Source organism: Epinephelus lanceolatus, chromosome 16, assembly GCF_041903045.1.
Source record: "Epinephelus lanceolatus isolate andai-2023 chromosome 16, ASM4190304v1, whole genome shotgun sequence".
NCBI lineage: Eukaryota > Metazoa > Chordata > Actinopteri > Perciformes > Serranidae > Epinephelus > Epinephelus lanceolatus.
The window spans coordinates 9,710,266-9,811,207 of NC_135749.1; the positions used below are offsets into that span (position 1 = coordinate 9,710,266).

At 41.0% G+C, this 100,942-nt stretch overlaps 3 protein-coding genes across 3 annotated transcripts; 1 reads left to right on the plus strand and 2 right to left on the minus strand.

Moving 5' to 3' along the window:
• Positions 1 to 21,538: 21,538 nt before the first annotated feature.
• On the minus strand, positions 21,539 to 36,837 carry sdhaf3 (succinate dehydrogenase complex assembly factor 3). Its single transcript, XM_033636659.2, has 2 exons — positions 36,482 to 36,837; positions 21,539 to 21,899 (listed from the first exon to the last, which is right to left on the minus strand). The coding sequence occupies exons 1-2, from the start codon at positions 36,656 to 36,658 to the stop codon at positions 21,705 to 21,707; spliced, it is 372 nt and encodes a 123-aa protein (XP_033492550.1). The 5' UTR covers positions 36,659 to 36,837; the 3' UTR covers positions 21,539 to 21,704.
• A 2,968-nt stretch (positions 36,838 to 39,805) lies between these two features.
• c1galt1a (core 1 synthase, glycoprotein-N-acetylgalactosamine 3-beta-galactosyltransferase 1a) lies at positions 39,806 to 48,394 on the plus strand. The gene is made up of 4 exons (XM_033637709.2): positions 39,806 to 39,989; positions 40,232 to 40,407; positions 42,796 to 43,460; positions 46,418 to 48,394. Exons 2-4 carry the CDS (start codon positions 40,245 to 40,247, stop codon positions 46,580 to 46,582), a joined length of 993 nt encoding a protein of 330 aa, XP_033493600.1. The 5' UTR covers positions 39,806 to 39,989; positions 40,232 to 40,244; the 3' UTR covers positions 46,583 to 48,394.
• Positions 48,395 to 48,652: 258 nt separating this feature from the next.
• On the minus strand, positions 48,653 to 85,067 carry col28a1a (collagen, type XXVIII, alpha 1a). The gene is made up of 35 exons (XM_033637708.2): positions 84,968 to 85,067; positions 82,689 to 82,836; positions 80,932 to 81,497; positions 79,748 to 79,768; positions 77,043 to 77,102; positions 76,377 to 76,430; positions 76,235 to 76,279; positions 73,813 to 73,839; positions 73,308 to 73,352; positions 73,167 to 73,211; positions 70,274 to 70,327; positions 70,105 to 70,173; positions 69,905 to 69,973; positions 68,660 to 68,728; positions 68,428 to 68,496; positions 68,247 to 68,315; positions 68,083 to 68,151; positions 67,789 to 67,857; positions 67,627 to 67,698; positions 67,219 to 67,287; positions 63,701 to 63,772; positions 60,633 to 60,701; positions 59,320 to 59,388; positions 59,026 to 59,094; positions 58,850 to 58,918; positions 58,565 to 58,633; positions 58,389 to 58,457; positions 58,160 to 58,228; positions 57,973 to 58,053; positions 55,646 to 55,681; positions 55,521 to 55,557; positions 54,833 to 55,387; positions 54,237 to 54,385; positions 52,217 to 52,493; positions 48,653 to 51,621 (listed from the first exon to the last, which is right to left on the minus strand). The coding sequence occupies exons 2-35, from the start codon at positions 82,813 to 82,815 to the stop codon at positions 51,449 to 51,451; spliced, it is 3,531 nt and encodes a 1,176-aa protein (XP_033493599.1). The 5' UTR covers positions 82,816 to 82,836; positions 84,968 to 85,067; the 3' UTR covers positions 48,653 to 51,448.
• Positions 85,068 to 100,942: the final 15,875 nt, after the last annotated feature.

A 100,942-nucleotide genomic window follows, 5' to 3' on the forward strand; every position in this document is an offset into this window, starting at 1 on the left:
CCATTTCCAAGAGTTCATCTGTGAGAATGACCCATGGTTTTCTGTTGAGGGTGGTGTGCTCATTGCAGATTCAAGGACAGAACTTGTGAATAAGTCTGGTATTTCTCATCAGACGGTAAATGACGCTGGCTTTTACAAAGTTGTTGTCAAAAGCAAATGTTATAAATTAGAGATGTTTGCTCTTACAAATAAATGAGAAGTGATAGAAAGAGGTTTAGAAATCTATCAACACAGAGCATGAAACCCTTTTCAACTCTGAATGTTATGCGAGAGTCAAATGGAGACAAATAACAAAATAATTTGTTTACTGGCTTTTGAGGCAGTGGACTCTGTCTCCATTAAAGTCTGCAGTGTCCACTGGAAACTTACATTTCTTTAAAATGACTTTAAATTCCTTTGAAAGACAGAACACACACACACCAGGCTGTTCTCACAAACTGTACAAACTTTTTCTTATGAAAAGTAATGCACCCAAAGTCGTAGACATTCCACAAAATCATGAGCTAGTAATTCATGCACAACCCACGTATTTTTGGATGGCTGCGATCACGTGACCAGTGCGCTGTCCTGAATGGTCTTGTAAGGCAAAACATTCTTACTCTGATCTCGTCACATATTGCTGCTTGTTCATGAACTTTCCACGTTGACATATAACGTGCAAGGTAGCCTGGATGCGTCTGTTGTTGGCATTCTTGGACACCGCCCTACTTAGACTTTTCGCCCCATAAGCTTTTGTTGTTTTCCCGCCGCAGTCACCCATTCATACACTGGTGGACCAAAGTGACCATACAAGATGCCACCTTCTAGTTAAACCCAGTTAGACTGGGGGCACTGTGGGGTTCAGTATCTTGCCCAAGGATACTTTGAACCAGGGATCAAACTGTCAATCTTCCAATTAATGGCTGACCTCCTCTACTTCCTGAGCTCGAGCCACCTTGGCAGGTGTGGCCCTTACTGACTACTACTGCTGGCCTCACTAACTGATATTCATCAATGGCCATATAGTTTTGCTTTAAGTGAAAATTTGAAAGGAAAACTAAATAAACTTTGTGTTTTGGCCAAGTCCATTCATTATTATACGTTCTCTACAGCCCACAGTTGCAGCTCTTCGTGGGGATCCTGAGGAGTTCCCTAATGACTGAGATAAATATAATCCCTTCTGTGTTTGGGTCTGCTCCCAGGTCCCCTCCCAGTCGCATGCCCAGAATAGCTGCTGGCCTCCCTAACCACCTCTACTGGCGCCTTTCAACAAGGAGGAGCAGAGGTGCCACTCAAACTCTGTCCTGATGCAAGGTGAAGTGAGCCCAGATGACCTGAGAGGGATTAGGACAAGGGCAAATTTATAATAACAACTAAATACCAGATGGCAAGATGGTGCCTGTTAATAGAGTCCGCCAAGAATGAGTCCTAAAACCTGGAAATGAGTTGGCATTTTATCACTCCTGGTTCCCTTGTCTCAAAATCAATGGGTTTTCTGAATGGGTTTTTGATTAGATGCCTGTAATTAGATCTGTGGTAGACATAAGCGTAAGAGACTTTCATGTTTTGTTCTACAACATAAAATAGGCCAATAAATACCCTGAACTCTCCTGAACTACGAAACTTTTTAAACTATCTTAACAATGGTGCTAACAAGTGGCTAAATGAGACTAAAGAACCTTATCGTGCTGAGCCGTGCCGAACACGGCTTGCAACCATAGTGTAGTTCCTTTATAGCCTAACATTTGCTTTGTACTTCTGGTGATTGCATTTTGGCTTCAATAATCATATAAGTGATGTTCATTAGTGGAGATTATCTTGCTGAAGAAAATGTGTAAGTATCATAAATGTTTGTTTGCCACAGAGCTTATATTCAACAATAATGCAAAATTCAATGGGAAAAACCCAAAAGGCTTTTTTACCTCCTCATTGGCCTACAGAAAAACGTCATCCCTGGTGGACTCTACTCCAATGGACCTGCTCGCCTGTTGCATATGCCAAAAAAGCTTCTAGCTTTCAGGTTTACTTCTACGATATGCGGAGCACTGAGTCTGCGCAGTATTGTTTCTCCAGCTGGCTCCGTCTGCGCAGCTCATTGACTTCATATAGTGGATTTTTAAATCGCTTTTCTTGGTTCACGGACAGTATTTACTAATACAAAACTACCATGGCCCAAAAACTCATAATAGAAAGAGTCATAAGTGACCTTGTTTGCAGTTTGAGGTGTCCTGTCAACAATTTTACAGATGTCTGTTTTACAATGGTGGCCTATGGAGAAAGTGCTTTTTGGGCCATAGGGGATTTTTTGCTGCAATACCATGAGTGGCCACTAGGAAAATTGGCTGCAAGGCTGAGCAGTGTTCCTGGGTGCCTGGATGGGAACTATGCTACCACTGTTATATATACAACCACAGTACAGTTCATCTAATCATGAATCCATACTATGAATTTACTAAAGCATTGTAGGAATCATACGAAAATTATTAGGGGGTGAGAAGGGGTCAGAGGAGGGGTAAGGTTTGGTATTTTACTTTTGCTGTAGGTAGGGTGGTCTTTTTGGAAGAGCTGGGGAGGGTTTCTTAACTTTTTCTCATCACAGATTAATTATTCTGTTTTCTAAACTGATTGCTTACAAACAGTAAGTACAAACAATACAGTTTAAAAAGATCGAACAGTTGCATCACAAAGATTGCTCTTATTTTAATGTTTGGTAAAGTCAAGGGGAGTGTTCAAATCAGTTCTTGTTTTCATGAAAGAAAATTTGCGACTCAGCCCCCCTCCCCACATCAATTTTTAGTCAGATCCTTAATGTTAAATGTGGCTTCAATGTGTCCATTTGATGGTTTGTTTTTCTTAAATATCAGTATACTGATCCAAACACCACTAAAATGGTCCTAACACATTAAAGGAACATGATAGTGTATCATTACAAAGACTGCGATGTCCCTTCACTGCTGCTACCAAGCTAACAGATTGTCCTTAGATGTCCTTTGTGTGATGTTCGCTGTGTGACAACATGATCTCTTGAAGATCCTCTGGGTGATAATTTGTTATGAAACTCTCCGTACTCATTCTAAGCGCTGACCAATGAATGGTGTGAGTGAGTAAGAGATGTGTGGTAACACAAAACCAGAGCCATCGTTCTAACTGGAAGAAGATATAAGCCAAAGCTAACACGTTATGTCACATCACTGTGTGGCTCCGAAGCATGAGAGTGGTGTGATGTGGTGTGTGTGAGTATGTGAGCTGGTACTGAGTGTGTCGCTGCTGGGGCCCTCTGCTGCAGCGCATTGCTGCGGTAAGCTGGCGGAAACATGCCCAGATGAAATGTCACGCCTTTTCAAGAAAGTGTCACTCAGAGGACTGACTCTATTCTCTCCGCTGCCTCTTCACATTAGGCTCCGTATTAATGACCCTCCCCACCGTACTGCACAATCTCGGTGCGTGTGACAAACACAAACACGTCACAGCTCCTCTTTGTCTTTCACTTCAGTGATTAGGGGCCATAAATCTATACCGATGAGACTTCAAGTTTTATTGGCTTTCAAATGTTGTCCAATCTACTGTTTGGATGGATTGATCTGTCACTTAGTCAGTGTTATACCTTTATAAAAAATATCTGACTGAGGCCTGTGGTCTGACGTCAGCAGAAGTAGTTGCTGACTCAGAGGTGCTGGTAAGGCTGGTCGTGATCATAGACTATATAAAATAATGGACATAGCCATTGTGACATCACTCATTGGTTTATGGGCTCCCATTTTGAGGCCTGGAGTTTGGTAGCACTAGCTTGGTAGCTTGGTTAGCACAGTGTATTTACAGCTATGGTTAACTGTGATAAATCAAATATTAATGCTATTTTTCACCAGAACGAAACACCTTAAGTTTCCTCCTTGAGTATGACACTTAAGACTTCATTTTTCCTAAGCTTAGGGACTTACTAAAGGGTGTTGCACAGTATCCCCTGAGAAGGTTTCCTTCGTTCAGTAAAAATGTTGAGGCATTTACTGCATTGAAAGATATTACAGTGGTAAAATACAGTTTCCATTATAACATTTACATCATTCCTTAAGTCTTTTGTGCAATGGTTTAACTAACTTTAAGGGACTCCTTAAGGAAAAGATCAAGATACGGAGAAAACCTTAAATATTTAAGTGAACATTTTAAGGAAACTTGAAGGAGAAGACATGTTTTGTGTAACTGATTTCATTTTAAGAAAGCCTTAACACATACTGTAAGGAAAATCTTACCTTAAGGTGTTTTGTGCAACTGGCCCTTGGTTTAAAACCATTAAAACAAAATATACTTACTAAAAAACTCAACATCAGACTCCTTAGAGTTTTTTTTTTATTATTTTTTTAATACTACCAAATGTTAACCTTGACTTTTTGTTATAAGATATTTTTTTCCATTAGTGGACAGGACAGTTGAGTGTGAGAGAGGGGGGGGGTGACATGCAGCAAAGGGCCATAGGCTGGACTCGAACCCGGGCCGCTGCGGCAACAGCCTTGTACACGGGGCGCCTGCTCTACCACTAAGCCACCGACGCCCTGACCTTGACTTTTACAGACAACCAATGAAAAATGTAATGTAAAAACAATGTCACACACGAACAAGATTAATTTCTCTGCAGTGGCAGTAAACACAACACCCAGGTCTGCCAGTAATGTACTATGTTCAGAAACAGAATCAGAATCAGAAATACTTTATTGATCCCCGAGGGGAAATTATTTATGTTACAGGTGCTCCTTGCAAGAGAGGAAAGATACGTGAAAATATAAGAAATTTAAACAATAGTATTTACAAATATATAGTTAAATAAACAGGAATTATTCAGAGCTGAACAAGATATTTCAGGCTTATAAACAGTAATGTTAATCACTATAAACAGTAGGGCTATAATCATGTGCTGTGGTGAAAGACTCTCCATTAGACCCCATCTTTCCTGAAGAAACATGGAGAGTCAGAACAACCACCACATAGTGAATGGGGCTTTGAGAGGAATCAGGAAAAGAAAGCCAACACGTATCTCAAAAGCAGAACAAAGGGTTATGACAATCAATCATAGACCCCAAATTCTACAGAACATGGAAGAACATCTTGGACTACAGCATAAGACTCATATCAAAATCCTCATTAAGGCCTGTAGGCTGAAGTGCATCCAAAGTGTCAGTCCAGAACAGCTCCCTTTGGCACATATTTCTTTCCATATCTCCCTCTCTTGGCAATTCAATGCGCTCAATGCCCTGGAATCGTAGAGAGGGGGTAGGGTGTGGAAATTCATTGAAATGAAATCATTGCGTCTGACTGAGCTCTTAACATGCGTGTCTTACCCATATAAATCTTATCACATGAGTAATGACATGGTTGATAAATGACATTCTCTGTCCTGCATGTGATTAAACCCTTAACAGGAAAGCTTTTGCCTGATCTTGGATGTCTGAAAATTTTATTTACAGATTTCTAAAAGATCAGGGGGCGTCAACAAAAGCATTAGTATTTGAGGTATTATGAATATCCACAGCAGATTTTAAGATACCTTACCATGGACCAAGGTTTGGTCACATGGACATTTTGACCACCAATTGGTTGTGGTGCTGGAATGACAAGCCAAAGCTGATTTATCATCACAATCAATCAAATATTACAACTGATATGAGGCGCAAGTACGATGAGCTCTGTTCTGAAGGTTTGACAACTTATAGATACAAGCATCACACTCCGCTTCAGAGTGAGCGTGTCTCTGGCGCTCCCATTTAAGCCTCAGATGTACGAACATGTGCCTGGAGGGACGTGTAGGAGACATATTCAGATATGTCAAAATAATAAAAATGTTAGTTTGAAAATATACTTTTTTCATTGAACAGATGCCATCTGTGATAAAAAAAAATGATCCCAGTCCTTGAGGCGTCAAATATCAAAGCCGAGATGGGAGCTGTAAGAGTCTTTGGCACTTTTCTCACCAGATGCTATTGAAGGCTTAGTGGTAAACACTTTAAAGAAGATTAAAGACCAAGTACAAAGAGCTTTTATTGCATTGTATCACACAGCATGTACTTAGAATCCACAAGCAATGTTAAATGGCAAAAGGGCTTGAAATGTGTCATGTTGATTCATTAGAAAGTCACAAATCAATGGCCACATGCAGACATGACAAAGAAAAGGTGTTTTATACCAGCTCTAAACCGAATCCTTCAACAGGGGAGAGGCTGCTTATTGTTTCCATGTGATTATCATGAGGCACAGATATACACCATGATAAAATACTAAAAATACCTTTGAAGCTGGCTGCAGGCATCGTCCACTGTGTCCTATAGAAAAAAACCTGAGTAATTGACTTTGAATAATTGATGCTCTCCCCAGCTCCCAATTCATTTTCATGAAGGCTGTGGGGAATGTTCAGGAGGGAAGACATTAGGACGGTTTTATCACTTTTCAGTCTACGGAAGTAACTCGATGGTAATAATGATGATTTAACTGCAAAATGTATAACATTTCCAAGGGTTTGGTGGCAGAGCAGCTGGAAAAAGGTCAAGTGTAACACACCTTATCATTTTATTTTAAAACCCAGATGACAGGCAGTGGTAATTGTTCTCTAGACCAAAGGAGAGAAAGTAGATTGTAAGAGGAAGGGATGCAGTGGTGCCTCAAAGGTGTGACCAGGGTGGGGCACGGCACCCTAATACAAGATTCCACCTGGAACCCTTTATATAAACAAAGCGTTATACCCAGAACCTGTGAACGTTTTCATCCAGAGCCCCCTATGAGAGTTTCTACAGAAAACCCCTCTATGGTGTAATGGATACACCCAGACCCCTCTCTAGGCGTTCTATCCAGAACATTTCCATCTCCTAAGGGTGCTAACCCATAGTAATTAACTACATTACCCAGATCTCTCTCCCACTAATCATGGTTTTTGTTGAACAGGTTGGCCTGCAGCCAAGGGACCCACTGCCTGTGGCCTTGGGCTTCATGAGGCTCATAAAGGGTCGGGCTGATATGGTTCAGCTGAACCCACGACAATCATGATTTATTGTCATGTTTTTAGGGGGTGAAAAAAATCCCTACTATTACAGCCTTTACTATTTCAATGGTGCACTGGGGGCGTGGCTGTGGCTCAGAGGTAGATCCACTAATCGGAAGATCAGCCACTGGATCCCCGGCTCCCCTCGTCTGCATGTCGGAGCATCCTTGGGCAAGAAACTGAACCCTAAATTGCTCCCGATGGCTGTTCCATTGGTGTGTGAGTGCGTGTGAATCAGCACATTCTCACTCCAACCTTGTCACATATTGATGTTTTGGTCATGGGCTTTCCACGTCCACATACGATGTGCAAGGTACCCTGGGTGCGTTGTTGAAGCTCTGGGACACTGTGTCAAGTTCTCTTCTTTCAAGATACACTTCTGTTTACATACAGTCTCTTTCAAAGTAAATGTACTACCTCGGTACAACACCGCAAATTGACGTTTTTCTTTTCTTCAACAACAGACACACATGGTTGGATTTAGGCAACAAAAAAAAAGTGGTTAGGTTGAAGAAAAAAGAACAGGGGTCTGGCTTTAGAATCTTACGTGACAAAGTCGGTGTTTATTGGACCCGTCCACTACCCCTCTCGCTCGCCCTACTCGGACTTTCACTGCCTTAACTTTCATCCTTGTCTCAGAGTGTTTCCCCCGAAAGCCACCGGGCTCCGTTAAACTTCAACAGCAACTGGCCGCGTATCATGTTGATGTTAAAGGATGCCTTTTTTCATTGATTTCTGACACCGCAAGTCACTGCCGAAGCACTAGATTTCGACGCCTTCGGAGTGAGACTGTGCTCTGTGAATGGCTACAGAGTAGCAGGTAGCACCATGTACGGTAACCTTTGCCACTAGTGTGCGAATGGGTGAATGTGTCATGTAGCTTAAAAAGTGCTTTGAGTGGTCAGTAGACAAGAAGCGTGCTATACAAGGGCAATCCATTTTCCATTTAGGATTGGGAACTGAAACTCGGTTTAAATTAGAACAAAATACAAAATGTAGTACTGAGTAACCGTCAAAAAAATACAGGCTTATATGTGTCTGTTACTTGCCACCAAGCACCTCAACTAAACATCATCTAAAGTTTGTATTTGGTCAGAAAAATATCTGTCCGTTTCACTGCATTGTTCCCTGCAATGCACAGAAAGCCAGCATAGCTTCAGCTAACTTAGCTGCATTACACAGTCCCACAGCTAGAAACAAAATCACATGATTGGTTGACACTTCACCGTGTCATTGGAGCTCTGAAAAAATTGAGGTCATGCTAGTCTGCATCGAGAAGTGTCAGGCATCAGTTTGTAGCTTCATGTCACTGGCTTCAAAAAAGAACTGTTGCCTATTGCTCACAAACCAGCATGGCCATTTTCACAGGGGTCCCTTGAACTCTCACATCTAGAATATCTGAATGTAAACAAGCTCTATGGGTACATACCAGTCTCCCCTTTAGAGACATGCCCAGTAGTATAATGTGTTATTTTAGCCTACTCTGAAAATAGTGTATTTGAATATTTCTGCAAACTGGGGTCCGTAACCACTCTTGGAAATACATAAATTGGGTATGACTGGAAAGCTCATACCCTTGTGGGTGCAATGAAACCAACTGTATTCATGTGTGTTCACAAAAAATCCATAATAGCCATTTCAATGTAGTGAGCAAATGTTTTGAAATTTGACCTTGCAGTATAAAATGACTTATTGTGACCTATAGGGTTGATCACAGCCTCATGAGTCTTGACAACCACAAGCTACCTAGGGCTTTCTGAGGATGTTTGGCTTTCATAGGTGTATCCAAATTGAATTTGGAAGTTAACAGATTCACTTTGGTAATCAGCATATTATATATGGAAGGTGAAAAATTTGGAAGCGTGTCTTTCAAAATGAAAATGTTAAATAATTTTTGTTTTACTAAAAATCGAGGGCCAGTACACAAAATGTATTTTTCAGGCTTTGCTACTTGTTACAGTCATTCATAACCAGCCTGCTCCCTTTTAACATATATTGTGTTTTTATTTATTGTATTCCATTTGCTATGATGAAGTTTTAGGGCCAGAGGGAAATAATTAAGATTAAAGTAAAAAGAAAAAAACCTTGAGAAAAAAGTAGTATTTCAAGAAAAGTGTTGTGAGATTTTATTACTCTTTTGTAGTAAACAGTGGAGGCCAGTCTGGAAGTGTAAGAGATTTTAGGATGTCGAAATATAATGAAAAGTTACATGATGTATGGTTACCTCCAGACACCTGAGGATTGGAAACAGATTAAAGCTCAGTGAGCTTTATGACTTTTGGAAATCATATAAAAGGCAGACAAGTCTAGCCGTTCCTGCTCTCTGTTGGTGAGCTAGTATCCTAGACCTTGAGACTTTCTCTGGATGAGGCAGAGTTAGGGAAGTGGTTGTGGGGAGGAGGTAAGATGTTAACTAGATGCACATTTACAAACCAATCAAGTCTCTTGGAGAACCAAAATGTGTTCAAAAACACTAAGGCGTTAATCTTACCTTGTCTGTGCAAATAAAATATTAATTATTTCTTGTAATATGTTTGTTTTCCTCAAAATCATTATTCTAGTGCTGTTCATAAAACAAAAATAACTTCCGAGCTAGCGACCTACATGCTAAAAAGTCTTTTAAAATGTCTTTTAATGTTTTAAGTATTTTTTTTCCTTTTCAGGGATTAGGTCTTTTTTATGAGCTTGCTTCTTCCTCAAAACAAGTTCCCTCAACAAGATGATTGTTAATGGTTTAAAGAAATACAAACAACACAGCATTTTCCTCCCCTTAGTGTGGAAATATGATGGGTTCAGTCAGACCTTTGTGCAGCATTGGCACAGCACGAAATATGCCTGGCAATGCGAGACAAGTTTGATGTGACCGTGACCGACTCTCTGCAGCTCTTACTCTGGATTTCAAATACAGTATTTGATTTACTGTATTTAAAAAGGTCCTGCAGGTTGAGGCCGTTTAGTTTTGACATGTCACAATGCAGTCAAGGAAAGCACCACGCAAATGTACCAACTTCAAGACAAAATGTACGGTACTGAAGACTGTGGGATATGTCATAGGCTTGTTGAGGGGGAGGTGGAATGCACACACACACACACACACACACACACACACACACACACACACACACACACACACACACACACAGGTACAGCGCAGCTGTTGAGCTTACATCATTTTTGTTTTTCTGAAGAGGGAGGCAGAGTGAGTCACTGCTGACCATATGGACCTGTGATCCTTAAAGTCAACATGGAGTGCATCACAAATAGTATTGGTCTGTGCTACAGCGAAATGGGCCAATTACAACAGATAATTGGAACACTCGATTTATTCAACGTTGGCTTTTCAAAGTGGTGTGAAGAACCTTGAATCAACTCAGGTCTGAGAGCAGGAGGCTGTCAGACTGTCAAAGCCGTCGCATCGCTTCACAAAACTTTCCATCAACTTCTTCCCTGACGTCTCAGATTTATAGTGAAATTCGAGAAGCAAAAAAAAAAAAAAAAAAGTGTATATATTGTGATACATGTATCAAAATCATTGAAACTACACATGCTCTCATTATAACCTGAACTGGATGCATGATTTTACAGTGTGCAATAATAAAAAAATGGAATTTCAACTTGTGATGGATGAGTTAAAACTGAATGGATTCAAATGGAAGGTTGTTAAAAATATTGTTGCTCAGTGGGTCATATTGTACCCCATATTAATAACAGGCACCTGTTAGCTAAGAAATACCTACAGCAAAGCTCTTTTAGTCCCAGATTTTTATCTCCTAGCTTCCCCTAGGTTCCCTTGAACATACATGTATCAGTAAGTTGGGAAGAACTGCGCTTCACAGTGCGAGCTGTCATCTAAATTGCCAACACTGTTTGTGAATCAATACATTAACAGTTTACTGTACAAATCATTAATTTTTACAAGCTATAAAGACAAAAGACAAAAAGACAGCAAATATTAACAGAAAATCTAAAATAATAGTACACCAAGGAATAATAATAAATTCACCTGCACACATGACATGTACAACAGTACAGCCAATTTTATTATGAGACAAATCTTAAATTAATTTCACGGGGGACAGAAACTCATTGCTTTAATTGCTGTTACGCATGATTCAATCATTCCTCTCTGTCCTGTTACATTATTGACTGTCGTCAGCGGTGTTTGTTCTCCAACACTCTAATTTCACACTAATAACACACACTGTTTGCCAATAATAATTGATTCATCAGTGGCTCCCAGCTGTGGATCTGGTCCTCTTAAGATAACCCTGCTGGGCTCCTGCTGGCCCCTATAACTCTGCGTTAAAGGTCTATATGATGCTCGGTTTCATTTCAATGTTTATATGGCTCATACAGTACAATGGAAAATTCTACACAAGACAAGGTGATAAAAGGTACCACTCTAAATGGCTAATAACTTTTCTGTGGAGGCTGTAAAACCTTCTCTAAAATTAAGAAACAAAAAAAATGTGTGCCTTGTTTTGTATTAAAGCTGCATTATTCTATATTTATATATCAACAGCTGGTCAAATGACTATGTATAATATGAAAGAGTCACTCGAACCAATGAACTGACAGAAACTTATCACCCAAATCTACAGTTTCTCTCTAAGCCTCTTTCAGCTCATTGTCATAGTTTTAAAATGTGCAACTTTACATTTTTGATTCAGTGTCACCGCTCCCATCAACCCAAACTTGTTTCCAGCAGGTGCAGGCAAACACAACCTGCCCCACAGCAAACAGCCGCCAGACTCAAACTGTGTGTTCATAACAAACCTGGTAGCTGTCTGTATGCTGATATTTCAGCTCATTCTCATTCTGAAGTCAAATCCTGCTGCTTTGTCAGTAACTTTAGCATAAGGCACTGACACCAACTGCCACCTTTCGCAGCGGTATGACATGCCAGCAGGTGGCGTCAGTTTGTAATATGGCCAAGTAACCTTTCACAGTGTAATGATACATCGCCAGTCAGCTAGACAGTACTTGTTGACACAGCATGATACGTGGAAGGGTGTTGGTTCATACCGTGGCTGGACAGCATGCTGGATGGCGTCAGGTTGAAATGCTGCCGGTATTGACATGATATAAAGAGCAGGAGAGTCCATAAAGGGCAGGTGGGAGGGTGGTGCAGGCCCATATTAGTGTTACTTTGGTGTTTCATATGATACCAGTATCGTCACTCTAGCTTTAAAACTGAGTTGCCTACAGCTGGTTTAATGTGCTAGTGTGCCTAACTCCTCATATGCCTGATGCTACCTCACACTTTTCTTAAGGTCAGACATTTGATCCTCTCTGATCCTTTCTTGTTCTCTCTGTCCCCCGGCTTGTCTTGTTTGAACACCTGATTTTTGGTGAGGCATTTTGACCTGGCCACTCAGGCTGCAGGTTGCTTTACGTTTTTACATTAGCGGCGTGTGTGTTCTGCACATCTGACCCCCACTCTCAAGGGTTACACATGACCTTTTACCCCCCAATACACACACACGTAATTCTGACCTCCACCCAGGTTCCCTCCACCTCTGCCTCTCAGCACTTCCACTGTTTGTTAACAGTCAACAAGACCTCTGTATTACCAAATAGATTCCAATTGATTAGCAAGTTAAAGCTATAGGATTATTCCTTGGAGTGAATTCACCTCACATAATGCTGCAAATGAAGCTGCTGTTGAGTATTGATTTTTTCCTCTCATGTTATACGCACTTCTAGACACAAACGTGTTTTATGGTGAAGGAGTGGTTGGTGCAGCTCCCAGCACAGAGCTCATGCTCATCCTTGGGGAAATGTGTCCTTCTCGCCTGCTAGACAGATACTTGGCCAGGTGATACCCTTTGTCTGGGTGTGTATCGACCCGCTTGTTCTTTTGCTTTAATTTAAGGGCATTGTTCTTTTAAGCTGTGTGTTTTGTTTCATGTAGAAGGTGCAAGATCACTGGCTGTGACAGCTGTCACTACTTAAGTACAGGTAAGACCACTGGAAGTCAGAGCATGACGGTGTTTGATGACGTTCTGCGTCAAGTTTGATCCTGTCTTTTTTTTCCAGCTGTCCATCACGAGTCCCTTAATGTTATGTGAGTGCAGTGCAGAGTTTTTTTTTTGCTTCATACAAGTTGAGTCTTATTGTTGTAGCTGTGGTCATCATTCCTATTTTTAACAATTTCTAACAATTGTCGACTCCTTACACTCCATTTCCATCTTCAGTCTGACATTGCACCCACTCTAACTGATTTCTGTGGGGAAGGGGGATTCAGTTTTCCCTAACCAATCACTGCAGATCAACTTATCTACACTCCACATTGTTTCATGCCGACACACTGGTTTTGCCAGGATTTTAAAGATACATTTGAAAATAACTTTGTCTCATATTTGCTTTGAGAGTCTGTCTCTCCTCCCCTCTTTTGGCTGTAAAGAGCACAGTTTAGCTTGACTAGACCTTCGCCTCTTGGTCCAGAAGCGTAAGCCGCATTTAAAATGCTAAGTCGTGATTATCTAGCTATGAGATATGAGGTTAAAAGAGAGGCAGTTAAAGCCCCCCTCCAGTCAGTGTTACTTCCTGTTTGAACAGAGAATGGGGGTGTGGTTGATAGTCAGACGTAATGTTAATCAATAACCATATTAACAAGATTGCAGCTGATTGCAGTTTGGAAACAGTAAAAAAAATAGTAATATGGCACTTAATTTAATGTATTTACAATTTATGTGAAGTAATGAGGCACCGTTTGGCTGCTGCTGCACCAAGAAGCCACACTGCTGCTTGTCGGCCACAGTCTGTCAACGGGAGGATAGATATGTTGTGAAGGTCTGCTGTTTACAACGGGATAATGGGATGTTTTGGAGGCGCACCATCCACCAGCATTGGCCGCTCTCAACCCAGCTCAGCACACACACAGCCCCGAGCTGCGCTTTGATTCTTCTATTTTTTCTGACAGGAATTCAGACTTTTTGACTGAAAGTTGTGCACTTCCCAGTGCCAGTTGGGGGCTGGAGCTGGTGGACAGTACAAATTTCAACACATCCTAAAACTGCATTTCAGACTGTGTACGTGTGGTGCACTGTGGCCAAGAGATGGTAATGTTGAAGAAGAGAAGAAGTAAGAGAGACAGTCTGTAGCCCTTTTTAAATAGGAATTGTGCAAATTTGCAGGAAAGCTCAATCAGTCTTCTTTCAGCATTGGCAATATTAAAACAAAATCGGGGAGTGCAGCAAAATGCCGCCTGCCTACTTTTGTTTATACAGAATGCGCCTTTTTCAGGGCAATGGGGGGTGTGAGTAAGTAACAAAACATGTAGCTCAGCATGTGACGTAAACAGTGACGTGGGAGAGAAGCCGCGGCTGCCTAGTCCTTCAGCAATTCTCTCGTAAGTCGGCCCGTTCTTCACCGTCTCTGTCATCTGACGGTTAATGGCCTCTTCGTTTGCGAGGACAAGGAGGGCGCGCGATTCCTTGTCTCCCCAGTTGCTCATCTTTACAGTGTCTGTCAGGTTTGCGTTTCCTTCTTGCTACTAGCTGCTTGCCAATTCCTGCTATCAGCTGTTTCCTGTTTATCCACCGCCAGCGGCTCACATGTGCGGCATCATCAACAGCTCCTCCCACAAGTCTTCAACAGCTCCTCCCACAAGTCTTCAACAGCTCCTCCTGTTGCGGAAGGGCGCCTTGGTCTGTTTAAACTAAAAGTGTTCTGCCAATGTGTCTACCCTACGAGGCAGAAAATTGAGCACCTTGGATCAACTTGCCAATCTGGCTCTGTGTGTCTAAATGCTCGCAGCTTGCCGGCAAAACGGCCCAACATTCGCAGAAAATCTGGCAGTGTAAAAGGGGCTTGTGTGTTGTGCTTTTATTGCAGGTGGGATTTGGTGTAATTCAGTGTGTTGACTGCAGCTATTCACTGCACATAGGCTACAAATGTCATTATGAACATAGAAACACACTTAACAAAGGAGGAGGACACAACTACCCAGAGAACAATAACTGAGACTATCATGCTACAGCGGGGGTAAAATTCAAGATAAGCTGACTAGCTAGCTTACAATGATTGTGTTTTATATGTACAACAATGCACCTGCACAAGTTTGGATGACATATGACTTGCAATTGCTGTTGTAGTCATATGTCAACCTTTTATTTTTTTAACCTTGAGCACTAAATTATATTGTCAAAAATATTTGGCAAACAGTGTGACTGAACAAAACTGTCAGAACATGACTCAGAAAAATAAGCAAAGTCATAAAAATGCCAAAATACACTGGAGGGGGGCGGGGGGTTAAGGTTGAGGTTGAGGTAAGGGTTACATCTTGTTATCTGATGTATAATAAATCATAAAGTGAATAACTGCTACTTTTGGCTTCATATTTGTTCACTACAGTGTCATGGTGTAGCAGGATTCAGATAACTGTTGCAATTGTCTTGTACTAGTAGTGGGCATGGTTTGTAGGGGCGTGTCATGCACGCTACAAATGTGTCTGCAGCTACACGTGTCTGCAGCTACACGTCTCGATGAATCAGTCAAGGTCTGGACCCAGGCAAAGCTTTGAAACTAAACAACGTACTCATGACCACGTCATCACAGGTTGCTCATTGACCTTATTCTTTGCCTGAACTGGGACTCCCGCATAGCCTCATCTTGTAATCTCACTTCCATTTTAGAGATGAAGTGCTATAACTTCCCTTAGTATTGTGTTCTTTAGGCACAATCCCAATACCCCCCCTTGTCCACTAACCCCTAGCCCTTGGCCCTACCCCTAGCCCTTGCCCACTACCCCTTGGCCCTCGAAGCAACGAGGGGTAGGGGTTGAAATCTTTCCCTAGGAATTGGGACACCACTCACTACGTCACTGCGTCGGTTACATTCATGCATACATAACTATTTAAAACAGGAAGCTGCGAGCCATCTACATTTCCAACTGGCATCTACAATAGAGTCTCCGGTTGAGTTCATCCTACCGATCACGTTTGCTGTATTCATCATGCTTCGTTTGATGAATGACAGACAGGGGACTTCTGCTAGCTAGCTAGATAGCTAACCAGCTAATATTACGAGGCAGCATAGTTATACTAGCTGGTGTGTTATCGTAATGTGAAAAATTCGACAATTTTGCATAACAGGACAGATGCCAGATAGTGCGAGCTAGCTAGCTAACAAGCAACCTGACGACGGTAACGTTAACTATGTATGAACTTTTTCCCCCGTCTCTTGCTCGGTGGTAGCCATGGTGACGTCTACCCCTCACTGGCAAGTCAGCATCTGAAATCTCTTGCTCCGAAGGGCTAGTTTCATACCCACTACCCCTCGTTATGCCCCCTTACCCCTACACACAAAAAGGAATTGGGACACCACTATCCCTCTCGGGAACGCGCAAATGTAGGTGTAAGGCTAAGGGGGGTATTGGGACTGGCCCTTAGTCTTTAGTTGCCAAAAAGCTTGAAAAACTGTTAAGTTTTGATGAAGACTTTCTTTGTGCTCATCCATTTTCAATTCTCTCCCTTCCACTCCCACTGCTTCCTCTAATCAGCTGACTATGGGTGTTCATTCTTTAACTTATCCAATCAAACCTTGCCACGACCTCTCTCAGCCAATCAGGATGCTACTGCAAAATTTCAAATTTGCTCTCTCTTCTGCTGCTGTCAGCCATCATTTCAGGCAGAATCTTCGCGCCCTCCTCCACCCCATTCACCTCCAGCCATCGTATCCATATGTGCACGTTAATAAATATTCTTTTCACTATAAAAGTCTCTCTGATTGAAATATTTTGTCAGGCAAGGAACTCTCCCTTTAGATCACCAATATGTGACCAGTTTATCAAAATAACGGCTATTTGGATATTTGCATTGATGATTTTGCAGCTGCTGGCTGTGTGAGAGCAGCCGGTCAGCATATAAAACCATATGTCCACAGTGTTTTAATTACTGCTATACTGCGTTCACATGGATTCAGGCAGATGGACAACACCTTCTGAATTGCATTGGAAAAAACAAACAGCGCAAGGGAATTGCAAAACACGCATGATGATATGTTGCTATGGTGATGAGGTATCATTTTCAGTACAGCTGAATACAGTTTTGGTCGTAAAGCTGATGGCAGTGCTGACAATCCATCCAGGACCCTAAGTGCCAAGTGCCAGGGGGAGGTGATGGAGGTCATGCTTAACAATTACTGAAAGCACCACCTCGCTTATTATCTCCCAATCAATTAGAGCCTGGGCCTCTCACAGCTGATATTAATCACTGATTTAATTAAGAGATTGGACTGGATGTGCTCAGTGATTGTTGGAAGGGAACTTAAATATCATACCATGACATACAGTATAACACAAGTACTAATTAAAAGTCAGTCCACTCTGCACCGAAGCTGATTTATTTCTGAGTTCTGATGAAGTAAAGGAGTACTGATGCAGGTGTTGGATTTTAATAAGACCTCTTAACAAACGCACACAGCTTAAGGAGAAAAAAACACATAGCTTCGCTGTGCTTAAACCACTTTAATCTGCACAGAGGTTGATGAAGAATTCCTCCCACAGTCTAAAGACATGCAAATCATCTGTCTGTGATGTCCCTCTGTGTTCATCCTGATGGACCGGCAGTCTGTCCCCGGTGTCTCACTGCTTTCCATCTCAAGCTCACTGGTAGAGATAAGACACCTGCTGCCCTTAAAACCTTTTTAAAACAAAGAATACGTAACATTACTGGTCTGATTATCCGATGGCTTTCAGACATTCAGACACCCTGTTGATTTCTGTTATATAACTGTTTGTTTAAGCTTTACTGAGACATGATAATCACCCAATACTTGGCACTTAATGCACAAGAGGGAATGTAGCACTGCTGGATAACAGTGATTAGTTTATAAGTAAATGTGTGAAGCATCAGCACTGGATTTTAAGCATTTAAAAATCACACACACACCCACATGGCCTGATGATGATAAATGTAGCCTATTACAGTAGATTACCCTTCAGAGCGCAGAACGAGATGTGCATTTAAACCTACTATAGCGGTTTTTTTTTTGGCCTCTTGGGGGCAGCAGAATCAAGCTGAAAACACAAAACTGCCATACTGTCACCCTATAAAGCTGACCTGTGGATTGTGGACACAATACTATGCTTCTTTGTACCAGTTCGTCAAACTCCTTACATTTGCAGACGACACCACCCTTGTTGGACTCATCTCCGGTGGGGAAAAGTTCACCCACAGGAGGGATATTGTACATTTAGTGACTATAAATTCAGGGATGGATAACACTGTTTTTAGGTTGTTTGCCAACTTCACCTCTTCACCAGACTTAACATCATTCTGTAAAATGTCAAAGACTCATTTAGAAATATATTTTAAAATCATTTTTGGTGATAAATTTCATCATTTATTGTTGTGAAGCACTTTACAAAGTCAGTTTAAGCATGAGCACTATGAAGTATTCATTCACCATCCTTTTGATGCTTAATAATGATAATTGAGATCTTACCACAATGATGGCTGGTAGAAACATATGATGAATTAGTCAAACGGACAACACAAAATATCCACAGACGTACACACAACTTTATAAATCCAACCAAAAAAATAAGCCTTTGCATATTTCTGCCTTTTTGCATGCACACAGTTTTAAGGTTTTCTGCATGTCACCACTGGTAAATTTCTTTTTCTCTGTTCCACAAAGTGTTGAAAAAAAAATCTCGTTCTTAAGCTGCTAAATGCTCCACTATGTTCACCAACTAGTGTTCAGTGGGTTTATCACAACAGCTTTTAACAGCTGCCTGCTGCAGCTGGAAACGAAGTTCATGAGTACAGAGACTGAACCAAAACAGTTAAGGGAGGAAACCAAAACAATGAGCTGGAAGACGCTAAAACGCTTGTACAAACTGAAGGGAACCCCTGGCTCCTCCAGGCTGCATGTCGAAGTTTCTTTGGGCAAGATAATAAACATCAAATTGCTTCCTATGGCTGTGCCATCGGTGAGTGAATTCTTTTCACTGTTTACTGTAACTGATAAGCAGGTGGCACCTTGTATAATGGCCTCGGCCACCACTGTAAGAACGTGTGTGTAAATGGGTGAGAGTCACATGTTGTGTTAAGGCCAAAACACACCAGCGCTGTATGACGCGCGTCAAAACAGCCCTCCATTATTTTCTATTTACAAACCCACACCAGCGGCGGCTAGACACGCGTCGACGTGCCACGCTGCGGCACTTTATGCTATTGTCCTATTTTTTCCAGCGTCGCCGCCCTTGAAAAAGCGCTATTTTGTACCCAGCTCCTGTAGTAGCAGTAGCAACGTACCATCGTTGTCTAGTTGTCGTGGTTGTCCTGCGTTGTGTTTTGTTCTTGCACCCCGTCTTCTTCCTCGTCTTTTGTTCTAATTGGCGGTTGGCAACCAGTACCACCACCTAGCGAACTGGAGTGTGAAATAGAAATCCGGTTGACGCCCCGCAGCATGATGCTTTTTGTGTGTGTTGGGGGCGGCACTTGACTCGCGTCAATGACGCCGCCGTCATATGACGCCGCCGGTGTGTTTTGGCCTTCAGGGATCAGTTATGCTCAACGTTAGAGACGGACACGGAAACAGAGACGGACGAAGCCTTCCGTCCGTGCTCTGTATTCATTTCGTCTGTAGTTGTGCCCATTTCCTGAAAGCTTGTGGATATGGACGAAACGGAGAAGTACTACTGAAGATCAATGTGGCAGTGTATTGTAGTTCAAGCAAGACGTTACTGAACAAGATGACAAAGAAATTTAAATAATGGTGGAGCAGAACGTATTGATAATATAGTGAAAATAATTCTCTGACCACAAGTTGAGATGTAATGAGAAGTAATAGCTTGAGCTATAATTTGCTTAAATCAGGCCTATATTTGGGCCAGGCCTGTAATTCCTTTCACACAAAACTGCTGCTCAGCAAAAATGGTACACACATTCAAACTGTGTCACTACAGCATCATCATTCACAGCATACCGACACAACGCCACTTTATCCTGTTAAAACTGTTGTTCCAACTTGGATTCATTTTTCATGAAGAGACCTTTTGATTTTTTTTATCTGAAGACCCTTACAGACTAAAGGAACATGAACAACTTACAGGGTAATCAAGGAATGGACACATATATTGAGGTAGCCAACAATCCGGTTTTACACTTCCAAAGAACTTCTATAAAAAAAATGAATTGCTTGGCAACCAGACCAGGCCTCTAATTGAGACATGCGTTTATTTGTCAAAATGTGCAGCCACACCGGGCTAGTAAAAGGGACTGGGCTTTTAATTGGGACCAGGCTTTTAACTGACGTTTCACAGCATATAATGTTACTGGCTGCGCAGACCATCACAATCGACAACGCTGCCTTACGACCTCCTCCACCATCGACTTGAGTGAAACTTCTGACTCTACCCTTTAGTGCTATCTAGTAGCTGTAACTATGCCAACATAAAGGACACATGGATGTATGAAGACGGTGACATTTATGTTTGAATGGCACATACCTATTTCTGTAAATTAAGGGAGTATAAATGAGCCCTCAGAGCACTCTGAGTGGTTGGAAGACTAGAGAGGGGTCTGTTTAGTAGCAAAGTGGTTCATTGTTAATATTAAAATATTGATTGTAATCTGTGACTGTGCATATTTAACTTGGTGTTGCTGTAGCCTCAAGTAACACTGAAGGCACGACTGAGTTCAGACTTGTGCTGTGAAGGTTTTTACAGAAATGTTACTGACCTGGTAAAATGCTGTGCTCTTATACCTTACATAAAGGGGAACGGGTGCTCATGCAGATGCGAGACCAACATGAAAAACTGCAATCAGTTATGTAACAAGGTGCATGTCTGAAAGAGGCTTTTGTGAGTGGGTGGGGAAAAAAACAGTTAAATGCCTAAACTTGTCTGAAAGTTGTCAGTTTGATTTTAGAAACAAAACCAAGACAAAGAGAGAAAAGCGTCGCATCAGCTGTAAGAGATCATTATACAAGAGGCTCCTATGGTTAGGCCTTATAAATAATAGCAGATGTGAGGTATTCTCCAAAGGAAGACAGGAACTATGTCTCACAGACATGTCAGTTGGAGGTAGGTGTTTGAAGTGAAATTATACTTGGAACAGATGCAGAACAAAGACTCTTGGTGCCATAATGCATGACTGATCACTATTTACTTCCTGAGAAATCACTACGATGTCTGAATTCTGTCGGTGCATCAACAACCATGAGTTGACTTTAACAGCTCCAACATCCCCATCCCTCCCTCGTCACACACAGCTCATGGCTTTTGTGTCTGATGTGGATTTAAGTGCTCATATTTCCACATGGATAATGAGGGCTTCACCCCAACAATGGCAACATCATCACTGAGGCTGAAAGAGGCATTGCTGATGTGAGCTGTGGGTGCATCTGCCGAGGAGACACATCTCGGTGCCTTTCCTTCACGACCATTAACTCACAATTGTATTCATGCAAAAAAAAAAAAAAAGATGACAAAGGAACTAATTAGTGCCACCTTAATGCCCCTGCGGAGGAGCATGAGGAACCTCTTATTGTTGCAGTAAAAGAGACAAGCACAGAACACAGAGGTATTACGCAGCACTTTAATACAATCAAATATTCTTAAAAGCCTCTTTTTGGCCTTTGAGTTCCACTTTTTATCTAAAGCACTCAGAGGTAATATATTAGTTGCTGGGAATCATCAGAGCACCTTCTCTTTCCTGTTTGTCCATGCACATTTCTGTGGACCGCTGCTTCACTTGCCGTCCTCCTGGATGTCAAACTGTCTGGTGGATTTGGTGGATTCCAGCATGAGTTCGTACAGCTGGCCTATCTGGTCGTCCTGGAAGTTGTTGAGTTTCCCCTCTGGCAGGTCGGCCCCAAACTTGACTGAGCTGCGTTGGGTCTCCGTTGCCTCCAGTACCTGAGTCTGCAGGGTGTCCTTATAATTCTGCAGGGGTTTAAACACAGACAGGAATAGCAGCAGTGTTTAGCACCTGGTCTTTCATCCCATCTCCACTTTCAGATTCATTAAACACATCACGCAGTGTGGCTTGTGCAACATATGGTTCGGGATGGATATGCAATAAAACATCACAACAAAAATGTGAGTTTAGCCAACCCTCACAGGATCAGTCTGTGATATTCTTTTTGTAAAGCAAATCCCATGTGCAGAGTCACACCAACAATGAATGTCTCCTACTAACAGGTACTGTGTGTATCCAAAGCCTGATAATCTTATTCCTCTGTGCCATACACACTCAATGACACCTACACCGTCCTGCTGTTAACTACTCACTAGAGCACCAAATGTGGATTAATACACTGCTGAAAACAGTCCCAAGCTTCAGTCTTAAATAACAGTGTGTGGGTATTCTGAATATTTCTAACATCCTTCAGGATACGTCTGTTCCGACTTTCTATAAGCTCTGCAGAAAGGAAACCTCAGATAAGTATGACCAGTTCAGCCAGTCTTTATTGTACATCCATGATCTGTATGCTGTAGTTAGTGGTGGATAAATTATCAAATTGAAGCTGTTGGGTTTTTTAAACTAAACTGATGCATTAGAAAAGTTTAACTGGTGTGTTTCGACAGGGTTTGAGCTTTAGCCAGGGTTCTGTTTACAGCCTACTGTTGGTCATGTGGGCGAAATAATGCTTTATTTCACTTTGTGCATCTGCTTAGTCGACAAGTTGTAAATGGCTGGCAAGAGCACTCGCATTTGCAGCCATGCGTCTCCTATGCCTGCAGGGAAGCAGAGTGCTGCACACACACTGCCCTGTGTGTGCATGAGCTGCTGTTGCAGTGGGCAGCTATCGCACATCGACACAACTCAGAGGAAATACGCCTCCTCTTAAACACTGTCATTCTTAAAGTACTGATACTAACATCACAGGGGATTGAATGGTTTTTGTTATGTTACTAACATGCGTGCTTATTTCAAGCCAACCATGATCTTTTTTTCTAAACCTAACCACATAGTTGTGTTGCCTAAACCTTATCAAGAAGCTCTGGTGCAATTGCGACTGTTTAAAACTGTGACCGTTATCCTGTTGTCCAACAGTAGGCACGCTAAGTTATCTAATGCTCCTGTGGGCTGCACTCAGATGTAGGAATTTTCTCACCTTTCGTGGTAGTATGAGTTGAATGACTTTTTGGGATATGATGCTGTAGACACACCAGGGAGCAGCAAAGTGCCTCTGGCGAGCTGCTATGCAATGTTCGCGGAAAGCTGTGGCAGCCACTTTAAGCTGCAGCAACTAGGGGTGTGCCATGTCATCTTGTTCATGGTAATACCGGTATAATTTTTAACATCCTATTAAAAATTCATTTCGTGATACTCGCACGTTCTGACTTGTTGACATCTGACATCATACCGTTACCAACAGCAACAACATGCATGGCTTAAGGTGAAATTATTACTGACTCAGTGGTGGTTCCAAAAAGAAGAGCAGCTTCAGTAGTGTGGTGCCGTTGAGCCTGAATGTCTAAGACTCTTTTAGTGAGTTGCCACGAGTTACCCTGCCTGCAGAGGGAACTCATTCAGCGGCTCCTCTGGCAGCAGCACAGCGTCTCTCCCTCTCCTCTCTCACCGTGCGGACATGGGAGTCGGTGTTGTCAAGTGATTTTGTCATAAACCTTTAGTAATGTAAACCTACGTGACACTCATGGCTTGGGAAAAAAACTACATATATGTGAATGTGCGATAGTTGTGGTATCATAACAGCCTGTCACAGGTTACAACATGATTAGAGGAGGAATGGCAGAGCATAAAGGTCCAGGTGGGGAAAAAAAACAACTCAATCATTTAGGATTTTGCTAAAAGAAGGAAATCACCTGTTGATTTACATTTGTAGATAGAGTGAATTTTGTACATTTGGGGGCTATTTAAATGAGTAATTTGTAGTAGATTTTATTTTGTTGAACTATTAATATTGTATACAGAATCTGAATCTCGTTACGTAATATCCTGAAATACCGTGATATTATTTTAGGGCCATATCGCCCACCCCTAACGGTTGTTTGATTCTGTGGTGAAGTGCGGCCAAACTAAAGGATGGGGATAGTTTGCCAGAGAATTTCCCCAGCCAATCAGTAAACAGAGTCCTGTGACATGTTGACCTATGTTAAAAATAATTTCCTCCTGCCTGAAATACATGAGCACAATGGCGAGCCACAGAAAATTGTAATTATTGTGGCGAGCCGTCGAGCCGTCGTGGCTGCTTGGTGTTTGGTGTTTAAGTTAAGTAATTTAAAAGACACAAGTATAGTAATAATAATATCTGGCTTCCACTAAACCTTAGTGATCTTTGCCAAGCTCTTTACTTTTTCCTTTTAGATCAGACAGATGTTCTAAAAAAACCCCAAAGTGGTTGATGCCGACTGCAGCAGCCCAGATGTGGACAGATGTGGCAGAACCACAAAAACCTTCCCAGAGGAAATCACAGCACATTTCACCTAGTCTATCACAATTCGTTTTTTTAATTAAAATATCAATGCTCACTGTATAGTAAACTCAAGGTTATGGTCTTTAATTTACAGCGCTGACATGGCTCAGGGCCAATCTGTACACATAGATCTCCTCTTCTCACAGAGTGAACTGTCTAGTTAACCTCAGCCCATGTGTGATGAGTCAAAGCTGTCAGTGCTGCAAATGAATCATCCTAAACAGGACCACAGCCACCTCCGTCTGTTTCACTTCTGAATAGCCATCCATCATTTGAACAAAGAGCATGCAGTGAATGTCTGAAGTTTTTGCCCATTCAGAAGGCATCTTGGGTTTTTGGAACACTTTCACTGTAAGCAATAAGGAGCCATTTATCTGAGAGGTCTTCTCCTGCACATAATGTAATTGTCTTGAACATGTGCCAAAAAGGAGCACTCCAACAGTTTGGCACACTTGTACGTTTACTTTATCATTCAAGGACTTCTTGGAAAAGTCTAGGTATCCTTATTGCCTCTGGATCTGCAACTTAAACAGGGGTCTGCCATGTCACTTATTGAACTATGTGAGATCGTCTAGTTACTAGAGATGCACTGATGGCAATTTTCTTGGCTGGTTATGATTTTTTGAATCTCTAAATGTCTGACCTGCCGATTCAGATTTTTTTTTCTTTTTCTGAATTACAACTGACAGCATACACGAATATTTTTTGTAGCTTTTCTTAAGAGGCACTGGAAACGCGGCTTGTAATAGTAAAAATCTATGTGTGATATAAAAGATAAGTGAGTGAAAATAAATTTTAAAACTATTAGAAAACCTTGCATAAAAACAGCTTATCTGGGAAAAAATTACTGTGAAGGTTCTCGCCTGCCAGCTAGAAAATGTCTTACCAGACATATACCTGCTTACCAGACAGGCTTTTTCAGGAATAACCTTTCATTCTTCAATGTGAGACAACTGTTTAATATTAAATATCACCCATCAGATTCCTCTGTTCCTGTAGTAGTAGTGTCCCTTGTGGCTTTTGATAGTTTTTGAATTGTGCTACTTGTTTTATATCCCTGAAACTTTTGGCTTTGGTGAGAAGTTCATATCAGTGATTAGGCTGCTATACACATTTCCAGTCTCTTCAATACCATACTTCTCCCTGATATTTCCAGGTAGGTTGCAGTACAAGACGGGCTGTCCTCTTTCACCTCTACTTTTTGCCATAGTCATTGAGCCCTTGTCATGTGCACTCCAACTTAACAAAGAAATAAAAGGCATCATTAGAGAGGGCAAGAACAAAAGGTTCCATTGTATGCAGACGATGTGCTGCTATACATCTCTGGCCCCAATTATCTACGGCATGTTTTTGGTACCCTTGACCTGTGGTTTTCAAACTTTTTGTGTCTAAGGCACACTGAAGGCCAGGCCAAAATCTCAAACTGTGAACAATAACTTCTATATTATTGTGTGTCATCACTCTTATCACGACTTAGGATAATAATAAAGAAAAAAATAAGACAGGTAGGTTTCGTGATACTGTCTACTGAATGATTTTTCTTTTTTCTTTAGGTGGTCAGTCGTATTCGCTGGTGCTTTGTTGTAATTTGCTCCATACAATAAAGTGATCCATTGTCCCATACACAGCTTTCTCCTTTTTAATGTCATCATCCCTAACACTGACTGCCAATCAGGGCTTTAGATGTGTCACACACTTATAAATCCCACGCCAACAGAAACAATAGGTTCTCTGTGAAGGTTGTTTGAATTTAATTAAATTAAATTACACTTTTTAGCTAGAGTTTGTCTCTTTATACGGAAATTGGTGCAAACAACATACTGATACTGTCAATTAAAATTAATTCTTAACTTTTTGTAGGCCCAGGTGAATATTGCATTAATAATGTGTGGTTATCACAAAATCCCATGGCACACCTGGACTGACATCCTAGCACACCATTTGAGAACCACTGCCCCAGACCAACTTTACATTACAATTACAATTGCAAACTAAATTTACAGAAAAGTGCTGTTTCCTGTTAACGAGGCTGCCCGTCAGTACTCATTCTCTTCTCTTCCTTTTATGGTAACATGCAAGTTTGTACATCTCTGTGTCTGTATCACAAATTTAATTAGTTTCAGGCGGCTATAAACTAATGAAGACAGTTATGTATATTATATACCATTTATGCCAATAGATGTGTCTAAATCCTACGCACTGAACCTTTAACTATAGCACCACTGAGTGTCCTCTTCATCCTCTGTTGGAGAGTTTGAGTCTCTCCCCTGTGGACTGCGATCAAAAGCACTAAAGGGGAAGTATAATATGGTCAATAAGTCTTCTATCTCTCTCATGCTCAGGATGACTCAGCTGATGATCAGTTTTCCATATAGCTAACATGTGATTTGGGACCATATAAATAAAACTCATACAATACGTAGCTTCACAGTCCATTAACCCTGTCACTCAGCGCAGCTCACAGGCTTCACCACAGGTATTTTTCTGCATTCACATCAACATCCCTTCATTTCATTTCACCAATACTATCTCATCTTTTCCTTTTGTTCCCTACAAACACATTTCTCTCCGTCTCTTTTGGGAAAGCTTGTTTGTCCCAGTGGAGCCGATTTATTAGGTGCAGAGAACTCCCATGGGTGCCTCTGAAATAAATGGATTACACGCTGAACACTCAGTGCTTGTAATCTCATTTGGAGTCTTGCTCCTCGTCTGTTCCCACTCCTCTATACTTTTCTGAGGAAGCTGAGATTCTGCGGAAATTCACCTCCTTTTTAAAGAATGGACAGAGAGGAAAAAGGACTGTGGAGACAGCCAGGAGAGAATTCAAGCTGTTAGGGCTCGGCTATACTCATTACATAATAAGTTCTCAACAGCTGTCAAATAAAGCAATTGGTGCAAATTAGTATGGCGTGGTGTGGGAATTTTATTTTTATGTGGTCTATTAATGTGGTGTGTGATTGGACCCCACAAAGAATAACCTCTGCTTGGCTGAAGCTAATAAATTAAACGATTTTATTTGCAACTAAATGAAATGCCCTGCCTCCCATCCTGGCGTCTGGACTTTAATGAAAGCAGTTGGAATAAAGTGGTGATTATTAGCTTTTACTTGACTTTCTCTGTAACTTTAATGCTTTTGCAAATTACTTCACAGCTATATCTATATATAACTATGGATGGAGTGCAATTTTAGATCAGGTTTCCAATATCTTTAAGTTCAGCAAGTACAGAAAATGATCACATTAATTGCTGTTATGTTCTTGGGGTAAATGTTAATGAAAATAAACCTGGAAAATGTGAAAAACAATTAATACAGACTCCCAGAGTATAAATTATTCTTTGATCATTTTTAATCATTTCTTTAATACCTTGTTTCTTGTCAAAAATTAAAACTGAAAAACGCTGAAGATCTCATTCTAGGCTGATAAAGAAGGATGGAGGACTCAAGTGAGCACAGGCATGCTGTGAAGCGTCTGAGAAGCAGAGTTTGGAAGTACTTTGGGTTCTACAATGTAGGTGGCAAAATTAGCAACAAAGATAAAACTGTTTGCCAGCTTTGTAAAAAGTAGCATCCTCCTCTACAATGACAACAAATCGCAGAGATCCAAGAAACAAGTGGTGCAAGGTCAATAATGCTGTCCAACTTTGTCTGACCGCCTACTTCTCGCCCACTCATCTTCAGGGCCCTCACAAAGAGCTCCTGTAAAGATAGTAAAATTTGTATGAAAGAATTAAAGTCCTGTTGGCAGTGTTTTGGCAGACGGTTTACAAGATCATGAAATAACTGGAGGCATGATATACAATTAAAATTTGCACCACAATTTCAAGATACATAGTGCTGTTGTATGATCCTGAAGAAAAAAATCACTCTGATAAATGATGGATGGACATCTCAGGCCTCGTATGCTTATGTGACAGTCACAGCTCACTGTATCTGAAGCTCATAAGAGCTTGTCAGTTATGTTGTGTGTCCTGAGGAGCTGAGATGAAGCCACACCACTTAACATACTGAAGATAGCCTCATCAGTGCACTGGATGAATTTGACATCACCTACGAAGTGCTTGTAGCGCTTGTCTCCAAATATGTGAACGCCATAAATCATTTAGGGCATAATAATGTGCCCCGTTTGGCCAAGAAACTGAACCTGGCAGTGAACAAGGGCAGGAGGTGAAAGCTCTTAATAGGTCCCTTTCCAGACTAAAGTAAACTGCACATCAAATATTGGACAGACTCCATCAGACAGCTGCCGTCACTGAAATCTGGCACAGTGTAACTGGTATAAAACATTTGCATATGATCAAAACAGCTGTATGCGATTTAATAAGACAGAATTGAGGGCTGTTTTTTTTCCAGGATTATTTCAGACTTGCAGAATTAAAGCTGTACTTGTTAGCTTTTATAAAAAATAACTTTTTGTAATATTTGTTGAAATTGTCACTATATTCAGACAGTAGTAGATGAGCCAGATAATGATTGTTTGCCTCCTCATAGTGCTCCTAATGGCATCTGCAACAAACCACCGCATGTGAACAAAAACAACTAGCCTAGTCGGTCATATTGATCACTGCTCATGAACTGCGGTCAAACTATTAAAAAAAACACAAATGAAATGTTTTCAGAGACATATTTTAGTGTCTTGTTTAGCTGTAGAATGAGAAGGTTTCTGACTAGGCCCCCATGTTGGAAACAGCTGAGCCAGAACAAAGAATCACCCACCAGCCTGAGCAAAAGTTCTCATTTCACAGCTAAACAGTACACTTAAATTTGTTTCTAAAAACATTTAAAAGGGAGAAATAGGACCACAATTAACCACAATTCATAAGCAGTGATTGACATGAATGACAGCTGTGTTACAGACTCCTCGGCTCTGATTGGTTGTTTTCCAACATTAGAAGCACTACAGGGTAGAGGGACCTGATTTTTTTTTTTCAACAGAATATCTGTCTCATGCACTACTGTGTATATATAATGACAGTTTCACCAAATGTGATTAAGTTATTCTTATAAAAGTTACCATCTGTGGCTTTAAGTTATCCTCGTGCCACCTAATCACCATATGAGCAAGGCCCAGCCATCACAACATTTCTGACTATGCTACTGAAATGATATTGGCAGATATTAACTCGACTCACAAGTCAGTCTTTAGACGCTTTGCTTAACTAAAGACTGATGTCTTTCTCCCTGATTTCGTGTTTAGATGTGCGGATACAATTTCAGAGTTTAAAAAACTCCCTACGTTGCAGAACCAATAGTAAATCCACAGGGCGGCCCTTCGGTGGCTCGCTGAACTCTTGTGCTCGTAAACATAGTCGGACTGCGTTAAAAGTTTTAAACAAAGTCGCTGTAAGTCCTTCATTTCCACAGTCTTGTGGACTGAGCACACATTTGATAAAACGGAGTTAACTCTCTCGTAGGGGTGTAACGGTACACAAAAATCTCAGTTCGGTACGTACCTCGGTACACAAGTCACGGTTCGTTTTTTTTTCGGTACAGTAATGAAAAAACTGGACAACTATTAAATATCTTTTACTTATTGGTAACCTTATTAAAACATACCACCACAGCAGTTAACTCTTTTTACCCAATTTTTGAATGAAACAAATATATATAAAATCCTGCTTTTTCACATTGTTTGAATGAAAATAGAAATATAAAAGTGAAAAATAAAAATCCTGCTGTTTTTTTAACACATTTTTTGAATGAAAAATATAAATATAAATTTCTGCTTAAACAATTTTACTCAGTTAAAATAAAAAGTATAGTGCAGCTGGTCAGCTTTAAAGCCTGCTCAGATTCAGCTTTCCCACTTTGTTAAAGTGCAGTAAACAAAACATGCTTATATCTAAAGTGCAGCTTAAACAATTTTACTCAACTCCAATGGCGTTGGTTATTTCTTTAGCGCAATGGTCAGGGAAACGCTCTTTCTTTTTAAACGACGATGATATCGTAGTTTGCACCAGATTGCTTTTTCTAGTCATGCCGGTTAACGTTCAAACTCGGGTGGTGTCGCTTTAGATGCGTTAGCATGTTAGACGTGTTTCCAAGTACATACCCGACCGCTGTTCTGCAGTGCCGGCACACTGCTTTTGTCTTGTCCACTTGTTTATTTCCATCTTCGTATTTTACTCTGAAACCAAAGTGTTCCCAAACGGAGGACTTAAGGTTTGCGGGTGGGTCTTCAGGTTCGTCAGGCTCACTTGCCATGTTGTCAAAATGCGAGAATGCGCTGCACAAAGTGAAAGCGGAGATTTACGGGACTTGGTCCGTCACTTAATTATGTCCGTCGGGAAACTAGATGTTTTAAATGGTTTGGCTTGCAAAAACGGAATTAAAATAAAACAAAATAATATCCTGCGCCCAATAATTTGGTACAGGGTCGTGCCGAACCGAAAGTCACGTACTGAACGGTTTGACACAAATACATGTACCGTTACGGCCCTACTCTCTCGGTATCCATTTTCAAGCTCTCTGTGTGTTTGTTTCCTTGTGGACGAGAAAAGGGGGAGCGCACATTTCCGGGAGGACGTGTCCTTTTCAAAAATGCAAGAGGCGTTGCTTTGTTGCCGGCCGTTTTCACCAGTGTGTTAAACACACTTTAGAAAGGAGTGTCCCCAGACTATCAGAAGGCGGAGATCTCTGATTGTCTGGTGGCGAGACTAACTATAGTTTTTTCTCCTACATTACACACAAACTCTTTCAGCCTCTCTGTATGTACATTTACATTCAAGTTTTTTAAATTTTATCTCGATAAAACAACTGGATTTCCCTGATGGCTGCTTTTCTTCTGTAGTGCTTTTTTTGCTCATGTTCAAAATATGTTCTTTTGACCTTAGACCAGGGTCAACTGAAAAAAACAAATGCATTAGAGCTCTTGTCATCACAGCATATGTCAACGTTGCCCCAGCAATCAGGCTCAGGTATTTTTCTTACCAATTTACCATAAACCTCAGGGTTTTTGTTGTTTTGGTTTGGCTCGATGATGCAGCAATTAGACAGAGACCTTATTATCATTTCTCTCTAAATTTCCAACCAAATCCAGACATGAAAGCCTCCCAAGGGTTTTACTCAAACTAAGTTTTGCCTAGAAAATGTTTCCATTTGAGAGACGGCCAAAGGAGTGTGTAAATATGACAAAATCCACTCATCCCCTCACTGGGACGGATGCAAATGGACTCCGGGTTGGAAAACAATGCATACTGATATAGTGCGGCATAATGAAAGTGACTACCTTCTCCCCGGTGGCTTCACAGCTACCGCAATGACAAAGGGTCCTATCAGGATTTCAGCTGCAATCACCATCGACTTCATTAGATAAATTGGCTGCAGATGGGTGATTTACCATCCCCCAGCAGTGCGTAATTGTGCTGGAAAACATTGGCTCTCCCCCATAGTTACATAAAAAAAGGACCTGGCATACTCCCATGATTATTTTGGGAACCAGAGGATGAGTTGCAAAAAGGCTGATCCCACATCCGCACATAAAGCCAGGTAGGTCCTCTGAGGCTGATGTCACGCTTATAATGACTGAAACTGAACAGTCACTGTGGTCTAACTCCAACATGACCGAGGTTTCACCCAGGCTACAACAAGCTTTTAGATCAGATTACACTTTGAATAATCAATATATATATTGTAGCTATGTGTCTCCACGAGAAAAAACAAATGGTATAGTTTCATTCTATTGTCATTATTACTGCAATAACCCCGAACAAACACAGGGTGGAGGTAATAACACTACTGGACTAGAGGTATACTGCTGATGAAGATACACATGCAAGAACATTTTTACATGTTTCAGTATTCATAATTTCATTATCATAATATTATATTTATGTGGCTGAAAGCTTTGGAAAATCTTTAGAAGTTAAGCTACCATTTCCAACATCAATAACCTTTAAGCTCAATACTTCCCTATTAACATAATGAGATAATATTGACAAAGATGATCTGACTGTGAAGTTATTTATCTAACACAGAGGAGGGCTTGGCTGCAGAAAAAGCTGTGTCACTCTCATTTCCCCACAGACCTTCAATCAGACAGTCTGAGGATGCCAACTAGTTCCTTCCACCACTTTTGTTTGAATAATGACACATGCTCACCCTTTACATTTACAATGTGACTGTGCAGATTAAAACTATAACCCAACTCTGAATACGCTCTCACTCCCTGCAGTCCATTCATGTTTCCTCACTGTTTAGTGAAGCTGCTCTGCCATCATGTGGTCATGGACTGACATAACTCTGGCAATGTCTCAAAGACAGCATCACTGGCAACAGGTCAAATCACAGAGTACCTTGGGTGCAGGCAGCAGCTAGCATTACAACACTGAGGTTATGTCTGTCCTCATTTTTCAGGGAAATTTAGGTTTTTTTAGCAACCCAGGTGGACGTTACATTGTACAATTGAAGCCTTACATGTGGTGGATATTATCAAGGCTGATTAAAGTATAATTAGACCTAATATGTTTAAGTTTGACTACCTTTAGGCTGAACAAATCAAATATTTACTATTTATGAACCAGAGCTTTTCAAAAGAATAGCTAATTTCACCCAAAAGGCTTCAAAAGTAGGGGAGACCGGGGGCAATTGTAACATCTCAAACTGCATTGATCAGAAGCGAGACAGAAACATGTGGTGATCATTCGGGAACTGCCCATTGGTCCGGCATCTCATTGTTCCGACATCCCATTATTCCGATCATATAAAACCCATTGTTCCTAAGTCCCGTTGTTCCGAAATCATCATGATGCCCTGTGGTTAAGGTCTGGTTAGGTTTAAGCACAAAAACAACTTGGTTAGGGTCAGGAAATGATCATGGTGTGGGTTAAAATGAAAAAGAAAGTGACAAACACATAAGCCGTGAGCCTGCTTCGCCTCAAGCCTTTCCCAGCTGACCCAGAGCCGGTCGCGGCGCACCATCAAGACAGAAATATGCCCGCCGGGAGCCGTTCAGCACCGCAGACCGTCGGACTAATGGGATGTCGGACCAATGACATGGACCCATCATTCTCTGCCTGTTACAGGACGAGCTGATGTCTGACTCTGTCTCTGTCAAAGTTTTTAGACTTATTTTGATAGTAGTGCAAATAAAAATATTTTTTTTTATCTACAGTATTTTCCTCATACTGTCCTAATTGTCTATGAATTTTTAATCTGCATAATTTCGACGGCCTAACGTCAATATTTTTTGTCAGATGTTAGCTTTACTGTTTGTAGCCAGCAGGTAGCTTGTGTCATAGGTGGTACAGTTAGGGGCAATCCTAACACGGCGTTACACAATCAAAATGATGTCTGATTCAGTAAAGACGTAACAATTAAATATTTTTTTCCTCTAATAATTTAAGACATTTTTTTTTGTTCAGTTTAAATGTCTATACTCTATTTATGATATATTCTAAGGCATAGTCCACTGGGTAAACCTTATGCCTCTCAATCTGGGGACCTGGGTTCAGCCACTTTCTCATGCTTTCAAGATCTTCAGTGTCTGTGAATCAGGGGTTGTGTTAATTCTGCCATACTGGTTGAAAATCAACACATTTCTTTAACTATTCTTTTTGGTTTGTAACAGTAGCCTAGTACGGAAGCCCAGTAGTACTGGAACTATTTAACCTATTTTTACACATTGTATACAAAGGGCATTTTTGGCATCTCAGATTTTACCAAAGACAACAGATCCATGCAACTTTGGTACTTTAGGTAATTTGGTTTACAGTAACAGACGAGGCATGCTTCTTGAAACACATTTTACAAACGAACCTGTGGTGATCCCTCTCTGCTATAGCTGTATTTATAAACTTGGGAGTTAACTGTAGTCCTTGGTATTTGGGCCTACTTGCCCCTGTACTTGGGGACAGTAAGATATGACTTCTTCGTAAGTGCTGTATCGTAGGTAACTACGAAAGATGTTTCACCTCTCATCCAAGAAGCTTCTTCAGTTCTAAATGACTCGTACAAAGTTGCAGGCTATAAACCCTGTGTGGGTGGGAACCCTTGCAGAGTCGTAGGGGTCATGTGAGCTCTTAGTTTCAGAGTCGTCAAGGTCACAATGTGAGTCGTTGACCCACCTGGCCACCATCTGAGTCGTTAGGGTCAGGTGTTTGTTTAACAATGGTCGTTCCAGCTTGACGGCTTCTTTTACTCCTCTTTCAAACCATCTTTCCTCCCTGGCCAAAATGTGCACATTGCTGTCCTCAAAGGAGTGTCCCTTCTCCTGTAGATTAAGTGGACAGCCGAGTCTCGACCCGAGGAGCTGGCTCTCCTGTGCTGTGCCATGAGCTTGTGGAGTCGTTGTTTTGTCTCCCCAATGTATAAATCTGTGCATTCCTGGCTGCACTGAACTGCATACACTACATTACTACGTGTTTTGTCCTTGGGGTGGACAACAAAGTAACGCAAACAAGTCCAGTTGCCTACGATATTAGCACTTACGACTACCATGACCTGGATGACTGAGAATCTTCACCGACGATATGACTTCTTGTGATTTAATCAATATTATGACTGTAACATTGCTTGTAAAAACATTTGATGTGTGTTAACGAGTAGAACACAGATACAAGATGCAAACATAAAAAATGTATCTCAATAGTTTAAGAGGTTTTTGAGTGATGACATGAAAACCAAAAAAATGTTACAACTGCCCCTGGTCTCCCCTAATGCTTTATTTTTACTGGTTTGTAATTTTGTAATAATTTCCTAGGTCACTGTCTGGGACCTATTGCATTCACTTGACAAATAAAAAAAAATCTGTTTTATTGAGTATTTTTTTCTGTTTTTCGGAGTATTTTTTTCTGCTTTTTGTAATTTTTTCCTGTTTTATGTGGTAATTTTGTTTCTGTTTGTCGTGATATTTTTTTTTTGGGTGGGGGGGGGGTTCTGTTTTTCTGAGTTAAGAGAGCAATCGAACAACAGACGCTTTCATTCCTTTCTTGAGAGCTCAATATAATGGAAGTAAACATGACCCGCTTGTTTAGTTTAATCCAGTTTTACTTTGTTTTGTATGGAGCTTGCCATGTGTGTCCAACTGATTCTGGGGAAACACTGCAATGTCCAGCAGATCTGAATGGGCTTTTCGTCTGAACAACTGCAAAGTGTTAAGGTGCCTGCGTAAAGTCGACAAACTAATGACAACACCATCGATATGACAAGAGACAAGACAAGAGCATCTCCCAGTGTCTCAAACCCAAAACAAAGTAACTAAAGATTAAACTAAACAAGCAGAAAACAGAAAAAAATACCACGAAAAACAGAAAAAAATACTCAATAAAACAGATTTTTGTTATTTGTAAAGTGAATGCAATACACTTCCGTAAAGAACTAACTAATAGATTATTAGGGGTGGGAATCACCAGAGGCTCCATGATATTATTGCAATTTCTAACATGTTGTGATAATCAGAGTACCATAGAATATATTGCGATATATTGATATGTGTAACCTTTTTATTCCACCTGTAATGTCCTCAAAGAAAACCTAGTCTACACCTGTTTAATCTAATAAGACAAAGTCTGTTCATCTCACTTCAGTCATTTTTATTTGCAGCAAAATGTATGTTGTAAACAAAAAAAGCGATTGATTTTTCTTATTCAAATAGGCTTCCTACAGTTTAATTTGTATTTGTAAATTGATAATTTATACAATATAAAAATCAGACACAAAATTGCCACATAGAAATATCGCAATATTTTGCTGCATCGATATTTCCCCCACCCCTACTGATTATTGGGGGGAAAAACAAAGCTCTGAGATGTTTTTTAGTTTCCCTCTAATAATGGGGAACAAAATATTTTGATGCATCCCTATTTATGTGCAGATGTAAGACAGCTTGTACAGATACCTTGATATTTTTTAATTAGATATAAAGGGGAATTCTCTAATTATATCAGACCTGGAGGATGACAAGGCTAATAACCAGCTGTACATTGTGTTGGAAGAGGTGGCATTTAGTATATTCATTATAAAATGGATGAATCTGGGGGGTGAGTGTAGAGTTTAGGGTGCCTCATCAACAACTTTGGAAGCTTTAAACTGGTAGTTTTATGAATGGGGTTTGGTTGGTGTGCAGTATGAAGGTTAAATGCATTTACCTCCCACTCTGTCATGAAGCTCTGCACCTCTTCGACTGATGCACTTTTGTGTCTCCTGAACTCGTCCTTCACATACTGGTCACCGAGGGCTCTTAAGTCTATCGGCAGGAACCGATGCAGGACCAGAATCCTCTTGTACAATGACCGGACTTTGGAGACGTGACCGGAAGCCGCCATGAAGCCAAGTGACGTGTTTCTACCAGAGTGTGTTTTAGTAAAGCCTCTAACAGCTGTCCTATTATAGAGAAACAGAGACAGAGACAGACATGACGGTGTTCAAGGGTAGAGACAAAAACCGACACTCACAAGGATGGTTATTTAACACATGTCCTTGTTTATCCCGGAAGTGAGTCTTCTTCTTCTGGTGGCTAACGGGCCAACAGGCGCACCACCGCCATCTAGTGGACAAAAGCAGCAGCTCAAAAACTGAATTCTTCTCTGCTAATCTTTTTTCTTCTGCGTTGTTAATCAAATAACCACATATTTTCCATTTCTTACGACTACACTTTATCACCAAACACATTACAGCAGCACAGCAGATAGAAATTAACTGTTTAATTGAGTCCTGTGTGTCCTGGCGGTTTGCAAACCAGCTTTCAGGCGCATTACTGAAGTCTTTCCAACTAGATTTCCTCATATACCACTGTGAACATAGTCCAGTGGGATGCTTCCCTATTCTATGCAGAGTGTCATGTCCTATCCTCAGACGTTTAATGATCGTCTCGTCATCCCTCTTATTGGGCTCCCACTCTGTAATCTACCAGCACCTACATGTTTTTAAAATACCGCAAAGATGTCTCCCTTTGTCACTGAAGTCTCAATATTCCTGCCAGGTTTTTGCATATTCCTTTGTGACAGTTCTGACCTCTGATACATAGTGGTGCTTGCAGGTCAATTAATTGTCCTTTTAAGGAATGTTTAGCCAATATGTCTACTTTTTCATTTCCTTCCAACCCTACATGAGCAGGAACCAAAAGGAAAGAGACATCCAGTCCCATGTAATGTAATCTGTGCAGCACATTATAGATTGGTGGAGTAGTTGGGCTTGGTTTTATGTCACACAAGCCCACATTTTGTGCCTTGGCATTTCCTTCCCAATCAAAACTGTAAAAGTTGGACTCATTTTGCGCTCAGTAATCTCATAGAATGAATGGCTTTGTAGGGTGTGATGCACTCTGCCCTCACAGATTAAGCCAGCATGCCGGCTAGCAAGCATAATTCGTAGAAGCATTTCCCTCCTTTCAACTTGCAACGCAGATATTGGTGATGCTCTACTACAAATTCGGAGAGCCTGAGCCTGTTCAGCGTCAAGCTTTTTAAGGTTTGTTTCTGCTGCAGACATATAAACCACGCATCCATACTCTAAGACTGCTCTCCAGTGAATGTTTAATAAAGACATCTTGCTTGCTCAACAATCTCTTAATGAGATAATTAATCTTTTTGCATTTGTTTTTTTTCCCAATATGTAATGGACCTTTTTCACAGCAGACATTTTGACTTGTCATTGTAGGAGAAGCACAGGTGAAACTGATGCCATTAACGATGGCTCAGTTCCACTAAATAACACCAGGGCCTCCTCTAAATGGAATACAGCCACCATTAATGTTATTAAATACACCTGTGCTTTTCCTACTATGATATGTCAGAATGTCTGCTGTGGAAAAGGTCTATGGTTCATTCTTACAGCACCAAAAGTCGACTAGTTGACACATGAAGTGAGACCAAAGATATCATAGAGCAGGACCTCTGTACTTTTTTGGCATTCAACATATTACAATATTAATGATATTTAAAGGCAGGATGATGGACGTGACAGCCTGAAGTCTTCAAACAGACAAGACAACATTCAGTTTTATTTGCATTATGTCAAAGCCCTATAGTGGAAGAAGATCCTTTACTATGATAATAAAGCTCAGCTAAACTGCTTTGTGATGACACATTTTGCAGCTAATCCAAGACGGTTTTTAAACACAATGAACCCAACACTTGTTTTTGCTCCTAGCTTTCACAGGTTTAAATTTAAGTTAAGATCTAAGACTTTTTAATGCTCTTAACAGATCTATTTCTCTCAGACTCTGGTCACAAATTTGTTGAACCCCACGTTAGTGAGCACTTCTTCTTCCTGACAGGTGGCACATCAAGAGGCTGATTAAACAGCATCATTACCACAGGTGTGCCCTCGGATGGTCACAATAAAAGGCCGCTCTAAAATGTGCAGTATGATTACACACCACAATGACACACATGCTTTAAAGGAGCGTGTCATTTGCATGTTGACTGCAATAATGTTCACTAGAGCTGAATGTTCATGTCACTATCAAAAGCTTTTGGCCTTTCATGGTAAAGGTACTGAGACTAAGCTAATGTAATAAAAATTGACTACTTGCTAAGGAAAAAAATCTTCTGGTCATTCATTGTTGTTAAAGATACATTTAATGTTATTTATTACAAATATGCTGAAATAATTTCGTAAGTATGATTTTTTTTGTTACTGTCTAAAGCCATGCTCAACTCATTAGTTGAACTTGGCTTTTATGATAAAGGCAGTGATGCTAAGGTAGTAAATTCACCATTTTTATGGAATAAAAAAGGATGAATATTCACTTTTATTAATACCATATATTCAGTGTTATTCCAGAAAAAATAATATCAGTATTTTTACCATTTCTGAGATGTTTTCAAGGAACTGTAATGATGAATATCTAGAACGTGGAAATACTACTACTACTCTAATTCTATGGTCACAAATTGATTTATGTTGGAATACTAACATATTACAAGCATTTTAACAATATATCATTTGTAATTTTGATTTCTTTTTTTTTTCTTTCTGGTTTATCATCACCATGAAGGGCCACCTCAACTTATTGGTAGAGGCCTATATTTAAAAAAAAAAAAAAAAAAAAAAAATTCTTTTATACCCACAAGGAAATAAGAAAATGCAATTCAAATAAACACAAGAAGTTTGTGCTCTAGAGAAAGGATCAGGTCGTAGTGTAAAGACCACACTGTTTGTCTCTCACTTCCCTGCAGCAGAGTCCCTTGAAAATATTTTTAACATGTTCAGCCATCATCAGTAGGTGAGGCTGCACTGACTGCACCTGCTGCTGCCTTCCTCCTTCTCCTCTTTGTGTTTGCAGTGTTCAATGAACCCTGAATTTAAATATTCCATTCTCTAGCCTAAAACAAATTCTGTAGTCTGCACATAGATCCTACCCCCCCATCACCTTTTAAATGTTGCTCCACTGTCGTGTGACGTCAGACAGCTGCTCATTTATGGATGGGTTTACCACAAGTCTGACTTTGGGTGGCGTCTCATTGTGCTTTTTACCAGTAGGAGGTCGGAAGTTTTTGATTTCCGAGTGGTCTGGAAGGCATCACCGGCTCCGCCTGAGTTGAATCAGAGTCAGTGGAGACACCTGTGAGAGCAGCAGGTGCTCCCAGTGCGTCTGTTGTGATCTGAAGGAAAGAATACAGATAACTGCAGCTTGGGTTCATCACTGACGAGGTAAAATTGATTTCTAATGGAAATCACTCACATTGCTTAATTATTTACTGGTATTTAATGTGTTATTGTAATAAGTTATAATTCAACTTGTGTCCTGGCAGCTGTCAAAATCACCATGTCAAGCTTTATTCTCATAATTTTAAAACTGGAAACCACGTGCACATCATGCTGTTACTGATTTAACTGACATGTCACTTTCAACACTGCTGATTGACTAATTAATTCCACATCGTGTCTGACAGGTAAATCAGGAGGATGAGGTACTTTACATTTAATTTAGTCTTCACCACTGGGCTGATTATGGGATTTCTTTCCCTTCGCTTTCTGATGGACGCGCACTTCTCAGCAGACAGAGTCGCATATGTCATGAGGGCTGTCAAGCATGAAGTCAAACACGATTTACAGCATGTGCATACAGGTAGGCATCGATTTAATCCATATGTTGTGTTATGTTTATTTCTATTTTCATATTTTTATAGCTATATGCTCTACTCGTTCTGTTTTATCTTTGAAAGAAAGATAGGTTTGTCAAAAAAAAATGCAGAGGGATATATATATATAAGACCATATGTGTTACCAAGATGAAACTTTGTGAGCAGCACAAGACTTTCTCATGTTTTCACATTCCTTAACCAGTTCATTCTGTTTTATGTTTACATTGTTATGTATCTAGAGAAGCTGCATGTCTTTTTTGTTTTCAGAGAGTTAATATTGTATAATATTGAGTTAGGATTATTTAATTTGTGTTTTTTGTATGCTGGGATGTATGAAGATCTTGTAACGACAGTCACCAGCTGTGTCTTAAGACTGATATATTGTAAATCATATAAAGACATGCAAAAACTGACAAATGCAGCCTAATTACTCCCACAATATTCATGTTGCGAATCAGTCACTGCCCTGCAGAAACTATTTAGACCATGGTTACAGTTATGAAACATTCCAATCTTAATCTAGATTATTTTAAAATTATTTTCCACGTCAAAACATGCATGAATTCAGATGCAAATACTTAGGAAAGCACAATAATATCAGCACTCGACTGATATTGGCTTTAATAAAATGAAAAATTGGAAATGGCCAGCATGCTTTCTCTTGCACAACAAATGAATATTACATAGATTGAAAAGCAATTTATTTCATGTCTCCATCTGCTGGTGGGCCATAACGATAAGAGTAATGCATAATATGTTCATTCCACTACAGAAGAGACTTGATGACTAAAATTAAGTGGGGAAAAAATAGATATCGATATTGGTTATCGGTCAAATACGTGGTTATATATCAGATATTTGGGAAAAAAATCCAACATAGTGCATCCCTACAAATAATAATAAAAAATTCCTTGCACTTTCTTGCCATCTTTAGTAGGCAGAAGTAAGAAAAACACACTTGAGAGACAATAAGTGAGCGTGCCTGTACCTACAGTCAGTGTTGATTATAATTAGAGCAGACTAAGGAGGTGTGTGTGATTTTCAATTTCTAGCACAATGCATTTTGTGTATGTGCAAGGTTGGGTTCAAACCTATGTTGCTCAACCCATGTCAAATGACAATATGGTGATACATGAAATGCAATGATAGCCCCTCCTTTACAATCAAAAAAGAATGTAGCATCTTTTTTTATAGGCCGCCCGACACAGGCGAAAGCAAGTGACATTTTATGAGACCAGACAGTTTAATGACCTTCAAACCCAAAGGTCATTCAGTGCTTTACAGAGAGGTGTAAAACACATAAAAGAGGAAAATCTGACTACAGCCGTTTTCTCACATGAACTTTGGTCAATGTCAGGACCTGATTCTACAGATATTGTCCGGAGTTTCTCTTTCATACATGTAGCACACAACAGAAGATTGTCCATGTAGAAGTGTTCTCACTAACTGGAAATACAGACCAAGACGAGGGGGAGCGCCTGGGTAGAGCATGCAGGAGGCAGGATATGACATGGATTATACAGCAGTCATGTAGCCAGGTTGTAATCTGGTCATAAACAGATGAGTCTCTTGTTGTTCCTTTAATTTCTTACAGACAGAAGTTAATGAATCACACTATCCCTCCAGTTAGACATTTTCATTGCCATCTCTTTGTAAATGACCTTTCTTCTTCACCCTCGGATCTTTGTTTTCGTCTGGTTTCACACAAGCGGCATAATAGAAATGTCATCAAAGTGCCGCCTTGCTCCCTGTGAAGTCTTTGGACAATTACCTGCTCTATTCACAGATGGGTTCAATCTGACATTACACAGACTTTGCACCAGCAAACTGGCAGGATGAAGTCTGATTAATGTTCGATTCAATTGATTCGGACAATTGCATTCTCGCATACAGCTGTTTGAAAGGGGTCAGGATACAGTGTAATGAAATAAAATTGTTAAAACGGACAATGGGCAAGAACTTAAGTAGTTATCATTCAGCTTCAGTGCAGTGATTTCAACAGAAGTGACAACAGAAACGCAGTAGAAACAATCGTACTCTTAACCTATGATCTGCTGCAACAGCATGCCTTCTTTCTTCTAGACGATCAGAACCACTAGAATGTATTTTCAGAGCTAGACAAGCCGAAGCCTTGTTCTTTGGTTCTGCTGTGGTGTATCTGTCTCTGGGGCTCTGCTGTTTTGCCTGGCGCTCCCCAAAATCGAAGATAATGATCGCATTAGAAATTGTTCTGGTATACCAGCTTATCTCTACTTATGAATTCATTTATACTTTTGACTGTGCACTGTACTGATAAACCCTAGGTCTTAATCCTAGAGGTCTAAAATGTCCATGCAACACATTTCTGATGCATTGTTCTTAAATTCTTCCAGTTGAGAACAAGACCTCCACAGCCAATTCCTCCGACACAGTACGGATCTTGTGCTGGATCATGACGGGACCCAAGTACTTGCAATCCCGCACCAAGCACATCAAGGAAACATGGGCCAAGCACTGCAACAAAGTGCTGTACATGAGCTCCGTCAAGACCGACTTCCCCACCGTGGAGCTTAACGTGAGTGAAGGGAGGGAAAACCTGTACTGGAAGACCATCCGCGCCTTTCAGTACATCTACCAGCACCACCTGGACGAAGCGGACTGGTTCCTGAAAGCAGATGACGACACGTTTGTGGTCGTAGAGAATCTACGCTACGTCTTGTCCAAATACGATACGGAAAAGCCGTTGTACTTGGGCAGAAGGTTTAAACCATTCGTCAAGCAAGGCTACATGAGTGGAGGAGCAGGTTATGTCCTCAGTAAGGAGGCGTTGAGAAGATTTATCAAAGGGTTCGATACTGGGAAGTGTACCCACTTCTCCACCATAGAGGACATGGCTCTGGGGAAGTGTATGGAGACGATGAAGGTGGAGCTGGCAGACTCCAGAGACGTGAAGGGGAGACAGACGTTTCATCCTTATCCTCCAGACCATTACCTGGTCAGACAGCCCCCGAGAAAACGGCCGTGGTATCTGATTTATGACTACTACCGTCCAATAGAGGTATGAAACAATACAAACAGACTGAAGTGTGACAGTTGGTTAGTTCTGTGGAAGGTCACTGGGAAACACAGCTTTCATTCATTCACACAAACAACACTTTAGCTAATGTTGACAAGGCAACTGTACAGGTGGACATCACAAAACAAACCAGGAGTCTGTCTCACAGAGCAGGTTCAGCCACTTCACTGGGAGTTAACAGGTTGTTGGGTGTCAAAACAAACAGTAACCACCTGTCACTGCTCGATTATGAGGTGGAAAAAAGGTCACTATTCCTACACGACCCCAGTATGGACAATGATACTACTGTCCCATTACAACCAGCAAAGAACATGGTAACATCTTTATCGACCAATGAAAAGTCTTAGCCCTTCATGAGAATTTTGCCAAGTGTTTATGTGTCTGTCTATAGTCAGACTTTGTCACCACAATAGCGCCACAACAGTGCAAGATGCAGTCACAGAACTTTACAGGTTCAAATATGGGGATGGTCTGGGCAAGGGCAGAGGATGTAGCGAAGCAGGAAGTAGGACAGGGGTCATTGCCCTCCAACTTTTACTACCCAGGCCTACATTCATTTTAAGTTGCAGGTGTGATGTGATCCCATTGCAAGATGGTCTCTCGTTGAGTACATAATCACTTTCCATTCTCAAAGTATATTGTGCCCTAATGATGGGCAATGACCAGCCTTTTATGTTATAAGAAACAATATCATTCATTCATTTTCCATAACGGCTTACCCTGATAAGGCTCATTTATGCTCAACGTTAAATACGGATCCGGATACGGACGGAGCCTTCTGTCCGTGCTCTGCGTTCATTTTGTCCGTATTTCTACGGATACGGGCCAAATGGAGCAGTACCACCGGAAAGCGTGGGGGCAGTGTTGCTGTCACTACCCGATACGTAGCTCTAGTGAGACACGAAGAAGAAATAACAATTCAATTTCTCTCATCGGCAGTACTAGAGAAAAGAATTCTCCGTCCTCCAGTCGCGATGTATTTAACGGCCTCACCGACCACCGCCTCCTACAATGCTGCCTCTGTTTTTGTCTTTTATGCAAGAGGTACATTATCAATATCTCCTCCACAGTCGCCATGTTTGTTTTTGAGTTTGTTGTTGTCAAACGTTTGACTCTGGGCTGCCCCCTGGTGGATATATTGGTTAACATTCATGCCAGCGTAAAGGGCGCATGGAAGTATGTGGGCAGTGACGGTAACATTGTTTGAAACGGACGTGTACATTTTCGTACGCTCTGACGTTCTAGCTCTGATATTTATCCATTTTTATAAAGCGTTTAGTATTTGATTATTACTGTATTTCCCACTTTGACTATTGCTGTGTTTGTCTTGTTCGATGGGCTTTGTTTTATCTCTTAAAGTTTAATGTTTTAAAGTTGCACTGACCAAGTGTCCAAGCGGGCATCAACAGTTTTAACTTCTTAAATGTGTGCTGCTCTGGGTCATTTGGTGTTGCATGTGATTGGCTGTTACAAAACTGCCTCTTCTAATGTGCACAAGCTCACCTGGACTGGAACGTCAGAGTTAATATTTGGTAACTTGAGTAACTTTATCAGCCCAGCCACACTGGGCTGCCAGTGCTGGGTGTGGTGAAGTCAGATGCCTCAAAGAGAGCCAGAGTAAGCTGAAGTTGTTTCATTAGACACGCTCACCAACAGGTAGCACTAAAGAAATACTCTTATATAGATTGCAATAGATAGTGATATACTGATCTGTAGACACTGTTGTAAGTACACATTAAGTGGAGGACGTCAGGCACTTCATTTCCTGCATTCTGTTTAATTTAATGCATCAGTTTATAGTGGAAATGTCTTTATGTAAAGGATAAACAAAACGCGACAATTCAAAATATAATGGAAGTTAATGCAGGAAGGTTGTCAGGCCTTCTGTATTGCTTTCAAATATTTATTTTTCCTTGTAGATCAGCTTGTCTCATTTAATGTTATCTCCGCTGAGTCAACACACGTGTAGGCCCGATTTATTCTTCCTCCTCTTTTGTCTCTTGTTTGAGGAAGTAACCTCTTTTAACGTGGCACAGATTCAAGTCAGTACACAGTAACTAAATTTATTCATAGACCCCTGGACTCGTGTGTTTCCGCAAGATTTCTGCTCATGTCCAAGACTTTCTGCACTTTGAAACATCCCGCATACCTGTGTCACAGCCCCCCCGATTGAGACTCTGTGGATGAGACAAAGTTCAGGGAAGCGACTGTGTGCTGCTCTTCATCTGAGGTGGAAAACAAACTAACTTAAAACACTTGTGATCAGGTATAAATCTCACCATTGAGTGGTTTATGTTCTACACAAATGTTAAGTTCACCACCTCCGATATAGTGGAGCTCACAGCTGCTCAGTGGGAGGCATCCTGGAGCCTGGGGACAGTCCCAAACAGAGCAAAGTGAGGAGGACGCCGAGACAGATGGTGCTTCTCAAAGTCAAGGGTGTCTCCTTGGTAGGGCAGAGTCCTGCAGACGCTATAAGACTCCTTCCTAGCATTCGGTGAATTCGTGTCAGCTGAGGATACACAGATGCATCCTTGAGAATTATCTGAGGGAAGGACTTGGTCCTCGGTAGAATTCGAAGGATCCTTGACATTGGAACAGTACTTTGCTGGGATTTAATGAGGTAGCCGCCTTGAAATTCAGCTGTTTAAGGATCCTTCCTTGACTTTGAGAAGAACCAAGAGACACAGAGCTGCAGGTCAGAGGAAAGATGCCACACTGCAGTCCAAACGTTTACAAATCAAAAATAATCACATGTTAGCAAGAGCAGCAAAGCCAATCCTGTTAGTGATTTTGGGTTAGGTGGGAAACTGTTAACCCTTTGTGTACCATTGTCTGAACACTTACGGACAGCAGTGGTTCTGTTTTGATTTTGATACTGGTACATAATCTGAACTGTAACTGTGCTGACCTCTGCGATTCTCTCTCTTCCTCTCCAGGGTCCAGGCTGCTGCTCAGATTTTGTCGTGTCCTTCCACTACATTAAAGCTGCCCAGCTGTATGTGTTGGACTACCTGACGTACCATCTGCGGCCATACGGATACAAATACAGATTTAATCCAGATGAAAAAACTGAATCAACCACCATTACTAGGCCCACATGAAATGTTGGTGTGTGCACAACAACCTCTGCACTAACTGGAGGACAGATGGAGGGTATCAGCAGGTTCTAGAGCCAAGCTTAACTTATTTAACACAAGATATTTAACTTTTTCAAACCATAACTGTAACTTAAGGCTTTTCAGGTTTAAAGATGTGTTGATTCCTTCAACTCCCACAAAGGTCAGATTTCTACTGTGAAAAGTGTTCATGATGTTTGGGGATTTGAGTCAGTGTGTTTTACTAAGCTATAACTTTGTGTATAGGAAGAAAGGAAATGTAAAGAACATGCGTGCCTTTAATCTGTCCTCCTTATTTTTGTCTTTTACGACAGTGAAATGTGGAGGAGCATGCAGGGAGTATCTTTAGCCACATTCAGAAAAAAATCTTAAATGGCCGATAGTAAAAAACAAAGCTGTTAATGATAAAGAGAAGATTGGGTGAAGGCCAGTGAGAGCTGATTTTTAAGATTTAAAAAATGAAAACAAAGCTGCAGTTTATTCTACACTAGCCACCGAAATAAGAATGTACTGTCAAATGCACTGGCACTATCCAGCAGTGTAGAAAATCAGCAGCACTGTAGCTCTGTCCAGATTGTTAGGTACATTATGTTCTGAATATTACACACTGTTGGTGTATACATTTCACTATGTTGACAACAGTATATGATTTCAATGTGAATTCAAGCTGAAGCTTTGCTGCAACAATTTGCTGTGTATTTATTTTTCTTCTGTTAAAAACAAATAGTGTGTTTTCTTCCACTTACCTGTCTTATATTGTCTTACACATTTTGTGAACTACACGTATTCACTGCCAGGAGTTCTGCTGTGATCCACTGCAAGTCAGCAGTCTATAATTCTGTGTCTGTATTTCAAACTTCCGAACTTAATGAATCCAAGTGCATCTGCTTTAGAAAACATGGACATCCTCAGCAAACTGATGTTTGCATGTCAAGTCTGAGCTTCACAAGCTGCTACAGAGGACCCACATAAGATATTACAACGCCATTAAGAGAAATGCTGTAAAAAATAAGACAACGGGTGTGGAGTGTAATAGTGTGAACATCCACAGCCAATAGCAGAAGTTGTAGACATTTTTTTGCATCTGTTTTTTGCTGTTAAGATTCACAAGACAAACACTACGTAACGTAAACTTGATAAAAAGTAGCTAATTTTTTTGTCCGAGTACGATGAATTGTAGCATTTTAAAGAGGATCAGTGCAACTCAAGTTTGGCGACTGCTTAGCTTTGTTTTGCATAAAGACTGAAAACGGGAGGAAGCAGATAGACTGGCTTTGTCCAAAGCTTGTCAATTAGCACGTTCTATCTCCTTTGTTAATCCACAGAGGTGTTATCGGTGTCTACACTTCGATTTTTGTATGTGTTCTGATAGCAGCTGTATATCTACAAGACAGATATGACAGTGGCATCAACTCACTGATCTAACTCTTGGCAAAGTGGATAATGTCCTGGTGGAACAACATCTAGCCGGGGACTCTTTGTTGCCAGTCATCCTCGCCTCTTTTTCCACTCGTACCGCTCTACTGTCACTAATATGTCTGCAATGGTTGAGACACAGCCAGAGGCTTTAGATCAGCAGGACTGACGACCATGTGTACCAGCTGTGTCTACTCAAATATCAAATATGTCATATATCTGTGTTGCACTTTTGAAAGGGTAACTCAAATGGACAATCTTTAAGAAATTATATTTTATTTATTGAAAAAGGGTTTACTCTGTTGAACTACCACGTTCTACGTTTACTATTCCTTCTGGCACTTTTACAGTGTTAAACAATAAAATATATTTTACAGTCAAGTGTCTCTTTCCATACAACATTCATCATAATGGAGGTTAATAGAGTGTGTTAAGATGACCTAAAACAACTACAGCGCAAGAAATGAACATTGAAGGAGCTACGACATCGTGTGAAAACACAATAAACAGGTTAAGAATACACCGCGTGTTTAGTTATCAAGATGCCCTTGAAGGCACCGCTGCTTTGTGGACAACTCTTAAAGAAACACCTACGAACAGTGACCCACAAGAACAAGACAAATCCCAGAATGCATTACCCTAGAATAAAATACAAAGTGTTTAATACACTGTTGGCTCCATAAACTACATTTGTTACAACAGTAATATACAGAAACTATATTCACATTGCAGGTGAAAGTGCCTCAATTCTCATGTTTTGCTCTGTGCTGTTTTCATATAGTAATATTGTCATGACATACTTCTTAATGAAATATACAGTTGAACCGACCAGATGTAGACATAACTGTGAATAATTGATATGTTGGTAGTCATAGTAACAAACGAAATATCCATACTGTGTTGTCTGTCCACAACTGCAAGTCCTGCCAAGCTGCATCGAACAGAGTGTGCTGACTGTGAGTTTGTGTCACTGTTGAGGTCAGTGTGATGATGGAAGAAGTAGAGCCGGTTTGGCTAACCCGACCGCGCTGAGTGATGACGATGGGTTCAACAGGGGAACTCGGACAATGAAGGAGAACAGAGAGGCTTTTATATTTAGGATTAGCTGAGCCGTTACGTTAGCTACGGATGATTGTGCTTGTTTGCCTGGTTTTCTTCTCAACAAACGATTTTAAACACACACGTCTCCTTTTGCATTTGATTGAATCACGAAGTTCTGTCCAAATAATTTGACATTAAACCGTTAAAGGGGCGACAGCTAGCAGCTAACAGCGCTAACTCTATAAACAGCGCTAAACAACAGCAACAGTGCTGACAGAGCTAAAGATGTTAACCAGGGGGGAACCAGAGGGTGGGCGCTACGCCTCTGCGATGGCGCCGTCCTGATATCAGCAGTCACCACTGTATGTGCGCAGTTCAAAGCTGTGGCAGTGAGCTAGCCAGTGGGATACACACATGCACACACAGCTGGAGCAGCTTCCCACAGCAAACCACAGAGAAGCCCGGATTTCAACACAATATCTTCACATAGCAAATAATGGTTTGCTGCTTTTTTAATGCTCTGAATGTCACGTACAGAGCCTTTAATAATATTGATTAAAATGGTATGACTGCTGTTTTAAGAACTCCTTATTCTTTCCATGCTTTCTGTGTCTAATAGAGAATCATTAGGAAAAAAGTAGCCTGAAATCAGTAAGTCAGTTAACTTGAGATATTTTTCCTGCTGCATAGAACATATGCTCGGGTAAATGATTAAAACACACGAGGTGTCCTGGGGCCTGTTTCACGAGGTGAGCTATCTCTGATTTGAAGTCTTAACCAGGGAACCAATGCTGCACAGTTGATGCCACCCTTACATGAAACAACTTTTCAAGAGATTTCACTGTAGCAGACAAATTTCTGATGTTGGATTAAAATCATGAGAGTCTCTCAGTTGGTGCTCTCCTGTGATCTCAATCATTTGATATAAGGCGGTCATAAAACTCGGTCAGGGTTAGTCTTTTTTTTTGTCTTAACATTCCTAAATCAAACATGTTTAATATTATCTTAAGTTTTTAGCCTTGGCTGGTACAAAAGCTGAACTTCAATGACACTTTTCGGACACTTTAGGAATTGTTAATATGTCATATTTCTTTAAGGGAGTTTGGCGTTGAATTTCCAGCAGGAGCAGGATGGGAAATAATCTCAAAAGGAATTTAGTTGTAGTCTTGTAAATAGTGACACTGCAAGATCCCCAGTGTTTGACTAAACACTAACGTTGTCTTTAGACGTGAGATGGTGTAAGACGTAAATGTTTTTAAAGTCTTTTCAAAGTCTTCTCATGTATGGGTGGCATAACTTTAGATCAGCAGATCACTGGAAGTCAATTGTCCTCAAAAAATGACTAATAAAGAGCATTTGAGACGCTGTGACAGAACAGTAAATCATTTTGGTGTTCTGTGGTAATTATATTATAATCATTAATTATTTATTTAAAAATTTGATATTATTAATATTACATAAATGTCAAACAGAAGAATCATTTGTTTAGAGGTTTAAAACAGATTGAGATACTTGACTAAACTAATGAATGGCGTACACTGTTGACTAGCTCGCGGCTGATTCTAAATCTGATATTTTGCTCGAATAGTCCACATCAGGTGTAAAAATATTTTCGTCAGTCTTGTATCATATATTCATAGGTCTGTTAATAATGAGAAAAAAAGCGCATCAAAATGTACAATTTTCTGTTTATGTGTTGTCCACTCTGCACTCTGTGAATGTTTAATCATTCCCACATGTATTTACGGCCTTAGTATTACTTTGATATTTGGATAGTCCTCATTTTCTGCAGCTTTTTTATTCAAGTTGTGTGACTAGAGTTTATTGTGTAATCCCCTTTTTGGCTTGTCTCATGTCATATAATAGCATGGTACTGAAGAATGTGAATGGGGTGACTTGCGATTAAGAACTTGCTCTCGGATATATTGTAAAACCCAAACAGACTAAGCTGAAGTCACTGTGTGATACCTGCTTAAAGAGGAATTATTATATCGAGTGTTAGCCTGGAGGTCAACTAAAGTGAAAATGAAATGATTTGGGATGAGATGTTGAATCAGTCTTTCCGATGCTCCTGTCAGCTTGTATTGGTTATTAGTTATATATTCAGATATGAATCCCAGAGCAGATAGAAGTAGTTGTCCAAGATAACCCGACAGCTTGTACATGTGCAGCAGTTAAAAATTGAGCAGGAGCACCTGCAGTGTGAACGTAGCCTGAGAGACAGTGAGGAGGTCCAAGTCTGCTCTCCATCGTCTCCTTCACCCGCAGCAATCCACAGTGTGTGTGTGGCCGCAGCAGCAGCTGCTAACCTGCATCATCAGTCCGCTCTGTTCCTCGGTGACAGTGATTGAGCATGTTAGCTTTGCACATGCCCTCGTCTCCAAACACAGTTTGTTACGTGTAGACGCAGGAATTCCGGCAGCTGGCTTCTGACTCAAAGTTGTTTGTGTTGCCCTGACAGCCTCCGTACCAGAACTGGGCGCAGGCGTTGGCCTCGGGGTCGTAGTACCACCTGACCACGTACTGTCGACAGGGACCTGGGTCCAGAGGCTGACGGCACCCCTCGTCTGAAAGGACAGGGAGGGTGCAATCAGGGAACTGTTGGCTTGGATTGATAAATCACTGCTGTCATTTCAGCTACAACTAACTAAAACTGGACTATGAAACAAACGTAATAGAGTAAAAAGTGGAAATGCAGTGGAGTAGAGTATTAATACTTAAATGAAATACAAATATGTAGCATTTTAACTTGTATTTAAAAACTCTCCACCGCTGAATCTGTTCTTATCATTTGCAAATAATCAGAAAGAGTCCACGGACACAGTCTGTCATTTTCTTTACATGTTTGAATGAATAAAGAAAAGACAGGCCACCCCTCGGTGAAGAATGACTCTGTCGTAAAAAAACAGGGGTGTGTTTGGTTTTTATATTATTATTAGTTCATCTTAAAAAACACTTACAAAACAAACTTATTTGAGAAAGGGGGGACGGCAAGATTTCCCAACCAAAACAAACACATAATGTGATAAGCAGCCTTATGACGTGTTGCACAACTCCAGATTTCCCGTCATGTTTTTTATCATATGGCTGTAGTGCAGGAAGGCAATGCGCTTATCAGGCAAATCAAACTGATGAAACACACTCTGATGTAAGCTTGTTTACCTGGCAGTGATGAGTCTGTCAGGGGGGGAGGGGGAGGGCTGACAGGAGCCTGAGTGCTCTCAGCCTCATACAGCCAGTCGGTCGGAGTGTGAGGACCCATCACAGAGGTCAACCCGGGGCCCTGCGGCCCCCTGCCACCAGGGGAGGCAAATGTGATGTCCGGCAGCTCGTTCCAGGGTTCCACCAACAGTTTGGTGTCAACCAGGTTCTTGTCGGCAGGACCTAACTCTTGGGACTGTGGGGTCGGGACTGTTAGTGTCTCCACTGGGAGCTCAACCTGGGAAGGAAAGAAGAGCTCAAATCAGACACACTGATCGTTCAAACTGTACTGCAGTGTTTCCTGTCTTCCATGCAGCCTCTGGTAATTTCAGTGTAATTTCAATAAACAATGAAAATCAACTTCCAGAGACCTTTTGGGGGAAATAATGGAGATGGAAGAAGTAAAAACAGTTTATACATTACAAAAACAACGTTAAATCAAGAGTTCTGGAAGTGCTGAGCAGAATATATGCTTCTTTTAACAGAGGGCTTTGAAGGACAACATGGAGCAAAACAGTCTGTGGACAGAAGCCAAAATTAATTGTCTACTGATGCGTTGGAAAGTGGCGTCACCAGCATAGCTATGTAGTTACTGACAGCAACAGCAACCCAGACAGGTAGGTCATGATGTCTGGACACACAAATCTCATCGCTTGTAAATAACAGTGTGGAGAGCCTGTCTTAAGAGCCCGGTCTCACTTGGAAGGCGTCGAAATCTGGCACGTGGGCAGTGACTTGTGGCGCCAGAAACCAACTAAAAAGGCATCTTTTAATGTTGGCATGATACGCAGTGATTTTTATCCTACATCGGACCTATACAGCCTTTTAAGTGTTTAGACTTATATTCTTCTACATAATTTCTTCCACTGGGAGTCTTTTCGAAAAAAATAACTTCTATTTAAAATTGTCTACTTATAAGATCGTTTCTATTCAAGAAGTCTTTCCACTTAAAATATACTAGTCCACACCCATTGGTAGCTTTGTCACCTTCTACCTATGCCAATCCTCAATGCCTATGTGCAGTTTCACATAGATTGACCACGTCAGTGAGTAGAAAAACGTGGGACAGACAGAATGACTGACTGACTGAATGACACACTGACAGTTTCCATGATTATGTACAGCATACCATACCATGACTTAGTCATACCAAACATTAGAAAGAAAAACAACATTGGTCCACAGGGGGAGCCACAGCGATCGGAGAGATCGATTTGAAGTGTTTTTGAAAAAATTCAAAATGGCAGAAAATCTATATAACCAGAAGTTATGGGTTCTTGGGGCAAATTTATTCCTCATGAGGAGAGGCATCTCTGTGCAAAGTTTCATGTCTCTACGACATACGGGGCATGAGATATGCCCATTCAAAGTTTGCAATTTCAATTGGTTGCTATAGCGCCCCCCTTTGGCCAACTGATGTAATATTGCTTCATTCGCATCCTCCCATGACCCTCTACCACTGTGCCAAATTTCACATGGATTGACCAAGTCAGTGAGGAGAAAAACGTGGAACAGACACACAGACAGAGTTTTCGTCATTATATAGTAAGATATGTATTTTTTTCTCTACTTATAGTTATAGTACTTTGTTGCATTTGTGTTTCTGTATTTTCTATGTGAATTGATGGTGTGATGCTGGACACTGACTCATTGATTGACAGAGGAGGAGTTTACTCAGAGCCACAAGGTGTAATCTGTTGACCACTAATGAGACTCAGGTGTGGTTCATTGTGGACTTTGCCTCCAGTTTAAATGAACTGTGTTTTCTCTCTGTCAGCATGTACCTGATGAAGGTCCATGAGACATTTGACTTAGTTAAAACTGAAATCGTCTCTCTTGTGGAAAAGACAGGGGATCAGCAGGTTTAAAATGTGAAGTCAATGTGTTTAGTCACGTTCATCACCTGAGGACTGACATTAACAGTATTTTCAAGCATTACGTCTGACTGTCATTTTCACAGATGAGATAAAAGCAGCATTACTTGTATGTTTTCCTCATCTGGGAATTCTTTGGAGCGGCTCCCGTCTGGAGACTCGGGTTGGATTTCCACAGGTGGAAAGACAGAGTTCGGAAGATATGCCATTGTGTCGACCTGCTCACAAATCTGACTCAGTATTCTGCCTTCCAGAGCTGTACAGAAACAAAAGAAACAAAGCGGTAACATGATTAGAAAAATAATGTTACAGGAAATTATAGAATTGTAATAGGTGGCTAAATGGGTGATAAACCAAAGCAGTAAACATTTTTTACCGTAGTGTTTGTCTATGACATGTTTAATTCAAGCTATACCCCCCTTGGCTAATGTCAACCGACTGAGTCAAACTCCTTTATCAACTTTGAGTCCTGTGACCAACAGAACAAAACAATTTCATTTGATTTTTGATGACTGTGAAGCAAGAACTTAAGTTAAGTTAAGGATAATTTTTTGCAGACTCCAGACTTGTTGGTAATGTCTTTGTGTTCTAAATTGGTACAAGTTTGGCTTCAAGTCACCTCAACTGTGTCTGAAGGGTTCACAGTCTGTTATAGAAAACCTGTGGTGTATTGATGACTTCTGAGATGACACTGATTGCTTACTGGGAAGTGCCCTGAAGTCATCTATGAGGTAGACGTGCTCTTCATCAGGATCAGAGGCGATCACATCCATCTGAGCCTGGAACGCTTCATACAGAGGGTCAGTCTTGTTCCCGACGCCTATTACAAACATCTCGATCCCCTGCGCGTGGGCCTCTGTTGCTGTCTGTTCAAACTGCATGACGTCACGGGGGTCGGCCTGCCCGTCTGTTAAAACCACAGCCACTTTCCTGACACCGGGCCGCGACGCCTGGAACAGCTGGTTGGCTCGATGGATAGCGCTGCCTGTGAAGGTGCCCTCGCCAAGGTACGGCATCTTCCTCACGGCGGCCTTGATGTAATCCTGGCTGGGCTGCTGCTGCAGACTGACAACGACCATGTCCACGTGGCTGTAGAGCACCACGCCGACCCGACTGGCATCTCTGCTCACTGACACCCGGTCGATAAGAGCGTTCACAAAGTCCTTCACCAGCTCAAAGTTTTCTGGCCCTACACTCTCAGAGCTGTCTATCACAAACACCAGCTCCAGAGGGCTCTCTCTGCACTTGAGACCACAGCCTGCGCAGAAACAGGTCAGAGAGAAATTAGAATTGTTATAAAACTGTGAGGGTGGATCCAAAAACATGAACCGAAACATTATTATTGATTGAGGATTAAACTGCTGTAAAATGTGATTAAATGTGTAATTTACCACAGATTTCTCTTATAATCCTGATGACCTCTTCTTTCTGCGTACAGAAAAAGTTTGAAAATAGGTTTTAAATTTTTATATTAAGATATAAAACTCAATGTCCTTCGATCAGTTACTTTACTTACTGTCAGTCCTGGCTCTCCCTTTTCTCCAGGTCTCCCCTGAAAGATTAAACTCACATTAGGAGGTAGAATGCTGACATGACGTCGAGCTAACTTCACAGAATGAGTGAATGGTGACCTGGTGTAAGATAAGCTACTGTACAATCCATTGGCTCTTAGGTTATGATTTTTATTTCATTCATTCATGTTGTTTCCTGTTTTACTTTGAAACTCACAAATCCTCTTGTTTCACATCACTTCACTTCCTGTCCCTGTGTGTTTTCCCTCCATTTTGATGACTCCACCTGTGTCTGATTGTCTGTCCCGCTCTAGTCTCGCTCACCAGACCTTTCTCAAAAAAAGAAAGGTCTGGCTGGGCCGACTCTCACTTTAAGATTGGAGGAAAAAAAACGCCCCGGCTGCTTGTATTTCTTCCAACCAATCACAATCGTTCTGGGCGGTGCCACAGCAACGGTGTGCTTGCAAAAATATTGCTGGGGGGAATTGCTGGGGTTTTGGTGTAACACGGCCACAAAAATATTGCCTACAGGATGCGAACCATGGCAGAAAAATGGCTACATCCCTGCAAGATCAAACACCGCAAAAGTTAATAAAGGATGTGTTGAAAACTGCTACACAACCGGAGGTGTTAGGGCAGGACTTCAGCGGGTGGCTCGTTCCGCCCAATGAGAGGCTGATCTATGCAGCGAACTTCCGCCCACTCAGACTAGTCCCGCCCTCATTAGCCTCACCTGTGTCTCGTTAGAGTATTTAGTGTGTGTCTTGTTTTCTCTCAGTGACAGTTTGTCTTAGCTCTCTGTGTGTCTAGAGTTTCAGCCTTTTGTTTCCCAGGGTTCTTTTCTTAGCTTTTTGGATTGAGCTTGTTGATTGACTCTGCCTCTGCCTTATTGGATCTGTTTGCCTTCACTGGTTGTCCATCTGTGTGCTGAACCTACCTGTCTGTAAATACTGTCTCCAGAGTGGTGTGTTAGAGTCCACTCTCACCTGGTGCACCAGTTGTTACACTACCAAGTGCTGGAGGCCCACGTTGTTATTCTAGCAGAGCTAATAGAGACCTTCACGGCCGGTATTTATCAAGTGTTTCAGAACTCACACCTCAGAGTGGGGGTTATTAGTCAGGTTTTAAGTTCTGTCTGCATTTAACAGATATGTTTTACGCAATTTCCATTGAGTTCAGAAAATGCTTACTTATGTGCATTTCCACTCACAACTGTTATATGAATATTGAAGATAGTTGGTGGAACTAATTCTCCAGACAGGTGCCATAAATCATTCAAGAAAATGAGAAAACGAGATGATGTAATTAAAGGAGCTCCTGTCAAATTGCAAACAATGGAAAACATATGAAAGTGTTACATTCATATCTGATTCATGTATTAAATTGAGAAAGGTTACTTGTCCGTCCACATTGAGCTCGAGCAGCAGTAGCTCAATCCATAGGAACCTGGCTTGGGAACTGGAGGGTCGCCAGCTCAAGTCTCTGTCCGGACCAAGTATAGAGCATGGACTGGCAGCTGGAGAGATGCCAGTTCACCTCCTTGAGCAAGGCTCCTAACCCCCAACTGCTTGGGGCACCTGTCCATGGGCAGCCCATTTATGTAGAGGTCCTGTTTGTGCATGTGTGTGTATTTCAGGCCTGTGTGTGCATGACAACAGAGTGAAAAAATTGAATATGCCCTCGGGGATTAATAAAGTATACCTTCTTCTTCACAGACCTGATGATTTCATGAGGCAATTTTTCAGTTCTTTCTTTAGTGACATGCTGTATGCAAGTCATCGATGCGTCAAGAGGTTTTATTGACACAACTCAGCCAAGCGCAAAATCCTTGCACGCTTCCTTCTATGCGGTGATACGGTCGGTGGAGTTTGGTATAAAGAAAACAGGTCCTACATGAAACTGCTCACAACAAGGTCTGTGGATTGTTTTGAGTAACCGGGTCATGATCTCTGGAAAGAGACACTGCAGTTGAGTTTATCAGAAAATGTAGTTCCATTATATTTGAGAGAAGGCAGACCTCTCTGCAGCTGATATCTCCAACACTCAGCAGCTCACACCAAAACGCTTATAGCACTACAGATGGGAGAGGAAATATGTATCTTTGATTTTGGGATGAACTGTCCTTTTAAGAACAGAGCCATTACAGAGTCATTAGTTTTGGACCAGTCAATCCTGATGATGATAAACTGATGATTGTATCAGCCTGAAGATGTCCGATTTGGGTCTGTATTTAATACATTTTCCCAACGTGGAAATAGACACCAATAACGCCATCAGACCCGTCCTTTGTGGGCCCACTATACATGAAATGAAAAAGACCATATTATATTACCATCTTTCCAGTAGATCCAGGTTCTCCATAGTCTCCCTTGTCTCCTTTCTTTCCCCGGTCTCCAGGAATGCCTCTGTCACCCTGCGTGTGTGAAAGCACTCTTTATCACAGCAAAGCAGGAGCACTGGTGCTTAGAGGAGATATGTCTCAGGCAACCATTAACATGCAGTCACTGTACTGTTATTACCTTCTCTCCTGGAAGACCGTCCCCTGGTGCCCCCCGAGGGCCCATTGGCCCCTGAAACCCAGGCTCTCCCTAAGAATAAAGAGGGAGGAACTGGTAAATGTGACAAGAGTAGCATCAGTAGTACCTTAACCCATCTTTGGTGAACAACTTGATACAGCTGGAATACATCTGTGATCCCATTATATTGAATGACACCCTACAAGCCTTGTCAAGTGTTTTTATTTCTTACCTTTGGTCCCTGGATGCCTTCTCCTGGAGGCCCCAGTGGGCCTACTGGACCAGGCTGCCCTGTAGAGCCCTGGGAAAACATTGCATCACAGTAGTTATAGGTCTGATGTCATTATGATATGCAGAAGAAACTATTTATTAGAACAGTAGAAATTGTTTAGCTCCCTTCATACTGACCTTGGGTCCGTAAAGTCCAATTCCAGGAGGACCTGATGGCCCTGGCACGCCCGGCAAACCTCTGTCACCCTGACAGACAAAACATCAGAAATAATTTCCACCACTTATCCATCTTATACAACCCCTTATACACTTTTTTGGTCAGATTCAGATTATGTCTCTTTCAATATTGTCACAAGTCAATGGTCTATGTTCTGATCATGGCCTGCTATAAATCTCACAACCATATCTTATGAGAGGGTCATTTTGCTTTGCTGGTGTGGAAGCTGTTCAGCGATGCCTCACCTTAGGTCCAGGTAGTCCTTTCCCTTCAGGTCCGATCTCTCCTTGCATTCCTGGTAACCCAGGCAGCCCCTAATGATCAGGGAAATGATGTTCATTTACAAATCTGTTTTTCTTACACATTAAATATGAGGATAATTTCATTGTACTCCTCAGTTTTGACAAGTGTTTCCTTTCACCTGTGGGCCTGGGATGCCCTCTCCCTTCACTCCTGGTGGTCCAACAGGTCCAGTGTTTCCTTTGTTACCCTGAAGGAGGAACAGGAGAACAGTCGACATGCTGAGAGGGACCAACTGTGACAAAATGCTGCTGTATCTTCATATTAGCATAAAAAATATATTGACCTGCAGATGGGTTTATTGATTATATTATGACTCTGACCTCGAAATACACACACACTGCATTATTTAAGTGTGGGGGGAAAGCAATGAGGTGTGTTATATTGATATGATTATTTTCTGTGTCCACTTTACCTTCGGCCCGATGATTCCTACTCCAGGTTCTCCAACAGGTCCAGATGTTCCCACAGGCCCAGGATCTCCCTGTTATTTGGAGTGTGAACAATTAACCCACTATTATAGCTCATAAGCAGTACAATTATATATTTTTGATCCCCTTGAAAAATCGTGTTTTGTGTTATATGTCAGGATACTGCTGACATAGTTGTGACAAGCAGATAAGTCATTGTTCTAAATAGGTTATGTTACATTTACTTTACAGCTATAGCTACAAGTTTCTTTACAGATTGTGATTCTACACACAAAACAAGATTGTCTGAAAATACAATAAACTATTCAACAGCTACATATAGACTAGATTAAAGGTCATATGTATCGCTGTTTCATCAAAACAGATATTTAAAAAAAAATAATACATCCATAGAACGTCTAGAAAGGTGTAGAATTAAAGTCTATATTTTCCTGAAAAAAATAATTACAGTAGAGAAATAATTGTTTTAGAAATTTTGATGGGCCCAAAATATGCCAATATTTTGATCTGGTTATGTTGGTTACGGGGGGGAGCTCAGGGTTGCCAGATTGTGATAGCTGCAGAGGTATGGTGTTGTCCCAGCACTATCCGTCGCAAATTCTAGCCGACCAACGGAGAAGCAAAACCAGAATCAACACCGGTTCAGCTTTTGATTGCTGGTGTCAGCTGAAGGCAGAAAACGGGCTAAAAAGCCACGCAGAGGCTCTGAGTAAACTCCTCCTCTGTCAATCAATGAGTCGGTGTCCAACATCACACCATCAATTCACATAGAAAATACAAAGTACCATAATCAATACAGGAAAAACATCAAGTAGAGAAAAAAAAAAAAGTTTCAAGTGCAAACAGTGTGCGGGTGTTCTCCTTTTTGATTCATTGTTCGCCCCACCTACGCACCTGTTTAAGACTGTTTCGGTGTGCACAGGACTTTTTTTGACTTTTGATAATATGTTAGTTAAAATACACATTTGGCTCTTTAACTGTGAATATGCAAAAGACAATTTGTGTTAATCTGGCACATAATGCTCATTTTTAGTATTTGTGGCCACTTTTCCTGCCAGTAGTGAATCAGCACAGCAACATCATCATCATTTATTCACTTTATTTTCCAAATAAGTTTGGTTAAACCGTGTTTGTCTTTTTGCGACCTGTCTGAATGTCTCGCTGCTCGTGTTTCTCACCTTGTTGGATTCATTCTAAAAATGTCACCCATCACTTGATGACAGGACTTAACATATCAATCAGGGTGTCTGTCGCAGTATGGGTGTGTGTGCGTTGCTGAGTAACTGGCTGTCGTCACCTTTGACCCTGGTAAGCCACGCCCAGCAGGTCCAGGTAGGCCCATCATTCCTTGACTCCCAGGCTCTCCCTGAACAAAAGGGTCAGTAAAATGACGTTAAGCTGACGGCAGATAAATGCACGTGTGAAGACTGTCAATGCAAAGCAAATATTTGTCATGTCTTTTCTCAAATAAAGTACAAAAGCTTTTGTCTTGGGAGCTTCAATTCGGAGGCTTACACCAGAGCAGGTTCTTAAGCAATCTTCTGAATTAAAGCTGTCGACATGCGGTGTTTCTTTGCCAATGTTCACTGTTAAATTTGATCATTTAAATTCAAGTATTTGATACAAAATTAGAAGATTTTTTTGCATTAATATTACCAGTATTATTATCCAGTATAATGACTTGTGTCTAACCTGAACACTCAGTCTTTATTAATCTCTAATCTTAAACTTTATGGAGCTGGTATGCAAACGCTGCGCTTCTGTTTAACATGATTAGTCAGACATTGTCGCGGATCTGGAACCAGCCAACACCCACTCACGCTGTTCATTACAAGCTACTACCAAAGCTCTGGAAACAAAGGATCAAAAGACTGTGTGTAATGTAAACAGTTTGGTCATAGTGACAAACCCACAGATAATTATCACCAACTCTGCGGTTCCTCGCAGCTCAACAGAGCATTTTAAGGTCTTTCAGCTCATTGTTTTGGTTTTACAGCTCAAAACTTTACTCGTCTGGTTCTCTCATCAGGTTCGTTTCCAGCATAGCACTGCAGTGTTACTCATGTGCACAGGCTGCAGGTACAAACATCAGGTTTCAACATCATGGTGCATCCTTCATGTTCTTCAACCTGATTGCGGAAGTTTCCAGCTGTCATGTGGGACGACAATTAAACTCCTTGAACCAAGACCCTATATAGGGATATATTGTCCACTCTAGGTGGATTTCCCACCTACAGCGAGCAGACACGTGAACCTGACAGTACTTACAGGTAACCTTAACCTTACTTTACTTTACTGTATCACACAATGGTGTACGGTAGTTAGGATGAGGTCCAGTGCGCGCCATTAAGGCGGCCATAATGCCAGATTATGCGTCAAAACAACGATTGTATATCGTATCGTCTCGTCACATGATCAAATAGAGACTTGAAGTTGGACAACATCAACAAACATATTACCCTGCAATCATCACTGAGAATCTATACATGACAAAAACACCAAATAAATTGAGAAACTATTCATTTAATTAATAATTGTTTTGCCTTTTTACAGGGATATATGCACGATACGATGTGATACGATACGATGTGATACGATACGATGCGATGCAATACGATATGATACGGTATGACATGATGTGATACGATACGGTATGATGCGATACGATGTGATGCGATACGATGTGATACGATACGATGTGGTGCGATACGATATGATACGATACGATGTGATACGGTGCAATGCGATACGATACGATGTGCTACAATACGACATGATACGATACGATGTGATGCGATACGACATGATATGATACGACATGATATGATACGATGTGATACGATACAATGTGATACGATACGATGTGATGCAATATGATGTGATACGATATGATACGGTATGATATGATGTGATACAATACGACATGATATGATACGACATGATATGATACGATGTGATACGATACGATACGATACGATGTGATGCGATACGATATGATACGGTATGATATGATGTGATGCGATACGATGTGATGCGATACGATGTGATACGATACGACGTGATACGATACGATGTGATACGGTGCAATGCGATACGATACGATATGATGTGCAACGTTACGACGTGATACGATACGATGCGATGCAATACGATATGATACGGTATGACATGATGTGATACGATACGGTATGATGCGATACGATGTGATGCGATACGATGTGATACGATACGATGTGGTGCGATACGATATGATACGATACGATGTGATACGGTGCAATGCGATACGATACGATGTGCTACAATACGACATGATACGATACGATGTGATGCGATACGACATGATATGATACGACATGATATGATACGATGTGATACGATACAATGTGATACGATACGATGTGATGCAATATGATGTGATACGATATGATACGGTATGATATGATGTGATACAATACGACATGATATGATACGACATGATATGATACGATGTGATACGATACGATACGATACGATACGATGTGATGCGATACGATATGATACGGTATGATATGATGTGATGCGATACGATGTGATGCGATACGATGTGATACGATACGACGTGATACGATACGATGTGATACGGTGCAATGCGATACGATACGATATGATGTGCAACGTTACGACGTGATACGATACGATGCGATGCGATACGATACGATATACTTTATTGTCCCCGTAGGGATATTTGTCTTTGACTTAAGTGCTGTGCTCATTGCCTGCTTCCCCAAAAAATCAACAAACAACAAAAACACATAACGCATAAATACACAACAATACATCATACAGCATCCCCTTAAGAGGGCACCATGGCACTCTTACATGTACAATTTTTAATTTAACACAAGTTCTTCTTTGTACACAGCCATATTTCTGAGGTGGCAATCTGAATCACTTGCAGGGGCCCGTTCTCTGCCCAACACATTTCTGGAGGGCCTGCTCTCAATTTCTGTTTTGCTATATTGATACAGACAACACTAAGTATCATTACTTACTCACTGCATATATCATTCTGGTTTTTATTTAACACTTGCTGCTATTAATCTTACCATGTGACTTTACCTCATCACTCTGTCTTTAATTGCTCTGGTATAGTTCCAATATACAGTGCCTATACTTTTATATATTCTTTTAATATTATTTTTTGGCGCTTTTACCTTTTTAAATGGGACAATCTGGACGTGAGAGAGACATTGCCTTCGTATATGAGACACCTGCTCTACCCACTAAGCCACCAGGTGCCCCCTTTGATATATTCTTATCTTTACTTTGTACTTCTCTATTCTTCTGTTCCTGAGCATATCTTATCTTCACCTGTATTTAACTTACCTTCGCTCCAGCAGGTCCAACAGGGCCAGGAGATCCTGATAGTCCCCTTGGTCCACGGTCGCCTCTATCGCCCTGTGGAAAAACACATGCTCATGACGTCTTACGTCTCAGCTGTGGCGTAGTCGAGTTTACTGTAAACAAACTAATCACCACTGCACTCACTAACACATACAGTAGTGAATATGCTTTCATACATAATTGAGTATCAGGATTATCTGATGTACAGGATTATGAGTTAACATAGGTCGTGTCATGTACATAAACAGGATGATCATGTATTTTTTGTATGCTGGGATGGATGAAGATAGAGAAGATATCATGAATCACATAAAGGCATGCAAATACTGACACACAATTTAATTCATGATACAACTTAGCTCTAAATAAAAACAATAAAAAACGTGTGCAAAAATTAGGAAGTCACAGTTAAACTCAAAGCCCCACTTACATGGTCAGCCATCATGTAGTGTGTTAGGAAACTAGGAGCCTTTGTCTTGCTCAAGGATGAAGGTTGATGCTAACCAGCTTTACGTCACCCAGCAGCTGAGAGACAAGACACGGGGAACTTTTCTTGATCATGAATAGCTGCAGTGTTAACCCACGGACCAACTGAAAGCTACATTTACAACCACTTGACATCTTTACTGCTAATTTCCTTTCTGCATCACACCTGTCTGCTCTGAGCTTGCCCACCATCACTCACCACACACTCATTATGCACACACTACGCACTGAGCTCAGTGGGGTGGGGCATACGGCACTCCTGGAGCTGTCGTAATGCATACGCCATATATTTGAAAGGTCAATATAACTCAATACAATAATCCAGTAGGTCCACGTTGCATAGACATGCGGAAATCAATGAAGCCATTGTCAGTAAAGGTATGTAAATATGTACCTAACTACTTTGAACTCTATTTACGCACATGGCTTTTCACAACTTGCATGTTCAAACTAGAATGTACGCGTCGCTTTTGAATGCCACTGCCAACCAGTCAAGTTGCAGTTTGTTTGTCCAGACTCATATAATATATGAAGTGAAGATTCTGAAGGACTTTAATGAAGGTGTTAAGTGTATTATTTTTTTGGTGAAATGGAAGTTATCACTATACTGACACGTATGATTCCAGTAAATACATGCTGAGTGAGCTTACTTTTACAGCAGAGCACAGAAGACTGATACAGAGCTCCAGAGAGTCACATGGTGCACTGACAATCACCTGAAGCTCAATATCAGCAAAACCAGAGAGTCTGCAGTGGACTACCAGAGAAACAAGATAGTTGTCGTCAACCGAACGTTAGTCGTCAGATTTCATCGGTCGCTTAGTCGCAGAAAAAACTCAATTTTGACTCAACACGGGAAACCTCACCCGGCCCGGACACGGAAAGGACTGACAGACTGATAGCTCTTTCTCGATTCTGTGGGTGGTGGTGCATGGCCGTTCTTAGTTGCTGTAGTGATGTCTCTGGTTGATTCCGATAACGAACGAGACTCCGGCATGCTAACTAGTTACGCAGTCAGCGTCCAACTTCTTAGAGGGGCAAGTGTTCAGCCACACAAGATTGAGTAATAACAGGTCTGTGATGCCCTTAGATGTCCGGGCTGCACGCGCGCCACACTGAGTGGATCAGGGGCGACTGCTCTGAGACAACAAGAGAGGCTGAACTTCCCCTAAAATTTCATAGAAGAAATGGTCAAATATGCACTATTGAACTTACATTAAAATAAGAATTTACATTGCATTAAACGTGCGCTAGGATGCGTTTAACATCATGACTACGATGTTCAAACGTCAGATGTTTATCACCAGTTTTCAAACGCGACCTCACTGTCATACATTCTCGTGTCAGCACGGTGGACGCGGAGCCTCCAAGCATTCCTATGAGACAGCGCTGAGCAGGTTTTTTTCATGCAGCAAAGCGAGACAGTCATTGGATAAATGCGACAAAATCGTCACTTCCAGGGAGGCTCAGCTTCCCTGGGACCTAATGGAGCGATAGGCGTCTGCATGATGATTGGAGGAACTGTCTAAAAGGCTGAACCCCTTTGTGACTGACAGCGCTTTGGAAATACACACCAGCATCGTCGCATTCCGAGCTCAGTCCCATGCAGATATTTGCGAGTGGAGTCTTCTGACAGAGTTCCTTATTTCCATAAGTGATATAGCTCATTTTCACCGTTAAACCCATCTGAAAATCTTTGAGGTGTGTTTTGCTGTGGTTCTATGGCATGAGTGTGGTTGAAAAACAGCTTCAATTAAATGTTCCTTTTATAAGTTACTGCCTCGCTACAATATGACAAATTTTATGATGTAAACTTAAAGTGAGCTTCCCCTGTTTGAAAGACCAGCAGCCGCCACTGGAGTGGATCAGCGTGTGTCTACCCTTCGCCGAGAGGCATGGGTACCCCGCTGAACCCCACTCGTAATAGGAATTGGGGACTGCAATTAGTTCCCATGAAAAAGGAATTCCCAGTAAGCGCGGGTCATAAGCTCGCGTTGATCAAGTCCCTGCCCTTTGTGCACACCGCCCGTCGCTACTACCAAGATCTTGCCTCCGGAAGAAGAGCGGAAGAGCCCTAGTTTCTGGTTGTAGGCTGTTTGTAGTCCGCGTGATATTGACCAATCACGTTTGAGCCGGCTGCAGTTGTTGCCAGGTTAAACGGTCCGTGCGGTGAACTAACGAGGCAGAACATAATTGGCGTCGCTGCAAACTCTGAATCCATCGCAATGGTTCAGCATATTTACTTATATATAAACGGAAGTTGGGAACGGAAATTCGCCTCCTCCACCCAAATCAAACCGGAATGCCAAAAAATTGGGGGTCTGCCCCCAGAGGCTGTATCGCCGTCTGCCGGAAGTCAGACGCCGAATACAGCCGATGAGTTCCGAGAATGGTTGCAGCCCTGGTAGAGCGCCGAGAAGAAGAAATTTAATGATTAAGTTAATATCATAAACATGCAACTAATGGCCCTAAATGAAGACTATTGGTCGACTAGGAAAATTCAGTATCTGACCAAATGTCTCCTCTTCTGTTCTTGAGTTACGGCGTTAAATAATGGCCATAAAAGGGTTTTTGCAGAACAATGACACACTGAACATTGAACATGATGTCAAAGTGATGTTGACCTTTGACCTTTTGGATATAAACTGTCAATACTTCATTGTTTTATCCTACTAGACATTTGTGTAAAAAAAAAAAAAGTCACACTTAGTGTATATATTCTTGAGTTACGGCCCAAAATGTGTTTTGTGAATTCACAGTGACCTTTAGCCAGTAAATTCTACCAGTTCATCCCTGAGTCCGAGTGGATGCTTATGCAAAATTTAAAGAAATTCCCTAAAAGTGTTCCTGAGATATCACATTCGTGAGAATAGGACAGATGAAACCTGAAAACATAATTCCTCTGTCGCCTGCAGAGGCATTAAAGCTCACATGCAGGGGCTGTTAAAACAAAGCAACACTTGTTCATGAACAAACAAGAATCAGGATATCCTCCGATGACTGGGAGGGATTACCTTTTCTCCAGGAATGCCTTTCCCCGGTGCTCCCTCTAGGCCTCGCAGACCTGGCAATCCCATCTCTCCCTGGATTAGACAGTAGAGCAAATTGCGTCAAAGCATTAACAAACCAACATTTTCCAGAGAATCAGGAGTTTGTGATGCTTGTGAGTGTATGCAGAGCGAGGCGCAACATTTATTTGGTGACTCGAGCAGGATTTTCAGCTATGATGTCATTCCTGTTGGAAAAAGATGCTGAGGTGGGACATGATGCAGAGAAGGATCAGTTTCCGTCCACGTCTTCTAGCGCATCATGATGTCACACAGACTAACTGTGTGGTGATTGGGTATGTTCAATATCTGAACTCCAGATTGGAGCATGTCATTTTACAATTTGTGACCTCTGACCTCCAGTCAGCGACTCACCTTAGGCCCAACAGCTCCATCCTCACCAGGAATCCCAGGTATCCCAGCAGCTCCATCAGGCCCTGGCTCCCCCTGGAAATCCACACATACACTCAACACTTTTAGATCCACACTGTGCGTCTTATTAACGCTGCTCATTCAAGCTGAGTCTGGTTGTTGTACCTTTGGTCCTGGCTCACCAACACCCCTCTCGCCCTGAGGTCCAGGCTCTCCGGGGAAACCCTGGTCACCCTGGGAAGCAACAGAAATCACTCACTGATAATCACATTAAATGACAGATGCATGACAATAATGTGACGCCTGGTCTTTTTTCTTCTTTCACATTTCACACAGTCTCGCTTTAAGTCATTTATTTTACTGTATTTTTCTTCTCATGAAATTAATGTTATCCAAACTGATTCTTTTTAATAGCATCAAAGCTACAGTGTCAGCTCTCTACTACAAACTGCTACTGACCTTTTGTCCAACTATACCCAGGCCAGGAGGTCCTCTGGGTCCAGAGGGCCCAGCTGGCCCTTGGTCCCCCTAAAACCAGAGAGAAACATCAGCATTTAAAATATAGCTACAAAAGTAAAGGATAAATCGGGGTAGTAAATTCCTAACATTTTCATTAGCCTTGCCTTTTCTCCTTGCACGCCTGCCCCTGGAAACCCCACCAAGCCCGGCAGCCCCGGGGCCCCTGTGTTCCCCTGAGGGTCAGACAGGTGAGAGGTCAGACAGGTCAACCTTTACAGCATCACAGGTTTCTTTTTTACGACACATGTGTCTGCGGTCCTAACCATGCTTAACATTTAACCGTACCTTATCACCTTTGTACCCGACTCCTGGAGGTCCACGGCTCCCTTTGGGACCCTCGTACCCTCTGTCGCCCTGCAAGAAACACACAGGAGTTAGTCTCACTAATATGCCACATCCTATATTTTCTAAGATATTTATGATTGTTTTGGAAATGTTTATCCCAACACTTTGCAGACTGTCTTAAATAAAAGATAAATAAATGAGCTGTAATGAACCATCTTGTCCTGGAACTTACCTTGGGCCCTGGCAGACCCTCACCTGGAAACCCTGGTGATCCTTGCATCCCTGGTGGCCCTGCTGGACCCTAAACACATCGACACAAAGATAGTAAATATTCAATACTGAATTAACAGACATTACATTACAGTAGTAATCATATACTGGACACACTATGACATTAACACAACAGTAACACAAGGTTAGTCGATGGAGAAACAGCTGCACTGCCAACAATACGTCACATGTTTTAAAGGGTCAGTTCAAGATTTATTTTCCACTGCTGCCTTCACAATACAATGGAGATACATTTAAGTGTGTTTATGCTGCTCAGAGCATTGAACAATTACATTTGAAAAGCAAAACTCAACAGAAAAGGAAAAGGAAAAAAGTCACTTAGTTTATGGCTTATCCTGAGTATTTGGGACATTTATGGAAAAAACATGTTGCAGTTTAGTTTTTAGAACAATCACAATGCATTAGTGACATAATGCGTTTTGGGGGCATTTGAGTGGACTGGCCATTTAAACTGAATTTCTATGGAAGCAAAGGAAGGACAAAATTATTTGAAGTTTGCAAGAAACTGAATTATGAAGAAAAAGAAATACATAAATAAAAAATGAATGTAACCACTGCTGAATATTTAATGTTGAAATTTAAGTTATACCAAATCGCATTAAAATATTTCACTTTCAAAGTTTGAAATTTATACGAAATTCTTACAGAAGCCCAGTGCCCAATAATAATAAATAAATAAATAAATAAATAATTCAATTTGCTCAAATTGAGTTGGTCAAATTCAGATATAAAAACTAGATTTATAGAAGTGAAATTTTAAAAAAATACATTATAATTAATAATAATTATAATAATAATAATGATGATAAATTAATTGTTAATAATAGATCATTAATAAATAAATTAAAAAAATAATGATTTCCAATGTAATGTCTTAAATTTCATCCTTAAAAGTTCAATAGTGGTAATGTTAGACTGTTCCCATTGTACACAGCTGCTTATAAAACAATTCTAATTTTAATTCCATGCCAACTTCCATTAATTTTAAACAATCATAAACTGTGAAACTTCAATATTTCTTGGGATGGAACACAGTATTTTGTATACGAGTGGACTAGATTTAACAACATGTCTCTGTTCCAAAATAAAAACACATACTGATAACAAAAAGTCTTAAGTAGCTCAGGCTGATAGCATTATATTGGCTATAACAACACTGTAGTTTCACTTAGTTTTGTGAACTCACCAGTGTCCCTGGTTCACCCATACCCATCGGTCCAGGGGGGCCTGGTCTTCCCTGGTTCCCCTTGTCACCCTAAAAGATAAAGCTTAAAGATTAGAGATAATCTGACATGTACTCAGGACACACACACTGGCCTTCCTGCAGACACTGAAGTAGGAAAGTGTTCTTTATTATATGAATTATCTAACTGAACCCAGATTTACCTTGGGACCAGGGAACCCAATGCCGTTATCTCCTGGAGGTCCAGGTGCACCCCTCAGACCTCGGTCACCCTTTTAGGCGACAAAAAAGACACTTACAAATGTGCTTACAGCAGTTGTGAACAAACTTATTTACTTGACATGTTTGAAACTTGATTGCCAGTGTTCTTACTTTAGATCCAGGTGTCCCCTCTGGACCCTGGTCTCCAGATACTCCCCTGGATCCCTGAAACCAAGGGGAAGGTAAATACACATGAATACAAAAATAACATGAAAAGAAATCACTGATAAAAACATAAACTCTTTACCAGCTAATCAATATCTTTGGTATATTTGGACAGACAGACATTACTTTAAATGCTTTTTAATTCTCAGGGCTGCGCATGTTTTAATGTACCTGTTAATCATGCATGACACATATATTTGACATTTAAAACATTGGGAACAATGTGTGTGTGTGTGTGTGTGTGTGTGTGTGTGTGTGGCACTGGCTAGTGAAGAGTGACTGCCCTCTGCTGGACACTAAGAGGAGTGTGACTGAAGTGTGTGAGTGTTTCCTCCATGTGAAGCTCTGACACAGATTTCAACTTTAAATGTGATAAATCCACAGATATTCAACATCACATCATAAAAGAACAACTGAAATCATGAAGTTATAAGTTTATTATTACATTAAATATTGGACATTTTAATTTAATACAATCTAAACTACTTTTTGCATTTTTGAGTTTGACCAGTTACCTTCACTTAAATCAAAGACCAGAGGGGTTTTTTTTTTTTTTTTTTTACATTTATTGGGGGTTTAGGTCTTTTTTTTTCCCAATGTTTTGACCCTTTCTACTCTGTAGATCTGGGAGACTGTGAGATGTAAACATTTAGAGTGGAAATTAGAAAAGGGATCAATATGAAGAATAAAATAGAAAGGAATAGAAGTCCTTTATTGTCATTGTACCAGTACAGTGACAATTTTTAAAAGCTACAACTGTACACAGTGCAAGTTAAAAGATTGAAACAAGTGACAACCCAGAAAAATACCTTGATTACATCACCAATAAATAAAAATAAAAATAATAAAGTGATAAGTAAAATAAATAATAACAAAAATGTGTTAAAATAATAAATAAATAATCAAAATAAATATGAAATGAAATATGAAATAAACTAAATTAAAATATAAAATAAATAATGAAAATGAATAAATAAATATTCTAAATACAAATAAAATAAAATAAGTAGTAGTAATTAATCATTTTAATTTTTTATTTTTTATTCTTTAATTAAATATATATTGTATTTACTTTTCAAGTGTACGTGGGTTTTAAGAATTTAGCTGGCATTAAAAATTATTGTTTAATGGTCTATCATTTTTAATGAATCTACTACCTGAGTGAACACCCACTGCATTTTATACATCTGCTCAGCTGCAGTTAGGAACATTTAATTAGCATAAACTACATAATTACTAGAAAATAAATCTACAGTTGTCGGTGTTAGATTTGATTCCTTACATAGGTCTTTTTAATAACCAGCACAACAGAAAGGGCCACCAGTTACAAGGAGATTGTAAAGTAGGAAAGGCTCCAGGAAGTACAGTTAGCCACTGGACTCCTCAAACTAGACCAGTGGTTCTGAAACTATTTTGGCTTTAGTGCTCTCTTTTCCTGAATTCTTGACTACGACATTTTGCTTAGAAAAGTGTAAAAAAGAAAAAAAAAAGTTTTTGGTGTTTTAAATCTTAGTATTATTTTTAAAAACCCGCAGTATTTTCATGATTTATTCTTATATTTTCCATTTTCAACTTTCTCTCACGTCCCTCCAGCAGTACCTTCACGTACCCCTAGGTGTTTGCATACCCCCATTTGAGAAACTGACATTGCTATTACAATCCTTTACTGTACTGAGTGACTTTAGTGTTTTTGTACTGAAGCTCCAGGCAAAAGCATGCTTTGGAAAATGAAACGTAAAATAGATGTGATTTGTTGGAAATGTGCCGAAACATGCACAAACACCAGCTGGTCGTTCAAACTGAGATAATTTCATAAATTGAAGGTGTAAAACTGACATAAGATAAACTGCACAGAGCCTTTTTCCAGCTGTTTAAGGACTGGTGGACACTGATACTGTGATGGTGTATACTCTGGTATTCCAGTTTTATGAATACATTTTGACAGTGTGCATAGGTACATTTCATGGGAACTGGAGACAGATCAGAAAGACGTAAAACCTAATGACACTGACGAAGGCTGCTGTTGTTCTACTGATGCTGAAGGGGGCAACAAGCATTTAAGAAGAGAGGGAATGGATAACATGTGCCCAAATCCTAATCCTCTGGGACAACGTCTGCTGAAAGACTACAACCAAACATTGCAAGCTTGGATTCCCCGCTTTGGAAAGGCTACATTAGGAAGGGGATAAGACCTAATCCACAGCTCACATTCCACAAGTGCAGAGCAGGAGATGGACTCAGAGTGTGTGGCTTTCACTGCAGCGCTGATTGTTCCAGCGCGGATGTGGGGGGACACAGGAATCTTTCAATTTGACCACACACCCATTCAGGTATGAAGGTTCATACACAGAGAGGTCTCTTCAGTTTCTATATTAAAATTTGCCTTATTTGTCTGTGTTTATAGGTGCACTGCTTGATGGGGATATCAGGCTTTTACATGACACATAAACATTAAAGGTCGTTGCCAATTAAATACGGAGCTGGAGTCAGGATGCAGTTAGCCTAGCCTAGCCTAGCTTAAAGACAGGAAGCAAGGGGAAACAGCTAGCCTGGCTCTGTCTACCTCCAGGAAGTCCACGTTTGTTTCTACAGTAGCCCTGAACAAGTGACCAAACACTGACTCTAGATAGAGCAATTCATGTTTTCATGTCCACCACCATAGTAGAGACATTTTGTTCATGGGGGGACTTTCAGTTGGATACAGTCTGCAACCTCACTGCTAGATGACCAACCTTGACCAAAATTGACTCCTTGAATATTTCTGGACTCCACAATGATCACAGAACGTAACATTGGTGTTTAATGTACCCAAAGACAAATTAAAAGTTCAAAGCTTCACCTGCTCTCCTCTGGTTCCTCTGGGGCCAGGAGGCCCACCTGCACCCTGAAGACAGAAGCATCATCATATTTACAGACTGCACTCGGCCACAGAAAAAAGTCATAATGTTGATTAAATAAATAAATAAATACTGAAACCTACTTGTTCTCCCTTTTTACCGGGGACACCACATTCACCCAGTTCTCCCTAGGAAATACAACCAGTAAAGATACAAGAGAGTTACACTGAAAGCTGGACACTGAGCCAAGTCAAACTGTCTGACATTGCTCATAACGTCTGCAGGCTGTGCAGTCAAGTGCTGCAGGAAGAAGTCCAAAAATGGTCCTAAAAAGTAGCTCAATGAGACGAAACGTCATCAAGCTGAACACGGCTTCAGTCATGCATCTGCAGTGTAATTCGTTTATAGTCTAACATTAACTTTTTACTTTTGGCGACTGCAGTGAAAAATCATAAAAGTGTTGTTGGGCACAGATCTTATTTTCTGTCACCCCTGTGTAAATCACAGAGCTCTTAAAAAGGCATAGCAATAATGTAGACATAATTTCTACCTGCATTTTGCAGTGGTGAGTTATCACGAATAAAAATCGTATTTTATATATGTCTGATATCAATAATTATAATAATGATGATAATAATACATACATACCTTTTCCCCTTTGCTGCCAGGTCGACCCTATAAAAAGGAAAATTTTAATTAAAATCATATATCAGACATCATGTTACTGTGGTAGAAAGTCACCAAACCAGCACCAAACAGCACTACTTAAAGTGACAGGAGATTTTATAGATGGCAAAAAGTTTTATATAATAAGAAAAATGGATTCTGTCCAGATTATGCTATAGATGGTTTTATTTGGTAAATTATATATAAGTTGTATTTACCTGTGAAGTTAGTTAATTAACATATCAGGATATAAATGTACTCCTCCAGAGTGAGAGAAAAAATAAAATACTTCCATCATGTCTGTGTGTTATCAGGAGGTGATCATTAGCTAACATAATGAATGGAAGCAGGAGGAAACTAACTGCCAAAATTTCATTACTTGGGTGAAAACAGCTGGGCACAGTGATGTCTTATTCTTGTCATCACTGTGAGGTTGTCAGAAGTTACATTGCAACTGAACAGTGACTTATAAAGCTGTGCTATAGCTGAAGATTGACCAAAAATGGATCAGATGTTGTTAGATAGCTAGTGTGCTTGCCTCTCAGTTCCTGTACTTAATGCATAGAGAGTAGATTCATCTTGAAGCAAATGGATATGCTTCCCAAAATGTTACACAAAGTGTGAAAGAGACATAACCTAAAACTTGAAGACTTTGAAGGTTCGGTTTGCAACATTCAGAGCAGTAATGGAGTGGCAAACAACTTTTTGCTATGTAAAGATATTGATGGGCTTAAAAATAAAGCCAAAGCTGAGGTGCCAAAAACTGCAGTTCCTCTAATGGCCACTTGAGGCTGGCTCCAGAAGCGAGTCAATCTCCAGAGACTCCAATGTTTAAATGCCCAACTTCACAGCAGGATTTAACATGTTCACAGCCTGGTATGAAAAACTGTCTGGTATCTAAAGCTTATTTTCCCGATCATCACAACTGTATAGGGGGGAATTTTAGGCTTAAAATATCGCATAATAAAGGGTGTGGCCACTTTGACAGGTGGGCGCTGTCATTAAAATGGCAACAATGGCAACGTAACCATGGCGTAACCCCAGATTCACAGAGTATAGACATAGCTTATACCTTAGCTGTCATTGTCAGTATGTTTTCAGTTCATTAAAGGTAATTGCTACCCTGGAAATCCAGAGTTCTCGCGAGAGCACAATTTGAATTTGCTCAGCGAGTCACTCTGGCAATCAGTAATGATGCTCATTACCCATGCTGCTGGAGCCAAGCTGCACCAATCCCATCGTATCTGATATAGGCGGGCCAGAGGCGAGTTAAACAGATGACGACAGCGCTGCGACGACGAAGTCCGGAATCAGTCAGTAAACATTGCAAGATGGCTACGGATGAACACCAGTTGTTTGAAACGGCTTTGACCGCTACAATGAACGAGTTAGACTTGGCTTTTTCTCTAAAAGACGAACAGAAGACGGCGCTCGAATCTTTCCTTTGCAAGAAGGACGTTTTTGCTGTTTTGCCTACCGGATACGGCAAGAGTCTAATCTACCAGTTAGCTCCGCTGGTTGCTAAGAGTATACGTCACCCTGTGTATTGTTCTGATTGGTCGTGGTGTTATCCAATTGCGTGCAGTGATATTTTCAAATGAATGCTTGGTGCCGCCCCTCGAGTTGGGCCATTTGCATTACTCATTGCCAGACCCTTAATCTTTCTAGATTTCGGTCTGGATTTCCAGGCTAGGTAATTGCAACATTTTGGTCACCTAAAAAAAGTCTTGTTCAGTATTTGTTTCTATTAAAAGACCCTATAAGGAGTCAGACATTCAGTTTTTCCAGTAAATAGCCTACCTTTTGTTTTACACTACCAAAAATCAGTATTAGGAATAGTATTGACATAGTTAATCATAGATGAAAATGCAAGGTGCTAACTAAGATAGCAGCTAGCTTAAAAGGTATCTCCACTACTGTCCAAATATGGTCACTGCTGGCTTCAAAAAAAACAAAGTGGCGATGGCCAAAGTGCCAAACTCGAGGCTATAGTATGGGAGTCTGCAAACCAAGGGGTGATGTCATGGTGGCTATTGGCTGCGTCCAATATTTTATGAGGTCTATGGTTTAACACTCTTAGCACTGTCATTTCTGTTGTCATTGTTTAGCACTGTTAATGAAATTAGCACAGTGAGCCGCTAGCCACCTCCATGTTGAGAACTGTCTCCAGACATCTCATACGCTCTGAACTTTGCATAAAGCTCCTTCAACATTGCCTGGTAAATTGATAAATAGAATACATCATTTAACTGTACAGTGTTTGAAGGGTAAAACATGAAGGAAAGGGTCAGTATAATCTGTTTGGAGCTCCCTCTATGCTCATCAAAACAGAATACAAAAGAATACCATACTCAGATTTACAGCTTGACCCAAGGGAAGGCTGAGAAAAATATTCAGTGATTACCTCAAGGCCCTCCATCCCTGGACGTCCATTAATGCCAGGTTCCCCCTACAGTGACCGAGCCCAGACAAAACAGCACATCAAACACCACTTCATGGATTCTTTCTGTTACCAGCGCTGGATTATGGAGACAATAGAGACTTACGCGAGATCCCTTTGGACCTGGAGCTCCATCAGACCCTGGCTCGCCTGGTTTCCCCTGGATGAAAGAAAAGGGAGAGATTGTGCCGAACGAGAATATTTGGGCCCCTTTTAGTTTGGACTCTGTGTGTGTATAGGCAAAGGTGAGATAGGGCATTCTCAGGGCGACCTGTCTGTAACCCCTGTCCAATATAAACCTCCACCTCAGTGCAGCAGGTTCTCAGATCTTCTCAGCCAGTGTGTTTGCATATGTTTAATCTTCCATCGTTGACCTTTGCTTCTTTCCACGGGCCTCTCTACCAGTGAAAACAGCCCTTTCAGCTGGCCCCTGCACCACCTGCTACACTTACATTGTGGGAAACAATTCCTGCTCTTTCAAATCTTTTTCCCTGTAGTGCTTTGGAGGCGCGCCAGATGCACCTGCTAGGGGAGGCCACCAGCCCTGGTACTGACTGAGGGTGGGAGAATCCCCCGCTATTCAGGGATAACAAGCCTCTGTGTGAGGCTTACTGGGCTCTGTGTGGCTGAGGAAGTGACTGCTAACCTGCAGCCAGCAGACACTACCACTACTATCATTCATAGGAAAATGTCAGGGGGTACATTTGCTACAAAATACATTACAAAACATGTTTAAGTGGTGATTTAAATGAGCATACTATAGTATACTCACCGGGCTGCCAGGGTGACCTCTCTCCCCCCTCTCACACAGACAGGTCTTTGGCTGTGGGCACTGGAATAAAGACACCCAGAGGAAATGAAAATTCAAAATAAGATCTCTTCTTTGTCCAGTCTCTTTCTCCTAGACATACAGTCAGGTCCATAATTATTTGGACAATGATACACTTGTCATCATTTTGGCTCTGTACACCACCACAATGGGTTTTAAATGAAACAATGAATACCTGCTTAAAGTGCAGACTCTCAGCTTTCATTTAAGGCTTTTTTCAAAAATGTAGTATGAACCGTGTAGGAATTACAACCATTTCTTCACACAGTCCCCCGACTTTAAGGGCTCATAAGTATTTGGACAAACTAACATAATCATCAATTAAACAGTCAGTTTTAATACTTGGTTGCAAATCCTTTACAGTCAGTGACTGCCTGAAGTGTTGGACACATAGACATCACCAGATGCTGGGTTTCTTCCCTGGTGATGCTCTGCCAGCCCTTTACTGCAGCCGTCTGCACTTCCTGTGTGTGTTTTGGGTGTTTTGCCCTCAGTTTTAGCTTCAGCAAGAGAAACGCATGCTCAGTTGGATTCAGGTCAGATGATATGACTTGGCCATTGCAGAACATTCCACTTCTTTGCCTTAAAAATGTCTTTGGTTGCTTTTGCAATATGCTTCAGGTCATTGTCCAACTGCACTATGAAGCATCGTCCAATGAGTTTTGAAGCATTTAGTTGAATCTGAGCAGATAATGGTGCCCCAAACACTTCAGCTTTCATCCTGCTGCTCTTGTAAGCAAGACAAGACTTCACTAGAATAAATACAGAGGGTTTATCACAAGATGCAAACCATTGGTTAGCCTTAAAAATGGAAGGCCAGATTAGAGTTTGTCAAAAACCATCTAAAAAGCCTGTACAGTTGTGGAACAGCATACTATGGACAGATAAAACAAAGATCAACTACCAGAATGATGGGAAGAGAAGAGAAGGAAGAAGGGAAGGAACTGCTCATGATCCAAAGCACACCACCTCATCAGTGAAGCATGGTGGAGGTACTGTTATGTCATGGCCATGTATGGCTGCCAGTGGAACTGGTTCTCTTGTATTTATTGATGATGTGACTGCTGACAAGAGCATCAGGATGAAAGCTGAAGTGTTTGGGGCACCATTATCTGCTCAGATTCAACCAAATGCTTCAAAACTCATTGGACGATGCTTCACAGTGCAGATGGACATTGACCTGATGCATATTGCAAAAGCAACCAAAGACATTTTTAAGGCAAAGAAGTGGAATGTTCTGCAATGGCCAAGTCATATCATCTGACCTGAATCCAATTGAACATGCGTTTCTCTTGCTGAAGCTAAAACTGAGGGCAAAACACCCAAAACACAAGCAGGAAGTGCAGACGGCTGCAGTAAAGGGCTGGCAGAGCATCACCAGGGAAGAAACCCAGCATCTGATGATGCCTATGTGTCCAACACTTCAGGCAGTCATTGACTGTAAAGGATTTGCAACCAAGTATTAAAACTGACTGTTTAATTGATGATTATGTTAGTTTGTCCAAATACTTATGAGCCCTTAAAGTTGGGGGACTGTGTGAAGAAATGGTTGTAATTCCTACACGGTTCATACTACATTTTTGAAAAAAGCCTTAAATGAAAGCTGAGAGTCTGCACTTTAAGCAGGTATTCATTGTTTCATTTAAAACCCATTGTGGTGGTGTACAGAGCCAAAATGACGACAACTGTATCATTGTCCAAATAATTATGGACCTGACTGTAGCTGAGCTCAATATAACACCAATATGACCATTTTCTCATACTTCTTGAATTCAGCTCCTGAGAAATAGCCTTCCTCTTGTCTCAGCCCGATACTGAGCCCAATTTAATTTAATTTCTCACTGCAGTCATCTATATTTTTCTGAACTACTATTGAGATAACAGTAAGATCCAAAAGAAAACTTGATTGAGCCTGCACAATTTCAGTGATCAAATTCAAGTCTCGACTTTGTGTATTTTATCTGTTCTCCGAGTTGAGAAACCTCTGAGCACAGCAAAAGAACTCCTTCTGCTTTATTCTTTCGCTCCTTATTACTATGAGGAGAAACAGTTCAGAATTTAGTAATCTCCATATAACAAACTGATTTATTTCTGATGAGACAAAAAGACTATTGTGAGCAGCACAATTATTCTCTGCACATTGGGAAAAGATAGAAAGACAACAGAATAATCAACAATGTGCTTTACATTTAAAGCAAAAGAGGAAAAAAATGAAACAGAAGAAACAACAAAGCAAAAATCCTGGCCATCAAAGGAAAACATTATTCTTAATCATAATAAAAGAGAAAATGATCATGTGAGTTCAGGCTGGTACGATATCCGAATTTCACTACATCATTACTGTGGCCAAAAGAATTCACAATAACAATATTAATGCAGTATCTCCAGAAAATTTTAGATAATAGTAACATTAATGCTATCAGTCGAGCTCATCTTTACTCTGCTTTGCGTTCGTCTCTTTTTGGACACAAGAATTACACTTAAAATATAGAGAGGTAAAGAGGGAGACAGAAATTATTTTAGAGGTGCTGGATAATTAACATGATATCAGTACTTAATATTTCAAATAGCACTGTTATCGACAATACTGATACATCACAACACCCCTAATGTGAGTAAATATTCATGATAGAGTTCACAGTACTTACCCCAGTTCTGACAATTGTGTTCTGAAAGGGGGAAAAAAGACAGTTAGACAGTTCATGATCTGATCGTGCAGAAATCATAAACAATAAACTTTGTAGCAGGGATTCTCAGCTTGCTTTGCCCAGGGGCCACGCTTGCAAAACAACAGGGCCTAAACCTGTCGCAGCAGCCCTGCACAAGTCAGGTGCATGCAGGGGTGTTGCTAGGATTTGAGGACATTCAGAGCTTAGCATGTTCTTCTGTTGGGGGGTTGGAGGGTCCTCCACTGGCACTTTATTTATATTTAAAGTACAAAACAAAATCTCACTGTGAATCAGAATAATTCCATTGTCAATTAGAGATTGGCCAGAGGGCCACCCAGTACCCTATGGCAGACCTATATATGGCCCACAGGCCAAATGTTGAGTATCACTGCCTTAGAGATACTCCCCCAATCCCAAATGGATCCCTTACAGACTCGTTGACTCAAGCCCTAAGCCCTTACAGACCAAGGACCAATTCCATGTCTTCCCCTTAGCCCTTGTCTTGGCCCTTTCCATTGGTTTTGCGCGTTCACGTGAGGGGAAGTGGTGTCCCAATTCTCCGTCAGGTTAGCTCTTAACCTCTTAATGGAGAATTGGGACACCACTTCCCCTCACGTGAACGTGCAAAACCAAGGGGAGGGGCCAAGACAAGGGCTAAGGGGAAGACATGGAATTGGTCCTTGGTCTGTAAGGGCTTAGGGCTTGAGTCAACGAGTCTGTAAGGGATCCAATTGGGATTGGGGGACTGTGTCATATCCAGTCATTCGTATTCAAAGGTACCCTGAGTTTTCATTGTATACAAAAAACGCTGGTTACTTTTAACCCATGTTCATCTTCATGTAACATTTGCAAAGTCTTGTTTCATGTTTTGAAACTTGCATTGTCTTTTTTGTCACACTACCCTGTTGTTTGCCTGAGCGACCAACCTCAGTGGCGCCTGTTATGCCACATAGTGGTCTCATTGAACTAAATGGGGAGGATGAGTGTTTTCAATTTCATTGTTCAACTGTTTCAATTGTCTATTTTATGGTCAATGTGAGTATCTACTGTGCATTCTGTGTTTTCCTTACGAATGCCAGAAGATTTATAAGTGCAACATCATCAGTGAAACTTGAGAATGTACTGAAGACCTCTAACACAACCCTGACACAGACATGACTGACCAGTTCATTGAAGAGTTTGTCATCCAGCTGGCTGTCGGCGAGGCTGAGGACATGCTGCTGTGGGGGGGCGCTGGCAATGGATCTCAGTTTTGTATTCATGGGACCGTCCCTGGGCACCTCCGACAGCCTGATGGTGAACACCCTGATGTTCTGCTGTTTGGCCTCAGCAGCAGCCGTCACAGCGCTGGGGCTGCGCGGGTGGTCCGTCCCATCTGTCATCAACAGTGCCACCCTCAGACTGTTGGAGGACGTCTCTCGGCCAAAAATCTGGGTGGCGTTGGTGATGGCGTAGGCGGAGTAGGTGCCGTGGCCGATGAAGGTCATGGAGGCCACCCGGCTCTGGAAGACGTCCAGGTCCTGCCAGTCTCTGAAGTTGTGCTCCACTGACACAGTGCTGCTGTACTGCAGAGCGGCCAGGCGCAGACGCAGACGCCAGCCGGCCGAGTGGAGCTTCATGAGCTTGGTGCTGAAGCGCAGGATGAAGTCCTTCTGACGCTCAAACAGCAGAGATTTGGCTTTTTCTGAGCTGTCCACGATGAACATGATCTCCACTGGGCAGATGAGGGCTGGACAGGAGCCAAAACACAACAGGCTTATATTCTGATACCATACCATGATAAATAATCATGATGAACAGAGGATGATTCTGAATGGATTTCGTGAACTTTGGTAAACGTCTGATCTCTCATTTTATGCTACCACTGGGTTTAACTTTTTGTCAGTGACAAGACACCTTGAAAACTCATGAATGGATTTGCAATGGAACCTAACCAATGTTATCGGATCAAGGTAAAAAAAAGGGCATACAGGGTATAACCACCTCTTTGTCTAGCTGTTTACAGTATACCCCATCATTCACTGTTAGGTTGGTGCGGGGAGCAGTGAGAGTTGGCATTAGGGGAGTGTCTCTGGGACGCCAGAGATCATTGTTTAGCCTCCTGGAGGTGTCGTGGGACCATCTAGACAAAACAATGGTGAAAGGAGGTTCCCACCCGATGACCCCAAAGACGTGTTAGTTATAACTGCTCACTGGTCTGTATAGTTAAGCCTTGCCATAATAGCTTATCATAGGGCTTAGGAGGTTATTCACTAAGTGCTGATCCTTTCTCTAGAGCACACATTTCTTGTGTTTATTTGAGCTATAGGAGAGTATACCCACTTCCTCTTCTGTAACCTACCAGTCGACCTAGTATGACATTATACGTCTTCCATCTGTGTTTTTACAGGAATGTAGATCTTTCCAGTCAATTTGAGGAGAGCCTATGGTTTGCATACTCGTAAGACTGCCATACCTACCACTGTGGGACTTGCACGAGCCTGGTCTTGGTCTCGACATGGTCTAAACCCCTAAAAGTCTCGGTCTTATCTTGATACACTTGTCTTGGTCATGAATTGGTCTCAATTTTCGGTCATCTAGACTACAACACTGCATAATGGTCATAATGTGACATTAAATCAGCATCAACTCTGCAGCCAGTCGGTGTTACAGTGTATACATACACATATTCCTTTAAATTCCCTGAAAAGATCAACATTTTTAATTTGACTGACCTTTTTCTGCAATTACATGATAAAAGAAATTGCTGCTTTTAGGTTATTTAACACCTCACATACACAAACACACTTAGTACTTACAATGAATGCAAGACTTTGAGTTCAGATGATGAAACTGTAGGATAACATCTGTATGAGCACTGTATCTTTGGATGAGGTTATATACAGCACTAATACATGCCATCGCTGTTTAAAACACTTACTTTTGGCCTCACTGACGATGACCTGGTTATCATCTCTCTGTCCTTTCCTCCTTCTGTTCTGGCATCTGGTTGGGCTCGACAGGGCCAGAGTAAGGATCAAAACCTTCAGGAGCCACCGCATGGTCATTGTTCGGTCCAGCTGCTCAGCCTGGGGAAATATAGAGGATATTATAATTATGCTACTATGAGACTTACCAATGGACAGCATCAGTCCTTTGACATGAGCCACAGAGCATCACTTAATCCCAGTCAGTCATGAGTAGTCATGATGTCACACGGACACAAGAGGGAGACAAGACTGCAGTGACTGCTCACGGAGGATTCCTTCAGCATCCTAGACAGGTTCACAGGTCACTCAGCTCAGCTCTCTGTTTCAGCTGAGGTCACACTTTATAATCACAGCTGCTGTTTGACATCATCACTATTACCTCTTCTTCTGTACCTACATCTGCTTCTACCAACTACAACTGCTGCACCTATCACCATGTTCTACTGCTCGAAGTAGTGTTACTATTATGAAGGCTCTTGAAACATCTACTGCTGCAGCTAATACTGACACGACTGTGTTCCAGTGCTGCTTGTAATGACATGAATACTACTGCTGCTAGTAGGAGGTAGGGCAGGGCAGCGTATTGATGTTACATGGATAGCATATTGATAGTAGACAAGATATCGTCTTAGATATTGGATATTGTGATATATAAGTTTTGTCTTTTCCTGGGTTTAAAGGCTGCATTGCGGGAAAATGATGCAATTTTCTGAACTTATTATTTGCCTTTACCCATTTAGTCATTATATCCACATTACTGAAGAGTATTGATCGAAAATACCATTGTGTACATATTTTGTGAAAGCAATAACAGTCATTTCCATTAGGGCTGCAATGATTAATCGACTAATCGATGACTAATCTACTATTAAATTAATTGGTGACTATTTTAGTCGTCGACTAATCGGTTGAGTCATAGAAAAGTACTATAAAAGTACCCCAAAATGCTCTTATTGCAGCTTCTTACGTTCAAATATTGGCAGCTTTACACACTCTCCTATGACGCTGAACTAAAACCCTTTGGTGTGAGTACGACACAAGACATTAGATGACATAATTTTGGGGTTTGGGAGAGACAGGCCAACATTTTTCAACATTTTAACACATTTTTCGATAAAATCATTAGTCGACTAATCGAAGAAATAATCAACAGATTAGTCAACAATGAAAATAATCTTTACTTGCAGCCCTAATTGCCGTTCCAATATTGAGGTATTTGGTCATAAATATCGTCCTAGTGGCGGCTAATATATTATGATTGGACTATATGACAGCGTAAACTGAGACAAACATTTATCCACCATCAGAGATTCTGGAAACACATTTACGTTGCAGTAACTACTCCTTAAATGTTTCTGCTTGTGTGTGAGGTCACAGGGGAGGGTGTTGCAATCAATGAGCGGGACTGATTTATGGCAGTATTAGATCCTACAGGATTTTTGTGTTGATATGTTGAAGCACTTTGACATGTCAGGTACATAATCTGATGTATTACAGAAAGACATTCCTGTGTCGTTACATCATATATTCTCTGTTCATTTTAACTGCTTTAACGCTACAACATATGCTGATACTGTGATATAACATTACATATACCATGATAGAGTGTCCTATATATGTTGCCCAACCCTAATCAAATACTGCAAGTTCTGTTGATACATTTATTACTACATGTGGGCTACCTTAAAAACAAGTGCTAATGCTCGTGTCATTATTATTTATAGCTCTGATGTAATACTTTAACTGCTCTGCTGCACTACGGAAATACTTCTACAGCTCTGACTACCATAACCACTACTACTCTTGACTGTGATGATACTTAAACCAGTTTAGCAGTGGTAGTTCATTTTAAGTCATATCCATGTATGAAATGTGGTACACTAGTAAACTGCTGCTGCTGCTGCTGCTACTAATGTCACAACTACTGCTTTATTAATAGTATGCCTGCTATACTAGCAATAACAACAATACAAAAATACTACTACTAATATGGGGCTGGTCTTTCAATGCTGAAAGTTATCTTCAATTGTCCCTGATAAATACACACACACACTGAAGGAGACACATTGTAAAATTAATTAGTTTCTGCATAAGTGTCTTTATAGATGACAGCATAAACTATTTCAAGATAAATTAAAACAAGGCTAAAAGTTTTGAATAAACAGCCTGTGTCCTTCTCAGCATGTCAATGTTAATGTAAATGTATTCTAAAGTAAATACATAAACATACCTGTTTGTGAATAGCACCAGAGCTCCGGGTTAATCCATCAGTGAGATGAACAGGCGCTGCAGTGCTGTGTTTGAGGACTGTAGGCAGAGACAGCTCTCGAGTCAAACCTGCAGCAGCTCTGACGGTCACAGCACACCGGTGACAAGCCAGACACTTTACAACTCTCACTTCCTGTTACACCCTTCACAATAAAACTTTACTGCCGAAACAAAGTGACTAACGGTTATTTTTGTACGTATTTAACACTTAGGGTTGAAATTTGTTTATTTTTGTTGATGTCGTGATTATAATGCAATCAGGAGCATATGTTGAAATCAAAACTGTAGTTTTGCATGATACCCACTGCTTTTATTTTGAAGGCAACTTGTTGTGGCAAACTGACTCAGCTGCAGCCACTGTTCACTAATTAGTGATCCTGATTAAGTGAGCGGGAAATCAACACACCACACACCACTAACACCAGAAGCTCATTTTCTGCAGGTCAGCTTTATATTGACAAGTAGGTGAGTGAACTCCAGCAAGTATTTAGTAACTTTAAGAACAGCAACTGTAGTTAAATCATTTTTTCTTTCCTCTCAGAGAATATTTAAAAGATGAAGAATTATTATCAGCAAGTAAATGTTAAAGTTTAAGTGATTTTATTCTTCCTGCACTCAAGTTTGTTGGCAAAAATATACATCATAAAGTTAAAATACAGTGGGGAAAGAAGTATTAAGATATTTTACTCATGGAAAAGCACCAATGCAAGTAAAAAAAAAGTATATTTTTTTGATATAAATAAAAACTCTGCAGTTACAATTCACAGATTAAAGCTGTTATCACTGTAAAAGAATAAAGCTCAAGATAATTGGGTGTTCTGTTATTGTAAAGATGCGTATTCAAATTCTGTAAAATTTTAGCAGCATAATGTAGCTTTTTAAGGCAAGGTAAGGTCATTTTAGCTGCTTAGTTTAGCCTGTAACAATACATCATACATTACATTCTACAGACTGATATGTTTTTGGGGATTGGCCTGTAACCATTACAGTCTGCACTCAGTCTTCAAGGTCAAAAAAAGAGGGAACACACGACACCCATTCTCACCTACATCAACTTCCAGGGCTGGGCGATATGGAGAAAATCAAATGGCCTACCACAATATTTTTGAACAAATACCTTGATATCGATATTGTAACAGTTTTGTAGGGTTGACCATTGGTGTTTTCACAAAATAAATACACAAAGAGATTTTTGATAAATAATCAGTAAAGTAGCTAAATGGGTGAAGGCAAATGATAGAAACTGCTAGAACAGTATGTTCAGAAAATTCTGTCACTTTATTGCAGTGCACTCTTAAAACCAGGAGAGGACAACACTTATATTACAAAATCCAAAATCTAAGACTACGTCTAATCTCATATAAAGAAATCAATATTAATATATCCCCGTAGTCAGATCCACCCCTCACTTCTTTTCACAGCTACATCCACTCATCCAAATATGGTCATTTCTGGCTTCAAAAATCCATGATAGCAACGGCCAAAATGCCAAACTCAGGCCTCAGAACGAGAGTCCACAAACTAATGTGGGACGCCACGGTGGTTATGTCCATTATTTTTTACAGTCTAAGCTGATTTCACATCAAGCAGATAAGGAGCAACATTAGCATTCATTTGGACTCATGCTTTGACCACCTGATGAATTTAAGTCCAATATTAACTCTCCTTTTTGCTCCTTTTGGTCTCCACCAAGCTCCTTTAAAAAAACACCTGGCTCTTAAGCTCCTAAATTCCTCCTAAATAAGTGAAGTGTCCTATGGGTTTATCAGAGCTTTATGGTGAGAAGAGCTGCCTACTGCTGCTGAAGCAAGGTTGATGAAAGCAGAGAGAGTGAACCACAACAGTAAAGCTGTGAGCTGTGAAACCAGATCTGACGGGAACTGTAGCATTAGCAACGATGCGCTGAGAGTTCATCGCTTTTTACATTACATGTTAACATTCAGCCCCTTTCAAGCTGTTGCGATGTCTCCATCACAACTATTAATGCAGATGCAACCAATCACTGTGAATTCTGCGTGACCTTGCAATTTTGTCCAATTAACTTTTCTATAATTTGACCAATCATCATAGGTTCCCATGAGTTTCACCAGTCGTCACAGACCCATGCATAACGTCACCTAACTCTCTTCCTTGAGGTTGTGACAATACAAACAAGCGACATCAACGATTCACATTTACAACCAAAATTATGGCTCGAGACTGTTCAAGGCAGTTTCACGATGTTCTGCAGGAAAGCAAGAGTAAACTGTTTTGTACTGCATGCAACGTAATGGGAAAAAAATGAAAATCAAAGATTGACAAACACTTTTGTACTGCAATATCACACCCAGAGAGAGATGACAGAGGTTTTTGCATCCAGATCTATTGCAGGCACTGAAATATTAAATATGCACGGTATAGTGGGAACGTAGTCTTGTATGAATCACAAACTCAAAACAGTGTGGTTTTATTCTCACTGGAACAAGATGTCCTCAAATTTTAATGAATTGTATGTATAAAAACTGCAACTATTTTTGGAACTTTCACTTGTTCCCGTAATTTTATTACAAAAATAGAATCTCTAAAAAAACACTGCAGCATGCATCACAATATCTTTTAGAAAAACTGCCATGTAATTAGACATTTCACACCACAACCATCTCCAAAAAAAAGCCTGTAAAATAATGGAGGGACTGATTAATTGTCATTGACTAGAGCTGCATAAAATACTTGCATTTGACTAAGTTTCTCTCCACCACTTTCAAAATAATATTTGTTAAAAATAAAATTCAAACTGACTCAGAAGTCACCTACTATCCTGCAAAATGTAAAACAGTGAGTAGGTGTTGATCCATAGAGGTTATTAAGACTATAAACCATATCCCACTGGGAAGAAAACAGCACATCATGAGCCTCTGAGTCAAACACAATATAAGTATATATCCTCAAAATGACTTATAGGGTGAGAGACAGAACACGAAGTCTGGAGTTAGACTGAAATATGGTTTATTCGCGGTAGGGGAGGGGGGAAAAGGAATATCTAGGATGTTTCAAACCTAATCTTTATGGAGTCGTATGCTCAGTGGCAACCTGAGAATGTTGAGCAGTTGACCTGGAGGATGTTGGTATGAGAAACTTCTATTAGCTGCTCCCATAATTCATACAGACAGGCTCAGATAAGGCCTCATGCCCAATTCTTTACATAAATCATCGGTATGTCTGAGACCTGCCGCTGCTCTCGCTAGTTACCAATCATTCAGTAAATATTACCTGGAACCTCGGAGAAAGCATTCCTCCAAAGAACCTGTACTTTTATAGCATGGTGGTTTGCTGCTGTTTAAATTAAACCGACCTCATACACATTTATAAACCTGTTTGATTAATAAGTGGTCAGTGTGTGTTCATGTCAAGTAAAAGGTTGGTAGGCTCAGGTGTGTTCACATCCAGGATTGGTTCATTGTTACCTGGAAGCCACAGTGAACCAACAGGATATGTAGTCAGAACTTGTCAGGCTGTGTGTCTCACCCTAGACTCACCACTGTGACAAATATAAAATCATAGTGGCATCTCGATATCACACAGGAGCAAATACTTTTCAAAAAGATACTGTTAAATGCGTGCATCATGTTGTGCATATATGGTGAGGCAGCGGACAGGATGTGTGTGAAGACGCCAGCCCCGGGTGCCTGATGCTGCCGGCTGTATGGGAAGAGACTGGTGGTTATGCTGGCTCTGGCACACTGTCTGCAGACAGCTCTGTGCTAAGACAACACAGCCAGGCGGCAACAACACCAGTACCAGACTGGGAGTTTAGAGCGAGCTTCCTGCAGTTCAACATATTTTGATAAGACCAACGGGCTTTTTACAGCACACGGCTGCACGCCCAGACACTTTCTGGACACAAGCATGGCCATGTGGATCGCTGGAACGCTGCTAATGGTGGGCAGGAAATCTGCCACAACCTCGCAGCTCCTACATGACTGATCCAGAAAACTAAATGAATGATAGCTGCTGCACGGCAGTGAGTCTGCGCTGGGGATTTTGAGGAAGAGGAGGAGGACAAATGAGAAATACAGGACGGTGTCAGCAGAACCAAAATTACCATTAAACCTTGGAATCATGTGTCTCTAATTCACACAGCATAGTGCTGGAGTAGGTTTTAGCATGTTTAGTCTGCATCACCCAGGACTCAAACTCACACCTATAGACACCAAGAGCAAGTGAAGAACCATATATCAGCTTCACACTGTGACTACAATCACCAGGGTTGCATGAAAAGGCAGATTTCAAACTAGGGTCAAAAATGTAGTCGTCAAGACAAGATTCTGAGATTGTGTGCTGTAATTTATTTTTTACAAAGACTGATTGCTCTGTAAGTGACAAAGTTTGTTTAAAGGTGATCTTGTTTCCAGTGACAGCAAGAGTTTACAAGAATAGAAATCTAAATATTGTCAAAACTTTTGTTTTTGAGATACAATTCTGAAACTGACAACACTACTTCTACCACAACATCAAAATTCAGGCTTTTTTGATTAACATTTGATGTTGACACAACAACATTTTGATGCACTGTGGGCTCAAGTTTTAAAAAATAAAAACATCTGGCTGCATCACTGTGGACCGCACCAGCTAGCCTTGCATCACCAGGCTCTGGTTTCCATTCACTCTGAATTTTGTCTGGATTCTGGTTCTGGTCTAGAGAGCGGATCCAGAATTCACCAAATTCACCAAAGTAAAACTTTCTGGCGCACCATCGATTTACAATAAAAGAAAAAGATTAACTTAATGGCTTGGGGCTTTTCTTGTAACTTATATTCTTTAAATTAAAAAGTTTCACCACATTTTTATAAGCTTGGTGCTTTTATTTTGACGGAAAGGTACATCCATCGAATTCCACATCCTGTCTCTCTCGCCCTGGTTCCGGTTCCTTACCAAAATGGCCACTAAACGGCCCCAGACTACTGTGAAGCACAGTCTGAAGATGCTGTGTAACAGAATTGATGTCAGTTAGCAAAACAATGTGGGAGGAGAGTTATACTTTATATAGTTAGTTTTACTGTTTTTGAGAAAGCAGATTGAAGGACTTTATCTGGACATTTCTGCACATGGGCTACATTTTGGTGAAAGTTTTAAAGTAGTAGCACATACGACTCATTTGTTAGAAGAAGGCTTGCATGTATGGAAACACAGATTTACTCATGAGAAGAATAATGATTCTACTCAGGCAAAGGCACACACACTGGCATTGTACATTTCTGCAAACCACACATAAGTAACATTTGTACGTTATAATGTCATCAATATGTTTAAACTTTACATTTGTTTACATTACTTTAACACTGGTCAGCTCATCATGTTTTGGCTTAAAATGCCCGATTTTGGTGGCACATTAATGGCAAGAGATGTTGCAGTGTGTTGCAAAAAAACAACCAGTTTACAACTGCCTTTGTTGTTTGTTGGTCTCAAACAGTGGTCTGCAGGTTGGCAGCCATTTTACCTGTGTATCAGGACATCCACCATCCACCACAATGACAAAGGCAGCTCATACACATGTAATCAAAACTACGTCACTTTAGAAATCGTATTCCTTTTGTTACTCCATTAGGCACTGGTTTTTGCTTTTGCTCCTTGAAAACACTTCTGTCTTGTATATTTGAATATTTTGCCAGATATTTGATACTCTTGTTCTAAAACTGGGCCCAGTGAATGACCCGGACCCAGTACACCCACTGGTTGTTACTGGTTGTGAATCATTAAAATTGTGGTTTCTGTAATTTGTGTTACTGTAATTTGAACCATTCTCTGGCAGGAGAATCTGCTTTGGGATAGATAAAGGTCTGTTGCATTGAATTGAAACATTGATTTGAGATGTATAAAATGTAGAAATGTGATGTATCTGTGGTTTGCATAAACTTACATGCCAACATTTTTCTCTGGTGACTGGGCTGCTGTTACAGTACATCAGATTTCAAGTTATTAAAAATCCTGATTGATTTATCCTGGGTCCTGGGTAATCTGTTACTCTTTCCGAAATCTGTCCCACATACTTAGCCCTTGTGTGGATGGCTGTGTTATATCAGCCAGTGTTGGTTTCTGCAATGGCTGATTTTCTCAGTTTGGACCATCAGAGTTTTATCTCATGTGTCTCAGTGTGGCAGTGGGAAGGGTTTGATATTAGGAAAGACAAAGACAAGAAGAAAAAAGTGGAGCTTGGAAGTATTTGTGTTTGTTCCACTCCCATCTAACTTCATTTAACCACAGCAAATGTAACATTTGCTGTATTCCCCTCCCAAAACCACACAAACGCACAAGCTGAACTGTTGTCGGATATGCTCGACGCTTGTGTCTTTGATGTGATGAATGTGTCACTGTTTGATCAGTTTAGTTCTCAGACTTGTTCAAACAAATGTGCTCGAGGCACAAACTCAAACAGACTTTAACTGAGCTGTATTTGTGGTTATTCTTATCAAAGGTAAGTGTTGTTTAAATGTAACTTCTCATGCCCCTATATATCTGCTGCAGTACCAGGCTGCAGAGACAGTTTTAGAGCCTGCGAATGCTTACATGAGGGCTTTGCAGGAATGGAGTCTTCTTGAACTTGCCATGCTTGGATCATTTGTTAAAGCTCCCTGTGGCACTTCAGTCTTTGGCAGGCCTGACAGCTTCATACAGTCTGTCCATGAGCCCCGCTCAGGGGCCCTAATAGGCATGTGATAGATATGCAGAGGTTGTTTTAGACATGTTGGCTCACATTGCATCACAAGGGAGCTGCTGCATTCATGGGCAACTACCGAATAAAACAAAAATCACAGTGTCCACCTTGGTATGTGGAATATGAACTAATAACCTCTGGTGGTATGGCAGTGGGTTAAACACAGTGAGTTTTACAAGATCCACAGCTCAGGACAGCAGTTACTGTGGTCATTTCATGGTTAACAAGCAGAGCAGAATGGCACCATAAACATCCAGCCCTCCAAATAAAAAAGCCCTCTGAAGGACTTCCCTTAAGAGAGGAATTTACATAATTATTACCGTATCATGACTGATGATGACTTACATTACACGACATGACAAACCCAAACAGAAGCAGGCCTACGCTGATAAATGAGTGTGATGATGAATTGGGTAGATAATTGCTTTTTTTTTAAAGTCAATATTTGGTTCAGTCAGTGTGGACCCACCAACAGGATCAAGAGGATCATTTTATTTGACAGTTTCAGGGGTGTCAGTCTGTAAAACCTGCAATGAAACATGCCTCATTCTGCCTATGGAGCTATTAACTCACTCAAAGAATTTCACTTAAGAGCCTCAGTTTCCCATTAAGAGCCAAATCAAAAGCTTTGCCAAAGTTCACAAAGTTGTGAACTAAAGCAATGAATTTTTTGCCACACCTGAATATCCATTTTAAAGATATTAAAATAGCTGCTGTCTTTTTTTAATGTAAAAATTGGATTCAATGAAAGCGTCAAGTTCCCATGCTCACCCTGTGTCGGTGTGGGCTGTCTCTCTTCCTCCTCAGTCCAAAGACATGCCGGTTTGGTTAACTGTTGGCTTTATTGCCCGTGGGTGTGAATGTGAGCATGAATATTTGTCTGTCTATGTGTCAGCCCTGTGATTGACTTACAACCTCTCGCCCAGTGTCAGCTGGGATCATCTCCCCACAATCCTCTAATGATGAGCGCTTATAGATAACACGTGGCTGTTTGATGTGACTGTCAACTTACTGGCTTTGCTCCACATCAAACAGCTTTGTCACACCAGCAGTCCAAAACCAAAAGTTTTGCAGTGATATAAAGAGCAGAAAAGCAGCAAATCGTCACATTTGAGAAGCTTGGCCTTCTTGATAAATGACGTAAACAACAAACCGATTATCTAAAGTATCTTTTTGCACCTGGTTGAAAATAGTAATACTGCAGCTCTTTGGCTATTTGCACCCATCCCTTCAAGACATTATTATGGATCCCACTGTGTGCTGTTATTAGCTAGTATTCGTCACGTTGACATGTCATGGTTAGAGGCAGGTAGGATGAAGGCAAAGAGGTCATGGTTAAGGCTGGCACTAGTCAATCTCAGATATTCTTTGTGATTTAAGTGGACAATTCATGAGCCAAAAGCTCACAAATAAACTGTCAGAGAGTCAACTGATGTAGTATAAAGAGCAACACAGTCCAGAGAGGGTGGGGAAGTACAGTGAATTTCAAGCGCGATACAACTGTAGGACATGACTAAGACATTTTTGAAATGGCGGAATGGATTAAATCAGTAATATAGTGAAAAAAATTCTCCGTCCACTTGGGGTCCATGTCATTGGTCTGACAGCCCATTGGTCCGACATCCCATTAGTCCGACGGTCCATGGTGCTGAATGGCTCCCGGCGGGCGTATTTCTACCTTGGTGGTGCGCCGCGACCGGCTCTAGGTCAGCTGGGAAAGGCTTGAGGCGAAGCAGGCTCATGGCTTATGTGTTTGTCACTTTCTTTTTCATTTTAACCCACACCATGATCTTTTCCTGACCCTAACCAAGTGGTTTTTGTGCCTAAACCTAACCAGACCTTAACTACAGGGCATCATGATGATTTCGGAACAACGGACTTTGGAAGAATGGGTTTAATATGGTCGGAACAATGGGATGTTGGACCAATGGGCAGTTCCTGTCCACTTGTCACAATGTATTTAATGGCCTCACAGACCTTCGCCGTCTACAACACTGTCTCTGCTAAAAGGTAGATTATTATGACTGTTTCCACTGTCGACATGTTTATGGTAATCAATAACTTTTGACTCTGCCCTCTAGTGCCACCTAGTCGATGTATTTTGCCAACATAAAAGACGCACAGAACAAGCTGTTGGTTGAATCCACATGTCCACCCTCTGGACTTACAGACTGAGCCCTCACAGACTTCAGTTGTACGTAGTGTGACGTATTTACCGTCTTCATGTAAAGTCTGCAAAGGCAGAGACTGCAAGCAGCTGACAGATAACCCTCAAGACTGTTTTACTTGTTGCCATGGAAATGTTTAACTATCACTGCTGTCATATTCATATATATGTCATATAAGTTGATGAATAGTGCCTACTCATCTGTTCCTGCAGATAACAAGATATAAATCCCATGTATAGCCTTTTTGTGACTGAACAAAAAATGTAGGCTAATTATACATCTCTATATAACATACAGGCTACACGCATTAAAAACCAGAAATGTAAATGAGGACAGGACTATAACTCAATAAATTGGGCATTACTGACATTTTCAGTCCCTCTACAGCCTGTACTGATACATATCTCTATAACATGATGTGGTTGAATATTATTTCTACACAATTCAAGTAGCATTTCAATAGACCTAACAATCAATAACCATTTTACACATTCATACATTTTTTTTCGGCAGTTGAAAACCACAACGTCATGTCTGTATTGCAATGAATTGTGGGTTATTACATCAGTTAAGTCTGCACCCAACGTGAACTCCCTGGAAGTCTGCAGGAAGTCCACTTGAGGCTCCTTGTGGACTGGTTGAATTGTGAATTTGAACAGCCCTCAACCCTCAGCACTCCCAGACTTCCCAGGAAGTCCGCGAGTCTGTAAATGTGGTGAAGTCCAGACATTTGGATTCAGCCGTGCTCATGCACTGCTTATACGTTTTCCTATGAAACTAATGCACCAAGATTTGTTAATATCCTATGTAATCATGATGAGCCATACATTTGTGTATTACCCAAGTATTTTGGAAGACTGTGCTCACGTGACCAATGCGTTGACAGAAGTAAAAAAAAAATAAAAAGGGAAGCAGTCTTGTCAAGAGGGAGGTCAGGGTTGGTGGATGGTCACAAAACATAGGACTTTCACCAGGAGACCGATGTTTGGAACCGTGTGAACTTTGAGTCATTTTGTACCTCCATTGTACAAAAATGAAGCCAAAATATCCCAGATAGGGCCACTGCCATCTTGCACTGGTGATGTCATTTGGAGGCAGAGTCTGCGCAGCAGTGCTCACCCATATAGACTTCCCACCTGTACACCTGTCTGACCAATTACGAGGAGTGCCACCGATAGTGAGCATACCGATTGGCACACACAGCTGTTGATCATGACCTCAGTACTTTTACATCAAAGTACTAGTTATAACCTAACTTATCAGAAAAACAAACACTTGAACACATCAGTGTAATAAGAACAAACTAAAAAGACAAAAAACATCTTTGGGAAAAATTATTTTGACATGTACTTGGAGTTTTTTCCCATCAGCAAACATGGAGGGGCAGGGTTTATGACCTGTACTGCAGCCAGCCACCAGGAAATGATCAAAATGTTTTGGCTTCACTTTGTGGGAGCTGTCATGTCGTCCATCTTTATATACAGTCTATCTCCTAAACCTAAACTACGTAAATTTACTCACCTAAACCGAAAGACTCCCAGCCACGTTTCTTTTCCAAAACCACCTCTGTAACTTAACACTGAGTGTATGATGTCAGTCGTGGGGCACTAATTCCTTGGATATCATATGAACCCTTGTATGAGTGATGCATGGAAATATGTGACAATCACAATGTTGAAATGAACGCATCTATTTTTTGCACAGGTATAATTGAGCTCTGAGATTTGGGGGGGGGGGGGGGGGGGGGGGGGGGGTGGATGGGTCATGCACACAAATTCCACACAGCAGGCTTGAGTCCTGTGTGAGGCAACAATTGCTTGATACTTATAGACTTAGTTGGTTTATTATTTTAAGTTTTAGGATGTATAAAGCTGCTGAATGCACACTGTACACATAAACGCAGTCATGTTAAGGTCATATTTTGACGTTGCTAGGACAGCCAGGAGTGTTTACCCAGGTGTAAATAGCAGTGTTGGCTGCAGACACTTGGGGGGAAATAGCATCTGTCTTATCAAAATCGTTGTCAATTACATTTTTGTCGATTGACTGACTGACTAAATGTTTCAGCATTATATGTTTTTAAAGATTAAAGCACATGTTTAGATTTTGTATCAGGATAAAATGCGGGCTTAAACATCATAAATGAATGATTCATTACCACAAGCTTTTGGTTTTCTGAGCCAATGTAAACAAAAAAAAAGGAATGAATGAGTGTGTGTGCTGAGGATTTGACAGGGATAAGCAGTGGCAGAAAGTGAAGATGTTTCCATGACAAAGTGTGTGAGATAGAGGTGATAGTGTCTGTGGATGGAAGCAGATGGAGCAGATGCTGCAACATTAACGGCAGTGTCTCGACTTGCTGGAACATGGCAGCTGCCTTCCTCCAGGCTACAGGCTCTCCCACCTCTCAACAGACTGAATGTGGCCGGGATATAGTTCTCAACAGATGACATTATCACCCCGCCTCTTTGGTAATGATATACACATCCATACATTGGTTTGCCACAAAGCTATATTTCACAGCGATCATTTCCTCCTTGATCACATTATATGTCACCATTCTAACGCAGCTGGCATTCATCATTCTGCTGAAGGATGAGGTTTACAAATTAAAATCCTGTCAAAACCAGAGCTCCGGAAAAAATTGGGTTAGGTTACATACCGATACATTACATGCGCCAATGAAAATTAATCGAATGATTCATACCTTTTCCTGTCCAACAACTTGTTACGGCAAATACATTACATATTTAAAGAATGATTCTGAGACTTACATTGCAAAGGAAAAGCCAACAACATGTGCCTTTACAACTTTCAAACCACATCAAATAAAAAGAAATGAAAATGTTTTTTTTTATGAGGTAAGAACACACAGTAGTCCTAATGAATTCACAACGTCATACTTCAGTAGTTTTGAAGCAGTTGATTAATTCTGACTTCATGTTTCTTCACATCTCTTTTGATGTATTGTGGAGGAAAATATGACACTTTTTACACTACGTTCATCCACACCTGTAATTAATGGGAACTTTGCAGGATAAGATTTTACAAATCTATAATTAATGTGTATAATTGAATGCATGTAAATTAATGTTTTCTCAAAGGGGCGGCACGGTGGTGTGGTGGTCAGCACTGTCGCCTCACAGCAAGAGTTCCTGATTCGATCCCAGGAGAGAGCCCTTCTGTGTGGAGTTTGCATGTTCTCCCGTGTCAGCGTGGGTTTCCTCAAGGTACTCCAGCTTCCTCCCACAGTCCAAACACATGCAGGTTAATTGGTGACTCTAAATTGTCCGTAGGTGTAAATGTGAGTGTGAATGGTTGTCTGTCTCCATGTGTCAGCCCTGTGATAGACTGGTGACCTGTCCAGGGTGTACCCTGCCTCTCACCCAGTGTCAGTTGGGATAGGCTCCAGACCCCCAGTGACCGTCAAGAGGATAAGCGGTTACGAAAATGGATGGATGGATGGTGGGGCAACAATTGTTTCAATGGGGCCTCGAGCCAGTGTTTGGTTTGTCTGTTCTGGGCTACTGTAGAACAAATGGTGGACTCGGCGGAAAAGCATCTGCTTCGTATGTAGATATGAAGAGCTCATTCTAAGGTAATGAAAACACAAAGATTCTTATTTTCAGGTGATTATGAACTAAAAATATTTCCATTTCTGCCAATAGATGCCCCTAAATCCTACACACTAGACCTTTGACTGAATGATCTGAATAATTCTTCATTCGCTGTCTGTTGTTCTCACTGATGTTAGAAAGGGATGAGGAGCTTTTGAAGCTTTTTTAGAACAAAAATGTTCTTAAATGATAGCTGCCTTTGTAACAGACTTTCTATGCAGTTTCAGGAGAGCTGAACCAACCCTGGAATGGATCTGCTTTGGGGACCTCAGAATTGCATCTCTGCTCTTTGCAGATGATGTGGTTCTGTTGGCTTCATCACACTGTGACCTTCAGCATGCACTGGGGTGGTTTGTAACAGAGTGTGAAGTGGACAGGATGAGAGTCAGCACCTCCAAATCTGAGGCCATGGTTTTCTGCTGGAAACCGGTGGAGTTACTGCCCCAAGTATCTTGGGGTGTTGCTCATGAATGAGGGTAAAATGGAGCGTGAGATGGATAAGTGGTTTGGCGCAGCGTAAGCTAATGATGCAGACATTTCAACAGACTGTCATGATGAAGAGGAAGCTGAGCCTGAAGGTGAAGCCTTTGATTTACTGGTCCATCTACGTCCCAACCCTCACCTATGGTCATGAGCTCTGGGTAGTGACCGAAAGAATTAGATCACAGGTACAAGCAGCCAGATGAGTTTCCTCCGTGGGGTGGCTGGGCTCAGCCTTACAAATAGGGCAAGAGGCTCAGATATCAGAAGGGAGCTGAAAGTAAAGTCATTGCTTCTTCGTGTCAAAAAAGGCCAGTTGAGGTGGTTCAGGCATCTGATCAGGGTGCCTTCCAGGCGCCTCCCATTAGAGGTTTTCTGGGCGTATCCAACGAGTTGGAGGCCCCGGGGCAGACTCAGAACACGCTGGAGGAATGACATATTTCATCTGGCCTGGGAATGCCTCGGGATCCCCCAGGAGGAACTGGAAAGCGTTGCTGGGGAGTGGTACCTTGCTCAGCCTGTTGCCCCTGCAGCCTAGCCCCTGATAAGTGGATGAAAATAGATGGATGGATGGATGAACCAATCAATCAATTAATCAGCTAGTCCTTTCTTACTGAAGTCACTTTGGCAAAAATGCCAAACGTTCTGTAGTCCCAGATTCCCTTTGTCTTATAATAAAATTAAATATTTGGGTTTGACAAAACATTTAATATTTGAAGACAACAAATTTGAGTTTTGCAAATTGCTCAGGATGGGGATTGCTGGCAAAGCTTAAACTGCTGGTCTAAAGGATCAAAATCATGTTGGGTCAGTAAAGGAAATTCAATTTGACAGAAACCAGAGAATCAAACTGACTGGATCAGGTCCCATTCTGATAAATAACCACTATTGATTTGACAGGAAGTGATCTGACACAAAAACAGATTGGTAAATGTCTCATAGGGCGTATGTTTGGCCATTGCATAATGTCTCCTGAAGCTCTGATGGAGCTATTTCAAGTCTAAAAGAAAAACCCTTGGGGTTATCTTAGTTTGGACCTGGAGACTAAACATTTGTAACAGAGGGCCTTCGTTACAGCAGTTTGAAAGACGTAGGTGACTCCATGAGCAAGTGGAGGGGTCGCAGCTAGCTCAGACATGTCTGTACTAACGGAGGGACAGAGAACAGCAAACGCTGTAAAGGCTTTCAGACAGCAGAGATTACAGCAACAAAACAAAGGATCAATGACATTAGAGAGACATGAGAGACTGTTGGTAAGTTATATGGATATGGACAAAACCAAGATACAAAGATGATAGAGACAGAATGATTTTTATTTTTATTATTTATTCATTTTATTTCAATGGTCCTCGCTTTGCTGCACTTCTTTCTTTCATGGGAGCCGTACTTTTTTCAGGAATCATGATGTAACTTCATGAAGATTTCAGTTTCTAAGAGCAATTGCTGTACTTGAGCCCAGTGTCTTAGAGTAGGGTTTGTAAACCTCAGGAACACACTCAGGAAGACAGATGAAACAAATGCTGCACGAAAGGTTGCACTGAGTGACAGAAGCTGGTGGAATTGAGGCTAGCCCGGATGTGATGTCACGGCTTTGGCTGCCATTGGTTGGAAAATGTAGGATGTGGTGTTTCTGGAATTTGTCAGGATAACTTAATTGGCCTCTGCAGCATGACTTCTGACCATGTCTCTCTTAAAATCTGTCTCTCAAAATTCCCCTAACTTTAACAAGTACATACTAAAGCAGTGGCTCCCAACTGGTCCAGCCATGAGGTCCAGATTTCTCCTTAGTCACCAGTTCAAGGTCCACACAGTTTAATACATTCAGTGTCATACTTGTGTTTGGCCATGTCATTGAGCTAGTTAGGTGTTTATGTCAAGTAGCTGTCCGTTAGTCAGTCACTCTACAGCAGGAAACAGCACGTCAAAATTAAATCTCTGTGCTAGAATTCACCGTACTTGAAAATAAAGTTATTTTTTTACGAACTTGACATGTTTGCAAGTCACTTGGGATCCAGTCAGAATGGACCTGTGACCCACTTTTGGACCGCGACCCACTGTACTAAATCCCTTCAGTGCCACTTCGAGACTGAAAGACCCCTCAGAGGCTGCAGCTCTTTGGACTATCTGGAACCAGCAGAGTGTGCTAAAACCTCAACAATGATGCTGTGATCCTGTGGCTCACTGAGCTGGACCGAGCTCCATCACTGTCAGGGTCAAGGGTTTCATTCCCACGGAGGTGTCCCACACATGTACTCAGATATCAATGAATCATATTTTTTAATTGTAGGGTAGACTGGGGTTAGATGAGCCAGTGGGTGAGTTACCTATATCCTCTCTTTCTGGACAACTGTGCACATTGGTTGTCATGAGAACATGTACTTAGGAAGTTGAGCCAGTGGTCCAACTTTACCATAAGGCAATGAAGTTAAACACAGTCTCTGAAGTAAAAAATATATTTCAATATCACATTACACATATGTTAAACATTGTAGAAATGCTATTTACTCAGTTCTATGTAATTTTTACCTGTTGACGGACCTCAGGGCTGCACACACAGAAAAATAAATACCACTCATGTAAAAATAATGTTGAACAGCATGTTGCCCACACAGGCAGCTTCTGTGGTCAGTGTAGCAGCTTTAATTGATTATCATGGCTGCACTCTGCTGTGTCTCATGTATTTTGGCTACTCCAAAGAGATGCTATGAACTTGTATTAGCAATGTCAAATAGAAACAACATTCTTGTCCTAAACAACTGGGTTTACGCAGGTAGGGTGTGCAGGAAACGGGTTTCAGTAAAGGCTGACTTATCTTGTGCAGTTAAAATAAATATTTGACATCAGAAAAAATGAATCATGTTCCCCCATATTGTGAATATGACATACCACCATCTCTCCGTTTTTTTTTTGTTTTTTTTTGCCAAACACTTATTTTGTTTTATTATATGTGACTTGATGCTAGCAGATTTTAACTCTTTCTT

Coding starts and splice junctions, on each gene's coding strand:
- c1galt1a (XM_033637709.2), top strand. CDS start 40,245: ATGAGGTACTTTACATTTAATTTAGTCTTCACCACTGGGCTGATTATG. Junction 40,408..42,795: donor TTTACAGCATGTGCATACAG/GTAGGCATCGAT, acceptor AAATTCTTCCAG/TTGAGAACAAGACCTCCACA. Junction 43,461..46,417: donor ACTACTACCGTCCAATAGAG/GTATGAAACAAT, acceptor CTTCCTCTCCAG/GGTCCAGGCTGCTGCTCAGA.
- sdhaf3 (XM_033636659.2), bottom strand. CDS start 36,658: ATGGCGGCTTCCGGTCACGTCTCCAAAGTCCGGTCATTGTACAAGAGG. Junction 21,900..36,481: donor GCTTCATGACAGAGTGGGAG/GTAAATGCATTT, acceptor AAACCCCTGCAG/AATTATAAGGACACCCTGCA.
- col28a1a (XM_033637708.2), bottom strand. CDS start 82,815: ATGACCATGCGGTGGCTCCTGAAGGTTTTGATCCTTACTCTGGCCCTG. Junction 77,103..79,747: donor ACACAATTGTCAGAACTGGG/GTAAGTACTGTG, acceptor TCTTTATTCCAG/TGCCCACAGCCAAAGACCTG. Junction 58,458..58,564: donor TTGGACTTTACGGACCCAAG/GTCAGTATGAAG, acceptor ATGTTTTCCCAG/GGCTCTACAGGGCAGCCTGG.